At 39.7% G+C, this 144179-nt stretch overlaps 1 pseudogene; it reads right to left on the reverse strand.

The window, feature by feature from the left end:
- Positions 1-72366: 72366 nt before the first annotated feature.
- Positions 72367-118127, reverse strand: LOC115859203 (phosphatidylinositide phosphatase SAC2-like; annotated as a pseudogene).
- Positions 118128-144179: the final 26052 nt, after the last annotated feature.

Consider the following 144179-nt stretch of genomic DNA (forward strand, 5'->3'; position numbering starts at 1 on the left):
AGTAGACAAGTGGGATTGCATTAAACTAAAAATCTTCTGCACAGCAAAGAAAACCATCAATAGAGTGGAAAGACAACCTATGGAATGGAAGAAAATATTTGCAAATCATATATCTGGTAAGCAGTTAATATCCAAAATACATGAGGAACTCATGCAACTCAACAGGAAAAAAACCAAATAATTAAATTTTAAAAATGGGTAAAGGAGCTAATAGACATTTCTCAAAAGAAGACATGCAAATGGCTCACAGGTATATTAAAAGGTGCTGAACTTCAATAATCAGGGAAATACAAATCAAAACCAAAATGAGATATCACCTTACACTTGTTAGAATACTATTATCAGAATAGTATACTATGTAGAATACTATACACACACACACACACACACACAGTGGAATACTATTCAGTCTTAAAAAGAAGGAAATCTGGTCTTTTTGATGATATGGATGAACTTGGAAGACTTTATTCTAAGCGGAATAAGTCAGACACAGAAAGACAAATTTAGTATGATCTCACTTATATGTGGAACCTAAAATAGTCAAACTCACAGAAGTAGAGAGTAGAATGGTGGATGCCAGGAGCTGAGGGGAGGGGGAAATTAGGATACAAAAGGTACAAAATTTTAGTTATGCAAAATGAATAAGTTCTGTAGATCTAAAGGAAAACACTGTGACTATAGTTAACAATATTGTATTTTATACTTGAAATTTGCTAAGAGGGTGCATCTTAAGTGTTCTCACCACACTCAGGAAGAGATGATGACTATTGGAGCTGATAGATACGTAAATCAGCTTGATTGTGGTGATTACACAATGGATACATATATCCAACTATCAAGTTGTACACCTTAAATATATTTAATTTTTAGTTGTCGACTATACCTCAATAAAGCTAAAAGAGAAAATGGTAGCTATAGATATTTTTGAATATCATTGCTCTGTACACCAGAAATAATCAATCATGTTAAAAAAGTAAGCATTTGTAGTATTCACTATTTTCATAAACATCGCTGCTAATGTTACAGTGTGTGTGTGAGAGAGATGGGAAGTGGGGGGGATTTCAAGTAGCCTTGTGAGCAGGTAACAGCCATTTCTGAGCTCTTTACCTGTTAAGCAATTCTTCCATTGAGAGATAATGTTGACTTTTGGAGGAGTCTGTTTAAGATGTTGCCTCTTACACATGACTTCCTCCATAAGGAGAAATAGGATAAAAATTTTCATTCTAATAATGATTTTTTACCTATCTATTCTAGGACACATTCAGCAGTTCTTCAAATTAGCTGTCATAGTAAAAATATTTTACTTTGGGGACAATTAGTACCATCATGTCAAAACAGATTTCTCCTCACAACTTCCTCATGTGGATGTTGAGTGATCACAGAACAAGAGCATGAAGAGTATTTCGTAGCGCAATGTTCTGGAGCCTGACAGGATGAGGCCCTGCTCTTTCCAGCCTTGGTGATGGGTAGCCAGACGCTGTGGGGGCCCTTTAAGAGCTACTTTGGTTGACAGGTGTTGTTTATTGGAGTTCTGGATGCAGTGCTGGAGGAGGTGGCATCGTTTATGTTGTAACATGCTGTGTGGGAGCTGAAAGACAGATTGTGTGTGGACATCATTTGGTGGGAGCTATTCTTAGGTCTGTGGATAGCCACAGGATTTAGGGCCTGAATCCTTGGCCAAATGAACAATACTCTTGCAATTTAATAAGATCAGAGGCTCTCTGTATACACCATGTTTTCTCATCTCTTATTAATGTAGGTGTATGCCAAGCTTTTGATAGGGAAAAGCTAGGGAGAAGTCAACAACAAACTAATAATTCCCCCGTGTCTGTCAAGGCTGTTTAATGTTGTTTACTTAAATTTCATTTCCTGAAGTCAGTGGTTTTAACTTAATTCTTGGAATTATCCCCGAAGACCCAGAGAGCACCATATTGGATGGGGTGTTTCATAAGTGTGGGGTCGCCTATGAGAGTGGCTTTTTTTGTACACCCTTATGTTTCTGATATTTCAATCTCAGTATGAATAAGAAAGTTCAGTTCCTCCACAAAAATGAAAAGTTCCAGCGCTACCTGTTTGTTGTTAAATGTGGGAAGGTAAAATCGTGAAAGACCCATTTTCAAATAACTGACTGCATTTTAAAATTTTCATTGTCCCTTAATTTAAAACCCAAAGACTGTTCAAAGCACACTGTCCAACGATTAGGGAGAAATTACTTATATCTTGATGTAATTTTTTATGGCATTTTGAACTTAGTCATTTTAATAGTACCTTTAAATGTTTATTGGCTCAGAGGCACTATTTTCTTTAACTTCGTCTCAGAGTATCTGGAAAACTCAACAAGCCATTATTTATGACCTTCATTTGAATATGATCTCCTTTAAGATTCTGGTACTTTAAACCTAGAATTTGGCTGTGTTGCATGGGCATGTTAAAATAGATAACTGGGCAGCATATTGAGGTATTTAAAAGAGAAAGTGACTGCTTAATGAGTGTCCTGTAAGCTGTTTAGATTTCATGAATCACTGGAGGCTTGCTCTTCCCCTCACCCTCTCTTCCAGTTCTAGTTAAATATGCTCAAACATAAATATGATCAAGCACAAAGATATATCTTTAGGCCGTCTTTGAATCTTACTAAAAAAACAAAAAATAAAAACAACTGCAACCCTAAAGGACAAAGAGATGAAGAAAGACAAAAGCATCAAAGTATCAGAAGGAGAGTAATCTATGGACAGGAGGTAAATGACTTAGCAGTCTTGGCAGGATGTAAGACAGCCATGGGGGAAACTGAGCAGAGTTTGATTTGTACTGGAAACCCTAAAAGATACAGCAATTAGCACCATCAGGTACCCCCGAAGGTGAGATTGAAAATAGGATAGGTCTGAAGTCTGAAAGTCTGAAGAAGCATTTTAGATCCCACATCATTACTCTTTCCATCTGGAAGACTTCCCTCCTCAACCCCAGGTACAAGGGTGGAGGAGTATCCTCAGGAGAGTGGATACCTAGACTCTGCTGGGAACTCATCACATCAAGGGTAGGGGTAGCAAGTTGATAACTACCAGATAATGTAGAATATCGTTAGGAACCTTGAAATTCCCAAATCCCTTCCTTCACTAGGCTCGCTCCCTGCAGCTAGCTTAATTGCCTTCATGCAGAGGTTGAAATGTTCTTGGATCTGATTAATACAAGAGAAAATAATCTAATTATTTAGTTTCTGAGTGACCCACTCTTTCATATGAAAGGCTAGCCAAGAGTCATCAGTCATGTCTCTAGCAAAGCCAACATCACATGGCAGATGGCAGACACACACATAAGCAGGCGCATAGAGAAACACAATTTTATTAGCATTCTCAAAGAGCTAGAAGATACAGCATATATGACCCCAAATAAGATTCCATTAAAACAATTCTTTCAGAGGGTAAAAAGGTTTTGAAAATTAAAAGTAGTAGGAAAATAAAAAAACACATAAGATAAAGTTGAGAATCTCTTAGGAAGCAGGGCATTAACAATGACACTAACGAAGGTTCTTAAAAGGAGAGAAATGATGAGAAAAGTAGGATCATTCAAACGGGCCCACCATCTGGCTAATGGGACTCAGGCAGGGAGAAGAGGGAAACTGATGGGAGCAAATTATCAGAAATAATTAAATTTTCCAGGTCTAAGGAACATGACTTTCCATATTTAAAGAGCTCACCAAGTACCCAGCAACATTATATGAAAACAGATAACAAGGCACATCATAGTATAATTTCAGAGCATGAAAGATTATGCTAAAATCCTAAAGTTTTCAAGAGATGAAAAACAAGTACAAATACAGAAACTCAACAAAAGCAATTGTCTGCAAAAGGTCAGAAATTAGAATCAAATTGAGCTTACCCATCACAGCAATTCAGGTCGGAAGACCTAGATTTCTATATTCCCAGATCCTCAAGTGAGTAGAAATAGACATTTCTCAAACATGCAAGGTCTTAAAACATTGTCTACCATGCTGTCTTAATTAGGAAGCTACTAGGATGGTCAATCTCAGTGATACACAAAGTAAGCACAGTAAGCACAAAATAAAATATACGAAATAGAATAAATGCACAATAAATGAATGAAACCCAAGGTAGATCTTGAATTCTAGGCCAGTGAATTTAGGCTGTTGCCTCAGGTGCAACCAGAGATTTGTGGAAGTTGCTATTGAGTTCATTGCAATAAGATTTTTGACTCTAACCCTTAAATTCACTTCTGGGCCTTCAGTAGAGTCTGTGTTGTATGTCGGGGAGCATCACTGCACACCCTTCTTGGACACCAACCCCTGAGGACTGAAGACCATAGGCTGTTCAAATCTGGGAAGCTGCATGGCCAGCCAGCCAGCTGAGAGCGCCCAGGGTTGATCTGCAACATCAGAGCCTTTATTGGGCTCACAGCCTGCTTCCTTTGGGGTATTATCCTCAGCACCATAGGCAAGCAGTCTTCCCTTGGTTTGTGTGTTCTGTGTATCCACTTTTTATGAAAACACTTATAATGCATCTGTGTATCCACTTTTTATGTGTGTTCTGTGTATCCACTTTTTATGAAAACACTTATAATGCATCTCTCTGTGCCATTTAAATGAGGTTGTTCAGTAAAAGCAACACATAACCAGAAAAGAAAGCTAACCAATGACAGTACAGTTGACTCTTGAACAACACGGGTTTGAACTGCTCAGGTCCACTTACATGTGGACTTTTTCAATAAATATGCACTACAATACTATACCATCTGCAGCTGGTTGAATCCACAGATACAAAGGAACCCAGGATATGGAGAGCAGTCTGTAAGTTATATGTGGATTTTCAACTGCATGGCAGGGCAGTGTCCCTAATCCCTACCCCTTTGTTCAAGGGTCAACTGTATCTTATATTGGAGTAATCCTTGGATTTCGTAAAGCACTTGAACAAACTATTTTTTTAAATTAATTAATTTATTTTTGGCTGCATTGGGACTTCATTGCAGTGTGCAGGCTTCTCATTGCAGTGGCTTCTCATTGCAGTGGCTTCTCTTGTTGCAGAGCACAGGCTCTAGGCATGTGGGCTTCAGTAGTTGTGGCATACAGGCTCAGTAGTCGTGGCTCGCGTGCTCTAGAGCGCAGGCTCAGTAGTTGTGGTGCATGGGCTTAGTTGCTCCGCCGCATGTGGGATCTTCCCAGGCCAGGGATCAAACCTGTGTCCCCTGCGTTGGCAGGCAGATTTTTATCTACTGCACCACCAGGGAAGTCCCTTGAACAAACTATTTTTATCTGACACTCAAAACAGGACTGTGAAATACAAATGTCGGCTCTTTTTCCAGTTAAGTAACTAAGAAAACTCCAAAGCTAATCGGGAGTTGAGAAAGAGCTGGGCCCGTGGACTCTGGATTCTTATTCCAGTGCCCTTTGCCCTTTATCATATGGATTCTAAAGAAGAAAAGCAGAAGTGGCGATGCCTGGCAGGCCATCATCTTTATTCCCACTCTATAGTGAGCACTTCCTTTGGGCTCCTGAGGTTGGTTTCTTCTTACGTGGTGACAATTATCATCTCAGAACTAATGCATGGTACTTGTAGGAGATATGCATTTCTTTTCATTTGTCCCTGCTTCCATAAATAAGTCTTCTCTGTTTTCCAGAATATTCTTAAAAACTCTTAAACATTCCTCCCAAACACTAACAGGATATTTCATCGGTGCATGTTCTGGTTCTACCCAGCCTTCAAAGACTGAGTCCTTCAAGTCACTTCCCCTCCCTGGGAATTGTGTTAACCATCTTATTTATCTATCTTTCAGTAGGACGAAAGAGTTGAAACAAACATTCTCTAAGATTCCTCTAGTGCTAGTATGCTCTATTCTGTAATTCTGTTCATTTCCCAGATTTAATGGGGTTACATTGCTTAGACAAGAGAAATGAGGATATTTTATGGTTTTGCTAAATGGTCACCTAAGAAGGATGGTAGTAAAGAAGGCAGAGTCAGGGAAAAGAGCTGGAATGTTTCTTGTTCACAAAATTATATATTAATGAAAGCCATCTTTTTTTTGAACATTTACTATGTGCCCAGAAATGTTCGGGGCACAGTACATAATATCAGTAATGTTCACAACATCTCTTTAGAGTAGGTGCTATTGTCTTCATTAACCACTTTAAAAACTATCAGAAGAGTCACATTTTGTACATAAGAAACACACACAAATAATCAAATGATACAGAGAATTCTAAGTTTGCAAAGGAGATTGAAGAGTAAACGGAAAAGTCCCAACTACTATCCATCCCCAAACCAACTCATAAGAGCTACAGTGGTTTCCTAAGTGTCCTTTCCAATACTGAGAGAGTAAATGGCTAGAAGTAGAATTGCTGGGATGTAGAACATCCATATTTTGATGTTGATAAATAGGGCCTATTTGTCAGGGCCCAGCAGGAAGGGCAGGTTAAGAATCATGGGATTGGAGAAATATGAAACAGTAGCTCATGCTCAATTCACAAATCATTTGGTATATTGCACACAATTGACAACACAACACAGGCTAGTCAAAGTAGGGAAAGGGGGGTAATGAACCAGTCCAAGGAGAAGTTCAGGAAGGAGGCCTCTCAGCGGGAGCTGTGGTCTCTGGTCTGGTCTGGAGTGTTATCTAAAATAACAGTTTATCCCTCTAAGACACTTGCAGTCCTACAGCTGACGTTTCAAAACAATGAATATGAAAATTAATGTTGGCCAGTGTGACTCCATTTTGAACTACTTACCATGTCGTAACATAGCTTAAATCTTAAGTTTCACACAAGATGAGTAGGAATCGTAACGAGAAAGAAATCGCGTCGTAACAAGGCCAGATTATTCGCCTAAAATGTACTAATTTACATTCGCCTAAAATGTACTAATTTTCTACCAACGTGGGAAAAATATTTTTTGTCAATTTTATCTCCTTCTGTGGTTTATGACTGAATATCATTAAACCTTTAAAATCTACAGCAAGTGAATAGAAAAATGGACCTCAGTTTTTAAAATTTTTGATGGTGAACAAGTTTCTTATTCATTGGCCAATTTCATTTCCTTTTGTGAAATACCTCCTTGTATACTTGTTTTGTTTTTTTCTTCCTACTGAGTTATTCTTCTTTATTTTCTTGATTTATGAAATCTCTTTATACGTTAAAACCTTAGGCCCTTTTCTGTCATATGCCTTAGAAATGTTGCTCAAACTTGTTATATATACTTTTCATTCATTTCTTCCCCAGTAGTTTAAACACATTTCATGGCATCTGTTTAAATGCTAAAAGGTTTTCCCCTTACCAAAACGACAAAAAATTTCAATCAAGCTTTTGTATATTTGTTTTTATGTTTGCATCTCTGATTTATTTGAAAAAGCTTTCAGATGTTTCTATATAAGAAATGAGGTTGAGATCCAACTGAAATTCTAATTCTCCCATTGATAGCTGGACAGGTGTTGGAACATAATTTCTTGAGTCGTTTTCTCACTGCCTTATTTAAAAATCATCTTTACAATATTATAAGTTCCTCTCTACATTTTGGATAATTTCTGGACTATTCATTACAATTCGGTTCAATTTATCTGGTTTCCTGAGGCAGCACTACAATTTTTTAAATTATTTTAACTTTAAAAACGTTTTATTTTTGGATAAAAGAGGCCAACTTTTTTTTTCTTATCATTTTTCTGGCTTGTATCACATTTACTTTACCAAATGAATATGGTCATTGTGTTTTATGCTTCTGATGTACTATAGGTTTAATATTTTTAATTTCTTGTTCATTTGAATCTATATTCATATGTAAAAATGGTAAGAGGGGTTTTTGTTTGTTTGTTTGTTTTTACTGAAAGTGTGGGCAGTTGTATTTATCCAGTTTTGGTATCAATCTTACTCTACCTTTACAAGAAGAATTTGAACCTTTTTCCCGTGGTAGGAATAACTAATTCCCATTGAAAAGATGGCAAAAGTGAAGCTACAAGAAGTAACTTGCCCAAGGTTATACATCTGTTAAAGAACAGATCTATGATTTTTGTCCACTGAATTAGCAAATACTTATCGAGACTGGAGCATTCGCTCCAAAATAAGACACTAGATATTAATAACATCCCTTAAATTTATAAAATTGCCTCATGTATAACTTGTATATAAATGAGTACAATCAATTTATAAGATCACACCATGTTTTTCAAATAATGCTTGTGCCCATTACACTGCTTTTTTCCCCCAGTACCCCTTCTAAATACAAGGAGGAGACTAAAGGTTACATGGCACCTGGGTTGATAATGACCCAGGTGCATCCTTTCTGTGACTTGAATAGTCTCTCCCTAAGAATTAGCTGTAGTCTTTCCTCACTCAGAAGAATATGACAAGTTTTTCCACAAAGAGAGTCAACATATTTTGGTTAAAACTTCACCCTGTCAGGGAGGCTGCTCTGCTACCATTAGAGCTTTTAAGCAAGGATGAGATAATCACAATAATTATCTTCCATTAGCAAAATGATCTGGCACCAGATTCTTCTTCCAGTTCTCACAGCCTCCCTTCTGGAGCAAAGAGCATCTCAAATGGGCTTCAAGAACACTTGCAGTGGAGAATAATCAGAAGTATAAAAATGAGCTGGAGGTGGGTGAATTAATCAAAGGATCAGGAGGGATGAAAGGCTCCAAATCAGAAAAATCTGCTAATTTAGGCTAATATAATTTAGTTTTTGTCTTTCCAGAAGATTCATTTAGAGCAGGCTTCCAATTAGTATACTTGCATCACAGCATCAGTAAGGCACAAAACATTTGGATGTATCAATTCAGCATTGACCCATCTAATTCATTTCCTCTTAAGGGTAGTAAATAAGGCTTATAAAATTATACTCATTACTTTAATTCGAGGTTTAATGTAAAGAAAGAATCTCCTTCTATGGGGAATTCAAAAGGAATTCATAACCTTTGGCTAGGTCTTTTCTCTCTTTTACACAGATATAATTAGACCCCGAAATTTCAAGAATTTTTCTATTTAGTGGCTCTTATGTTTTTAAATCACTTCTATCAACACCACAACCATCATCATCATCATCATCTTCTTTACGATCACCATTTTCTGCTGTGTGAGTAATGCTGTTCTGTGTTCTTTGAAGGAAGTTGCAAAGAAAACTGAAGCCCATGCTTGCCCAGAGAGTGTTTATAACAAAAGGGGAAAGTATATTATCATTCGGATAAAACTGTCAGTACAGGCAAATGACACACATCCTAACATAGGTCATCTATGACATTGACACACTAAAGGAGTGCTAGTGAAAGCAGGGCTCCAGAGTTATTAGACTCAGCGATTGTCTGTTCCACGAATGCAGAGGCCATGTCTGCTTTGTCTACCGCTATATACCCACCACCAAATGCAATGTCTAGCCCCTGGCTGGGGCTCTGTAACTCTTCATTGAAATGGGGACACAGTTAAATGGAGGGCTAGCTCCAGTCATTGAGGTTAACATACTTGTTTCTAGACGTTACTGTGCATTGAAATCACCTAGGATCTTTAAAAAATACTAATGTCTGGCTCCCACTCTCAGACTTTCAGATTTAATCGGTGTTGGGTGCAACCTTCTCAGCCTAATTTTTTAAAGTTCCTAGGTGATTTTAATGTTCAATAACTTTTGGAAATCACTGTTACTATAATTAAAAGTCTGACATTGCACACAAGGCAGTCCCAGCTTATGATCTTATTAAGCAATAAGTCAACTTTGCAAACATTTACTTAGCACCTGTTAGGTATGAGGCATTCTGCATGCCTGTAGGGAATATGGAAGACATACAGCATGACTCTTGGGGTTTCCCATTGATCCCATCAAGACAAACATGAAACAAAAAGATGCATGTTAAATAATATAAGGTGATGACGTAAAAAATATTGCAGAATATGGTAATTGGTATATGATTTACAAGTGAACCAACAAATAATTAAGAAGCTCATAGGAATAAGAGAGCTTTCCTTCTGAAGTTGTCAGGGAAGGCTCCACAGACGAAGGGACTTTTAAGCTGTATCTTGAAATAAGTGTATGAGAATAAAACACATTCTGGAATAGAGAACAACTCAATGTAAGGGCACCCAGAGTATCCAAGAAGTAGTAGTCTCAGGAGTGATAGTTTCAAAACACTGCTAGGCAGGTAATTCCAGGGTCTCATTCTTCATAAGTTGCTGTGGGTCATTGGAAGGCTTCCAGAGCAATGCCAGTGTTGTCAGCCAATATGGTGGGTGTCTCATAGAATTAAAGTCCTTAATTGGGACCTATCACTCAGATCCAGGCTGGAAAGTTTTAGCTGAGTATTAATAAGGCAGTGAAGAAAGGAAACCTTCAACAGAGTGAAAGAAATAGGCCATTTTTAGCAGCGGTAAAGGTGTGAATGAGGAGAGGATGGCTGGGATGAGGTCAGGGGTCATGGAAACAGATTTTCTTGGTGGGAAAGAAATGGAGATAGGGAGGCTCTGACTGAGCCTCTATCTTAATAACTTAGGCTTTGTCTTGTACCCTGTGCCTCTCCAGATGGCTATTAGCTGTCAGGCAAAATTTAACCCAGCGGTCAATAGGGCTTAATTATAGCCTTTGTTAATAACAAGCCCCTTATCACCAGGCTGTCTTTCAGCCCCTGACTCCCCCCCAACCTCATCTCTGGACACACCCACAAGTTAGCATTCACTCCAGCCAGATCAAAACACTTGGAGTTTCCTGAACCAACAGACTATTTCCTGCTGCAGCTCCTCTGTACCCAATGATCTTTGCCTCAAGTGTCCTTTCTCCATGTCTCCAGTTCCTATCAGACCTTCAAGACTCAGCCCAAGAAAGAATACCTCCCTGGTTTAAGGCCCTCTCTATGCTCCTGAAACACCCACTTACAACCTGTACTGTAGTATTTGGTATATTTGTGTTTCCCTCCGTTACCTGCTAAGATAGCTTCTGTGTTCTCCTTAAGAGCAGAAGAGGCACACTCAGATTTCCTTAGGGTTATGAGAATAACAGAAGACAAAGAAAATACTCTGTGGTTGTGGATGCAGTCCTACTGGAGGACTCGAACGTTGTTTATCATGTAGGTTACAATAACTTTGGATGTTCAGTAGCAGCTCTTGTGAATTAATAATACTTTTCTAGACCATTGTTTTTGTGACTCAGCAGCGGCCCCATCTTTGCTTCTCTTTCTCACCTGCCTCTTTTTCTTGTCTCTGCTAGAAACTCGATGTCATGGCTTCTGCTTAGTCAAGGCTTCTGTTAGATTGTGACTTCTAATGTCTTGTGGCTTCTGATGACTATCTTCTCTTGACGTGTCTCCCCAATTTCATTTCTATCTTTTGCATACATACCTGTGTCTCTAACATTAAAAGCCCCTTTTATTGAGTTTGCACATTACTCTCCAATACTGAATATCCCTGGCTCTTACCAGACTGTCCTAGAGATCTCTGTTTCCATCAGCTGTAGGCAGGGTGGTGGGTGAGGTCCTATGGTATTAACCACAATCATGTGTACATAATAGATCCTTCAGCAGGAGGCTGTGGGCATGACAAAGACCCTAAGACACATCAGAAGGGGGTGTTTTGAGCTAAGTAAGAGTACCGTGTCCCAGCTGATGAGAAATATGCCTCGTACATGATGTATGTTCAATATCAGATGAATGAATGAATTAATGCTGAAGAATAATAGGACTTGGGTGAAGGGGAGGAAGAGGGGAAGACATTGCTAACTGGTGGGGAGAGAGAGAAAACATAAGCCAAACTCCTCGTCTAAGGCCATTATTCAGAAGGATTTCAAAGTTACTGATTTTACTAGCCCTGTGCTAGTAGGCATCTTTGAAAAGATTTTGATTCGTTGATAGAGCTTTTTGATAGCTTCTGGACAGAAGACTGTATAATTTCTGTCCTCTCTGATGCCATTAATTTAGAAAACGTTTCTCAATACCTATGTGGCTTACAATGTGTATACGCTCTGTTTTAGATAGGCTATCTGAGGATTATAGTGTTAGCAATAATAATGTTACTCTGACCATTTCACTGTCATTACCCAGGTCTTCCAGTTCTTGGTTGAGCAGCCTGAACCCCTTGGTCGTTCAATACAGAGCATTAATCTGAGGAAAGAAAAGGGCAGCTGATTCACAGGAATGGGGGCTAGGGGCTGGGGACTGCAGATGTGAAAAGGCTGTATGACCCAGTCATTGCTAATGGGCGGCCTATTGGGGGTTGCTGCGGACTCTGTCTTTTAAAAGAGATTGCTATAATTGGACAATTGAGGCAATTATCTAAAGCTTGAGGTTAAACATAACTTCCCGGCCTCAAATTTCTAGACATTTCACATTAAAGCAATATCTTTTGTGTGTGACTGGATACAGCTAACTGATAGGCAAAGGTCGTTGCCTACATGAGGATGGATTAACTGGGTTCTGATTGGAAACCTGAGCCACTGTTGTTTTTCTCAGGGATGTAAGCCACAGTTCTTATCTATATCATCCAGGTACCTGGAACCTCTGGGTGCGTGGTTAGGGGCTCCTTTCATTTCCCTGAAACCCTGGCCTCTTTGAGGCATCTTGTGGGAGGGTGATGTTTATGGAAGGCCTCCTCAGAAACAGCACACCCTGAATTCTCCCTGAGAGGGCCCCCTGAGGGCTGCAAGGAGAGCAGAGGGGACCCTGGTGTTCTTCCGTGAGCAAGTGCTCCCAGCATCTTCTAGAAAGAAACTATGTGTGGTGGGGAAAAAGCAGAGTGTTAGGAATTGGGAGAGTCGTATTTATCACTGTTTAGCGGTGTGATCTTGAGAAAGTCACCTAATCAATCTGGGCTTTCCCTTGTCCGTAAGAGAAGGGGTCGGGTTTAGATAGTCTGGCAGGGAGACTTCATCTTCAAAGGCTGATATCTAGACTTGAGTCAACATAACACTACATTCTTGGATGATACAGACAATATCCCTCTCTTCAGCACGCACCTCCACCAAAATCCATTTTTCTACATTCACTTTTATGGGAATTTCACTTTATAGTAGGGTGAGAGTTGTGTTTTGATGGAAAAAAGGAAGAGAAAGGCATAAGGACTTTGCCCCTCAGACCAGGTCCCTCACATGGGCTTTGGACTCCTATGGAATGAAGCATTAAAGAAGAAAGCTGATACTATTTGTTGTAGGCTGAATTGCGTCCCCAGCCCCTGTCCCCCAATTCATATGTTAATGTTCTAATCCCCAGTATCTCAGAATGTAACTGTATTTGGAGATAAGGCCCTTAAAGGAATAATTAGGTTAAAATGAGGCCATTAGTGTGAGGCCCTAATCCAGTATGACTGGTGTCCTTATTAGAAGAGGAAGAGATAGCAGAGGTACATGTACATGGAGAAAAGACCTATGAGCACCAGCTGCAGGCCAAGTAGAGACGCCACAGAAGAAAACAAATCTGTCGGCACCTTGATCTTGGACTTGTAGCCTCCAGAACTGCTAGGGAACAAAAAAAATGTCTGTTGTTTAAGCCCCCCAGTCTCTGGCATCTTGTTAAGGCAGCTGGAGCAAACTAATAAATTAGCTCTTGTTCAAGAGCTGCTATGCTCAGCAGATGCTCTTGGCTCAGCAAAGTAGGTGCAGAGTGGGGCACAGAGTAGAGAAAGGAGAAAGCCCTTATTCCTGATGTCCACAGCACTTGGAGCTCCAAAGTCTGGGATTTGGGGGCTTCCAGAGGCAACAGTACTTATCTGGACAATGGAATTCTTTTTATTATCGCCAGTGACCGTTGCTCTTCATCTAAGAGGAACTTTGCAGGAAACAGCCGAGATGGAGTGGGAAAATGGGACAAAAGACTAGTAAAGAGGTCCACACCTCGGGGGGGCTCTGGAAATATCTGGCAGCCCTTTATGTCGAGTGATGTTCTACTCCTAATAAGTTCTTAAAATAATGGACATTTTGGGTCACACAAATATTACAAAGAATCCATGTTGCATCATTTCTTTAATATACTTCTTGAACCCGCAGCCCATTTTTGGAAACGCGTGCATAATCCCTTAGAATGTTTCTTCTTTGGTTACTAAAAGGTCTTCTTTGGTTACTAAAGTTTCCCCAAGTTCAAATAAAAAATTTCCAGATGATTGATTTGCAAGCTATCATATCATATAGCATAATTGTTCTGCACTTAAACCCAACCTCATATGCTTTAATGATTAGATCTTTTCACCCCCTTTAATTTATAAGCAAAATTGAATCTTTGGATCAATATTCCTGGGGGCACAAGAATCTGGGCTGCTGTTGGAGTCTGAGTGGGCCTGTCTGAATGTTAACTGTGGCTTCGGATGGCTCCTGGAGTAGAGATGTCGCTCTCATTTTCAGAGCCAAACTCTGGCTACATGTCAAAATCTATAGCAAAACACAGGAGTCATTTTTCTCCAGATTCCCCAAATTAAGAGATTAATCCTATTTGTCTCCCTCACTATCTCTTCAAAAAAGCTGTTTGTTGACTTAATGTTTGAAGGCCATAGAGCCTGGTAACTGACCAAGGAAAGGTTTGAAGAAGCTTGTGAGAATGCTGTGCTTAGGACTGTCTCTACTCAGGACCAGTTCTCCCTATTCAGACCTTCATCAGCAAAGCAAACTGGGAAACTGAGGCAAATAAGCCAGAGCAGTGGTCCTCGAAATGTGGTTTCCAGACCAGTTGCATCTGCAGCACCTGAGAACTTGTTAGACATTTGAGTCCATGGGATCCATTTCAGACCTACTGACTTGGAATCTTGGAGAAGGGCCAGTTGATCTGAGCTTTAATGAGCCACCTAGGTGATTCTGATTTAGTTTGAGAACCGCTGCTGTGGACAGCTCAGCTGTGAAAATTATTTTCTTAATTCCTGAGGAGAAAGTTTCCATGGTTCTTTCTTTTTCTAAACCTGACACACACATAAAAGATTCAGATGACCACAGGACAGCTGCTTCTTATAGGATCTCTCCAAGAAACTGAGATTCTCACCCATGGATTTGTAACACATGTATATATCACTCCAGTTCATCCATCTACCTCATTGCCTTCTAATGTTCAAAACAAAGCAAAACGGGCTTCCCTGGTGGCGCAGTGGTTGAGAGTCCGCCTGCCAATGCAGCGGACACGGGTTTGTGCCCCGGTCTGGGAAGATCTCACATGTCGCGGAGCGGCTGGGCCCGTGAGCCATGGCCGCTGAGCCTGCGCGTCCGGAGCCTGTGCTCCGCAACGGGAGAGGCCACAACAGTGAGAGGCCCGCGTACCGCAAAAAAACAAAACAAAAACAAAAAAAAACCTCAGAATACACACCACATAATGTTAAGTTCAGCAATTGTCTCTGTTTCCAGGTGTGTGTGTAATACTTATCTTTATTTTTATTTGAACAATGCTTACCAATAGGGTTGAACATACAACATAAAGACTTTTCATATAAATGATAATAGTTATATTAAAGTGCTTGAATTGCTAAGACCTATGTCAAAGTGCATACTGCTTATGTTTCCTTCCAGCAGTTTTATGGTTTCAAGTCTTTAATCCATTTTGGGTTGATTTTTATGTATGGCATAAGATAGAGGTCTCATTCCACTTGTTTACATGTGGCTGCCCAGTTTTCCCAACACCATTTATTGAAGAGACTATGCTTTCTCTATTGTATTGAATATGTTCATTGCTCCTTTGTGATAAATTTCTTGTCTACAGATGTGTGGGTTTATTTCTGGGCTCTCACTTCTGGATATGTCTCCTCAGACAAGGGAAACAAAAGCAGAAATAAACAAATGGCATTACATCAAACTAAAAAGCTTCTGGACATAAAAGAAAATAATCAAAACAAAATGACAGCCTACTAAATGGGAGGAGATATTTGCAAATTATATATTCAATAAAGGGCTAATACCCAAAACATATAAAGAACTCATACAACTCAACAACAAAAAAACCAAACAACCTGATTGAAAAATGGGCAGAGGATCTGACATTTTTCCAAAGATGACATGCAGATGGCCAACAGGCACATGAAAATATGTTTAACATCACTAATTATTAGGGGAATGCAAACCAAACCCACAATTAGATCACCTCACACTTGTTAGAACTGCTATTATCAAAAAGGCAAGAAATAACTAGTGTTGTCAAGGATGTGGAGAAAAGGAAATTCCTCATGCGCTGTTGGTGGGAATGTGAATTGGTGCAGTCACTATGGAAAACAAGATGGAGATTGGAAATGGAGAATAGAATTATCAGATAATCCAGCTATTCTACTTCGGTATTTAGCCAAAGAAAACAAAAACATTAATTCAAAAAGATACATGCACCTCCATGTTTATTGCAGCATTATTTATAATAGCCAAGGTATGGAAACAACCTAAGTGCCCATCAATGGATGAATGGATAAAGATGTGGTGCATACACACACACACACACACACACACACACACACACACACACTCACACAAGAATACTACTCAGCCATAAAAAAGATGGACTCTTGTCGTTTGCTGCAACATGGTTGGAGCTTGAGGGTGTTATACTAAGTAAAATAAGTCAGAGAAAGACAAATACTGTATGATTTCACGCAAATGTAGAATTTAAAAAAGAAACCAAAAATTCTCAAAATAAATGGATAAACCAAACAAAAACAAAGATAGAGATACAGAAAACAGCTTAGTGGTTAGCAGAGGGGAAGGAATTGGGGGAACAAAAATGGGTAAAGGGGGTCAACTGAATGGTGACAAATGGAAACTAATTTTTTTTTGGTGAGCACACTGTAGTTTATACAGAAGTAGAAATATAATGTTGTATACATGAAACATGTAATATTATAAACCAGTGTTACCTCAGTAATAAAGTGCTTGCATATGCCAGATAGTAGGCTAACCACTTTATGAACTATGTTCTGTTGGAGCCAAAAACAACCTATTTTATGATGAGGAAGATGAGGAAGAAAGTCACAAAGGAGTTAAATAACTTTTAAGATTTGTAGTCTTCACGTAGACCCTATCCAGTACCACTACTTGGAATAACGAGTTGATCATTGTTGATGGAGTTATCGGGGAACTCTTCAGCTTGGATGACGTGTGTTAGCCTCACATCTCTACTATGTAACTCATAATGGAAACATGTCATCTTTGGCATGCAATAGTTACACTTTCCACCTACTTTGTTTCTCTGGGAGATATACTGTATTGGCAACAAGAGATCCATAGTCTCTTTCCTGATAGTTTTGCTGAAGAAGGCACACAGATAACCAAGTTTGAAATTTTAGTCTCTTGCAGGAAAACTTACAGGCCTTGAGTCTGTGACCTGTATTCATTATGTAAACCAACTAACTCATGTCAACTGGGTCTGTTTCTTTATGAAGAGATGAGAGAGTAACTTTACATGTACTTAAAAACATTTTTATTTTCTATTGGTGTAGAGTTAATTTGCAATGTTATGTTAGTTTTAGGTGTACAGCAAAGGGATTCAGTGATACACATACATATCTCTATTCTTTTTCAGATTCTTTTCCCATATAGGAATTTTACATATTTTGACTTGAGCATTTCATTACTCATGTAGAAATAGTAGACAATTGTTGGATGTGTGAAAAGTATCGACTCTGAGTTAAAGAAGTAAATGGGCTTTGGGATTGGGGCCTGAGCATTTGAGCAAAAGTAAGGATTAACTGGTAGGTGTGTAAAGGATTGGTAGGCACACGACTTGCACATGTCAATGGGCAGAGCTCCTGGAGGCCCTGTGATCCACTGTCTGGTGCAAGAATTCTTAATAAGATGACACAGTTCTCTCTTACGAAGAAAATGCCTCCATCTACGAGGGCAAGGTCCTTGCATTCCCTTGACTTCCACTTCTTTCCTTCATGCTGGTCCCACCCTGAAAGAACTCTCCCAAACCCTGGGTGGCAGGAACCTCGTAGAATGATAGAGGACAGGGCTGACTGTTGGAGGAAACCCTGGAGAAGGGAGTAGCTTCTAGGTCCATTTCTGCTCTGTTAAGTTCTGTCACTAGGAAATATTACTTAAAACCTCCTTGGACCTTAATTTCCTCAACTGTCAAATGAGAAGACTGCACCAGATACTGTCTAAGACTAGGTTATGTGTTACGAGGGATAGACCCCATTCTTGAAATTGTCACGATGGATCTCGATAGTGACAGAGTCTTTGTTTGCTTTTTCTTTTTTAACTCAAACTCGTTTTCTTGTTTAGAAATAAATTTATAAATAAGCAAACAGACAAATAAATAAAAGGGTGCAATTGCTTGCTTTCTAACAAGCTAGTTTTTGTGTGCTCTGGCAGGTGCTAACAGAGATTTCATACCCCTTAAGAATAAACCAGGTCTGAAAGCGATGAAAATCGGTATAAATTTTGAGAGAGGGAGCAAGTGAGAACAAAAGACTGAAAAATCTTATGAAAGAGTCAAAGATGTGGGATATTCTTTTTTCTGTCTGAATTAATAATATTGAACATATTTTCAGCTAGATAAAAAGGACCTTCCCTTTGTCTCTACTTGGTTAAAATATAAGAAAAATGTTACATTCTGTGTAAGACTTTCAGATTCAGTGTGACAATCATTTGAAATTCTAGTCAGGCTGCTTAGATTCTGTTACTAAAAAAAAAAAAAGATTAAATCAGGAACTAAAATAAAGTGTCTAATAATTGCTTTGGGAAAAATATATTTGCTTCTATAGAGGAATGTGTCAGATACAGCTTAGCAAAATTTCGTAGTCGGGGCAGCCCTGGCCAGTTAATGGGATCAAATGCTTGGCTGACTGATTGATTATTTATGTGGAAATCACCATTATGATAAGAAAAAAGAAGTGGATTCAAGGGTTTCAAGTAAAAGGGCATCTGGAGGTGGCTAAGGGGCTAGATCTGGACAAGAGTGAGGCGAGGAGGGGGCCATACATCCCAGGTTAGAATAAACTGGGAAGACTAGTCAGTTTCTACAAGGAGGAGCTGGTTTGGGAGCCTGATGTTCCCAAACAGTGTCCACGTTCTAGGTTGCCTGTAATCCCAGGTGGATTACAAATCACTCTCTTCATCTGCAAAACAAAATAGCCATTTCACCCAGATACTGCAACTCAGCTTCAGACAGACCCCAAAATTCTTAAAAATGCCAGTGCTGTTATATGAAGATTGAAAAAATGTTAGATAGAAGATGAAGCAGTTGCTGAGATACGAGAAACACAAGTCAAGGGACATTCCCTATATGTTCTTACGTTTGTTTTTTTTTTAACGTCTTTATTGGAGTATAATTGCTTTACAATGGTGTGTTAGTTTCTGCTTAACAAAGTGAACCATGTGAATGATTCACAACAAAGTGAGTAACAAAGTGAATCATGATTTGATTTTTCTGTCAAAGTGGATTTTTGTCTGATCTAAGGTAAACTTCCTCATTTACTAAGTAGAGCCATTCTCTCTTTCTGTGATTACTGTGTCACCTTACTGGGGAAAGGTAGCAGGACTAATAGTAGAAGTTTATTTTTTTTCACTTTGCCATTTAACCTTAGATTTCATGTTATTTTTATTCACATAAAATTAAACTTATAAATTTATTCATCATATCGTGTTTTTCAAATTGTTACATTTTTAAACTTTGTTCCTTTGATTTTGTCCCTCCAGTCTGCACATCAATATCAATATCTCCTTCCTCTTCCGATAACTCACAACACATTCTGCTGTGTCCTCTCATGTTTTCCCTCTACTCATCTAAGGAGCCTATACTCACATATGTACATACTGGGTTTTTCCTTGAGTCTTTGTTTGGAATTAAATGATATAAGGAATGTTTTCCTACAGCTTTTTGTACTCTACTTCATCGACATCTCTCATCTGGTGGCTTTAATTTTTTAAAATGACTACCTAATATTCACTAGTGTGACAGTGCGAAACATTGTTCAGCCTCTTCTCTAGTAGTAGGCAAAAAATTTATTTCCAGTTTCTGTCCATTCCTAACAATTCTGCAGTAGGTTTCCAGGAAGAATTCGAAAGTGTTGGAGTAAAGACTTTATTACAATTTAACAGCTATTATTGGATTGTTTTCCAAAAGAACCACAGCAATTTGCGTTCTACTACTAATTTAAGAACCCTCTTTCCCCATAACCCTACCAACATTAGGTACTATAGTCCCTTTTAGTATGTATCAGTCTGATGTCAATAAAATGACAATCTATTATTTATTTTGCACTTACCTCAATTTTCATCAATATGAGAATCTTTTCACATATTTTTCCAATTTAGTTTTTTGTTCATAAATTTTCCTTTATGTCATCCATAATTTTTTTCCTCCTGAATAGCCTTTCTTGGTAATTTATAAGAGTTCTGGATAAATTAAGGAAAATTTTCTTCTTACATCTGTTAATTTTACCTCCACATAGATGATATTGAGTTTATTTGTGGTATCTTTCTACGTGCACCCTTCTTTAACTTTTAATTTTCCAAAAAAGTTTTAAATTCTTAGCTTCTGAATTTTTAGTCCAAAGTTTCTCTGAACCCCCACATTGTACAATAATAGACTTCCTGATTTATTTCCTTCATGATGTTTATTAAATACTTAGTTTTAAAATTTAAGCCTTGGGGCTTCCCTGGTGGTGCAGTGGTTGAGAGTCCGCCTGCCGATGCAGGGGACACGGGTTCGTGCCCCGGTCTGGGAAGATCCCACATGCCGCGGAGCGGCTGGGCCCGTGAGCCATGGCCGCTGAGCCTGTGCGTCCGGAGCCTGTGCTCCGCAACGGGAGAGGCCACAACAGTGAGAGGCCCACGTACCGCAAAAAAAGATAAATAAATAAAATAAAATTTAAGCCTTAAATCCATATAAAAATTTTAATGTAAAATGGGGGCTCATTTTTGTTTTCTGGATAACCAGCTGTGCCAGCTTATTTATGAAATAGTTGATCCTTTTCTTACTAACTTTTGAAGAACTTTCATACTGTTTTCCGTAGTGGCTGCACCAGTTTACATTCCCACCAACAGGGCACAATGGTCCTTTATTCTCTACATCTTTGCCAGCATTTGTTATTTCTTGTCATTTTGATAATAACTATGCTAACAGGTATGAGGTGATATCTCATTGTACTTTTTTTTTTTTTTTTTTTTGCGGTGCGTGGGCCTCTCACTGTTGTGGCCTCTCCCGTTGCGGAGCACAGGCTCCGGACGCGCAGGCTCCGGACGCGCAGGCTCAGCGGCCATGGCTCACGGGCCCAGCCGCTCCGCGGCATGTGGGATCTTCCCGGACCGGGGCACGAACACGCGTCCCCTGCATCGGCAGGCCGACTCTCAACCACTGCGCCACGAGGGAAGCCCCTCATTGTACTTTTGATTTGCATTTCCCTGATGATTAGTGAGGCGGAACCTCTTTTCATGTACCTGTTCGCCACCTGATTGTCATCTTTGGAAAAATGTCAATTCAGATCTTCCACCCATTTCTTAATTAGATAGTTCCGTTTGGTTTGTTTGTTTGCTATTGAGTTGTTGGACTTTTTTTAATATTTGGGATATTAACCCTTTATCTGATACGGTTTTCAAATATTTTCCCCTACTCAGTAGGTTACTTTTTCATTTTGTTGATGGTTTCCTTTGCTGTGCAGAACATTTTAATTTGATGTAGTTCCACTGGTCCGCTTGTTTGTTTTCGTTGCCTTTGATTTTGGTGACAAATTCTACCCCCTCCACCCACCCCCCCGCCCCCCCGCCAAAAAAAAATCATCATTAAGACTCGTGTCAAGGAGCTTAACTATTACGTTTTCTTCCAGGAGTGTTCTGGTTTCAGGTCTCTCACTCAAGTCTTTAATCCATTTTGCGTTAACTTTTGTGTATGGTGTAAGATAGGTGTCCAGTTTGATTATTTTGCCTGTGGCTGTCCAGTTTTCTTAGCAGTTTTTGAAGAAATTTTTTTTCCCTGTTGTATATTCTTGTCTCTTTTGTCATAAATTTATTGACCACATATGTGTGAGTTTATTTCTGGGTGCTCGATTCTGTTCCATTGCTCTATTTTCTGTTTATATATTTGTCCTGCATCTCTTCATCTTACAAAACTCTCCTTAGCACGATAAGGTTTTAATTTTTTTTTTTACCAGCATCTCATGAATTTCTCTCTATAAAATTATACAGATTTTCTTTTAATATTTATGTTATTTAATTTTCTCACTTTATTGAATTTACTGAAACTGCCAAGTCAATTTTAAATAGTAGTAGTGATCATGGATTTCTGCTTTAGTCTTGATTTTTTTTTTTTAGTCTTGATTTTTAATTGAAATATTTTTGTTACATATGCTTCTTGTGGTTTTTGATAAACAAACTTAATTAAATATGTCATTTATTTATAATCTTTTGTTTGGCATATCTGATGAATTTTGTGAAATGCTTTTTCAGAACCCGAAGGTATAATTATTTCTCTATTTTTATGTTTTGGATTCTGCTAATATGTTTTCTGGTATTAAAGCACTATTGCTTCCCTGGAGTAAATTCAGCTTCTTCATAGTGTACTGTGTTTCATGTATTGTCAGACTCTGTTTCATAAATTTATACTTAGAATTTTCACTATATTCATGAATGAAATTGGTCCATAGTTTTCTTTTTTATACTATCTTTTTGACTTTTGGTAATAAAGTCATGCTGATTTCAAAACTGAATTAGAGACTCCCATCTTTTGCTTAGAACAGTTTTTTTTCTTAATTTTCTAAAGGTTAGACAGATACCGAATGACTTTCCTAATTCTTTCTATAATTATTGATATAATCTCACTTTTGATGGTTCTTAATAAATGTTGGTAGTTTATGTTTGACCAAGAAGCAATCCATTTTCTCCAGGACCCCAAAATTTGCTGCCCCACAGTTGCAAATAGAATTCCTCTCCTATCTCCGCTTTTAAAATTTTTAAAAATATTTATTTGTTTATTTATTTGGCTGCATCAGGTCTTAGCTGCGGCACTAGGGATCTTTGCTGCTGAGTGCGGAATCTTTCTAGTTGTGGCGTGTGAACTTTTAGTTGCGGCATGCGGGATCTAGTTCCCTGACCAGGGATCAAACCCAGGCCCCCTGCATTGGGAGTCTTAGGGACTTCCCTGGTGGTCCAGTGGCTATCTCTGCTTTTAACTGCAGTCTCAGGTCCAGACATTTTTATTTTTGCTCTTTTTACACAATCAGGATTACAAATGGCTTTTTATAATGTATTAATCCTTCAAAGATCTAGGTTTGGATATCTCTATTTTTTCTATTACTTTTTTATTTCACATTTCAGAAATTTCAGCTTTTACTCTATTTCCCTCTTTCTGGAATCAGTCGATGTTCCCCTTTCTCTCCAAATTTCTTAAAATAAGTTCTTAGTTCTAGTTTTTTTTCCTGCGTTAATTATGAAGGTTTTTTTAAGGCTATCCATTTTCTCCTAAATGCTCTTTTCCTTGTGTACTGTAAGTTTTGGTATAATGTATTTTCTTTTTAGTTAATTGCCTTATTGATAAATTATAATTTCCATTTTAATTTTAGCCAGAACTATGTGAGTAGTTTAATAAACAATTTTTTGAAGCAGCTAACATATTTTTGTCACAATTTTTTTTCTCTAATTTTATCGCCTTATCAAAGAATATGGCCTACAAATGTCTGCTGTAAGTTTTAAGGTTTTCTTTGTGTTCAAATATTTAATTTTTTTATATATTATAAGAATATATAAAAAAGTATGTTCTCTGAAAGATTTAAGGCTCTTTTCTAGCACTTAATTCCACTGTATTTTTACTTTCATTTATATTTTTTAGCTTTGATCTAGTGGAATTGACTAATCTGGAGAGAGTTTTGTTTCCCAGTAGAATTTTACAGTTATCCAATTATTCCTGCTCTTAATACTTTTTGGTTTACATATTTAACTAATACATTATTTGGTTTACACAGCTTAAGTTTAGGACCATTTGTATCTTTTTTTAAAAGTTGTTTGTTTACTATTTAAATTGACGGTTTTTACCTTGTTCATTGTTTTTAATCTTTAGAAACAAGTTGTTTGCTATTAATTTTGCCTCCTTTGCCTTCATATTGTTTGCACTGGACTGGTATCCCTTTGTTCGTTTCTTCATATCACACTTCTTTATCAGTTTATTGTATAGCTCTTTCCTCCAAATAGCCTATAGTCAGGATCTGCTTTTAATCCAGTCTGACAGGGCAATTGAGTATATTTTCGTTTAATGTTAGAACTTTTATGCTTGATTTTGCTTTTTGTATCAAAGTTTTTCAACTTGGGCACTACTGATATTTGGGGCCAGATAATTCTTTGTTGTGAAGACTATCCTATGCATTGTAGACTGTTTACCAGTATCACATGGCTTCTACCCACTAGATGGCTTTCACATCCCCCTCCAGTTGTGACAACCAAAAATAACTCCAGATGTTGCCAAATGTCCTGTGGTGGGGAGAAATCCCCACGCTTCCCCAACCCCAATTAACATCTGCTTTATACATTTTAAAACCCACAGTTGTCTTATTCCAGGCCTAGAAGCTCCACGCATAGGTTATTTGTGAGGGCAACTTCATCTGGGTTACATGTACCTAGGGTGACCAGCCATCTCCTTTGTCTGGACTGAGCAGATTCCTCAGACATGGTACTTTCAGTGCTAAAATCAGGAAAGTCTTGGGGAAAACCAGAGTGAGTTGGTCATCTTGGATGTACCTCTTCAGTCCTGTTCTTATACAGTATAGACTTGACCAAAGAGAACAGCACAGTAAGGTCCATTCAGCCACTAACCCAGTTCTCATTTTTCACTGTTTCCCCAATTGACGCATCCTGGTCTAAGTACATTCTGAGCTCAGAGTTGTGAAATTGTATTAAAAATCCTTAGCATTTGTCTCTGAGAGTCATACTAACATGCTTCTACACAGATATAAGGCCTATCCTGTACCCTTTTAGATATAATCATATCTGTATATTATATTATTTATTCTCTACTGTAGTTTACTCTTAAGTTTTTCTCATTTTGAAAGCCCTTCTGGATCATTTGTTGTTTCATTAATATTCCTCCCACCATCCCCCAAGTCTTTTCCTCAGGATACTTAGGTAAAGTACTTTCTGAGTTCTTGTTTATCCTTGAATAACTTAATTTTACTCTGTTAGGTGAATGGTAACTCTGCTAGGTATAGAATTCTTGAGTTCTTGTTCTTTTCTCTCTTGAGTTCTTTTTTTTCACGTGGTCTTCAAGCTTCTAGGATTGCATATGAACAGAATGATGCCAGTTTGATTCCTTTAGATTTGTGCTTTTTTTCCCTCTTTTTCTGACCAAACCACACAGCTTGCGGGATCTTAGTTCCCCGACCAGGGATTGAACCCCGGGGCCATGGCATGAAAGCGCTGAGTCCTAACCACTGGACCGCCAGGGAATTCCCTAAATTTGTGCTTATATGATTTTTCTCTTCTCCTTGGTTTATTTTTTAAAGATAATAAGCACACATTACTCTTTTGTATCTATCTCCTCACTGCTACTAACAGTTTGGATCTTGTGATGATGGAGAGAGTGTCAGCGGAGGAAAAGAACTGCTTCTCACCTTCTTAATTTATTTTTAAATTAATTAATTATTTTTTGGCTGCGTTGGGTCTTCGTTACTGCGTGCAAGCTTTCACTAGTTGTGGCAAGGGGGGGCTGCTCTTCATTGCGGTGCCCGGACTTCTCATCGCAGTGACCTCTCTTGTTGCGAAGCATGGGCTCTAGGTGCACGGGCTTCAGTAGTTGTGACGCGCGGGCTCAGTAGTTGTGGCTCACAGGCTCTAGAGTGCAGGCTCAGTAGTTGTGGCGCATGGGCTTAGTTGCTCCACGGCATGTGGGATCTTCCCGTACCAGGGCTCAAACCCATGTTCCCTGCATTGGCAGGTGGATTCTTAACCACTGCATCACCAAGGAAGTCTCTCACCTCCTTTAACTTAAGGGCAAGTATCTATTTTTCAATAAATATTTTGTTTGGTTTTAAGGAATTCTCTATTTGTTCGTGAAAAAAAATCCATTTGGCATTTATCTGGGAGCTCTCATCCTCTGCTCTGCATTTCTACTGCCCTAGAGGCCCTCCCAGAGGAAATAGGCATGAGTGGGATGTAGGAGAGGAGGAGGGCGTCTTCCTGTTGCCCAGATTCTGATGGTTATGAAGAACATGAGGAGCTCTGCTTGTGGTCTAGAACCTCTTGTGGGTCAGAATGCCATCTGGATCATGTTTTCAAGAGAACATGACAACTCAAAGAATTATTCAGGAAATTCACATTCTGGGTCTGGTGTCTGAGACTTGATGTATACACACGAAACGCAGGAAAGATCCCTCCTCTCTGAGCTGAGCTCTCTTGCTTTCTATCAAAGCAATTTTTCGAAAAGCACAGTTTATAACAATCCCATCTTCTGAAGAAACCAGAGGGAGTGGTAAGTAGATGAAACATCCGTGACCTCACAGCTGGAAATGGAAGGGAAACAAGTCAATTATAATGCTCTCAAAATATTAGGAGCCGTCAAGAATGCACAGAGGGATTCTACTCCGTGCTCTGGGGGCCCCTATTTTTGGATCAGTGGCTGTGAAAGTGAACTCATCCTGTAAGGTTCCATTCCAATGCTACCTTCACCGTGAAGTTCTTAGCAGGAAATGGATTCTTGCTGCTCCAAATCCTGAGGACACTTTAGGTCACTCATGACACGCACGCTGTCTTAGGTCTTGAGCTAGTTTTGTTCACATCTTCTTTTTCCTTCTCGGGGGTAGTTGTTACAGGCAGGGGTTGTCTGATTCATGGCTGTATTCTCCTTAGTCTTTAGCCCAGTGTCTGAAGCACAATAGGTGTTTAATACTGGCAGAGAGGTGGATGGATGGATGACTAAAAGAAAGAAACTTGAATCTTCCTATTTGATATTTTTCCCCCTGGGATAAATTTCCTTCATCTATCTTGTTCATGTTAGTTTTAGGTCTATATTCCATTCTGTTGCTATATGCCTTCCAGCCATCCATGGTTTTCCTTCTAATTTAGTTTGGTGTATATTTAAACCCAGATCAGAACGATCTTGCATTAAATAAGCCTCCAGGGTGTCAGTAAACATCAGGTAGCTATAAGGTATCTTTTAACCATTAATTTGCTTTCCAAAAGTTTTCCGATTTTTCTTTCTCTTCACTTCCTCTTACCCTTCCTATCCTTGCATTGTCTTACTACCCTTGGCCATCCCCTCTTACCTACCCCCATACACAAATATACCATATACCAAAACACTTTGTTTATGGACTAATACTGATATTGTGTTCCATTTCTGTGGTGAATTTCTTTAGGTTTTTTGTTGTTGTTAAGATTAAAGATACTCTTCCCCCAGTAAGGAAAACATCTTAATAGGATATGGATTTTTAACGTGGGCACAGAGCCTAGGAGAGAATTGGGATTTTATAAGATTCCACTATATCACAGGGCTTTGAATATGCGTCTCTGAGTTACAACAGAAAACATTGACTGGAGTATTAATCTTTAACCCCTTCTTATTTTCAAACTATTTCTAAAAATCCTTTATTTTGATCTACATTTAAAAACAAATAAAAAGTGTTTTGCGAGTTCTAATGATTTCCAAGAATATTCCCTTAGCTACAGGTCTTAGTTACTGAGCTAACATTATGACTGAATCTACATATTGACAGGGTTTTCTCCATCAGTCTTCAGAAAAGATGACCAAATGCATAAGACTTGAGGGAATTATGGGTCTGTGTACAACAGGACTTCAGTTACTAGAAATTCTATGTTCTCTGTTGGTTAGTAAAACTCTTCTTGGTTGAAAGGAAGAACAATCAGCTCAAACTAGGATGCAGAAAGGAACCTGCTAGATTTTCTGTACCTAACCACAGTGTTAGAAGGACAAATGTATAGTCATGCTTCAGTGCAACTGAATAAAGGGTGGGTACCAACCGCTCCTCTTTCTTCTCTGCTTCTTCTGTATGTTGGCTTCATTGATGCAAATTACGTTCTGCCACAGAGCTGGAATCCTGGCCACCAGCAGCTCTGAAGCCCTGTATCTCTCACCTTGCTTCTACAGAGAGCCTGAAAGTCAATCTCTATCCAAATGTGAAAAGCATTGAGCAATACTGTAAATTGACTCCTCTTGTATGAGGAATAAGGCCCAGAGCTATCAGTGGTCACCCCAGGACACTGTCAGTTAGTCTACGGTGATACCCAAATATTCAAACCCCACATTTAACATAGGAGTGGGACTGTTCCCAGAAAATTGGAGCTGCTATTCTGTGTAGACTAAATATTAGTCTTTTTTTTTTTTAATGAAGGATAAGGGGCAGAATTTTGAGAAAAGAAACTTTATGAGGAAGCATTTGCAAGGGATGAAAATTACTTCCTGCTTCTTGGTGAGGAGGTCTCCTGAGGGTGAAAATTCTAGGAATGAGTAGCAAGTAATCTCATTTTCTTCCTGAAGTTTGATTCAACTATCTTTCTTCCTTTAAACTCTCAAATTATAATCCCAGGTATAAAGTGTGTTCTCAGTAAACCCTTGTAAACTTGACTTAGAGCACTTAGCATCTGAGCTCCACTGTCCCACACATCATTACCCAAGGGGGGGCTTCAATATTCACAGGACATGATTGTGGTTTCTCATGTCTGTCAAGTCATTCTGTATATAAGATTTGTGACAGGAGGAAATGGGAGGTAAGGATGAAGGGGATGTCCAGCTCAGAGTCTCCAAGACCTTAAATGTCCTGACTGAAAAGACCCCATGACGTGGTTAGGATGGGCCTGATCCTCCCTGTGTATTCAACCAGGTGCTTCTCTACAGGTCTATAAAATTTGGTATTTCCCAGTTTTAAACTTGTATTTGAAGGTCCAAGAAGGCAAATTAGCGTTTGCCAATACTCGATGATACTCGAGTATTTTGTGATACTCGATGTTTTTTGTTTTGGAATGAGGCCAAGAATGTGTCCATGTAAGATGTCCCAGTTTGTCACAATCCCTGGAAATCGTGTCAAGGGAACTGGCATTGAAGAAAAGTGGACTGTTCATGGACAGAAGCAACTCCTTCATTACATGTTCGACTGTCATGCCCCCAAAGCTTGCAGATGTCTATGCACACAAAATATCTTTATTGCCCTTAACTGAATTAATCCTCGTGGGGAAACTGAGAATCCTATCCTACTGTTCTTTTTCCTAGCCTCTTGGCATCAGAAAGACCTTTATGTTCATCTAGTTCAGTGTTTCTCAAACTCTAACGTGCATCAGAATAATTTGAGGAGTTCTCTGAAAATGTCGATTCCTGGCACCATCCCAGACGTTCTCGTGCAAGAGATTGGTAACGGAGGGCAGCAAGGAATCTGTATGTTTTTTGACAATCAGTTCAAATAATCTGAGACAGGCAACCACGCTGTGACAAATCTAAGTCTGGCTCCATCTTCCTCCCAAAGGGTTGCCTTTTCTGTCAGTGGACATGTATCCTCATCAGCTGAGTAACCACCTGGCAGGAGAGGATTCCAGCATAAGAAGTAAAGCTGAACCACAATGAACATTTTTGAGTCCTAAAACCTACGTTTTGATCTTTTTTATAACATCAGTAATTGATCGTTACCCACACTCTCTTGTAATATTTCTGGTGAGATGATGCCTGCTACATTACAAAATTGTCTTATTTTATTACTAGATGAATCTAGTTAATCATACTTGATTAAATGAAAGTCATCGTCACACTGACCCCCGTTCTACTCTCTATGCTAACAGAGCACATCTCCTGCTTTGTCTGCAATGCAGCTTTTCAGGTATTTAAAGACATTCATCACATGCATCACACCCCACTAAGGGTTTTCTATTCCAAGATGAACTCTGCTAATTGTTTTCATCATTCTACGACATGGTTTCCAGGTTTTGATCCCCCAGGTTAATCTTCCAGACTTGTTCTAATCATTCAAACATGCATGTAGCTCAACACAGTGATCTAGATAGAGCTTAACTACTGGGAAAAACTAGGGTCTGGGTTTTGAGGAATGGGATGGTGGAGGAGGGAATGCGGACAGATTTCGGCCATTGCCACCTCAAACTGGAAGACCATACTTCTTTTTTTTTTTTAACATCTTTATTGGAGTATAATTGCTTTACAATGTTGTGTTAGTTTCTGCTGTATAACAAAGTGAATCAGCTATATGCATATGTAAATCCCCATATCCCCTCCCTCTTGCGTCTCCCTCCCACACCCCCATCCCACACCTCCAGGTGGTCACAAAGCACCAAGCTGATCTCCCTGTGTGATGCAGCTGCTTCCCACTAGCTATCTATTTACGTTTGGTAGTGTATATATGTCCATGCCACTCTCTCACTTCATCCCAACTTCCCCTTCCCCCTCCCCGTGTCCTCAAGTCCATTCTCTACATCTGCGTCTTTATTCCTGTTGGGAGGCCATACTTCTGACTCTCTAAAAAATGGCATTTGCCTTAAGGAAAAAAGTCAAAAAAATTTTTTTTTGGCCCACATAGAGTCCCTGATAAACAAAACTCAGATTGTTTTTCTTTCTAGGAACTTGTGACAAGCAGGTTTTCCTCCATCTGACTTGAGTACTTGTTTTTTCTGAACTTACATGAAGTCATGTAAATGAAAGAATGGATTTATTTTGGTCAGTAAGGCATTCTTTAGACCATTCATTCCACCCCCAATCCCCATTCCATCCCCAACAATTTTCTCAGTGTGACCTAGACATAGAATAACTGTGAGTCCATATAATATTTTGAAAATTTCTAACATGTAATATAGGGCTCCTTTAAAGTTTATCTTTTGCCCCCCACCTCCACTAATGGTAACTATGTGAGATGATGGATGTATTAACTTGACTGTGATAATTATTTCACAACATTATATATATATGTGTGTGTGTGTATATATATATATATATAAAATCACATTGTACACCTCAAATTTATAGAATTTATTTGTCAATTTTACCTCATTAAAGCTGGAAAAAAATCCAAAATTCTGAGGGCTGAGAGCTAGCTTGCTTTGAATGTGGTTTCAGATAAGCAGCCACACAGACCAGCTGAATCATGCCGGCTACGTAAAGGTCTTTCTCCCCATGACAGAGTAAACCTGTTCAGAAGTGGGACCGGGAGTACCAGTCATTCTACAGAAACAGACATCAGACAAGACGATTAAATCCACACCAGCATGCAGAGGGCCCGACTTTTGACTGCTAAGGTACAACACATCTCATAGGCACCGCATCGAAGAAAAAAAAAAAAAAAAGAATTATTTTTATTTTCAGAAAGATAAAATGGAATTGATCTTCTGGTATATGGAAATTCTTTTTCTTAATTTTCTAAATTTTTTGAATCCTGACAAGCTAGGGAACACCTTAGGTCCTTCTTCCTCCAATCCCCAACTTTCCTAAGACTGATCATCACAGAGCTTTTTATATTTTTATTTTATGGCAGCTCAAACAGAACTTGTGTTTTCCTCCGCATACCTAAGTCCCAAGGCCTTGCTGTGTATACAGTGTGGGGTGCAAATGCCATTTGATTAATGCGATTATTCCACACAGTTGCAGATAAGTTGCAGTTAAATACGAGAATACAATTAGTGTAAAAATTTATATGCATTTTCCTGTTTACCCTACTCAATATACTTGTTTCAAATTACGTCACGATTATTTTAATGTCTATGTAACGTATCTGGAGGTTATAACATGTTCCCCTATTTGTATCTCTATATACATTGTATATCATATATGTAGCTTATATATGTAACATAAAGCTTATATGTGTATATCTCTTTTTGTCTCTCTATCCTTTTCTCTCTCTCTCTCTCTCTCTCTCTCTCTCTCTCGTATAGGTATGTATGCATAAAAATTTGGCTTATGTCAGTTTTCCTGGCTTTAGTTTAGTGAGATCATTGTTGTTAATTTCAGCTGTGCTTAGAGCGAGGTAATTCAGGTGTAAATTAAACATCTAAAAGTTGTGTAACAGATGGAGCCTCCTCTAAAATATGAGACAGAGTGACCAAATGTCTTTTCCTCAAACTTGCCATCCAGGTCCCTGAACATCTTTATCTAAGAGACTCACTCTCAAACCCCTATTTAGAATGCCATGTACCTCAAATATATATTTTTCCATTCTAAGAATACAACCATTAGGGTGTCAAGAATTCATTTTCAGTTTGGGGTTAGTATTTTTCTAAGTCTTTGGCAGGGACAAGGCATTTTGATAATACGAATGCCTTTCTTAATTCCTCACAGCACCATTCTGAACTTTTTCTGATCAAAAAAGGAGAAAATAATTTCTCTTTTCCATTAAATATTCAGTGGGCAAATACTAATCTGAAAGAAAATTGAAATTCTCTCCGTGGCACACTCAACAAATGACAGTTTAGATTATATTAGAAATACTGTAATTCTTTTCAGGTCAGTTAACTGAGTAAAAAATGGAAATCTAAAATGAAGCTAAAACATCATATTAAGTATTACAATGTGTACCTCCATCCCTCGGCAGCATGGCATGGTGGAAGGGCTGAAGGCTTTGGAGGCAGAACAGACTCAAGGGAAAATCTGGCCTCTGGCACATGCAGCTGAGTGGCCTTAGATGACATTCTTTGTGAGTCAGTGTTTTTCACCTGAATCCATCAGGTCTCTGGACCTTCCCCCAAGTGAAGGCTCTGATGAGACATTTGCAAGTCCAGAACTAAATCTAATGGGCCCTGGACCAGCATGATTTCCTCAGGGGTGGTAAATGTCCCCCATTGATGGAGAACCTCTGGATAGGATGCTCGCTGGTGATGCTGGAGGCTCAGCCCCTCTGTGGTCCTTAACGGGCTCCATTGCTCTGGACCGTGTTGGGGGCTGGAATACTTTCTCCAAAAAAGGCTGAAATGATTCTCTGAGCAGCTGTCTGTTCTCAAATAATTCTTTTGTTTGTTTATCTATCCCAGTAAGACATCCTTTAGGGCTCTTTAGTATTTGAAAGAGGTATTTATTGTGCTTTTTTCTTATCTGCTGTTTGCTTGTAAGTGTCCATGTTAGAATGAAGTGCTACCAGAGCACTGCTAATTGTTCTGCTTCAGGTTCATCCTTTTTCTGCTGCCCTGGTGGCCACATGATTGAGTCCTATCCACAGTGACCCCTCCTTCCCATCACTTGGTGCTGCATACTGTGCTTGGGTTCATGGTGGCTTCTCCCTTTTGACTTGTACCTGCATGGACCTGAAGCAGAACTGCAGCTTCACAGCTTCCTAGCCTCCTATTGTAGGTCACTGGAATTAAAGTCAGTGAGGGAAGAATTCTTTCTTTTAGACCCTCCCATCCTTCTCTACAACCTCCCTGAGGGACTCTGTTCTCATCCTTAGAAGCTTATTGGTGGTCCAAGGATCACTTCCCTTTTTAGGCTCCCATTTAAGTCTCTCCTATCTAAAAACGGATTCAGGCCCTTCTGTATCTTCCTTAAGGCCCCTAAAGTGTGAAGTTAATCTAGGGCTCAGCAAACTGTGGCCTGGCAGCCTAAAGCCTTATTGGAATACAGCTGAATCCATTCCTTTGCCCAATGTCTATGGCTGTTTTTGTTCTGCAAAGGCAGACTGCAGTAGTTGCAACAGAGACTGTATATGTCCCATGGAGCCAAAAATATTTACTCTCTGGCCCTTTAAGAAAGGTTCCTGATCCCCGAGCTAATGTAAAGGAAAAACACCTGAGGTAAAATGGCAGTGGTGATGATGACTAGTGGAACTGTTCACCACAGATAGCCCATTGTCCTTTTAGTGGACACTTGCTGTTTAAACCCAAAGGAGTGACTCAGCCAAAGAACACAAGTAAGTGGGAGTGGTGCTATTCATGGCCTCTTGTAATTGCTGGTAGGGAGTTGGCCACTCCTCTATGATATATGTCAGGGTTCTCAAAGTGTGGTCTCCAGATCATCAGCATCTCCTGGAATCCTGTTGGAAATGCAGAATCTCAGGCCCCACCCCAGACTGATAAACCAAACTCTGGGGGTGAGGCCAATAATGTGTGCTTTAATAAGTCCTCTAGGTGATTCTGGTGGATGTTAACATCTGAGAACCACAGATGTACATACAAGGGTTTTGCAAACTTTAAGGAGTTAGATAAGTAAAACATTGCACATTCTGTTACATGTTGAACCAGACTTGATGATATAGAAAGAATTCTTTCTATTGAGGTAGAATTCTTGTTCTTTTCTGGTATTGAAGTAGCTAAATAGTGATGTCCAACATGCCATAGTGATGAACACATAGAACAAGGTTCCTGGGGTCTAGATTGCATCTGGAGAGAGAAATAAAAAGGTGAAGTTTATCACTGGGTAAATGGTTCAAGCAAAGAAGATTCCTCTGCATAAACTGTCCTTCACGATCTTTCAGGCTTTCTACTGGAGATTAATAGTAATCTGCAAATGTTCTTTGAGCAGTGGGTTCAGCTGTAGATATGATGATGATTCCCATTTTATAAAGAAATCATAAGATGGAAATGAAGCTTAGACATTAATTTATCCAAGCAAACCCAGCCAGTCAAATGACAGAACCAGGATATGCCCCCAGACTCTCTGTTGACAGAGGTAGTGCTCTTCTATAACACATGCTTTTCCAGGATGGAACAAGTGGAAGGTTCTTCAAGACCTTAGCAATGACACCTGTTAAAACTGCTTCTGCTGAACTGTCCTGCATTTGTCTAGCCGAGTTTGGACTTAAGTGGATCTCTGACTGAATATGAAGTGATCAGAAAGCCAAGTGTCTAACAATAAGGATGTGGGTCCTCCGGAGTACAATGCATTCTAATAACCTCAGGGCAGGGTGGGAAATGGGGGGTGTGCCCTACTAGATTCTCTGTGCTGCGGTGACCCCCAAGCATGTGGTAACCTGGGGAAAATTACTTCATTGCATCATAGCTTGAATGAACTCATGTAGACCACAGATGCTCCCGGAACAAACCCATTTCACCCAGGGAGACTTCTGGGGAGGATGAAGCTTGGCAAAACACTTTTTAAAAAGTCAGTATTCCTATTGTTTTTCCTAAAATAAATTGCTGAAATTATCCCTCGATATAATGTTCTTGAGGATATACAAATAGTCTACAATGATAGCACATAGCAAGTATGAATTTCAGAATAAAAATCGAAGAAGCATCTCAGTGAATTGCGAACTCCTAGAGGATTCTTCACGTCCCAGTGCATGCTGCAGTGCCTTGAACACAGAAGGTGCTCAGCATATGTTCAGAGAATGATAAATCTGGCAAGAGACATTAATTATTATAGTGATGCTAGAAAGAGATTCCTAAGCACAGGAGTCTATTTTCAAGACTATTTTTTAACACACAAAAGGTCCTATACTATTATGATGGATGTTAATAAATGGGTATGCTACAGATGTTGACAGCATCTTAGTCTCTTGCCTATAAACCATCACCTTGTAAACAAGTCTTTTTTTCCCCTCTACTGCTTCACTGTGGCCAGGTCACAGTAACCTTAGAAATAAATGCAGGTTGCTTTTGCCATTTGATGGGTATCTTCCCTTTGACAGTACTGTCTTCTGCCCATGCCCTCCAGCCCAGACGCCCTTATAGTGCAGCAGGGGGAAAACAGTGGCAGGGGTAGGGGGAGAGTTACATTGCACCATCCTCTAGCCTAGACCTGGCCTCCCCTAGTCTAGGACCAAAGCCAAGATGTAAGAACACACTATATTAGGCTTTTCTTGATGCTGTGCTGCTGCTGTGGGTGAGAATGTGAAGGAGAATGATGAAGAGGCTTAAAGGGGAAAGAGAGATGCAATCTTAAGCTCTGCCAGACACAGAGAACTTTGGAAAGAGTCCAAGTCAGCTTGGTGTAGATTGGGTCACCACTGCTGCTAAAATAATTTCAGTGAAAATCCAGATCTATAGAAAAGATATAAGTAAAAGTGAATCCAAATAAGGTATTGATCTTACTTCCCACTCACCTCTCTTCTGGTGATAAATCACTCTCATCTCAAATTGCAGCTCCCCTATGAAGAGGAGAACTTTATTTCTTGACCACGAAGATTTAACACAGTGGTCTCATCCCTTGTATGAAAGGGGCAGGCATTTCAGTGATGGAAATGGAGGAGCTGAGGACAGGGTAGTGACGTCTTGCAGAGCCCCATGTGGTGGCAGTGGTGGGGGCCTCTGTGAGAACAGCTGCACTTCCATGAGCAGTCATGGTCCCACAATAGACGTGACCACATGTGGCAGGGTTAAGGGGCTGGGGCAGGTGCTTGGGCCCCAAGGGGAAGACACTGTTGGTTGCCTACCAACCACTGTCTGACCTGTCTCTCTTGTCTCAAAGTCTTGTCTGGACCAGATAACAATGCACTCAGCAAACAGTGGCCCCCCTGGGCTATAACTGATGCACTATGATTGATTTAAGCTAGTTGTGGTTACCTTGTTTTCCTCTTCCTGTGACTGATTTAGCTGCAGGCACATGACATTATTCTGGCCCTAGAGACCTAAGGAGAAATTCACTGGAGGCTCCTGGGAAAGATTTTCCTACCTAGTTTTATCTTTTTAAGGAAGGGGATTATCAATGCAGGAGAAGAGCTTTTCTGTCTCAGAATCTGTTGTATGAGAAGGTGATACCTGGGCCTGAGACTGTCATTTTGTGACTGTATTAGTTTCCTAAAGCTGCTGTAACAAATTACTACAAACTTGGAGGCTTAAAGCAAAAGAACTTGATTCTCTCACAATTAAGAAGACCAGAAGTCCAAAATCAGTATCACTGGACTAAAGTCAAGCCCCTGGAAGTTCCAGGGGAGAATTCTTGCCTCTTCCAGGTTCTGGTGGCCATCAGCATTCCCGAGCTGATGGCTGTATCACGCCAAGTTCCACGGTCATTATCTGAAAATCTTCCTCTGCTCATGTTCGCATCTTCTTCTCTTCTATGTGTTGTCAAATCTCCCTTTGCCTCCCTCTTATAAGGATACATGGGAGTCCATTTAGAGTCCACCTGGGTAGTCCAGGGTAATCTCCCCATGTCAAGATAGTTAACTGAGTCATATCTATAAAGACCATCTTGTACTATATAGAGTCATAGTCCCAGGTTTCAAGGATTAGGATGTGAATTTGGGGGGGAGGAGGGACGTTTTTCCGTTTGCGGCAGTGACTATGAGGATAGAGCCAAAAAAAAAAAAAAATGACTTAGAAGCCTCTCTGGAAACCTAATGCCACTGAGTTTTTGAGTTAAGCAGCCTTGGATACAGCTGCCACTGGACTTCAAGGGTCACATGGTTGAGGAACCGTCCAACATCAAAGATGACCCCGAGGGTCTTGGGGACATCCAGGTTATCGGTACAGGCCTGGGCGTCATCCAGGGGCAGGTGCACACCTCAGTGAGCTCAGCCTCCTCTGCCAGGCACCCCACCCTATCCCCCTATGCTGCCATCCTGAGCGTGTGTCACCCCTGCGGAGAACGTATTCTGGCTGGAGCAGTCAGTCCCACGCCAGACTTCGATGTGGCTACCGGTTGCTGATCAGATCAAAGGGGGCCAGGTGGTAGCCGCGCTCCTCCCAAGCCTCCCTGATGGCCCTTTTCTCCAGTGAGAGCCCGGGCTGGTCCATGAGCCTCACAGCTTGGATGCCACCTGGGCAGGGCAATGCCGTCTGCAGCTCCGGAGGCTGTCAGCGTCCTCGCCTGCTTAACAGCTGGCCAGACCCACTTTACCAATACCACGCTCCTCTGAGGAGAGTTGGACACGAGAGTGGTCATACTGTCATGTTTTGATGAGGTTCCATGGCCTCAGGATGTCACTTGGGCCGCAATGCCATGTGAGCAGCCACAGGTAGGGGCTGCACGGTACGGGGTGCAGCACGGCCTGGGGCGGACATGGGCAGGGTCTGCCCTGGACTCCAGCCCCTCGCGGCCTTCTTTTTATATACGATAATTTACTCTCATTTGTAAAACCATGGTTTATGAGATATCTTGCTACTTGAACTTGAAAATACTTGGCTTGGGGAAAAAAAAAAACATTTGAGATAACTTCGTGGCAATTTCTTAAAATATCCAGGGGAGAGCAAGGGGAGGAAGTTACATTTTTGAGGCTGGTTGATTTTTTTTAGCATATAAACTGTTAGGAGTTGAGCAGAGTTTCTCAAAGCTGGCATTGTTGATATTTTTAACCAGATGATTCTTTGTTGTGAGGGGCCGTCCTGTGTGTTGTAAGATGTTTAACAAAATCCCTGGCCAGTAGCATCTCTTTCCCCAGTTGGGACAACCAAAAATATCTCCAGACCTTCCCAAATGTCTTGTGGAAGGAGCAGAGAGGGGCAGGATTCTTCCCGGTTGAGAACCACGAGGCTAATGAGATAATATTGGAGATTCTTAACTGAAATATGTATATATTTTGTAATAAGAGATGCCTGACATCAAAACATTGAGATAACATTTGGAGAATACAACTTCTTGTTGAGGGACTAAAGTTGACTTACGTGGAAAACGTGCCTGAGGTATGAATGCCACAAGATTACTTGTGGTAATATGGGTATAAGTTAGTTGATTGTGTTTAGGTATACACAACTAAAAGTAATTACATTTGGTTGTATAGAACATATTCATTCAGTGTGTTTTCACTCGAGCTGTTGTTACGCCTCACGCATCCCTGGAAGATGGGAAAACTAACTGAGGACTATTGTGGGGTTTTTTTAACATCTTTATTGGAGTATAATTGCTTTACAATGGTGTGTTAGTTTCTGCTTTATAACAAAGTGAATCAGTTATACATACACATATATCCCTATATCTCTTCCCTCTTGCATCTCCCTCCCTCCCACCCTCCATATCCCACCTCTATAGGTGGTCACAAAACACTAAGCTGATCTCCCTTTGATATGCGGCTGCTTCCCACTAGCTATCTATTTTACATTTGGTACTGTATATATGTCCATGCCACTCTCTCACTTTGTCCCAGCTTACCCCTACCCCGCCCCATATCCTCAAGTCCATTCTCTAGTAGGTCTGCATATTTATTCACGTCTTGCCCCTAGGTTCTTCATATCCATTTTTTTGAAATTTATTTATTTATTTAGATTCCATATATATGTGTTAGCATATGGTATTTGTTTTTCTCTTTCTGACTTACTTCACTCTGTATGACAGACTCAAGGTCCATCCACCTCACTACAAATAACTCAATTTCGTTTCTTTTTATGGCTGAGTAATATTCCATTGTATATATGTGCCACATCTTATTTATCCATTTATCTGTTGATGGACACTTAGGTTGTTTCCATCTCCGGGCTATTGTAAATAGAGCTGCAATGAACATTGTGGTACATGACTCTTTTTGAATTATGGTTTTCTCAGGGTATTTGCATGGTAGTGGGATTGCTGGGTTGCATGGTAGTTCTACTTTTAGTTTTTTTTTTGGTTTTTTTTTGCGGTACGCGGGCCTCTCACTGCTGTGGCCTCTCCCGTTGCAGAGCACAGGCTCCAGACGCGCAAGCTTAGTGGCCATGGCTCACGGACCCAGCCGCTCCGTGGCATGTGGGATCTTCCCGGACCAGGGCACGAACCAGTGTCCCCTGCATCAGCAGGCTGACTGTCAACCACTGCGCCACGAGGGAACCCTACTTTTAGTTTTTTAAGGAACCTGCATACTATTCTCTATAGTGGCTGTATCAATTTAAATCTCCACCAACAGTGCAAGAGGGTTCGCTTTTCTCCACAACCTCTCCAGCATTTATTGTTTGTAGATTTTTTGGTGATGGCCATTCTGACTGGTGTGAGATGATATCTCATTGTAGTTTTGCTTTGCATTTCTCTAATGATTAGTGATGGTGAACATTCTTTCATGTGTTTGTTGGCAATCTGTATATCTTGTTTGCAGAAATGTCTATTTAGGTCTTCTGCCCATTTTTGGAATGGGTTATTTGTTTTTTTGATACTGAGCTGCATGAGCTGCTTGTTTGTTTTGGAGATCAATCCTTTGTCAGTTTCTTCATTTGCAAATATTTTCTCCCACTCTGAGGCTTGTCTTTTCATATTGCTTATGGTTTCCTTAGCTGTGCAAAGGCTTTTAAGTTTCATTAGGTCCCATTTGTTTATTTTTATTTCCATTTCTCTAGGAGGTGGGTAAAAAGGATCTTGCTGTGATTTATGTCATAGAGTGTTCTGCCTATGTTTCCCTCTAAGAGTTTGATAGTTTCTGGCCTTACATTTAGGTCTTTAATCCATTTTGAGTTTATTTTTGTGTATGGTGTTAGGGAGTGTTCTAATTTCATTCTTTTATATGTAGCTGTCCAGTTTCCCCAGCACCACTTATTGAAGAGGCTGTCTTTTCTCCATTGTATATTCTTGCCTCCTTCATCAAAGATAAGGTGACCATATGTGCGTGGGTTTATCTCTGGGCTTTCTATCCTGTTCCATTGATCTATATTTCTGTTTTTGTGCCAGTACCATACTGTCTTGATTACTGTAGCTTTGTAGTATAGTCTGAAGTCAGGGAGCCTGATTCCTACAGCTCCATTTTTCTTTCTCAAGATTGCTTTGGCTATTCGGGGTCTTTTGTGTTTCCATACAAATTGTGAATTTTTTTGTTCTAGTTCTGTTAAAAATGCCATTGGTAGTTTGATAGGGATTACATTGAATCTGTAGATTGCTTTGGGTAGTTTAGTCATTTTCACAATGTTGATTCTTCCAATCCAAGAACATGGTATATCTCTCCATCTATTTGTATCCTCTTTAATTTCTTTCATCAGTGTCCTATAATTTTCTGCATACAGGTCTTTTGTCTCCTTAGGTAGGTTTTTTCCTAGATATTTTATTCTTTTTGTTGCAATGGTACATGGGAGTGTTTTCTTAATTTCACTTTCAGATTTTTCATCATTAGTGTATAGGAATGCAAGAGATTTCTGTGCATTAATTTTATATCCTGCTACTCTACCAAATTCATTGATTAGCTCTAGTAGTTTTCTGGTAACATCTTTAGGATTCTCTATGTAGAGTATCATGTCATCTGAAACAGAGACAGCTTTACTTCTTCTTTTCCAATTTGGATTCCTTTTATTTCTTTTTCTTCTCTGATTGCTGTGGCTAAAACTTCCAAAACTATGTTGAATAATAGTGGTGAGAGTGGGCAACCTTGTGTTGTTCCTGATCTTAGTGGAAATGGTTTTAGTTTTTCACCATTGAGGACAATGTTGGCTGTGGGTTTGTCATATATGGCCTTTATTATGTTGAGGAAAGTTCCCTCTATGCCTACTTTCTGGAGGATTTTTATCATAAATGGGTGTTGAATTCTGTCAAAAGCTTTCTCTGCATCTATTGAGATGATCATATGGTTTTTCTCCTTCAATTTGTTGATATGGTGTATCACATTGATTGATTTGCGTATACTGAAGAATCCTTGCATTCCTGGGATAAACCCCACTTGGTCATGGTGTGTGATCCTTTTAATGTGCTGTTGGATTCTGTTTGCTAATATTTTGTTGAGGATTTTTGCATCTATGTTCATCAGTGATATTGGCCTGTAGTTTTCTTTCTTTGTGACATCTTTGTCTGGTTTTGGTGTCAGGGTGATGGTGGCCTCGTAGAACGAGTTTGGGAGTGTTCTTCCTTCTACTATATTTTAGAAGAGTTTGAGAAGGATAGGTGTTGGCTCTTCTCTAAATGTTTGATAGAATTCACCTGTGAAGCCATCTTGTCCTGGGCTTTTGTTTGTTGGAAGATTTTTAATCACAGTTTCAATTTCAATGCTTGTGATTGGTCTGTTCATATTTTCTATTTCTTCCTGCTTCAGTCTGGGAAGGTTGTGCATTTCTAAGAATTTTCCATTTCTTCCAGATTGTCCATTTTATTGGCATATAGTTGCTTGTAGTAATCTCTCATGATTCTTTGTATTTCTGCAGTGCCAGTTGTTACTTCTCCTTTTTTTTCCTAATTCTGTTAATTTGAGTCTTCTTCCTTTTTTTCTTGATGAGTCTGGCTAATGGTTTATCAATTTTGTTTATCTTCTCAAAGAACCAGCTTTTAGTTTTATTGATCTTTGCTTTCATTTCCTTCATTTCTGTTTCATTTATTTCTGATCTGATCTTTATGATTTCTTTCCTTCTGCTAACTTTGGGGTTTTTTTTGTTGTTGTTGTTGTTCTTCTTTCTCTAACTGCTTTAGGTGTAAGGTTAGGTTGTTTATTTGAGATGTTTCTTTTTCTAAAGGTAGGATTTTATTGCTATAAACTTCCCTCTTACAACTGCTTTTGCTGCATCCCATAGGTTTTGAGTCGTGGTGATTTCATTTTCATTTGTTTCTAGGTATTTTTTGATTTCCTCAGTGATCTCTTGGTTATTTAGTGTGTATTGTTTAGCCTCCATGTGTTTTTATTTTTTACAGGTTTTTTCCTGTAATTGATATTTAGTCTCACAGCGTGGTGGTCGGAAAAGATACGTGATAGGATTTCAATTTTCTTAAATTTACTAAGGCTTGCTTTGTGACCCAAGATGTGATGTATCCTGGAGAATGTTCCATGAGCACTTGAGAAGAAAGTGTATTCTGTTGTTTTTGGATGGAATGTCCTATAAATATCAATTAAGTCCATCTTGTTTAATGTATCATTTAAAGTTTGTGTTTCCTTATTTATTTTCATTTTGGATGATCTGTCCTTTGGTGAAAGTGGGCTATTAAAGCCTCCTACTCTAACTGTGTTCCTGTCGTTTTCCCCTTTTATGGCTGTTAGTATTTGCCTTATGTATCAAGGTGCTCCTATGTTGGGTGCACAGATATTTACAATTGTTATATCTTCTTCTTGGATTGATCCCTGGATCATTATGTAGTGTCCTTCTTTGTCTCTTATAATAGTCTTTGTTTGAAAGTCTATTTTGTCTGATGTGAGAATTGCTACTCCAGCTTTCTTTTGATTTCCGAAGTGGGTCTCTTGTAGACAGCATATATACAGGTCTTGTTTTTGTATCCATTCAGCCAGTCTATTTCTTTAGTTGGAGTATTTAATCTATTTACATTTAAGGTAATTATTGGCATGTATGTTCTTATTACCATTTTCTTAATTGTTTTGGGTTTGTTATTGTAGGTCTTTTCCTTCTGTTGTGTTTCCTGCTTAGGGAAGTTCCTTTAGCATTTGTTGTAAAGCGGTTTTGGTGGTGCTAAATTCTCTTAGCTTTTGCTTGTCCAGAAAGGTTTTAATTTCTCCGTCAAATCTGAATGAGATCCTTTTGGGGAAGAGTAATCTTGGTTGTAGATTTTCCTCCTTCATCACTTTAAATATGTCCTGCCACTCCCTTCTGGCTAGCAGAGTTTCTGCTGAAAGATCAGCTGTTAATCTTATGGGGATTCCCTTGTATGTTATTTGTTATTTTTCCCTCGCTGCTTTTAATATTTTTTCTTTGTATTTAATTTTTGATAGTTTGATTAATATGTGTCTTGGCGTGTTTCTCCTTGGATTTATCCTGTATAGGACTCTGTATGCTTCCTGGACTTGGTTAACTATTTCCTTTCCTATATTAGGGAAGTTTTCAACTATAATGTCTTCAACTATTTTCTCAGTCCTTTTCTTTTTCTCTTCTTCTGGGACCCCTATAATTCGAATATTGGTGCATTTAATGTTGTCCCAGAGATCTCTAAGACTGTCCTCAATTCTTTTCATTGTTTTTTCTTTTTTCTGCTCTGCAGTAGTTATTTCCACTATTTTATCTTCCAGGTCACTTATCCATTCTTCTGCCTCAGTTATTCTGCTATTGATACCTTCCAGAGAATTTTTAATTTCATTTATTGTGTTTTTCATCACTGTTTGTTTGCTCTTTAGTTCTTCTAGGTCTCGTTAAATGTTTCTTGTATTTTCTCCATTCTATGTCCAAGATTTTGGATCATCTTTACTATCATTATTCTGAATTCTTTTTCAGGTAGACTGCCTATTTCCTCTTCATTTGTAGGTCTGGTAGTTTTTTCCCTTGCTCCTTCATCATCTGTGTGTTTCTCTGTCTTCTCATTTTGCTTTACTTACTGTGTTTGGCATCTCCTTTTCAGAGGCTGCAGGTTCGTATTTACCTTTTTTTTTTGGTGTCTGCCCCCAGTGGCTAAGTTTGGTTCAGTGCGTTGTGTAGGCTTCCTGGTGGAGGGGAATAATGCCTGTGTTCTGGTGGATGAGGCTGGATCTTGTCTTTATGGTGGGCAGGTCCACGTCTGATGGTGTGTTTTGGGGTGTCTATGACCTTATTATGAATTTAGACAGCCACTCTTCTAATGGGTGGGATTGTGTTCGTGTCTTGCTAGTTGTTTGTCATAGGGTGTCCACCACTGTGGCTTGCTGGTCGTTGAGTGGAGCTGGGTCTTGGTGTTGAGGTGGAGATCTCTGGGAGATTTTTGCCGTTTGATATTGCGTGGAGCTGGGAGGTCTCTTGTGGCCCAATGTAGTGAACCTGACTCTTCCACCTCAGAGGCACAGCCCTGACACCTGCCTGGAGCACCAAGAGCCTGTCATCCACACGGCTCAGAATAAAAGGGAGAGAAAAAAGAAAGAAAGAAAGAAGATAAAATAAAAAGTTATTAAAATAAAAAATAATTATTAAAAAGTTTTAAAGTAATAATAAAGAAAAAAGAAAGAAGGAGGAGAGCAACTAAACCAAAAAACAAATCCATGAATGATAACAAGCACTAAAACTATACTAAAAAAATAAACAAAAATGGACAGACAGAACCCTAAGACAAATGGTAAAAGCAAAGCTATACAGACAAAATCACACTCAGAGCATACACATACACACTCACAAAAAGAGAAAAAGGGAAAAAAATATGTATATAGTTGTTCCCAAAGTCCACCTTCTCAATTTGAGATGATTCCTTGTCTATTCAGGTATTCTGCAGATGCGGGGTACATCAAGTTGATTGTGGAGATTTAATCCGCTGCTCCTGAGGTGCTGGGAGAAACTTCCCTTTCTCTACTTTGTTTGCACAGCTCCTGGGGTTCACCTTTGGATCTGGACCCACCTCTGTGTGTAGATCACCTGAGGGCGTCTGTTCTTCGCTCAGACAGGATGGGGTTAAAGTAGCAGCTGATTCGGGGGCTCTGGCTCACTCAGGCCGGTAGGAGGGAGGGGCACGTATGTGGGGCGAGCCTGCGGCGGCAGAGGCCGGCATGACGTGGCAGCAGCCTGAGTCCCGCCATGTGTTCTCCTGGGAAGTTGTCCCTGGATCACAGGACCCTGGCAGTGGCGGGCTGCACAGGCTCCCCGGAAAGGAGGTGTGGAGAGTGACCTGTGCTCGCACACAGGCTTCTTGGTGGCGGCAGTAGCAGCCTTAGCATCTCATGCCTGTCTCTGGGGTCCGCACTGATTGCCGCGGCTCGCTCCCGTCTCCGGAGCTCGTTTAAGCAGCACTCGTAATCCCCTCTCCTCGTGCCCCAGGAAACAAAGAGGCAAAAAAATGTCTCTTGCCTCTTCGGCAGTTCCAGAATTTTCCCCAGACTCCCTCCCAGCTAGCTCTGGCACACTAGGACCTTCAGGCTGTGTTCATGCAGCCGACCCCAGTCCTCTCCCTGGGATCCGACCGAAGCCTGAGCCTCAGCTCCCAGCCCCGGCTGCCCCGGCGGGTGAGCAGACAAGCCTCTCAGGCTGGTGAGTGCCGGTCGGCGCCGGGAATCTCTCCGCTTTGCCCTCCGCACCCTTGTGGCTATGCTCTCCTCCGCGGCTCCGAAGCTTCCCCCCTCCGCCACCCGCAGTCTCCGCCCGCGAAGGGGCTTCCACGTGTGTCAAACATTTCCTCCTTCCCAGCTCCCTCCCACTGGTGCAGGTCCCATCCCTATTCGTTTGTCTCTGTTTTTCCTTTTTCCCTACCCAGGTACATGGGGAGTTTCTTGCCTTTTGGGAGGTCTGAGGTCTTCTGCCAGCATCCAGGAGGTGTTCTGTAGGAGTTGTTCCACATGTAGATGTATTTCTGATGTATTTGTGGGGAGGAAGGTGATCTCTACATCTTACTCTTCCGCCATCTTGTAGCTCCTCTATTGTGTTTTTATGACACTTGTGTTTTAGACTTTATTCCATAGCCTTGCCAACCCTTCTGGCCAGGATGATAAAGATTCTTCTGTCTGTGGAATAATCTCCATGTTAATTTTTTACACTTCCATACTTGTTTTGCTTAGGATAACACATGTGCAAACTGGATTTTCTGCATATATCTACCAAACTCCATTTGTAAATGTCTGTCCAGTGTCCCCATCTCTGAAATTTGTTTCCTTTGAGCTGTCCTTCTGTGTAACTGAATTCTGTGCATCCTTCAGGAGCTGGCTCTGCCCATGCTCACTGCAGAATGTTTCCTGATAACTCCAGTCAGTACTGCACTCCTACTATTTACTGCTTGGCATCTGTACAACTTCTTCACGTTTGATTGGATATTTGAGATGGATATAAATCTTAGATTTTTCCTTATTTCCTGTGTCCAAGCCTTGTTTTCTCTGTCAAAGCATCAGCTCCTTGATGGAAGAACTCCCTGTCTTTACTATAATAATCTGTAACCCTCACTCCTCAGCAGCTCTGATTTAAAAAGGGTGCTGATTGGGGGCTTCCCTGGTGGCGTGGTGGTTGAGAGTCCGCCTGCCGATGCAGGGGACACGGGTTCGTGCCCCGGTCCGGGAGGATTCCGCATGCCGCGGAGCGGCTGGGCCCGTGAGCCATGGCTGCTGAGCCTGCGCGTCCGCAACGGGAGAGGCCACAACAGTGAGAGGCCCGCGTAACACAAAAAATAAATAAATAAATAAAATAAAAATAAAAATAAAAAGGGTGCTGAGCACATGGAAGATACTCCCCAGGCAAGGTACTTGTTGAATAAAGACTATCTTAGTAGGGTAGCAGCCTGGATTTTTATTTCACTCCAAAAAGACTGCTTCCCATGGTGACTGTCTAGCATGGCTCTCAGTCAGGAGTCCTGTTGGAAGTAAAATGACATGGAAGGGTTTTATTCCAACCTGGGATAGGCTCTAGCATGGCTCTCAGTCAGGAGTCCTGGTGGAAGTAAGCTGAGGTGGAAGGGTTTTATTCCAACCTGGGATAGGCTCAGGTGAAAAAGTTTGACACATAAATATTACACTGCTTATCAAAAAATAAGTCTCATACCTTCAGAAGGCTGAGTTTGCTGAGCCTTGTGTGCTCCCAAAGCAGTTGACTAGAATCATCTATGGCAGGATTTTTCCTGAGGCAGCATCAATATGAGCAGCTCAGGATTTCGAGGTGTGGTTTCCTTCCCTCTCAAAAGGAGAGTTTCCTTCAAAAGTACACTCCAAAATTTTTTTAATAAAACAAGGTTTTCAATCTCATAAAAGGGCTTTGTTACATTGAGAAAGGGTACCCTTCTGTAAACAAAAGTGTGTTTGTCCTTAAACTCAGGGGCATTGCTTTCCTGTGAACTCTCAGCAATAGTAAATGAAATTTCCATATTTCATCAACTCCGAGACACATTTAAGAAATATTTTTACATGTATGAATTAGGGTACATCTTGCAATCATAATAGGCCAGTGATATTGGGCTATAGTGGTCATTTTGCGGCATGCATGGACATCAGAACTTGCAGAATGAATGAATGTTAGGGACCTGGCAGAATATCCTAGAGATAACAGTTCATCAGTTTAAAAATGAATTTTGATGAACTGAGTCATGGCACAGAGTAGAAATGAACACATATAATGGAGGAGGCATGAAGTGACTGTTAAGAGTCAGATGCGGAATGTGAAGTAGTGATAGAATTGGCTTATTTTTCCTCTTGCTGGATGCCCAGAGTGATGTATGGAAGCTGACTAAGTTTAAGTGAGCTTAAAAGAGCTCCTTCTATAAAATTCTGCTTTTAGATGATACAAAAGCATTGGACCATGTTTTTTTATTGGCAGAATTATTTCTTAGTGATACATCCTGTAATGGTACATCTAACATGCAGTGCTTTCTTAGATTCAGTGAAATCAGCATCAAGGGGGTTTTAATGACATGAAAAAATGAGTCAAAATTCTCATACAGTAAAAAAGACACAGTACCTTAAGATTTGGGCACAGAGTTTAAGAACTGGGAAGGAATCCCAATTTCTAATATCCTTAGTTACTATTTAGCAAAGATGTTCATCCTCTGAATGACTCTTTCTTTACTCCTTGCTTAAGATTCTTGTATTTTAATTACTTCTGATAATTGGGATTCCATTGCTATCATTAATAAGAAGGGAACTAGTAATATTGGTGGGTCTTCTATGTTTAAAATGTGTAATCTTAGTACTGAAGCCTCAGCTGTCCTGCTTGCTGTGATTATATAACAGAGCTTCCCAACCATGTGCCATGAATCAGTTCAGGCAGAAAAAAATATTCATCCCTTTAGCCATACAGTCTGGGGTGTCCAGAACACATTGGCAGGCTGCTTCTGGCCACGTAGAGCCTATATTTTCAGTGCAGTGCTGTACAAACATTAACCTTTTTTAGGTACATCCTAACATGGAAAAGGTTGAGAAGCACTGCTCAGATGGACAGGTTGTTAGTAGCTGCTCTGAAAGAATATGGAATAGACAAAATGAAGAACCCCTTGGTCACCGAGGCCCTGTCACTGATGGCACAGGTTATGTCCAAAAGTTTCCCAGTAAGAGTCCATACCATTACTACGCTGGTCCAGGAGTATTTGTTTCCACATTTGCAATCCCAAGGAAGTCAGATAAGAATCTATACTCCTTTTGCCACCAGAGTGGAAGGAGGAACTTTGGTACTAAACATGAAAGTATTGAAACCAGCATCAGTTCTACAAAGGGGGTCCTCAGAATGGGGTCTTTGGACCAGCAGAATCGGTATCACTGGAAATTTGTTAGAAAGGCAGAAACTTGGGCCCCAATTCAGACCTCTGAATCAGCCACTCTGGGATGTGATCCCTTCTTCTATCCTTTAAGAAGCTATCCAGATGGGTTTTTTTTTTTGTTGTTGTTGTTGTTTTTGTTTGCGGTCCGCGGGCCTCTCACTGTTGTGGCCTCTCCCGTTGCGGAGCACAGGCTCCAGACGCGCAGGCTCAGTGGCCATGGCTCACGGGCCCAGCCGCTCCGCAGCATGTGGGATCTTCCCGGACCGGGGCATGAACCCGTGTCCCCTGCATCGGCAGGCGGACTCTCAACCACTGCGCCACCAGGGAAGCCCTATCCAGATGGTTTTGATGTTTGCTTAGGTTTGAGAACCACTGACCTATAGTTTCCAAAACATAAAAGATAACGGAAAAAATAGAACTCTTGGTCTCTTGCCTGAAATACCCTGGAATGTGGGCCCTAGAATAGGAGTCATATTTCTCCTGTCTTTTTTTGTGACTTTGGGCTAATTACTTAGTTTTATTGGGTCTCAATTTTTTTCCAGTGTAAAATGAAAGCATGCAATTAGATCTTTTTGTTCCTTGTCATTTTTTTCATCGCCCTGTATTTTTAAATTTCATCAAGTGTTCTGTAGCACCTTCTGCAGAACCATGGAGGTGGGGGCATGAGTGGGAGATGGCAGGTTTCCAGGACCCTTTCATGATGCTGATGAAGGGAGGAACCATCTTCTTTCCGCATGGTCTGGCAGGAGTTCGCCCAAACAGGACTTTTCCTGCTTGATGAGTAAGAAATGACTGTAAAAACGACGTGGGCCCAAGACTTCATTACCAGCTTCTGGTTTCTAATCCTGGCCCTGATAGTAACTCTCACTGTGATATCAGGCAAGTCTTAATAACTCTTTGGATCTCAGTTCTTTTACCTTTAATACAAGAAATCAACTAAGGAAAGAGAGCTTTATGTATCTAGAACAATGATCAGAGAGCAGATATCCAATAAATCCTCCATTTTCTTTCCTTCTCAATTCAGAAATTCCATTCTTTGGAATTCTTTAGGGTTAAAGATTGCTCTGCAGACATTGAGTCTTGATTGCCACATGATTATTCAGGTTCCTAAGCTTCTCCCCCGAAGGAAACACTTGTTGACAGCAGTCAGTGTTCTTGCTGGCTTGTGTAGTTGGTAGGCATATCCAGTGAAGTCTGCCTACCCACCTTCAATCCGCTATTTATTGCGAGCTGTAGGCACTTTTGACATGGATGTGTGGATATCAGTAATATGTCTTACTTTAATTAAAATTGTTTTACCCATGAGAGATTAGAAGCAATTTCTTTTTGGTATTTACATATTATTTATTTATGATATTTTTCATAGACTCTCACAAATTTTAACATCAGTGATGTACCAGACACTTTCCAATAGGTTATTCTATTTAATCCTTACAACAATTGGTGAAATAGGTGTTATTGCCTCCATTTAAGATGAAGAAACTAAGACTCAGTTTGAGTAACTTTGCAAAGGTCGCTCAGTATGTGACAAAACCAGAATGTCAACCCAAGTGTTTTCCTTTCCAGAGTCAACGCTCTTTGTACAGAAGCAAAGTTTTCCTAAAAACTCATGTTTGCTGGGTAAATGGCTTTAGTGTTTACTTAAGGGTTTCTCTAGTTGAGGAAGGTGCTGAGAAGGTGTTCAAATTCAAGTTTAATCAATCAGCCAATTGCTATTTATTGAATGCCTGCTGGGTGCAAGGATTGCACTTGGCGCTATGGGAAGTGAACAACAACAAAGAAGCTGAAACTGATCATAATGTAGTGGAAGAAGAGAAACACACACGCGTAAAGTGACGCTCCACCTGTGAGGCCCCAGAGAGAGTTCCAAAGGAGAGGGAGAGCGGAAGAGTGGCAGGAGACCAGGGCTACGCAGCTCCCTTGCAACTGGGCTGGTCAGGAAATGTTTTTTCTGACTTGGCATGTGTATCAGGTTTTACTATGCTTCTGGCATTATCTTAATTTCTACAGCAGCCCTGTCCCCATTTTAGAGCTAAGTAAACCAAGTACCAGAGAGATGAATTGAGCCTCACCCATACGTACAACTGGCAAGAAGTAGGAATGGGAATCGCACCTGGGTCTTTCAGAGTCCAAGTCTGATCCTCCTTCTATGACACCATTTATTAGAACTAACTCTAGAAAAGACTTGTTAACATTTATGCTTTCCCCAAAGTAGACTTGTAATCATGTAAATGCCAAGAAATGGGGGTTTAAAGACCAGAAGATTTTATTTACTCATTCAGAGTTTCAAATAGTTGCATAAGGAATGAGCAATGTTCTGTGGAAGGAGAGGTCTTTGGTTTTTGTGGGTTTTTTTAAAGCTGTTATGCCAGTGTTTATTCAGGTATGTGCTAAGGATTCAGACATTAAAAAGAGCAGTTTAGAATCTTGTACAGCTCTTTAGAGAAAGTCCTACTCCCCAAATATTTATCCATGCACAAAATTGCCTTCTTGTTTGGGAGGGGAGGTTGCAGCCTTGGTTGGTGGAGGCTGCTGAGAGCCCTGGGCAGCCTTGGACAGTGAGGCTGGGCTGACAAGGGGTTAAACCTGATTGGGGGTGGGGAGTAGGCCTTCGAGGGATAAGAGTCACCGCAGAGCTCAGAGCAATACCTTCTACTTGGGGAGTCACCAGTGAGGCCAGGCCGAGGAGCAATTTTCAAACATTTCAGAAAGTTCAGGCAGTTGCTAAGAAGCCTGTCGCTGGGGTGATGCCAGGAGCCTGGGCAGTGGCATCCGTCTAATTACTTAACTGCAGTTATAACTTTCATGGGCGTCAGCCTGCAGGGCTTTGATGGGAGGCAGCAAAACCAGACAGTTAGCAAGTGAGACTTGCCCACTGCACGAAAAGCAAATGTCACCACAGCCCTGAAGAGTGAAGCCACCCCAAAAGGAAGCACAGGCACAAACTGTTGGCTCAAGGAGAAAGTATTCAAGGGGAGATTCGAAGTGCTTGTTTTTATTTTGTTTTGCTGATAAAGAGCATTTTTAAAGATGAAGTCCTTTTGGAAAGAATGCAGGTTTTTTCTATATTTTTATTACAGTCATCTAAAACTTATATATGCTTATAGAAAAAAAAGGAAACAGGAATAAATAGAAATTGAATGGCTGAGTTTAAAAAAAAACAGTATTTTGAATAAGAATGTCTAACATTATCGAAGAGTCATCTAAGTGTAAGGGGGTCCTTACTGCTCATGGTACTTCTTGATAATGGAACAGAATTACCTTCCATGGTAGGCATGGGAATGGTCCCAATTTGAAAAGTCAAAATGTATTAAAATGTCCTTTCGAGATCAAACAAACTAAAAACTTGAAACCCTGTAATACCTACCCCAAAGATATATGTGTATTTAACACTCAATAAATATTTATCGCTAAATCAATCTTTTTTTCAGAAGGCTTGTGTCAGAATCCTGACCTTCTGCATTCTCATAGTATCTCTGTGTTTAGTCTGGTGTTAATTTTATTCTAATACACAGGGAACTGTTATATACAACTATTCAGTTACTAGAAATACTCCATCACAGTGTCCCGTGCCTGCAACATTATTGTTAAGTGGACATGATATAATATGTATAATTAACAGATATGAATACCGCAAAATGGGCCAGCTAAGAACCAGTGTTCCCTAATGAATCACTGATAATGCAAAGTTCACTTGGCTGTTCTCATTGTAAAATATGCGTGGGTCACTACTTCCTACTTTTTGATTCCACCCTGGTTTATTAGCTTAGATATATGAAAGTTTCCCAAACGACACCGTTAAGCTATTTTGGCATATATATATAGATAAATAGATAGAGAGATAGAGAGAGAGAGAGAGAGAGAGAGAGAGAGAGAGAGGCTGGGAATTTAGATCTCCTCTGCTTCAGTCATCTTAAGGGTGGAGATATTAAAACCCATAAGGCAAGCAACTAAAAATAATTCAAGTAATTACATTTTAGATCCAGAAAAAAACTAGTTATTATCAAAACCAGCCAAGCCTCTTCCTAGTGGATGTGGAATCTGAGGCCAGAGAAGGTCAGTGACTTGTCCAAGCTCGCCCAGCCAGTGGCAGACTTGTGCTGACCACCCAGGACCTCCTCAAGGTTATCAGATGAGTGCTTTACCCACCACGCAACATTTCACAGCAGTTTTTCTGACCATTGACTTGTGTTGCACGTGCCTTGGTAGCCATGCTGTTTTCCCTTGGAGACAAAGGGATGAACTGGATGGTTGATCAAGTCCCCTTCTGGCACAGGGGGCTGAGGCCAGCTGGAAGATTTCTGCAAAGCCTGTCATTTTCCTCACCAGTAAATGAGCAGTGCCCTCACTTACAAGCAAGTACCACAAGGTTATAAAAGAAAGAGAACCAACAGCAAACTTTAATCAACTTAGAGACATTTAGATGACTTCCAGGTTTTAGTTAACTTGAGTGTTACGTTAGCATTCTTACAGCCACCAGGCAAAGGTGTGACTCTGACCTGTTAACGGAGGTCCTCTTGGCCCTGTGCTGTGTCTCTCTGAATGAGGACCTTTGATCTCTTCTTATTGGATCGTTCTTCTACCTTCTCCCAGTTGGAGTAATTTCTGTCTCCACTTGGATATGAACAGCACTTTCTTATCATATGTTCTCCTCTTTTCCTCAGTGCTTCTGTGTTTTCTCGAATCAAAAAAATCAAGAGGGAAAAAAAATCTGCCAATGTTCAGTGAAATGATGAAGAAGCCTTTTAGCAGAGCCCTTTTCCTTTGTTCACAATTATTTCCATTTCCTTATTCTACATTCACTACCTAATCTATTCAGTATAGCTTGTGCCCTTTATGATAGGTGGTCTCCCATAGTCTCCACTTGCCCTTGTACATTAGCACCAAGCCTTTCTTTAACTCAGTCTTTTTACCTGGACTCCAGACCATATCCGCCTGCCTACCAGAAACTTTCATCGAATGCACCTCACACTCAGAGCCTCCAACATGAATTTCTCACTCCCTCATTCCCTTTTATTCCTCTAGAATCTATGAAGTTACTCAAGCCATGTGCATAAGCTTTCATCATCTCTCTTTCACTATCGTCTCTTAACTCTACTTCCCAAGTAATGCTGCAAAAATCCCTTCCTTTCTCTTCCTATTCCAACAACCTTTGTTTATCTTTTCTGGAGTCATGTAACTGCCCTCCTTGCTTCTAGTGCTGCCCCCTGAAGGCCAGCATCCATCCTGTTTGAAGTGTCATCTTTCCTAAAACACAAATCTTTTTTCTGCCATGCCCATGTTTATACGCCTTTGACGGCCATCATTGCTTTTTCGGAGTAAGTCAAAATTCCTCTCTCTGATGTGTCTCAGTTTGTTTTGTAGCTGATAGAATAGGTAAATTCTCAACATTGCTTCCAAATTCAGGGCGTTATTAACAGACATTTGATCAGAGGGATGATGTGAGTCCAGGAACATAACGCCTCCACCCCAGTTTTTTCCTGTCCCTCCTGGTAGAGAAATGTAGCAGGCAGAGTTAGGGTTTTCAACCCTGCATACAGGGATAGGATGCCATGCGGATGACTTGAGTTGAGGCTCTTTTGTGTCTGCCTCTGTTGTAACTTGTGTGATGAAGTTAATTCTCAATAAATACTTTTGTTTCTTGGTAGACTAATTGCCTTTCATTTTAATAGTTGGGCTCATCAGAGCATTCAACCCTTGCATTTTAGGCAACGTCATACTGTCCATATATAATATGCTTTTAATAATGAAAGCATTTGACTCTTACCTAAAATAAGCAGTTCTCCTATTAGTAAACTTTTTAGAATAGTACTAATACATAATTTATATTATTGGCCTTCCGGAAATTTCTCCCAGGGCAGTATGCACTGGGAACCAGATCAAAGGGATGTCTTCTATCTGTTGCCAGCTTCTCTATCACTCTGTCCCTTTATTTTTTTAAAGTCAGGTTTATTGTCGTATAATTTATATGCAGTAAAATTCACCCTTTAGTTGCATAGTTCTATGTGTTTTGAAAGATGTGTACATCTGTTTAACGACCCACCATAATCAAGGTAGAGAACATTCCCATTACTCAGAAAAGTTCCCCCATGCCTCTTTGTAGTCAATCCCCTCCCCACACCTCGAGCCCCTGATCCTTTTGTCAGCTCTTATACTGCCTTTTCTATAACATCACATAAATGGGATAATTCGGTGGGTAGTCTTTTGACTTCAGCTACTGTCATTTGGTGTGATGCATTTTAGAGCTGCCCACGTCATGCACGCGTTACTTTATTCCTTTTTCTTGCTGAGTAGTATATTTCACTATTTGCATTTCACACTTCATGAGTACATGTGTGCACATGCCACAGTGTGCTGATCCGTTCTCTAGCTGATGGACACATGGTGTGTTGGATAGACTCTGAGGTGGTCCCCACGGTCCCTGCCTCCTGTGTTCATGCCTTTGGTTAATCTCCTACCCATAAGTGCAGGTGGGAGCCGTGACTTCTTTTTAACCAATAGAATATGGCAAAGGTAGTGCAATGTCACTGTACTGATTATGTTACCTTACATAAGATTATCTTAGAAAACCCACTTTAGAAAGTCCCTTTGCTGGCTTGAGAAAGTAAGCAGTCATACTAAGGAAGTCCACATGACAAAGAGCTGAGGGTGGCCTCTAGGAGCTACAGACAGCCTCCAGCTAACAGGCAGCAAAAAGCTGGGGTGCCACAGTCTAAGTGAGCTTGGAAGCAAATTTTTCCCCAGTCAAGCCTTGAAGTGAGATTGCAGCCTTGCAAGAACCTAAGCAGCTAAGCTATGCATGGACTCCAGACCCGCAGAAACTGAGATAACAGATGTGCATTTTTAAAAGCCATTAAATTTGTGTCAACTTGTCATATTTGTTGTAACAGCAATAGAAAACTAATATGGGCTGGTTGTTTCCAGTTTTGGGTGATTACAAATAAAGTGTGGGTATTGACCTGTATTTTTATTTCTTCTGGATAAATATCTAAGAGTGGGGTTGCTGAGTCATATGGGTAGTTTAACTTTCCAAGTAACTGACAAACTGTTCCAAAGTGGCTGTGCTATTTTACATCCCCACCAGCAGTGTATGAAGTTCTAGTTGCTCCATATCGACAGCAGCAGTTGGAATTATCTGATATTTAAACGTTTAGCCATTCTAGTAGGTAAATAATGGTATCTCATTGTGGTTTTAATTTGCATTTCTCTAATGAGTAGTGACATTGAGCATTTTTATGTGGTTATTTTTCTATCCATCATCTCTTCTTTGAAGTATCTATTCAAATTGTTCACCCATTTTAAAAAATAATAAGTTTTGTCCTTGAGTTGTGCGAGTTCTTTATGGATATTGGATATAATCTTTTAACAGATATGGGTTTTACAAATATTGTCTCCCAGTCTGTAGGTTGACTTTTCATTTTCCTAACAGCGTCTCTCAAATATCAGTAATTTTTAGCTTTGATGAAATCAAAGTTAATATTTTTGTTTTATGGATAATGCTTTTGATGTTATAGCTAGGAAGTCTTTGCCTAATCCAAGGGTACAAATACTTTCTCCTATATTTTAGTCTAGCAGTTTTATAGTTTTACGTTTTACTTTTAGATCTCTGATCCATTTTGAGTTAACAATTGTACAAGGTACAATGCATGTGTTGTTTTCCTTTTTGTCTACAAATTTCAATTATTTCAGCAAAATTCATTGAAGAGACTACGCCATTGCAAAAATCAGTTTCTCACACACACAGAGTTCTATTTCTAGACTCCCTATCCTGTTCCATGCATTCGGGTATTTGTTCTTTCACCAATAATACACTCTCTTGATTATGGTAGTTTGAAAAAAGTCTTCATAATCAGCAGTTGATGTTTTTCAACTTTCGTTTTTTTTTTTTTTTTGGAAATAGTTTTGGCTATTCTAGTTCTCCTTCATATAAATTTTGGAATCTGTCAATTTCTACAACTCTGCCTACTAGAATTTTGATTGGTATTGCTTTTAATGTAGAGACCAATTTTAATGTAGAGACCAAAAGAGAAGAATTCTCATGTTAACAATAGTAGGTATTCTAATCTATGAACGTGGTATTTAGATCTTCTTTGATTTCGCTCAACAATGTTTTGGAGTTTTCAGAATACAAACATTACACATATTTCTGTTACATTTATCCCTAAGAATTGTGTATTTTTTATGCTTTAGTAAATGGTATTGTATTCTTAAATTTTCAATTTCTAATTAGTTATTGCCAACAGATAGAAATACAATTGAATTTTATGTACTGAAATTCTGCAACTTTGCAAATTCAGTTTTATAGTTTTTAGCAGATTTCTTGAGATTTTTCCATATTGATAATTGTGTTGTCTATTAATAGAGATGGTTTTATTTCTTTTCTAATATGTGTGTTTTTAATTTCTTTTTCTTACCTCTTATTGCACTGACTGCAACCTCCAATGTGATGCTGAATAGGAGTGGAAGGAAGGCATCCTTGCTTTATTTCCCATTTCAGGGGAAAAGCATTCAGGCTTTCACTATTAAATATGATGTTAGCTGTAGATTTTTTTTGTATATTACTTGTATAAAGTTGATTGTTTCCTTTAATCCCTAGTTAGAGATTATTTTTTTTAAATCGTGAATGTTTATTGAATTTTGTCAGAACATTTGTCTCCATCTACTGAAATGATCACATGGTTTTCTTCTTTAGTGTGATAATATGATGAATTACATTTACTGATTTTTTTAAAAAGAATTTTGAATCGGTCTTACATTACCAGGATAAAACCCACTTGGTCATGATGTGTTATCCTTGATGTTCCCAGCTCTAATTTAGCAATACTTGGTTGCGGTCAGCTCCTCTTTAATTTTGTCTTCCACTGTGCAGTCCATCCTCTGGTCTTTCTGCAGTGCTTTTAGTTTCCTAACCTGGACTTACTGCCTCACATCTCGTCAGACAAATTTTGGGGTGTTTCCTTAGCCCACCAAATGCCCAACTCATTAAGAATTGTATCCTCATTTCTCCCAAGAGGGTTGAGGCCTTGACAGCCATGTTTGTACTATATGACCCTGGCTATAGATTGGATTGGACCAATCCAATCCAATCTGTTGATTGGACCAACAGCAGGCCCCTGACCTAAGTTGGACCAGTCATTTCCTCTTTCCCAGGAACTTGGACCTGAGATTCAAAGATACCAGCTGGTTTGAGCTGATTGCTAGAAGTGAGAACATGTCAGGTCAGGAGCAAACTACCATTTTGGGATAGCCAAGTTGAGCCAATGCAAGAATAATAGAGAAAATACTTTGGTTTGGACAAACGGAGACAGGAGACGATTGAAGTTCTGCTTTTCTTTGGGTTTCATGATTCAATCCTATATTCCTCCTTCCCCATATATTTCCTTTCTTTCTCAAGCTACTTTTGAATCAGGTTTTCTACTTGGAAATAAAACTGTCTTGGCCAAGTTATACTTCAATGACTTTGCACGCTCTGTTCCTCCAGCTTAGAGTGCCACACTCTAACTGCTTTGCTCCTGATTCTTCTAGAGGTTTAAGCATCTTATGCTTGGGTTAAACTTATCCTGACTCTCCTCTCAGGTAGAGGCAGTGTTTCATTATGATACCTATCATTTACCCCTTCTATCACACTTATTAAACATTATTATAATACTTGAGCTAGATTCTGAGCTCCAGGAATTTGGTTTTTAAAAGTATTTTGTATCTCCTGGGACTAGTGTTTGGCCCATACTTATATCCTGATAAATGCTTGGAATTAATAAATTTATCCAGCGAGTTAATTCAAATACTCTGCTTTTGTAACCACTTCAAGGGCCTTTTATCCCTCACTTTCAGAAGCAAGGGTTAGAGAGGTAACACTTTCAACTTTTCTTTGTCTCTGTCTTCCATAGCAGTGGTTCTCAAAAATGGTTGTATATTAGAATCATCTGGTGGAGCTTTTAGAAAATCTTGATACTTAGGCTGCTCCCTACACTGATTAAAGCAAAATCTCTAGGGAAAAGACCCAGAACTAGATGTTTAAAACCTTAATCACTTGGAAGGTGAGGCTTATATAATATAAGCAAGGCAATACTGATGCCTAGATCACACTCCCATAAATGCTGAAGTAATTGACCTTGGGTGTGGACTAGAAGGCAGGGGTTTTAAAGGCTCCCCAGATAATTCTAATATGGAGCCAACTTTGAGACCCACAGTCCTAGCAGTGTCCTTATTCTCTGGTTCATAGAACAGTTCTTTAGGAACTGAAAATGCATGGCAGTAATGGAAAGTTACACCTTCAGTGTTGCATGGGAAGCAGGTGGGGAAATCTAAAATTTAGATCATATGGCCTCATTTTGCAGGCCGGGGAACTTGGTACTAATTTCATGTGTCTGATGCAGGAATATCACTTACACACCTGCCCCAAGTTTTTCCCTCTCACAAACTGAATCATAACCCTGGTTATAGTTCACAAGGATCCATAGCTTGGTAAATACAAAGTAGGCCACAGATGCTGAAGGGTGGTGACTTGGAAGCTGCTGACAGAAGCAGCCCATAGCCTTCATTGCACTGTCCTTGGTGCTGACTTTGGTAAGGAAAGCAGTGCCTCTACATCTTGTTGATTTCTCTGTTTTGACTTTAGGAATTAATGGTGTTTCTTTGCTTAACTTAGAAATTAATGATGTTTACACTGGTGAGGGAAAATTAATGCTATTGCATTGTTATGAAACACAAAGTAAGGATAAGAAATAGTTAGGTTAGTAATCAAGAACATATCTTCTGATGAGTTTGACTTGCCCCCTTTTAGCTAGTTTTATGCATGACTGCTTCCTAAGATTGCCCAGTGGGTTACAGATGACAGAAAGGAACCAAAAATTATGATCACTTTACTGAGGCATGGCAAAGCTGCACACGGGTGGAATGGAACAGTGAAACAAACCCACGGTGGGATTTCTTTGTTCTCAGCATTCATTCTGGGCCTCCCTTTGTAATTTGCCTTTTGAGCATCTTAGAATCAGTTCTTTTTGTACCTAAATTTTTTCTTGTTACTCAGCTACTATGGTTTTACTGTTTGATGTCTCCCTAATTGTCATCCTTTCTGGACTCAAGCCTGATCTCTCTCAGGTACTTGATTTTGCAAAACCCAAAGCCTTCATCCTTGTTGCTGTTGGGCAAACACTTACAAAGCAATATCATAACATAATCCCTTAATAACACAGTACTCTGTTTCAGATAGTTAGAATATACATTTCTTGCCTTGTCCTTTACTCCTTCTAACCAGCCCGCCGTAATGATAGTCTTTATCATAGTGGAGTTCTGTTAGTCACGTCTCAGTGGTTTAACCAGCCAAATGTTTACTTCATACTCATGGACTATGTTGATTGTTGGTTGACTAGGTTCGGTTCTGATTTGTCTACTCCCAAACTCAAGGTATTAGAGCAGCCACTGTCAACAATATTGTCAGTATCTGTGGCAGAGGGGAAAATAATGTAGAAAGTTATAGACTAGCTCTGTCATCACTGGTCACATTTCACTGGCTAAAGCATGTTTTAAGATCATGCCTATTTCAAGGAGACAGAGAGGGACCTTCAAGGTGACAGAGGAGTAAGACGTTGAGATCACCTTCCTCTCCACAAATACATCAGAAATACATCTACATGTGGAACAACTCCTACAGAACGCCTACTGAATGCTGGCAGAAGACCTCAGACTTCCCCAAAGACAAGAAACTCCCCATGTACCTGGGTAGGGCAAAAGGAAAAACAGAGACAAAAGAATAGGGATGGGACCTGCACCAGTGGCAGGGAGCTGTGAAGGAGGAAAGGTTTCCACTCACTAGAAGCCCCTTCACTGGCGGAGACGGGGGTGATGGGAGGGGAGAGCTTCAGAGCCATGGAGGAGAGCGCAGCAACAGGGGTGCGGGGGGCAAAGCAGAGAGATTCCTGCACAGAGGATCAGTGCCGACCAGCACTCACCAGCCCGCGAGGCTTGTCTGCTCACCCTCTGGGGCGGGTGGGGGCTGGGAGCTGAGGCTTGGGCTTTGGAGGTCAGATCCCAGGGAAAGGACTGGGGTTGGCTGTGTGAACACAGCCTGAAGGTCCTAGTGCACCACAGCTAGCCGGGAGGGAGTCCAGGAAAAAGTCTGGAACTACCTAAGAGGCAAGGGACCATTGTTTCGGGATGCGTGAGGAGAAGGGATTCAGAGCACCGCCTACATGAGCTCCAGAGATAGGCACGAGCTGCAGCTATCAGCGCAGACACTGGAGATGGGCATAAAATGCTAAGGCTGCTGCTGCAGCCACCAAGAAGCCTGTGTGCGAGCACAGGTCACTATCCACACCTCCCCTCCCGGGAGCCTGTGCAGCCTGCCACTGCCAGGGTCCTACGATCCAGGAGCAACTTCCCTGGGAGAGAACACACGGCATGCCTCAGGCTGGTGCAACATCACCCTGGCCTCTGCCGCCGCAGGCTCGCCCCGCACTCCGTACCCCTCCCTCCCCCAGGCCTGAGTGAGCCAGAGCCCCCGAAGCAGCTGCTCCTTTAACCCCGTCCTGTCTGAGCGAAGAACAGACGCCCTCAGGTGACCTGCACGCAGAGGCGGGGCCAAATACAAAACTGAACACCAGGAGCTGTGCGAACAAAGAAGGGAAAGGGAAATCTCTCCCAACAGCCTCAGGAGCAGCTGATTAAATCTCCACAATCAACTTGATGTACCCTGCATCTGTGGAATACCTGAATAGACAACGAATAATCCCAATATTGAGACAGTGCACTTTGGGAGCAACTGTAGACTTGGGGTTTGCTTTCTGCATCTAATTTGTTTCTGGTTTTATGTTTATTTTAGTTTAGTATTTAGACCTTATTATCATTGGTAGATTTGTTTATTGATTTGGTTGCTCTCTTCTGTTTTTTTTTAATATATGTATTTTTTCCTTTTTCTCTTGTGTGAGTGTGTATGTGTATGCTTCTTTCTGTGATTTTGTCTGTATAGCTTTGCTTTTACCATTTGACCTAGGGTTCTGTCTGTCCCTTTTTTGTTTTTTGTTTTTTTTACAGCTTTTAGCGCTTGTTACCATTGGTGGATTTGTTTTTAGGTTTGGTTGCTCCCCTCTTTCTTTTCTTTTTAATACTTTATAATTTTTTTATTTTTAATACTTTTTATCTTTTATTTTAATTATTTTAGTTTAGTTTAGTTTCTTTCTTCCTTCCTTCCTTCCTTCCAATCCTTATTCTTCTGAGCCGAGTGGTTGACAGGGTCTTGGTGCTCCAACCGGGTGTCAGGCCTAAGCCTCTGAGGTGCAAGAACTGAGTTCAGGACATTGGTCCACCAGAGACCTCCCGGCCCCATGTAATACCAAACAGCGAAAGCTCGCTCAGAGATCTCCATTTCCACGCTAAGACCCAGCTCCACTCAATGACCAGCAAGCTACAGCGCTGGACCACCCTATGCCAAACAACTAGCAAGACAGGACACAACACCATCCATTAGCAGAGAGGCTGCCTAAAATCATAATATGTTCACAGGCACTCAAAAACACACCACCGGATGCAGTCCTGCCCACCAGAAAGGCAAGATCCAGCCTCATCCACCAGAACACAGGCACCAGTCATCTGCACCAGGAAGCCTGCACAACCCACTGAACCCACCTTACGCACTGGAGGCAGACACCAAAAACAATGGAAACTACACACCTGCAGCCTGTGAAAAGATCCCAAACATAGTAAGTTAAGCAAAGTGAGAAGACAGAGAAATACACAGAAGATGAAGGAGCAAAGTTAAAAACTCACCAGACTAAACAAATGAAGACGAAATAGGCTACCTATCTGAAAAAGAATTCAGAGTAATGATAGGAAAGATGATCCAAAATCTTGGAAATAGAATGGCGAAAATGCAAGAAACGTTTAACAAGGACCTAGAAGAACTAAAGAGGAAACAAATAATGATGAACAACATAATAAATGAAATTAAAAATTCTCTAGAAGGAATCAATAACAGAATAACAGAGGCAGAAGAACGGATAAGTGACCTGGAAGATAAAATAGTGGAAATAACTACCACAGAGCAGAATAAAGAAAAAAGAATGAAAAGAACTGAGGACAGTCTCAGAGACCTCTGGGACAGCATTAAATGCACCAACATTCGAATTACGGGGGTCCCAGAAGAAAAAGAGAAAAAAAAAGGGACTGAGAAAATATTTGAAGAGATTTTAGTTGCAAACTTCCCTAATATGGGAATGGAAATAGTCAATCAAGTCCAGTAAGCACAGAGAGTCCCATACAGGATAAATCCAAGGAGAAACATGCCAAGGCACATATTAATCAAACTATCAAAAATTAAATACAAAGAAAAAATATTAAAAGCAGCAAGGGAAAAGAAACAAATAACATACAAGGGAATCCCCATAATGTTAATGGCTGATCTTTCAGCAGAAACTCTGTAAGCCAGAAGGGAGTGGCAGGACATACTTAAAGTGATGAAAGGGAAAAACCTACAACCAAGATTACTCTACACAGCAAGAAGCTCATTCAGATTTGACAGAGATATTAAAACCATTACAGACAAGCAAAAGCTAAGAGAATTCAGCACCACCAAACCAGCTTTACAACAAATGCTAAAGGAACTTCTCTAGGCAGGAAACACAAGAGAAGGAAAAGACCTACAATAAAACCCCCAAACAATTAAGAAATTGGTAACAGGGACATACACATCAATAACTACCTTAAAGGTAAATGGATTAAATGCTCCAACCAAAAGACATAGACTGGCTGAATGGATACAAAAACAAGACCCATATATATGCTGTCTAAAAGGGACCCATTTCAGACCGAGGGACACATACAGACTGAAAGTGAGGGGATGGATAAAGATATTCCATGCAAATGGAAATCAAAAGAAAGCTGGAGTAGCAATTCACATATCAGACAAAATAGACTTTAAAATAAAGACTATTTCAAGAGACATAGAAGGACACTGCATAATGATCAAGGGATCAATCCAAGAAGAAGATATGACAATTGTAAGTATTTATGCACCCAACATAGGAGCACCTCAATAGATAATACAAATACTAACAACCATAAAAAGGGAAATTGACAGTAACACAATCATAGCAGAGGACTTTAACACCCCATTTCACCAATGGACAGATCATCCAAAATGAAAATAAATAAGGAAACACAAGCTTTAAATGATACATTAAACAAGATGGACTTAATTGATATTTGTATGGCATTCCATCCAACAACAACAATAAACTTTCTTCACAAGTGCTCATGTAACATTCTCCAGGATAGACTATGTCTTGGGTCACAAATCAAGCCTTGGTAAATTTAAGAAAATTGAAATTGTATTAAGTATCTTTTCCGACCACAATGCTATGAGACTAGATATCAATTATAGGAAAATATCTGTAAAAACTACAAACACATGGAGGTTAAACAATACACTACTAAATAACCAAAAGATGACTGAAGAAATCAAAGAGGAAATCAAAAAGTTCCTAGAAACAAATGACAATGAAAACACGATGACCCAAAACCTATGGGATGAAGCAAAAGCAGTTGTAAGAGGGAAGTTTATAGCAATACAATCCTACCTCAAGAAACAAGAAAAATCTCAAATAAACAACCTAATCTTACACCTAAAGCAATTAGAGAAAGATGAACAAGAAAACCCAAAGTTAGCAGAGGAAAGAAATCATAAAGATCAGATCAGAAATAAATTTAAAAGAAATGAAGGAAATTTTAGCAAAGATAAATAAAACTAAAAGCTAGTTCTTCGAGAAGATAAACAGAATTGATAAACCGTTAGCCAGAATCATCAAGAAAAAACGGAAGAAGACTCAGATCAATAGAATTGGAAATGAAAAAAGGGAGTAACAACTCACACTGCAGAAATACAAAGGATCATGAGAGATTACTACAAGCAACTCTATGCCAATAAAATGGACAACCTGGAAGAAATGGACACATTCATAGAAAAGCAGAATCTTCTGAGACTGGACCAGGAAGAAATAGAAAATATAAACAGAGCAATCATAAGCACTGAAATTTGAAAGCACTGAAATTGAAACTGTTATTAAAAATCTTCCAACAAACAAAACTCCAGGACCAGGTGGCCTCACAGGTGAATTCTATCAAACATTTAGAGAAGAGCTAACACCTATCCTCAAACTTCCAAAATACAGCAGAGTGAGGAACACTCCCAGACTCATTCTATGAGGTCACCATCACCCTGATACCAAAACCAGACAAAGATGTCACAAAGAAAGAAAACTACAGGCTAATATTACTGATGAACATAGATGCAAAAATCCTCAACAAAATACTAGCAAACAGAATTCAACAGCACATTAAAAGGATCATACACCATGATCAAGTGGGGTTTATCCCAGGAATGCAAGGATTCTTCAATATATTCAAATCAATCTATGTGATACATCATATTAACAAACTGATGGATAAAAAACTATATGATCATCTCAGTAGATGCAGAAAAATCTTTTCATAAAATTCAACACCCATTTATGATAAAAACCATCCAGAAAGTAGGCCTAGAGGGAACTTACCTCAACATAATAAAGGCCATATATGAAAAACCCACAGCGAGCATCATTCTCAATGGTGAAAAACTGAAACCATTTCCACTAAGATCTGGAACAAGACAAGGTTGCCCACTCTCACCACTATTATTCAATATAGTTTTGGAAGTTTTAGCCACAGCAATCAGAGAAGAAAAAGAAATAAAAGGAATCCAAATCAGTAAAGAAGAATTAAAACTGTCACTGTTTGCAGATGACATGATACTTTACAGAGAAAATCCTAAAGATGCTACCAGAAAACTACTAGAACTAATCAATGAATTTGGTAGAGTAGCAAGATACAAAATTAATGCACAGAAATCTCTTGCATTCCTATACACTAATGATGAAAAATCTGAAAGTGAAATTAAGAAAACACTCCCATTTACAACTGCAACAAAGAGAATATCTAGGAAAAAACCTACCTAAGAAGACAAAAGACCTGTATGCAGAAAATTATAAGACAGTGATGAAAAAAATTAAAGGTGATCCAAAAGATAGAGAGATATACCATGTTCTTGGATTGGAAGAATCAACATTGTGAAAATGACTAAACTACCCAAAGCAATCTACAGATTCCATGCAATCCCTATCAAACTACCACTGGCATTTTTCACAGAACTAGAACAAAAAATTTCACAATTTGTATGGAAACACAAAAGACCCCGAATAGCCAAAGCAATCTTGAGAAAGAAAAACGGAGCTGAAGGAATCAGGCTCCTGGATTTCAGACTATATTACAAACCTAGAGTAATCAAAACAGTATGGTACTGGCACAAAGACAGACATATAGATCAATGGAACAGGATAGAAAGCCCAGAGATAAACCCACACACGTATGGTCACCTTATCTTTGATAAAGGAGGCAAGAATATGCAATGGAGAAAAGACAGTCTCTTCAATAAGTCGTGCTGGGAAAACTGGACAGGTCCATGTAAAAGAATGAAATTAGAACACTCCCTAATACTGTACAGAAAAATAAACTCAAAATGGATTAAAGACCTAAATATAAGGCCAGACACTATCAAACCTTTAGAGGAAAACATAGGCAGAACACTCTATGACATAAATTACAGCAAGATCCTATATGACCCATTTCCTAGAGAAATGGAAATAAGAACAAAAATAAACAAATGGGACCTAATGAAACTTAAAAGTTTTGCACAGCAAAGGAAACCATAAACAAGATGAAAGAGAACCCTCAGAATGGGAGAAAATATTTGCAAATGAAGCAGCTGACAAAGGATTAATCTCCAAAACATACAAGCAGCTCATGCAGCTCAAAATCAAAAAAACAAGCAACCCAATCCAAAAATGGGCAGAAAACCTAAATAGACATTTCTCCAAACAAGACATACAGATTGCCAACAAACACATGAAAGGATGCTTAACATCACTCATCATTAGAGAAATGCAAATCAAAACTACAATGAGATATCACCTCATGACAGTCAGAATGGCCATCATCAAAATATGTACAAACAATAAATGCTGGAGAGGGTGTGGAGAAAAAGGACCCCTCTTGCACTGTTGGTGGGAATGTAAATTGATACAGCCACTATGGAGAGCAGTATGAGGTCCTTAAAATTCTAAAAATAGAACTACCATACGACCTAGCAATCCCACTACTGGACATATACCCTGAGAAAACCATAATTCAAAAAGAGTCATGTGCCAGAATATTCATTTCAGCTCTATTTACAATAGCCAGGACATGGAAGCAACCCTAGTGTCCAACAAGAGATGAATGGATAAAGAAGATGTGGCACATATATACAATGGAATGTTACTCAGCCATAAAAAGAAACGAAATTGAGTTATTTGTAGTGACGTGGATGGACCTAGAGTCTGTCATACAGAGTGAAGTAAGTCAGAAAGAGAAAAACAAATACCATATGCTAACACATATATATGGAATCTAAAAGAAAAAAAAATTGGTTATGATGAACCTAGGGGCAGGTAAGGAATAAAGACGAAGATATAGAGAATGGACTTCAGGACACAGGGAGGGGGGAATGTAAGCTGGGACAAAGTGAGAGAGTGGCATGGACATATATACACTACCAAATGTAAAACAGATAGCTAGTGGGAAGCAGCCACATAGTACAGGGAGATCAGCTCGGTGCTTTGTGACCACCTAGAGGGGTGGGATAGGGAGTGTGGGAAGGAGACGTAAGAGGAAGGAGAAATGGTGATATATGTATATATATAGCTGATTCACTCTGTTATATAGCAGAAACTAACACACCATTGTAAAACAATTATACTCCAATAAAAATGTTAAAAAAAAAAAAAAAAAGGTGACAGAGACATGTAATCTTAGCTCTGCCCAGAAAGAAAAATGGGGACATTTGGAGAACACATGGGAAATCGTGTTTTGGGTATTAGCATAACAGTTTACCCAGAAAAAACACTAAGAATTACACATAAAAATAGCTAAAAAGACACATTAGCTAAAGACACATTTCTGAAAGCAGCACTCTAAAATGAGAGACCGTATCAGGCATTTCTAAAGATGAAGTGAGGGTTAACAAGGTGAGTGTGGATTTGACCTTGGAAAAGAGGCCTAAATATTTAGGGCCCACATTAGAAGTTTGTCTCTGTAATTAACACTTAAATTGAGAGCCAAAGAATAAAACTGCTGGATGCAATAAAAAGACAAGTTTGAAACCTACACTAATAGATGAAGTAATTGGGGTCCAGACAGGGGAAGTGTTTTTCCCCCTAGTATTCCAAAATGAGTAAGAGGCAGAACTAAACATAGAACCCAGTTCTGATTCTGGGTCCCGTGGTCTTTATGTCATATAGTAGTATTTGTCTTAATTTACTGATTCTAAGGAAAGTTCGAAAAAGTAGGTTCTCATGTTTTCCAACTATAACAGCTATGGACTCAGACTATGTAAACTTGAAAAAGGTTTTCTTCCAAGTGTTCTTTCTGCCTCTGCTCTTTGGCTGCGGACACCATCCAATTTCTAATAGGACTTAGAATCCCTTGCTTATGGCTTCTAAGTATTAATTTGCAGTGTAGATTTTTTCCCTGCATTTTGTTTAATGGATGAATTAGGTTTGATCCACATTCTAGTAATGTCTTATAAAAGTATAAGTTTAGAGTATATAATCTGTCAGCTTGTGAGGAAATCATTTTCAGGCGAAATAAATTCACCCGTCAGAAGATAGGATTAGTCAGGCTTGACCTGCCAAGTTGAATCAGACAGTTCTATAGCATCAGATGTTCCCGGCATTGACTTTTTAATGAGAAACGGGTCTGTAAGATCTGTTTTACTCCTCTGTAAAATATTTTATGAATTTGAACAAAGCTTTCCATCATTTAGATACTGTCAGGAGCTAAAGATGGGTTAGGCTGAGTCCAAGTAAAAATTAGCTTTCGATGGCCTGGCCAGGGGGAACATGTCTAATTTGTTAACGTGCTGACCTTCTTTCTTCCCTAAGCCAAAAGGCTTTAAAGACCATACACTAGTAAATACCTTTTATAAAGAAAAGAAAAAGATCAAAGCAACCCAGCAGAAGCTCTTTGGAAAAAATCTCATAAAGTATGCAGTCCCTCCTGCTGGCAGGGGAGGGTTGGGAACAAAGCATCTGGGCCTCTTGGCTTTCATGTCACATCCACAGCTCCAGTCCTTAAATGCAGCTTCGGGGCTTGACAACTAGAGTTGACTAGTTAAGTGGGTCGTAAGTTCCATCTTTAAATCACCCAGCTGTTTTCTTTTCTCAAGAATAAAACCAACGCAGCTGGTAGGTGGGAGTTTCCCACTGTGACCCAGGAAGCCAAGGTCTGGAGACAGGTGTGTAGGGGGAAAGTGCGGCAGCGGGGGGGAAGAGGGAGCAGCGAGGGGGAAGCAGGGGCCTAAACCTTCTCCTGGTCTACCGGAGCACCGTGCTGGGGCTGCCCGCGGACAGGGGTGGAGGTGCCCCAAGTCGTTATTTGGAAGGAAGCTTATTTCTTGCTGTGCTCTGCAGTTGGGGAGGAATGGAGGGACAGGGCATAATAGGATCATTGAATGTTAGAGCTGGAAGAGGTCCCATGAACTGAGTCTAATCATTTTGGAGATGATGAAGTGAAGGTCCACAGGGGGACCTGCTTGGCCCATGGACACAATTGGAGCCTAGTTATTCTAACTCCACTGAGATCTCTTCTTTGTCTAATAACTCGCAAGGCAGTATGGGACAGATGCATATGATCCAGACCCTGGCATTAAAGACCCTGCAAGATCCCTGGGGAGACAGTATAATAATATAAACAACTTATAATAAATAATGTTGCTAGGCACAGAAGTCCTTATCGCTATACCACTGAATATGCTGAATGCACCTGAACAATGTACTTAACCTCTCTGTTTCTTGGGTGCTACCTCTGTAAGAAGATATTAAATATTTACATACACACAAATATAGGTAGTAACTAATAGAATTAAATATAAAAATTTAATATTTAGAGAACTTATGTTCATGGCCCTGGGGATGGGGAGAGAAGGTCTATAATTTACTTTGGAACTTTCCCCAACAGGGCTGTTCACAGATCAGAGAGAACACTGAGGTTCTACTGTGGCATTTACCCTCTCCTGGCCCTCCCTCAAAACAGGGTCCTTCTCTGACCATCTGTCTTTGGGGTCTTACTTACCTCTGATGTATTCCTTTGTGATAGACCCCCATACTGCCTTTACCCAAGACCTTGGTGAAGGAGTGTGTTTCTCTCACTCTTTGAAGCACACAAGGTGACAACATAACTAGTCTAACAGAGTGATCGGTGTTAGAAGGTGAGGGTCAGAGAGGAAGTGGCTACTCTTCCTTGTCTTCCCCTTTGCAAGGTGACAGATGATTTAGTGGGTACCTTTGTGGTCTAAGCCAAAAAAATGAGACAAATGATAGTAACCGAGGACTATGTCTTGAGAACTCTGACAATCCTTTAAGGATTCCTGCATTGATTCAGTGAGTCCCCTTGTCTGTATAGAAACATTATGCAAACAGGTGTAGAATGGAGCCGGGAAACCTGGATTTTATTCTTCCCTCTGCCACAGCTGTGTGATCTTGGTGAGAACTTATATCTCTGATTCCCAGTTTCTTCATCTTTAAAAGGAGACAATTTTTCTTCTCTGTGTGACCTATAAGGTTGTTAAGGGAGTGTAATGAAATAATGTATGTGAAGGCACTGACTATAAAGAATATCACACCTGGGAGGAAAGGAACCCTCCTGCACTCACGGTGGAAATGTAGATTAGTGCAGCCACTATGGAAAACAGTATGGAGGTTTCTAAGAAACTAAAAGAACTACCATATGACCGCCAATTCCACTCCTGGGTGTTTATCTGAAAAGAGAGAAAAACACTAATTTGAAAAGATACATGGACCCCAGTGTTCATAGCAGCATTATTTACAATAGCCAGGACATGGAAGCAACCTAAGTGTCCAGTGACAGATGAATGGATAAAGAAGATGTGGCACATATGTACAATGGAATATTACTCAGCCATAAAAAGAAACGAAGTTGAGTTATTTGTAGTGAGGTGGATGGACCTAGAGTCTGTCATACAGAGTGAAGTCAGAAAGAGAAAAACAAATACTGTATGCTAATGCGTATATATGGAATCTAAAAAAAAAAAAAAAAGGTACTGATGAACCTAGTTGCAGGGCAGGAATAAAGACGTAGACATTGAGAATGTACTTGAGGACATGAGTGGGAGGGGGAAGCTGGGGCGAAGTGAGAGTAGCATCGACATATATACACTACCGAATGTAAAATAGTTGGCTGGTGGGAAGCAGCCGCATAGCACAGGGAGATCAGTTTGGTGTTTTGTGGTGATCTAAAAGGGTGGGATAGGGAGGGTGGGAGGGAGATGCAAGAGGGAGGGCATATGGGGACATATGTATGCATGTGGCTGATTCACTTTGTTGTACAACAGAAACTAACACAGTACTGTGAAGCAATTATACTCCAATAAAGATCTATTAAAGAAAAAAAAGAATACATTTTTATAATAATGTTTCACTCCAAATAAGGTGAATGCAGAAAGGAAACTAGTAGTTGAAATATTACTGCCTAGTTTCTTTCTGTTTTTTTTTCTTTTTAAATTACAATGATATTTTATTTTAAATAGTCACAACATCTGACACTTCGAAAAAAGATACCACTAATAAATAACAAAAGTGGAAATATCGAAGTTACAACAGACAATGTTTAGCTGAGAATCACTTCAACAGAGTAAGACTCGAAAGATATCAGACAAACCAATACTTGTTTGGAATAAGGTGTGCAACTTTCTTACTGTATAGGCTTACAGACAAGGCCCTGGTTCCACGTGATCAAGGTTACAGTCATAAAACCTAAAGTTTTAGCACAGTTGTGCTTCAGACTAAATTTTCAACAGTTGTGCTTGTCTACACAGGATGTCATGGACTGCCCCCTGCAAAAAATTACAACTTGAAAGACTTCTTTCAAGCATTACCGGTATCCAATATGTATACATTCTTAACATTTCTGAAAAGAGAGCAAAATTGATAGGTGCTGGTATTCACATCTGACATCTCAGGTTTTATGACTGACAAGTCTTAATGCCCCTAGACTTTGAGGTGTACAAGGTAGCAGTATTTTAAATTTAAGTAGAATGTGGGGAAAATTAGGATCAAATGGGCATTCATTTCTTGACTGTAGCGCCATTAGCCCTCAATTAGCTCTTTATAGGGAATGGTTAAGCCATCAAAAACTAAGCCAATAGTTTTTATATGAAAATGCTTCTCCATACTAGTAACACTTTGAAGTCACTAAAAACTAAGTATTTACCTTGAAATGAACTGACAAACAGAACAAAAACAAATTATGAAAAATGCTAATCACCTAAATGGATCCACGTCCATACATTCTACCCACCCACACCACTCCAAAAAAGGTTCAGGTTATTATGTCCCAAAGTAATCTATTCCTGAATTACTTTTAAAGAGAAAACTGCTCTGTAGTATATAAGCTACTCAGGTCTACACATTCTAGAATGATGCACTTCCATTGTCCTAGCTCTCAGGTTCAGTCTCCTTTTAAAATCTTTCCAAATAAACATAATTAGAATTTGTGATCCCTAGATTCAAAGACAGTACAGGTTATATGACACCTCCTTTTTTTTTTGGATTAAATAAAAGCCACAGGATTCTGAGTGGCTAAAAACTAAATCTGAATTATGTGTGTCTGCATTGAGTAAACATTTTTAAGTTCTTTCTGCTGGACTTCATTAACTACTTCAGGTTCTGCAGGGCTCTTCTGAACCCTTGCCATGGCAAAGCTTATCCCCTGGGTTAATCCAGCTTAGGTGATATTAGCGGCCTGGACAGTGGAACTTCGAATCTTTGCAAAGGGAGAGACTGCTCTGCTGCTACAGCTCTCTAAAGGAGAAGGAGTTACGTGAAGCCCTCTCTCAAGTTCAAGTGTGCCAGATTCGGAGCCGGGGGTCTTTTGAGATACAACTGAATGCACTGGTTCAACTGACAAAAGCTGTGGGCCTGTTGCAGACAAAGACACATCTAATTGAGATGGTAGAGAAGGTATCTGTTCCATTGATTCAAATTGAGCGTCTTCGTTAGAAACTTGATTGGTCATGTGATTTCCTCCCTCACTAGCCTGAGAAACAGACCTGGTTTCTGACAGCTGGCTCATTTTGTTTTGTGCATCTTGAACAAATCTGTGGCAATAAATATCCATGGGCTTGGCAAAGCCAGTCAGTGTTGTTTATGTTGTCAGACGAAGGACTTTTCTTCAGAGAAGACTCATAGCCTTTTCCAGGCCCACTTTCATGAGCAATAATAACCTCTGAAGGAACATGAATGCTAATATCAGTGTCGCTCATAGACTGGGATCGACTGCCTAATCGAGGTATTGAAGCAATACTACCACAGCTAGGAAGCACATAGTCTACTGGCCCTGCATTCTCTAGAGAGTTAGCTAGCTGCCTGTCTTCATCAGACTTGGAATTCATCAGAGTAAGGAATTCATCAGAGTGGTGTGAGTCATTCTCTGAAGACATTTCCCCATCTGACTGCCTGGGCTTTCTTATCCATCATACTAGTGTTTTCCATGATTTCAAGACTCCCAAAGATTTACTTTAAGTTTGGTTTTAGAGAGTTAACTTTCATTTCAGGTTTTGTAAAGTTCCCTTGCTTTCGTAGATTGCCAATATTTATATTGGATTTGGTCTGTTTCACTTTTTGATTTAGAGATGAAAATTTGCTCATTACATTTTTTTTTCCCTGGGCCAAAGAGCCTTGGTTTTGAGATCTGATGCCAGTGATGTTTTCATGAGGTTTACTGCTCCTCCTCTCAAGCTTCCTCTCTGTTATAGGTACATCTAATCCCATGACTTGCTTGGTGATCTGCAGCATCTCTGCAGTATCTGCAGAAAAGATATCAAAGGGTATCTTTTCCATCCTCTACTGGATTGCGCACTACAGCTCTCAGGATGTGGAAATAGCCACTTGCTTCTTTACATCTGTAGTGCAGTTGCATGCAGGAGGACTTTGCCTTACCAAAAAAGAGTGGGTTCAGGACCTATTTCAGTTTTTTCCAGGTCTTCTGGACCTAGTCGTTGATACTGGTTTACTTCGTCAACTTCATCATCATAATAGGCTACAGAGTAGGCAGAGGTAGAAAGCAGCGACAGCACGTCCACATCTCTGTGAACAGCATCAGTGAAGGTGCACTCTTAAAACTGTTGCTTGAGCCAAGCCATAAAAATTACCTCAGGACACGTATTTTAATGTGAAATAAATTCTAAACCTACTAATAAGTGTTACTTTATCCTAGCTTCTATTTTGACACTAATATTTGCATGGGTCAAACATGATCTCAGTCAAAAGCATTTTGTCCAGAACGAAAAGCACTTGGCATGTAACAGGCAGTCGAGAAAAATGTCAGCCCTCCACCCCGCCCCACATTTTTACCAAAGTATAAGCTACAGTAAATAGTTAATTTCCCTCCCCGCCACCGTCCACCCCACTTAAACAGAAAAAATCCCCCAAAACAAAAAACCCACACTTTTTTTTTTTTTTTAAACACGGACAAGAAAAAAAAGAAAACCTCTTTCAGGGCTTCCCGGCCACGCCTGTAGCTTGGAAGCAAGGGCTGCCCCCCTCGTTTTTCTCTTCCCGCCAGTCAGGCATCCCCTCCTTCCACGCGATGAACATGAACACCGCCAGCACCGCACGCAGCCTCGCCCCCGCGACAATGGTCGCGTAAAAGCCACCGTCATCAGGGGACATTAACAGGAGGCTTTGGAAAAGCAGTAATTTACAGGACAAATACAACCTCACAGGAACTTTAACCATAAGTCCTGCAACAGGGAGAAAAATCTTGAAAGTCTTCGCCAGGCTGCCTGCCTTCGGGCTGGGACTCGGCAGCGTTGCCCGTGGTGTTTGCCGGCCGCTGGGCGGTCGGAGGAGGCCGGTGGGAGCGCGGCCTCGCGTCAGTCCGTCCGTCCGTCCGTCCGTCCGTCAGTACACCAGGCGAAGCTCAGTCAGAGGCGCCTGCAACAGAGCTGACGCCTAAAGCGACTGTGGAGACTGGGGCAACTGCCTCTCTCTCTCTTTTTTTTAATTGAAGTGTAGTTGATTTACAACGTTGTGTTTCAGGTGTACAACGTAGTGATTTAGTTACACACACACACAAATATACACACACATACACATATATATATATACATTCTTTTTCAGATTCTTTTCCATTGTAGGTTATTAAAAGATATTGAATATAGTTCTCTGTGCTATATATTTATTTCATTTATTTTATACATACATTTAGTTTATTTATTTTATTTGTGGTGGTGTGTATCCGTTAATCCCAAACTCCTAATTTATCCTTCCCCCATTTCCCTGTTGGTAACCACAAATTTGTTTTCTATGTCTGTGAGTCTGTTTCTGTTTTGTAAATAAGTTCACTTGTATCATTTTGTTTAGATTCCACATATAAGCAATATCATATGAAATTTGTCTTTTTCTGTCTGACTTACTTCACTTAATATGATAGTCTCTACATCCATCCATGTTGCTGCAAATGGCATTATTTCATTCTCTTTATGGCTGAGTAATATTCCATTGTATAAATGTACCACATCTTTTTATCCATTTGTCTGTCGATGGACATTTAGGTTGTTTCCATGTCTTGGCTATTGTAAATAGTGCTGCTGTATACATTAGGGTGCATGTATCTTTCTGATTTAGAGTTTTCTCTGGGTATATGCCCAGGGATAAGCTTGCTGGATCATATGGTAACTCTATTTTTAGTTCTTTTAAGGAACCTCCATACTGTTCTCCATAGTGGCTCGTACCTAGCCTCTTTTAATAAAAATTAGCTGATATTTTTGATCCCTTAGTATGTGTTAGTCACTGTTCTGAGAGTTTAACATGCAATCTCACTTCATCTTCACAAGGGCTTTTTGAGGAAGGTATAGTCTTAAGCTCCATTTTACAGATGGAAAACTAAGGAGTACAGATGTTATTTGCCCAGAGCCCCACATTTAGGGAGTGATGGGCTGGGGTTCAATCCAGGCAGTCAGCCAACAGAAACTGTACTATTAACTAGAGATTTCTGGGAGTCCCTGAATGTAGGCATATGGGTAGTTCTGTATACCATGATGTGACTTGATGGGCTGAGTGAAGGCCACCTGCCCATAACTTTCTCCCTGTGCAAGTGTCATGATGGTTCAAATCCACCATGTTGGTTTCCTAGGGCTCCCATAACAAATTACCACAATCTTGGTAGCTTAAAACACATTTGTTCTTTCCTAGTTCTGGAGGATAGAATTTGGAAATCAGATGTCATTCGGGGCATACTTCCTCTGGAGGCTCCAGGGGACTTTCTTGTCTTTTTTACCCTCTGATGGCCTTTGGTGTTCTGTGACTTACAACAGCGTCACTCAATCTCTGCCTCCATCTTCACATGACCTTCTTCTCTGTCTTCTTCTCTTCCTCTAAGGCACCAGTCACTGGATTCAGGGCCCACCCTAAATCTAGGATGGTTTTGTCTCAAAATCCTTAACATTTACATCTGCAAAGACCTTATTTCCAAATAAGGTCACAGGACATTACACGCACCACTTAAGATATATTCTTTTAGATTTAGAATCACTCTGTCCAGAGTCCAATTTTAACAATCAAAAAGTAGGAAAGACTTTTTGTGAATGGATGTGTTTTGGGGTCATTTATTCTGGGGCTACAGCAAACCAGGAGTCTTGAAAGAAGACAGGAAGTGAAGATGAGACCCAAAAAAAGGGCAGATGAGAGGGAAGGAATTGAACACAAATTTCAGTTTATTTTGTAGTTTGGATAAAGGTTTTGCTGAGAATATATTCTCCTGAGTGGCCTTCACAGAAGGGGATAGAAGAGGCAGTCAACCACCCAGTGAAAACCTCCGTCTACCAGTTTTCTAACATGAGCTCTAACTTGCACTGGGGCCTGCATACTTTTTTGAAACTATGTTCAGAAGTACAGACTGTAAATCTCACTTGCAGCAACAAAAACAATTTCTAATTGCATAGAAAGCAAATTGCCGCCAGCAAGGCGAGTCCACTGCCCCCTCATTTTATGGAACATGTAAATTGTCTCTCTTACTCTTAAACCTCCAAAACGTCACTTTGCATCTGGCTCTCTCCATGAATATTTTTTGGAGCATTTTAGGAAAAGCACTGCTCAATGACTAAGAAAGGATTGTACTGAACATGAGACCAAAACCATATCCCACTGAGATCTCAGTGACTGAAGGCCAGCCTTTTACGTCTCATTGCCTCGGTCTCTCCATGAGCCAGTTTACCTCCCAGGGATCCTGTGAGTATTACAGACACACATTTAGACAAAAGCAGGCAACCTCAATGCCAAGGACGTGTAGGGAGCTCTGTGTAGTTGTGTGACTAACTGCATATATGTGCCACGGTGGGAGGTGTTACCATCTTTCTAAACAGGCAGGGGTTTGTACACGTCTAAGAAGCAGGTCTTGTGTAGTAAGATATCGGCAGTGCCCTCATCCTTGTACTGTACAAGAAGAGGCTCCAGAGCTAGCACTTAAACGTGTTAAACTGGAAAGAGTACTGTATTGAGTTTGCAAGTGTTAAGAGCGTCTGGATTTTAAACTGATGAAGATGATGCCGAGTTAAATGACTTGCCCAAGGTCAATGATTGCATTATGCCATGTAGATTAAAATGGAAAGGCTTGTATTATAATGTTCATTCATCCAGCATTCATTCCATTATTCTACCTTCAAAATAAATCCTAAATCCAATCACTTCCTACCATCTGTACCACTACTGGCCTTTTCCAAAACATCATTCTTCTTGCCAGAGTTTTTGCAATAGCCTTTAGCAGTTCACACTCTTCCTATCCGTGTTCATCCCCCAGCCTCAAATCTGCATAGAAATCTGAGTTATCCCTTTAAGCTGTTAGGTTATGTGCTTCTATGCTCAGAACATTCAATGGGTTTTCGCCTTAGCGAGAGCAAAAGCCAAAGTTTATTAAATGATCTGCAGTGCTTTGCACGACCTGATCTAGTCTCCTACCTTTCCCTGCTTTGTTCACTTCAGTCCAGCCATACTCACTTCTTTTCTGTGCTTTGAATATGCCCCAAATGCCCTTATTTCAGGACCTATAATGTGTTTTTTTTAAAGGCAGCCTCAAGTCTTGCTCCATCGTCTCCTAAAAGTCTCGGGTCTTCCCTCACAGCACTTTATAAAGTAGCACCTCTCATACCCTTAATCTTCACCTACACTTACCCTAAATCATTGCTGTCTATAGCATTTGTCACTTCAGAATATAATGTATATTGATTTACTTTTCATTGCCTGTATCTCTCTTAAAAATGTGAGCTTCATGAGATAGAGTCTAGGACTGTTTTTCCACCCCTGTATCCCCAGTGCCTAGAAAGGTGCCTACCATGTAGTGGAAATTTAATAACCCATTAGGTAATTGAATGACCCCCATTTCCTTGGACCTAATGGGAAACGACAGTACTGCCTTTGCTTTCCTTTCCTTAGGGTTCTCTCTGTGTGTATGTGTGGGGTCATATAAAGTCCTAGAAATGAAAGAGCTTCATAAACTGTTAAAGTGCTATACACAAATGTGAGATAAGTTATTATTTCTAGGCTATGGTCTCAGGTGATTCTAGAGCAGAACTTTGCCTTGAATTCAAGAGAGTGGGGTGGCATTCCCCTGGATAACTTTGGGATACACTGTGAATTATAAGCTAATTTAAAATATTAGAATCTGTGGATTTGTAAAGAATATAAAAGTTAAAATAAGCCTAAATTTAAATTTGATATTTAAATTTGTTTCAGCCCATCCCCGACATCTAGCCTCTGCTTGAATGCTGCAAGTGGCTGGGGGTTACTCCGCTCTTCTTTAAGGCAATCCTTCCTGGTGATGGATATTGCAGTTGCCAGAACATTCTTATCTGTGGTAAGTTGGTATCTGCTCATCTGTGACATCCACACAGTAGTTCCCTTCCCCCCAGTCCCTGCTGCTGAATCCATGTGGAAATCTTCTAGTCTGACCCTCCAAGGTTTCTCTCTCAGCCATCTGTATCAGTTCAACTTAGGACATACCTCTTCCCCCACTAGAAATCTGAGGACTGCTGCGTTCTGAATATACTAGACCATTCTGACAAGAACGGCAATGATCACTGAAGCTACAGTTCAGGAAAAACGTGTGCCAGCTGCCTCCCACCAGGGCTCCTTGTGCTACTTAACTGCTTCCATGACAGGGACGTACCAACTATCAGACATTCCCTCCGGGTCCCCATTTCGTCTCTCCTCAATTGCTCCCAGTTGTAACCACTTATTTTCTTGCTTACTTCTTTGCCCCGATGCTCTCCCAACCCTCCTCTCACTATCTGCAGGGGGAGAAATTGTTCATCTCCTACCAAAGTAGCCTGATTCCCCCACTGATTTTCCTAGCTCTGACAGTAACTGGCTCTGTGACCTTGAACAAGTCATGTCTTCTTTCTGTAACTGGCTATTCTCTCAGGTCTTCCCCAGATCTGAAATGTTAAATTTAAAATTCCGAGTGAATCCTTGTTCTAAAAATTAGAATGAAAAAATGCTTAGACACAAACCTGGTTAAGAATTTAATTGGATCAATATTTGAGCACGCCTCAGGGGCCATATGTGTATGGTTCTAGACACTAATGTGGGTACAGAACAATCCTGACCTGCTTTCAAACCAATTAGTGTTCCTAGAGAAATAGATCAGATGTGTGAAACAAGAACCATTAATTTTGGAATTAAATTCTACTTGGATAAATCAAAAAGGAAAAAGTGACAGAAAACTGTTGGCTGTCTGTCTTGGAAATTTGAATTTCATATTGATTCATTATGGCAAGGCTTACTGGTGAAAGGCACAGAATTTAGAATCAGAGTGCCTGGTTGTAAAACTTATTCCCCTTTTCACTAGATAAGTGGAAAAGGGCCGCATTATTTGATTTCTCTATTGCTCAGTTTCTTTATTTGTAGATAGGTATGATAAGATTACTTTGTAGATCTGTTCTGAGGATACATGTAGTAATGTATACAGACTCCTGGGCAAAAGCCTGCACATAGTGTGTGTTCATTGAGTGGTTGCTTTTTCTATTCTTGTTGGTGTCCTCAATCCCTTTATTTCTTAGAGTCTGTGTTGTTTTTCCTTTGATATCAGTTTTCCTCCTTTACCAGTGTTTCTAGTGTTTCATACAGTCCTTACGATCTCAGTGCTTGAAGTTCTAAGATACTTTCAGAGTATGAAAAAACTCAGCACATAATTTTCAACTTTGGAAGACTTGTGGTAAAGTGGGTGGAGTCATAAGCTTGGGGATGGAGGTGTAAGTCCTAGGATATGATTGTAGCTTAGGGTGATTTAAATTATATAAGTAAAAAAAATCAGGTCCCCATAAAAGATATGTTATTATTTCTTTTTTCCTTGAATTATTTTGTATTAAACAAGAACAGCAGGAACTTTTTTATATTTCAGGCAGAAGAATTGTGTTGGCTAAATATGGTCACGACTCTTTTGTGAGCGATCAGAGATTTTTCTCCTTTTATGATTGAAGACATATTACCAAAGAATATAAGGAAAATACCTTAATGCTAGATGCATGTTATGCAAGGTCCTGAGTATGGCATCATAGTACTTTTGTTGAAGAAAGGAAAGGGTAACCATAACATTCAAATTTAGGCACACATAATGGTCTTCTAGTCAATGGTGTGCACACTAGAAACGAAATATTCTGTTTCTGGATGTTGGTCTTTCTTGCTTGAAGATTATACTGCTTTTACCCAGTTTCTAGCCTCTCTTTGTCTCTGGGTGAGGAGAAAGGTCTCATTGTTTAGTCAGTCTCCCTCCCTTACGCATCCACAGTTGCATTAGGTGGTTGGATTGACAACGGCGCAAAACCTCCCTACAATAAGAATTCTACACTTCCACTTGTGTTTGGAGGCAGAGATCTCTTCCATGTACCCCTAAGCCCCTACTGATAATGATAATTATCAGTACTGCCGGCAAGATGTAATTTTCAGCACCAAGGAGAGCTCCTACAAAGTGAGTTATAATGAAAAAAAGCATTATTCTTATCTTGGGCAGTGTAGGTCTATACTATTGGAATCTACTTCCTGGGTCTATGTTGTTCTCACTTGTTTATTCACCAAAAATATTTCCTAAGTGCTTACTAAGTGCCAGGAATAATGCTAAACCCGAGGGATATGATGGTTAACATGGCATGTGCCATCTTGTCCCATGATGCTCTAGACCTCAAAGGACAAGCACTCTCAAACTAGCCTGTAATCTTTTAGGGTCAGGTGGCAAACAGTCCCTTAAAAGTGGAGTCATTTCAATACTTAACAGCTACTTACTTGAAGTCTCATAGAAAGGATTTTTATATCTTTTGGCTACTTATCAGTGTAACCATTAAGTCTCTTTTATGGTCAAAAAGCTATGATGATGAATAGGAAGAAAAGTGAAGTAATAAAAACCCAAGCAGAGGCTACTGTACAGTATCACTTCCACTATATTCTGTTGGCTTATGCAGCTCTCAGCTCTGCTCAGAAACAAGAGGAGGGGACAAAGGCTTTACATATTGATGATGTGATCTTGAGTGGAATGATCACACTATAGAACAGCATGTGGCATGGGGTATACTGTGGCCATATTTTGAAGATATGTACTCTTCTAGTTCATTTTATCTTTCTGTAATTAGTCCCAATATATTTAATTTTACATATGGTAAAACTGAGTCTGAGACTACTTAAGTATTTAACTTTCACATATGGAACTTCTCAGGGAAAAGTAAAAAAAAAATCCTGTATCTATCACAGATTTTCTTATGCTACACAGAGATCCTGTTTTGGTTACTAATGCTAATTATATTGGGATCCAAAGACTCAGTAAATATTTGTTAAGTGACAGAATGAACAAAGGATTGAATTAATATAGATTGAGGTGCCTGAGTCTTCCTGGGTGTTGTAGACATATATAAAATATGGTTTTGATATTTAATGACAACATTCTAAATTTTATGGTTTGATTGTGTATTGATGAAAATCATATGAGCAATAAGGTCAGGATTAGTTGGTTACTAGACCTATCTTGTGTCACCTTGGGAAAGGCAATTGTTAAATATTCAGGAATTTTGCCTTCTGGTGATTAAACAGTTGGTAATGGAAAGTATGTGCACCACAAAATTGATAAATACTATCTATAAATATAAGCTTACTTTTTGTTTTCTTTTGAGTGGTACTAGTTTACCAGAATACCACTGGACCATGGTGCTTAAGAGTCTTTGCCTCATTGGGGTGACATGATTCCCACTCTACAGAAGTATAGACAGTGTAGTATAAATATACATGATAAAGTATAACTGTATATATAGAAAATTACAACTGTAATATAGAAAATATATAGAAAATATACAACTGTATATATAGAAAATTACAATTAAATTGTAATTTAAGGCATTTAAGGTGTTTGAAGACCTTATTCTTTAGATCAATGATGTGCTTGGTTTTAAACAAGTTAGTTACAATTGTGGTGAAGTTGAAAAAATATACAGTAAAGCAATAGTTATGTCCTGAAAAATCTCAGGAAGGATTGAATGTCCCTAAGAGGGGAAGAGAGGGATGTCAACTGAAGATGGTGTTGACATTTTGTGAATTCATCTAGAAATCTTGAAAGAAGATGAAGTGTCTCAGTATTCTATCTGCATTAGATCAAATACACATCTCTCAAGCTAGCTGTAGAGTCGTCATTCTTGGGGACAGGCCAATACCAAGCAAAGATGAGCAATATTTAGTTCAGGGTCTCAGGATACATCAAAATATCTTCTAGATATGCAATTATGAAGTAGTCTAAAAGGTCAAAGAATGTATTATTCATGAAATGCTGAAATACCTATATTGTATTATTGAAACTGAACATATTGTGATATATCTAAGGGGGGTATACTGTATACAAATCCCTGTCATCCTCTAAGTTCCCTCCTTTTTCTGAAACAGATTATACATTTTAAAGGAATCTATTTAGGTATAAATTATAGCTATTAAAATTTTTTTAATAAGTTGTGTATTAGGCTATGTTGAATAGACTGAACATCCAGAATTTGTTAGAAAAGAAGAAGTTCTGCCCTATTTTAACAAATAAATTTAGATCTCTATAAGGAGATCAAGTCCACATATAACATTTTTGCCTCTGAAGTCTCAGCATGCCCTGGTCTGGACTCGTAGCAGTAAGTACATATCTTTCTATAGGTTACACATTGGGAGTACAAAGTCAGTAGTGTGTGGTGTGCAGAATGTGGGTGGTAGGTTTCCTAGCCTATGGCGTAGAACATAATCTTGAAGACATGATACTTCTTGGGAAGGATTAGTGCAGTTTTCATAATTGTTACCTTGTGTACCCCACTAGGGTAGTTTTAACAATTGTTAACATCAATAATTAACATTTTGTTTTTCTCTCTCTCTTCTCCTCAATTTCCTCCATCTCTCCCTCTTCCCCACCCACCTACCATTTATTCTTTTGCTGAATCATTTAAAAATATATTATAGACATTATGATACTTTATCCCTAAATATGTCTGATACATGTCCTAAATATAGGGACATTACCCCAACTAGTTACATTACCATTATCGTACCTTAAGGAAATTAACAATAATGTCTCAGCACCATCTAACATCCAGTCCATATTCAAATTCTCCGATTGTCCCCTCCCAAAAAAGTTTCAGATTTTTTTTTAGAAAACAAAATCTAATCAAGGCTCATAGTGGTGCCCCTGTTGAATATTACAGTTGAGAAAATAGGCTAAAAAAATTAAGGTCATGCAATCAATCATATGCTGTGAGTTGGATTTAAACTGACTGGCTCCAAGGCCCTTATTCACTTCATGCTGTTGGAGGAGACTGCCAGGGACTATGAGGGAGACAGAGGCACAGAGAGAGACAGGCTGACTATACCTCGAGGTCACATCTTATTGGGTTATACTTTTACGTAAGCTTTCGGTGAGAGAAAATTAGGTGGCCGTGATCCTCTATTGGTTCAGACAGAATATAGGCTAGAGGTTTAGCCATGTTGAAAGAAGACAAGAAGAGAGTTTTGTTTCTGTTTGTGTTTTTTAAAAACAGCATGAGTGAGCATACCCAGTTAGCTGAAGTCTTTTGGAGACCTGAAGAAAATGCAAATGTTTGCTTTGGGCACTTCAGGACTTTTTCAGTTCTCTCTGCTCCTTCTTAGACCTTAAATGGCCAGTGTAAGTCATTGATGTGTAATCCTGAAGAAGAAACGTCAGTGTTTTCTATCTGGGGGGGCCCCTGTTTGTGTCTGACTCACCAGTGAGGTCCCACTGGATAATTTGGAGCTTTCACCAGCTTTGTGATGATGAATTTTTCTAATATTACAGAGTCCTAGTTGTTGATGTTTCTTTCTCCATAATTTGAGAGCCCTTAGTAGTACTTTCCAAATTTCCAATAATTAAGCTACTTTTCAGAGTTCTCTCATCTCTTAGGATACTTCTATTGTGCTTCTTTTGTTTAAATAGGTGATATGTGATCTTCTCAGTGATGCAGACTTGGCCCATCATTTGTGCCAAGGCAGTTACTTGGTTATATACAACAAGTTAAGGTGCCTTAGGGTCTGAGATCCATTTTAGAGCAGCTTAAACTCCCTTGGTGAAGCCATACTTCTATCTACAGCTTTTCAAAGCATGTGAGTTAGTTTCTTGTGGAATTAAGCCTGCTACTAAGTCCCAAAGTCATGTTGTCTCAATAGTCATCTCGCAGTATATAATCTCAAACTTTCTCTAAAAGATAATCTTCATTCCTGAAACTGTCCATGAGGAATTATGGTATTTCACAAATATTTTTACTTAAAGAATGTGAAGTTGTTAACAAGGACTACGTAAGAGACAATGCCTCCAGCACAGGTCTGTGCTATTTAACGTTCTGATTTCTAAGCCCTAGCACCTCCCCTATGATTGGATGAAGACTCAGAAATCCCTTGTCCTGGAGAGATATTTGGGGCTAACAGAACTTTGGGTCCTGTTTCTCCTTTGTGAAGTGAAAATTTACTCTCTTCATCGTGATGGTGACACTGGTAGTCTTCTATACTTAATATCAGAGACACAAGCGAGAGAAATTTTTATTAGTAGTTCTCTTGCAGAGATGAATAGTATTTCCCTTAAACCTGCTTCAACTAATATGTCAACCTCCCGAGATAATGCAGAAGTAAAATCATGTCATAATTACTAAATAACAGGTATCTAATTTAGCATCTTCTTATACTAGATGCAGAAATATTAAGCTTTCTATTACTTGGTATTATGGAGCTCCATGATAATGTTGACCCCTCTGAGGGCATATATGTCCCTAACTATTTGACATTTGCATTGGTTTGTGTTGAAAAGAGGTGTCAGTACTCAGATAACTGCAGTGATGAAGGAGTTAACAGAACCAGAAGCCAACAAAGTGAGATGCTGGCAGCAGATGGTGTTGTCAAATAGAGGTATAATTGCATTTTTTAAAATCCCTTCAAAATAGTCTCTCAAGCCTACTTAGATGACATTTAGCAGGCTCTGGAAATCACTTAAATGGGTACAGAAATAAAAGAATTACAGAGGAAAATGTCACCATCTGAATTTGTCTTGAGTCTTATTGAGTCAAGACATCTGAGGCTCTTGTTAATACTTCGGAACTATTTACAGCCCATTCAGTAGAATGTGTCATTGTTGCATTAAGTTTAGCTCATTTTGTGGGGAAGGTCTTTTGTGGCAGTCTAGAGAATGGAATGGATTTAGTGCACTAAAATATGAAGTCTGTGGGAAAAGAAGTATAAATTGTCTTAAATTCAAATACAGAAAAATCTCACTGGAGCTTTTAGAGAAAGGTAATTAATGCAATTGAAAACTACAGGAAAAATAGCCTCCTTTTGTTTTTTCATTTTATAGTTTGTCACTCTTATTGAATATGACTCAGCAAGAATGAAATGTAAAGTGCTTTTATAGCATTTAGAAATATTGGCAATATTGATAGGGAATATAAGATTTTTTTGATTGGGTGAGGGTATAGCATATATGAAAGACCTGAGAAGTATACTCACAAAAATTTAGAGCTAGGACATGTGCAATTATTAAATTTGACTTTTTTATTTTACAGGTAAGGAAAGTAAAGCCCAAACATGAGCCTGAGCTAAAACTCTTATCTGGCTTCAAGGATATAAACCCTTTGCAATTATTCAAAGTTTAAAAGATTTTACGGGCAAATATATCTATATGAACCAGTTGTCTTACTACAACCATGAGTATAAGCCAACCCCAGCATTTTGCCCTAGCAAAATCCTAGCGGGGGCAGGGGATGGTACTGATGAGGGCATAGGCTTGGTATCAAGCCCTGACTCTATTCCTTATTAACTTAAATGAAGTTACTTAACTTGTCTGGCCTTGTTTATTTTGGTCAAGTACACAGTTATTACCATGGTCCAAGAGCTGTCTTTCAATGGCAGAACTATGGTAAATGCTGAAGAAGACATGGTTTTACCTCCAAACTCTAGGAACCACCTTTTTGATTCTCCAGTTGTGGCTTGCAACAGGTTATATACAGAATTATAACTTGTCACAGTTTTTTTTTTAATATCACTGGATCTGTTAGATCAGCAGTCCCTAACCTTTCTGGCACCAGGGACCAGTTTCATGGAAGACAATTTCTCCACGGACAGGGTGGGGGATGATTTCGGGATGACTCAAGTGCATTGCATTTATTGTGCACTTTATTTCTATTATTATTACATTGTAATATATAATGAAATAATTATACAACTCACCATAATGCAGAATCAGTGGGAGCCCTGAGCTTGTTTTCACTAGCCACTCACTGACAGGTTCTGATATGAGTCGGCAAGCAACTGATTTATTATGGTCTCTGTGCAGCCAGATCTCTCTGGTAATGATAATCTGTATTTGCAGCCGCTCCCCAGCGCCAGCCTCACTGCCTCAGCTCCATCTCAGATCATCAGGCATTAGATTCTCATAGGGCGTGCACAACCTAGATCTCTCGCATATGCAGTTCACAGTAGGGTTCGCGCTCTTATGACAATCTACTGCCCCGCTGATCTAACAGGAGGTGGAGCTCAGGTGGTAATGTGAGCCCTGAGGAGTGGCTGTAAATACAGGTGAAGCTTTGCTCGCTCGCCTGCCACTCACCTCCTGCTGTGCGGCCTGGTTTCTAACAGGCCATGGACCAGTACATATCCGTGACCCAGGGGTTGGGGACCCCTGTGTTAGATCAGAAGTAGCAAAGATACTTACATTAGAGACTAAACAAACTGAAGAACTTTCTGTTGTTTTATGACATTGGTTCCCAAACTCTGATCCCTGGACCAGCAGTGTCAATATCACATGAAAACTTTCAGACATGCACATTTTTGAGCCACACTCCAGACCTACTAAAACAGAAACCCTACGAGCAGGGAGCATCAGAAAATTTTAAACCAGAAATCTGTTTAAGCAACCTCTCCAGGTGATTCTGATGTGCGCTAAGGTTTGAAAATCACTGTTCCAGAGCACAAAGTTGTCAACTTTTTTATCATCTGGTACATGGGTCAGAAAAACATGTCCAGATGTGTTAAATTTTGCCATCATAATACAAATAGACATATTACAATGATAGAGTGGGCAGGGAGTTACTTGTCTTTTTCTTTAGGGTGTATTTCTTGACATCAACCAGATCGTTCCCCCAGAGTCTGCTGAAATGTCAGGCCACTGTATTTTTATTGAATCGTCTCCTGCCTGCTGTCATGTAGGTATTGTACCAAGTCACTTAGGAACTGTTAACTCCAGTTTACTTAGCATGTCTCAGCGTGAACTTATCATTTTATTGGACAAAACTGATATCCTGTAGGGATGGAAAGATGACCAGAACCCCCATAAACTAAAGTGTGACATATAGCTGATATGTCAGAACCAGATAGCTGACATAACCCTGAAAAATAGTGAAGCGTGGTACACCTTCTGTCTTTTCCGTGGGAAATCACCTATGGAACCTATGGTTACTTCTCAGGTCTGCCATCCATTACATTATCCAACCTATCTTGCCTTTAGAAGAAAAGTGATGGTACTTGGCCATCACCACACAGGGATCCTAGCATTTCCTCTGTGTTTTCTTAGGTTTTTTTCCCCCCGTAATTGATTTCTAATCTCATAATGTTGTAGTTGGAAAAGATACTTGATATGATTTCAATTTTCTTAAATCTACCGAGGCTTAATTTGTAACCCAAGATGTCATCTATCCCGGAGAATGTTCCATGTGCACTTGAGAAGAAAGTGTATTCTGCTGCTTTCAGATGGAATGTCCTAAAAATGTCAATTAAGTCTATTTGGTCTACTGCCTCATTTAAGGCTCGTGTTTCCTTATTAATTTTCTGTCTGGATGACCTGCCTATTGGTGTAAGTGGGGTGTTAAAGTCCCCCATTATTATTGTGTTACTGTCAATTTCCCCTTTTATGGCTGTTAGCATTTGCCTTATATATTGAGGTGCTCCTATGTTGGGTACTAGCATCTCCTCTGAAATAAAGACACCAACATTAATTGTGATGACTTTTCCCAGCATCTCTGGCATATAGGAAATAATTTCCAAGATTCTTGTGATCTCCACAATAAAGTAATTTTCAATGCATTGTTGAAAAAAAATGTCTTCTGAGTCCTCTTAGGGAATCTAAGAGATGAGTGGCTTACACAGAATAAATTCACTCCAACATTTCTATCTCTCTGATTCTGCATTCTTTTTGTATATTGTATGTTAAGGAATTTATGGCATCTCAACTTCATTTACCCTGGGCTACTACTGAATCCAGCTTTTGGTCAACCAACTGAGCAAATAGAGGCACTACTGTTTGTTTATGCCAACACATTGAATCCAGTGTCTGATAACTGCACCAATATTGATGCATTCACCCTATTTCAAATCAACTTTCTACTCCTTTGTCTAGTGTCCTCAGAACCTATTCCTATACATGTTCTCCAGATTTTAAATTATCAATATTCTAGAAGTTTCTTTGACTAAACCTTTCCTCCAGGGTCTGATTTTTCTCATATCTCTGAGTCATCCTAGTTGTTTGGAGCTCTTATGGGGCATTTGAGTAGCGCCTGATGAGAACTACATCACTTCTGTAAGACAGATGCTACAACCGGGGTCATTACAGGGTCTTCAAGCAAGGAAGAAACCACTGAAATGGCAGGGGAAAAGGTCTCCTGCCAGGGGAGTCATGGTAGGTGTGGAGTGTCAGGGTATTTTTCCATCTATATCTTTCCATATTCCCCCATCCCAAATTCTCTATATTTGCTTCTTTCTTACTATTTTAACTTCCCTAAAGAGACCTGATGAATTCATCTGACGTTTTTCACTGACCTGCAGGATCAAACACTGAGTGATTTTTCAGCTATCTTAACCCTGCAGCTATAAGAGATAAGAAATTATTTTAGTACATCCATAGAGAGTTCCTGATTTTTTTGGCCTGTGCCTTAAGCCAAGAACTTAGTATTTTGCACTTGTCATGCTATTTCTTTAAGTTGTCCAATACTGTTAGGAGCATACCCCCCAATTCTACAATCCCTGAATTTCTGAAGTTCTTCATTAAAAAAAAAAATAGAGGCCAGAGAGTTCTCCCTGAGCCTTGCCTTCAATGGACACATCATTCCAAGTGACCACAGGAGATAACTTCAATTTCTGCACTGCGTATCATGAGCTGCCTGATTCACAAATCATCATTTCCCTGAGGCCGTATTTTCCCTTTTCCCTGAGGCCTTATTTCCTGTATCGATCAGGTTTCTTAACTGCAAGCACCACAAATCAATATATGCTAACTTAAGCCCCCCCCCCAAATTAACTAAAACATACTAGGCAATCCATAGCATCTCTAGAAGATTCGGGGAACCAGGCCACAGTTATGAACAGTGTAAAAATTATTTTACTGCTCTTGACATGCCACTTGCCCCATTGTATATAATATGAGTGACAGCTGTACTATGACAATCAGGTAACGGACAAGGATGCTAAATGTCTTTATAAAAGCTTTCAACATGGCTGCTTTGTGTCTTGGGAGTTTAATTAAGATTGTCCTTTTGGGTTCACAGAGGCTAAGTTTGCTGCATTTCATGGCACTGTGCTATTTATTGCTTCAGCAAATATGCTTTTGCTGTTACTTATCTGTTTCTTCTTTAGACTATCATAAGGAACTGAGGGAAAACACACCAGAGAGTACTCACTGCTTGCTCTCAGACTCTGTATAATCCAAAGAGCAGAGAAAGAGAGACATAGGCTTTTATTGAGCATGCATTATGAACTTGGGGGGCATTACACACATTCTCTTATTTACTCCTCTCAGTAGCCCTGTTGGATCTCCACTTCATAGGAAATGGAGTCTCAAAGGGTATGTAATTAACTTGTCCAAGGTCATACAGTTAGGAAAGGGTAAAACCCAAATCATGCCAAACCTGGTTCACGATTTAAGGGTTAGATCTCAAGAGTCTGAAGATCTAGTGTAGAGGAAATAGTGTGGGATATGAGAATTTGGCCCCAAATCAAAAGATTCTGACCTTAGCTTCAGAGGAAACTAAAAGAGGAAACTTTTAGTGGAAGGAAACTTGTGGAAACTTCAAAGAGGATACTGGCAGAAAAGCTGAGTAGATTGTCTTTAAATTGTGAAGACTAGAGTGAGTCTGTGCCTGAAATACTGGCTGCCCCTCTTGTCACTGAACTTCCTAAAAGATGAAGAGAACCCATTGCTCAGGAAAAAGACCAGGTAGGCAGTTTGGACACATCGTCTCGTGAAATGAGCCAGCCACAGGATCATGTCCTCACCGGTACCCACGGGACCTGTCCAGCACAGAATGGCTCATAATAACTAACCACCTCCTTGACTATTTCCAGATCCAACTTACTAGTGGGTTGATTGAGCTGGCTTATGTTGATTCGTTCAAGGACTGAGACTGCATGTGACTGAAAGCCCAGTAGCCCACTGGGATTTATCCTGAAAAATCCAGGGACTGGCAGAGGGCAGCAAGAACCACTTCTCATCAAAGAAACACAGGTGCTCTGGTCAGAAGTAGACAGTGGCACTAGATGGATTGGAGTAGTTTGTGGGGTAAGCGCTGTGGAGTGGTTGTGACGGTGGTGGTGAGTGGTCACCATTGTATTGGTGGTCATGGCAGGCGCAGGGCTGGCATATGAGAGGTCTTACCAGTGTGATACCTGTGATGCTCTTAGAAAATCCCTAGAGAAAATTTCCTTAGGTAAGGCACCAGAGTGACTCAGCATTTCCTAGGTAGAAATACCTCTTCTGGACTTCATAGCTACAGTTATGAGGCCACATTTCTTTCCAGTACAATTACGGGTGAAAAAATCCTGCTGGCTGTCCATAATAAATCAACTGAAGAGCTTTAAAATTCTTACATTTTGCTAGCCTTTTGTATCTTCCAAACAAACTTTTGTACCTTATAGGAAATAAAGTAAAACTCTTTATTGCCTTATATTCCCGAATTTTAGCTATACATGCCTATAAATATATATTACATACATACATGTATAGGTTTATATTCATATTTACACTTGCATATTTAATCATAGGAGTTCAACTTTATTTTTTTAATTTATTGAAATATAGTTGATTTACAATGTTGTGTTAGTTTCAGGTGTAAAGTCATTTAGTCATACACATACATATACATATATAGGTTTTTATTCAGATTATTTTCCCTTGTAGGTTATTACAAAATATTGAATATAGTTCCCTGTGCTATACAGTAGGTCCTTGTTGGCTATCTATTTTATATACAGTAGTGTGTATATTTTAATCCCAAACTCCTAATTTATCCCTCCCCACCCCTTCCCCTTGGGTAACCATAAGTTTGTTTTCTAAGTAAGTCTGTGAGTCTTTTTCTATTTTGTAAATAAGTTAATTTGTATCATTTTAAAAAATTAAGTTATTTTATTTTATTTATTTTTGGCTGTGTTATGTCTCTGCTGCTGTGTGCGGGCTTTCTCTAGTTGTGGCAAGTGAGGGCTACTCTTCGTTGCGGAGCAGGGATTCTCATTGCGGTGGCTTCTGTTGTTGCAGAGCATGGGCTCTAGGTGCATGGACTTTGGTAGTTGTGGCTTGTGGGCTCAGTAAATGTGGCTCATGGGCTCTAGAGTGCAGGCTCAGTAGTTGTGGTACATGGGCTTAGTTGCTCTGCGGCATGTGGGATCTTCCCAGACCAGAGCTCGAGCCTGTGTCCCCTACATTTGCAGGCGGATTCCTCACCACTGCACTACCAGGGAAGCTCCATATTATTTTTTTTTAGATTCCACATATAAGCAATACCATATGAAATTTGTCTTTTTCTGTCTGACTTACTGCACTTAGTATGTTCATCTCTAGGTCCATCCGTGTTGCTGGAAATGGCATTATTTCACTCCTTTTTATGGCTGAGCAATATTCCATTGTATATATGTACGACATCTTCTTTATCCATTCATCTGTTGATGGACACTTAGGTTGCTTCCATGTCCTGGCTATTGTAAATAGTGCTGCTATGAACATTGGGGTGCATGTATCTTTTCAAATTAGAGCTTTCTCTGGATATATGCCCAGGAGTGGGATTGCTGGATCATAGGGTAACTCTATTTTTCGTTTTTTAAGGAACCTCCATAGTTGTTGCACCAATTTACATTCCCACCAACAGTGTAGGAGGGTTCATTTTTCTCCACACCCTCTCCAGCATTTATTATTTATAGACTTTCTGATGATGGCCATTCTGACTGGTGTGAGGTGATAACTCGTTTTAGTAGGACTTCAACTTTACAGCTAGATTCTGGATTCTTGGTCTAGGGTGCTGTTGCACTTGCATTCTAATTTGCCTATGAAACATTGTATAGTATTTAGTGCAGTGTGTGTATCTTCTCAGAGGCATTATTTGTATTTTTTGCCTATGTGACAGGCATATGAAATTTTAAAGAGAGCATTCTTAGTCTCCCCTACTCTGGGGAATCTAATGATATAGTGTCATTTTCTGTTTTGAGATTGGAAGGGAATTGGGAAGCATTGTGGTTTAGAGCTTGAATCTTGGCTTTGCCATTTAGTAGTTGTGAAATCTTGGGTAAGAAATGCAACACGTGGCTCAGTGTCTTCACCAGTAAGATGGGATTAATAATTCTTCCTCCTTCAGGTTGTTGAGAAGAATAAATGAGCATAGATGTTACCTAGCATGGTGTCTGGCATGTAGTGAATATTATAATACAGTGTCTGAACTGGAAGGAATCTTAGAATTAACAATATAGACTAACCTCCTCCTACAGATGAACAGTATGAGGTCCAGAGGGATAAAATAACTTACCCAGAGGTTTTACCTAACTAGTGATAGAGTTTGAACTACAAACAACTACAAAGATTCCCATGCAATTCCAAGGAAAAGTCAATGTCTTATTGTCAGGGAGCAGATGAATCATGCAGTGGGGTAAAATGGAAAATACTTCTTCTTCCATTTCCAGAGTTGGAAGAAAATTCTGTTATATTAGCATGGCTTCCCAAATCAGAAACCCCCTTTTGGATATTGGAATATATATTTATTGCTTGATATCTGAGCTCTTTTTCTAGAATTTCCAGTTAGCAAGCAACTTAGGAATTTTAGAAAGCCTGAGGTGACTTTTTTAAAAGACACATTTATTGAGATATAATTTGCATACCATAAAATTTACTTCTTTTAAGTGTATGATTCAAAGATTTTTAGTAAATATATTAAGTTGTGCTACTATCAGTGTAATCCAGTTTTAGGACATTTTCATTAACCCATTAAGATCCCTTGTACCTGTTTGTGGTTTACATTTTTCACCCCCAGCCCCAGACAACCACTAATATACTTTCTGTCTCTATAGATTTGCTTTTCTGAGCATTTCATATAAATGGATTTATGTAAAACATGGCCTTTTTTGTCTGGTTTCTTTCATTTGGCATAATGTTTTTGAGGTCGTCCATGTTACAATGTGTACCGTGTTTTGCTTCTCTTTATTGCTGAATCTGTGTCGACTTTAAATATAGGTTCTATTGATAAAATAGGGAAGTCGGGCGGGGGGCAAGAAATCATTTCAGCCTCTCCAAATTTGTCACCGGATAAGCCCAATTCTACAGTTACCCAAGGAGCAGCTTCCCACAGGGAATTCACCAAGGTTGAGTCCTCTGGCCCTCTTCCCAGGCTGCGGGGAGGAAATGTTTACATCCTTGTCTCTGATGATTATGCCACTAAATGGTTGGAAAATTGCCCAAGTAGGAGGTGGCAGCTCAGATTCCAGCGGGTTAATAACAGCCTTGAAGTACACATTAGTGAGCGGACAGTGATGCACCTGCCATTGAACTTGGGAGTTTGGGGAAGGGCATGAATCCTCACAGGGAGACCATAAAATGGGTTGTATAAGTGTCACAGCTGGGAGTGATCCTGGCAGGGGGCAGGTGTATTTCCTGGCTTTTCTGGTCGTGAGACCAAAGTAGGATTGGGTTGGGGTTCAGCACACAGGTTCAGAAGTCAGACAGAATGGGTTGACTGTGTGAGTTTGGGCAGATGGTGAAGCCTCTTGGAGCCTTTGTTTTCCTCATTTGTAATGGAATATATGGTCCATACATTATAGAGCTGTGAGAGTTAAATGAGATGGTGCAGGCAAAATGCTGAGTAAGATTTTAGCGCCTAGAAATTACTCAGTAGACATTGGCTCTTAATTTTTATCTCTTTGACACTAAAAAGTCAAATCTATTCCAGTGTTTGGTTGGCTCCCTTTCTAAATGTCTTGAAACTAAAATTAATTATCTGGAATTAAGAAAGTCATAAACTTCTAAAATAATAAAAAGATTCAAGGGTTTAACAGAAACAGTTGTACCTTAGAATTAATAAATTAGTTGGCTTCTTTATTCCCCTCCATTTCCTTGCTTTCACTCAACTTCCCTCCTTCCTTCCCTCCTCCTTTCCTGATAATATAACTGGAATCATAAGTATAATTTCAACCGCTAATATTTATGGTATCCATTTTAGATTATAAAGCATTTTTTAAAATAACTTCACCACATTTGGTGCTCACAGAAGTTCTGGAGAGAGCCATCATTCTCATCCCTGTTTTAGCGTTGGGGATAATGTGATCTGTCCAAAGTCACACTGCTCATAAATGGTGGACCCCACCAGCATTATTAGATACTAGGAATTCGATATTGTATTCATTTCCTAGGGCTACTGTAACAAGTTACTACAAACTAGGTGGCTTAAAACAACAAAAATGTATTCTCTCATATTTCTTGGAGGCTGGAGGTCTACAATCAAGGCATTGACAGGGTTGATTCCTCCTAGAGGCTGTGAGGGAGAATCTGTGTGATGTCTTTCTCCCAGCTTCTGGCAGTTGCTGGCCATCCTTGGTGGTCCTGGGCTCTAGCTCTGTCATTCCAGTCTCTGCCTCTGTCTTTATGAGGCATTCTTCCCTGTGTGTGTGTGTCTTCTCTGTTACTGTGTCTGAGTGGCTCTCTTCTTCCTCTTAATAAAAACACCAGTCTTTAGATTTAGGGTCTACCTAATCCAGATGCCTCATCTTAACTAATTATATCTGCACAGCCTTTATTTCCAAAGAAGGATACATTCTGAGATTCCATGTGGAAGGAATTTTTTGTTGGGGGTAGAGGAGAGACACTATTCAATTCCCTACAGACCTGGAAACACAATTCTTAGTCTAACATGAGAGATGGGCGTTTAAATAATTATCGTTGATGTAAAGATTCATCAGTAGGTTAGAGACTGAGAACAGCAAGGAGGAGATTCTGGGTAGAGGTCACGCTGGAGCAATGGGTTTGTTGAGTAGCTGCCTCCTTCAGGCCCCACAGAGAAACTGACAGGGAAGGTGCAAACACCAGATGTGTTTCAAGAAATAAAGGACCTTACATGTTTCCCACAGGAGTAGAAAATAGTGGAGTCTTTTGGAAGCTCTCAGTAACTTGGCTTATAAACCATTGAGAGATGACCTACTTTGATTTTTGTTCATTTACTCGAGCTGGGTGGAGTCTGGAAGAAAGGAGCTCAGCTGGTCTACCCAGCAGAGAGAAGAGAGGGGAGGGAGTAATGGACAGGGTGGTAAGGGGAGGACACTCTACCCCCTGAGACACCAGGGTTTGTACTTGGACTCCTTGAAGGAGAACAAAATTTGACCTTCCAAAACTTCTAACGGAGAAGGTGGAGCTGTCTGAAGGAGTGAAGGGCATATGATAAAGTCCCAAACAGGCATCTAATATAGAGGTAAAACTCCAATAAAATATCATCTAAAGAAGGGTGTTTGAAACTGGTAAGCCAAGAATAATAACTGTTGCATTTTACAGGATTGGTTGGCAGGAAAACCTTAAAGAGTGAAGGGGCTGAGTTCATGGAGGGGGAACCGGGGAGTCAGATTCCGGCTCCAGTGTTGGATGGGAAACTCTGGGAATAAAATGTGTACAGACAGCTTTATGGAGTGATGTCATGCTGGGTCAATGCTTTAGGCCTATGAGAAGAGCACAAAGTGTTCATGGATCCCATGGAATCTGAGAGATCAGAGACTGCATCTGCCATGGTCATTGCTGTGTTCCCAGTGCAAGAGAGTATCAGAATTTAGCAAGTGCTCAGTGAACATTTTAAGCACAGGAGTTGAAGGGGCAATTCGGAGGTTCCAGCATAGTCTGGGAGCAGGGCAGAAAAGAGCAGAGTGAGTGAGTGTCAGCTAGGCCTCTACCACAGGCAGATTTAAAGATGCTACTCATCTGGGTCTAAATTCCTAATCAGCATCCTCAAATCTGCTAGGTGTGCTCTGAACAGAGGCTAGCCTGGTTCATCCTCGCTGACCATGACAAAATTCTAGAACTGCTCTGTTTGACTTGTTCTTAGCGTACAGCTCGATCTGCAGTTGACTCTGTCAGATGCCAACTCTCTCCTCTTTTTTCTAGGTCTACATGTTGCCTTTGAATTAGACTCAACATTTTGTTCCCAGCTGGAACTTTGTCTCCCTGTAATTTGTTCCAGTCATGGATACCTGGAGTCTTGAACCCATTTACCGTGAGTACCACACTGGGTACTGTCTTTACCTGGCTACCCCTGGACTCAGGAGTGGGACCTGGGCAGATAAGGCCTGGAGAATAATGAGATGCACATGCAGTCTCATATAATAGAGGACTAGACAAAGGAGCCTGTTCTGAAAGGAAGAGGGGGGAGGAAGCTATTGAGTTTTGGGGAAATTCGTCTTTATGTTCGAGCACAGCATTGATAGCAGGGTTTTTATCCACTGTTTTTTTCATATTGAAATAATGAGGTATCAACAGTCCCCACAATGTAACCCTTGAAAGTTCCACAAGACTTGAGTTTTATGAAAAATAGGATGGCTACATTGCAGTTCATTCATTCATTCAGTAATCGATTCTTCAATGTCTACCATGTGCCACGTGCTAGGCTTCACACAGGGAAATAGAGAAGAGGACACAGAATTTGTACTTCTTCTCCCCCACAGATTCAATAGATAGTAGGGGCTCCTGAACTGCGTACACTTAACTAAAATACAGGACAGAAAAATGGAAGGAGGGGCAGAAAGATGACACTGAGCACGGGATTCCAAAGCTGAGGCCGAAGCCAGCTGCAATGTGGCTTCCCTAGCCAGCTGACCCAAAGGGTGGCTGGACAAGGAAGCCGGTTCTGTTGTCTAGAATTCTAGATCAAAGGCTGCATTCTGCCTGGCCTGGGAGTGCGGCTCACAGTGGGATTGCCTGCCTGTACCTCCAGACAACTGCTCTCCAAACTTGCCCAGGTGATTGACAGAAGCACACAGTTGACTGTTCTGTAATTAACCCTGCCCATGGCTCCCCAGGTCACCCTCCTGGCAATCAGCGTCATCAACAGTTGCTCAGCAGGATAACCCCCCTGCTCTATGCTCTTTCAGTACGGGAGGTCTTATTTATAAACTGACGTGTCCCTGAAGAGATTTCTTCCATCCAAAAGCAAGGAGGGGTATAAGGGACTTTTGCAGATTTTCCACCACTGAAACCACAGAACGAGAGTGGAGAGAGACATTAACCTACATAGTCTGTCTCCTGGGGCCCAGCTGGGGTATTTTCTTCTGTATGTTCGTCCATTCTCTGTTTGCTGAGCCCCAAGATGTCAAGCCCGAGAGCTCTTTCTGTCTCCAGTGTTTCTTCCTGCCCATTTACTTTTTCTTTTGGCCCTTTGGCATTGAATTCATTTCTACATCACACGTGAAATAACGATTTGCTCCCCACTTAAGAAGATGAACTAAGACCCAGTGCTTGGTCCCAGATTGTTCCCGTTACTTGCCGTGAGGCAGACATGCCTTTTTCTTTCCTAAACCCCGCAACACTCACAGGTAGATTTTTATTACAGTATTTGCATATGTGTGCTTTTTTTATCTTTTAATAAACGATAAACATGATGTAATAAAAATAACCTTTGAGTCAGAAATCTCAAGTCCAGCCATAAGACTTAGTATTTATTAGCCGTGTTGACCTCTCTGATTCTCATTTCCCTTACGTAGGGATGACAGGGCTGCTCTGAGGCTTCAATTAAAACAGCACAATGCAGCAGCAAAATATATGCTCAGGAAATGTCTGTTCCCCATTCCTTCCTCTTCGTCCTCCCTAGAGAGAGAAATGACATTTGTCCATGTCCTTTCCCTTTCAATACCTTCATCTAAGCCTTCCACATGAAAGGCACAGAGTAAAAAAGTCCTTGTGGTCTAAAACAAGTAAATTGAATAAGTGAATGAATGAATGAATGAATGAATGAAACTATGTCTCCCCTTTTCAGAAGCAGGGCGAAAGGAGGAGCATAGTCAGACTTAGGAACAAGGGCAGAAGGCAGAGCCAGAGGGCTTTCCATTGTGCAGTCTTTTTTTTAATGGAAATACAGTTGATTTACAATGCTGTACACTTGAAACTAACACAGCAAAATGATTCATATATATATATTATATACTTTTTCAGATTCTTTGCCATTATAGGTTATGACAAGATGTCAAATATAGTTCCCTGTGCTATACAGCAGGACCTTGTTGTTTATCTATTTTATATATAGTAGTGTGTATCTGTTAATCCCAAACTTCTAATTTATCCCTCTTCCCCTTTCCCCTTTGGTTTGTTTTTTATGTCTATGAGTCAGTTTCTGTTTTGTAACTAAGTTAATTTTTATCATTTTTTTAGATTCCACATATAACTACTGTCATGATATTTGTCTTTGACTTATTTCACTTCGTATGATGATCTCTAGGTCTATCCATGTTGCTGCAAATGGCATTATTTCATTTCATTTTTTTAATGACTGAGTAATATCCCAGTGTGTGTGTGTGTGTGTGTGTGTGTGTGTGTGTGTGTGTGTATACATACCACATCATCTTTATCCATTCATCTGTCAGTGGATACTTATGTTGTTTCCATGTCTTGGCTGTTATAAATAGTGCTACTATGAACATTGGGGTGCATGTATCTTTGTGAATTAGTTTTCATCTTTACCAGATATATGCCTAGGAGTGGGATTGCTGGATCATATGGTAGCTCTATTTTTAGTTTCTTAAAGAACCTGCATACTGTTCTCTATAGTGGCTGCACCAATTTACATTCCACTGTGGAGTCTTGAAGGACACCACTGCACGTGAGCACATGAACCCAGGAGAGACCTAGGTCTGGAATGGTGAGTGAGGCTGTCCATCTGGTTACACGAGGGCCACTTCCAGACCCTTCTGAGACAAGGTCTATTGAACAGTGAAATAGGCCTTTTGTCTGACTTTGGGTCCTTGTCTAGGGGTCCAGCTCCTTCTGGCTACTTGGTGGGTGCCCAGCCTTTCCTACTGGTGAGCCTCAGTGTTCTGGGCTCACACCACACCCTTCTTCCAGTACATCCTTAAACTCAGGCAAAAGGGGCACATGCCCAGGCCCCTGTACTTAAGAGAGCTCCACAAATAACCACGAAATAAAAAATTTTAAAAATACTTTGTTACTGCTATCATTTAAGATCTAGCAACACCCATAATTCTAAACAGCTATTCATTGACTATCACTGTTCAAGCCCAGCGGAAAATTTTCTCCTCATCTCTTGCACGGTATCTTCAAAACAAAAGGTTACTATGAAGGAATAGGTGAAGGTTTATTGGTTGTGATGTGGCTGGTGTCATAGATTCTGTTTTGGCATGCAGGAAGGATTTTGAGCAGAGGTGGTAAGTAAAAGACATTAGTTTGTCAAATCTTTCAGGATGAATGCAATAAATTCTTGAATAATGAACCATCATTTTCCAGGAGTCCCAAGTGTTTCTTACTTCTCTTCATGTTCTAATCTGTAGTTTTAGAAGTAGTCAAGGATTAACACAATATCCTTGACAGTTAAACATGATGGGAAAAGGGACACTTTACAGTTTTGGATAATTTCTATTTTAAAGTTGTTTTAAGGTAGTTTAGATGTAATGTGCATGAAGTGTAATGCTGATTTTTACATTACTCTGTGGGCTTAGATATTGCATTAATTCATAGTGAAAATCCTGGTATAAGTCATAGTGAATTGTCTATTGAAATTAAAATATAATATTTTTGCCATATGATTTGTTCTTATGTATACAAAATTTAAACATGGTATGTACAATTCATTATTCATTTCTGAATCTAAATATTGCTTTGAAATTGACAATTCCATTTACCAAGTACAAGAGCAGAGTTAGTACTTGCATGACCCTGATAGTGAGCGCCTCCGTAAATTTTGCACCCTACGTGCCTCACCCTAATCCTTGCTCTGCTGTAAAGCTAGTAAATATTGCCTGTTTTGCAGGCCATACAATCCCGTCAAAACTATTCAACTCTGCCCATGTAGCATGAAAGCACTCATACACAACATATAAGTGGACGTGGCCGTGTTCCAACAAAATTTTATTTACAAAAGCATGCAACTGACCTGACTTGGCCCATGGGTTATAGTTTGCTGATTTTTGGTTTAAACAACAAAACATTTCTTTTTCATGCCACTTACCCATTTTGGGTCACTGATTTCTTCCCCACATTGCTTTCTGAAATCCAGGTGGATGGAGCTGTGATCATCTTGAATATTGGTTATTGCTGTGCCAGGGGAAAGGAAAGGGCTTTTCACTTGCCTTAGCAATTGAGTGCTCAGAGTCAGAAGGGGCACATGCCTTATTTCAGCTCACAATTCATTGGCTAGACTTAGTTCTGGACCCTCATCCTCCCACAAAGCAGTCGTGAGAGCTATAACAAAGTTTCAAATTGGGTATTGTGAGAGGACAGACAAGGGAGAGAGAAAATCTAATTAGTGAGTATAGGGAAGGAGTCACAAAAGTTACATTTGTTCTGGGCTTCCAAGCATAGGTATGTTTCACAAATCCACTTTGAAATTAATACAGACAATAGAATTTACTTGTTGTATGTGTTTCACATAGAGTTAATATGGTGTACACTCTGATGTATGTGCATACATATGTGTATGTATTTCTATGTTTTTATTTACAAACTATACATGTATTTATATCTTATATCTTTATGTTATTTGTAGAGAGTCTATAGTTGGGGCCAGCGTTTTTATTCATTCTGAAAAAAATCTGTCTTTTAACTATATTTCAGCATTTATTGATATAGATTATAGATCATCTTGCAGTTTGTTTTCTATTTGTTCCACCTGACTTTGCTGTTCCTTTTTCTCTTTTTCTGCCTGCTTATGGATTAACTGATTATTTTTTTTAATTCTCTTATCTTTGATACTATCCCATTAATTAAACCTGTTGGAAAACTTTTAGTGATTTTCCTGGAGTATACTGCATATGTTTTTTTTAATTTAATTTATTTTTTTATAGAGCAGGTTCTTATTAGTTATCCATTTTATACATATTAGTGTATATATGTCAATCCCAATCTCCCAACTCATCCCACCACCACGCTCCCCCCGCCACTTTTCCCCGTTGGTGTCCATACGTTTGTTCTCTACATCAGTGTCTCTATTTATGCCCTGCAAACTGGTTCATCTGTACCATTTTTCTAGGTTCCACATATATGTGTTAATATATGATATTTGTTTTTCTCTTTCTGACTTACTTCACTCTGTATGACAGTCTCTAGATCCATCCATGTCTCTACAAATGACCCAATTTCGTTCCTTTTTATGGCTGAGTAATATTCCATTGTATATATGTACCACATCTTCTTTACCCATTCGTCTGTCAATGGGCATTTAGGTTGCTTCCATGACCTGGCTATTGTAAGTAGTGCTGCAATGAACAGTGGGGTGCATATGTCTTTTTGAATTACGGTTTTCTCTGGGTATATTTCCAGTAGTGGGATTGCTGGGTCATATGGTAATTCTATTTTTAGTTTTCTAAGGAACTATACCACATATGTTTTTATTATTTACAGCCTATCTTCAAATAATATTATAAGTTATTTTACTTCCAATTGCTCACTTTCTTAATTTTTGCTTTTTTTGTCATACATTTCATTTTTATATACTCCATATACCCAAAATAGATTGCTATTATTTTTTGCCATAGTTAATTATCTTTAGAATGATTAAAAATGAGAAAAACGGGTCCTTTATATTTACCTGCTTTTGAGATATTTACAATAATTTTATTATTTTTAAACAGATCCCTGTCTCTGTAATGCAGATCTCCAGGTAATAAACTCTCTCAAAAAATTTTCTGTCTAAAATGAGTTTATTCATTTTTTAAAGATATTTTCACTGAGTTTGGAATTCTTTCCTCACCATAAAGAAGTTATGCCATTGTCTTGTAAAGTGTGTAATTTTTGACAAGTCTGCTATAATTTTTATATTTCTTTCATGCTTGAAATTCTGGCTGCCTCCAAAAATGTTACCTTTGACTTTTAGTACTTGGAATAGGAAGCATTTTAAGCTTTTTCCTGTTTGATATTTATCTCATTTGTGGTTCTCTGAGATTCTAGAAAATGTTTAGCTATGATTCCTTCAAGTATTTCTTCATTTTCTTTCTCTTCTCTTGGAATTACACTTGTGTTTGGTATTGCCCCTCAGCACTTAGACACTGTGTTCTGGATTTTTCCCCTACTCTGTTTTCTCTTTTGTAGTTTGTAGTTTCTATTCACCTATCGTCAAGTTCACTGATTCTCTCCTTGGTTTTGAGTTCAGTGATGAGCCTGTGGCAATCTTCTTAATATTTATTACCATGTTTTTTTATGCCTAGCATTCTCATTTTACTCTTTTTTTTTTTTTTACATCTTTATTGGAGTATAATTGCAATACAATGGTGTGTTAGTTTCTGCTTCATAACAAAGTGAATCAGTTATACATATACATCTGTTCCCACATCTCTTCCCTCTTGTGTCTCCCTCCCTCTCACCCTCACTATCCCACCCCTCCAGGCGGTCACAAAGCACCAAGCTGATCTCCCTGTGCTATGTGGCTGCTTCCCACTAGGTATCTACCTTACGCTTGGTAGTGTATATATGTCCATGCCTCTCTCTCGCTTTGTCAGAGCTTACCCTTCCTGCTCCCCATATCCTCAAGTCCATTCTCTAGTAGGTCTGTGTCTTTATTCCTGTCTTACCCCTAGGTTCTTCATGACATTTTTTTTCTTAAATTCCATATATATGTGTTAGCATACGGTATTTGTCTTTCTCTTTCTGACTTACTTCACTCTGTATGACAGACTTTAGGTCTATCCACCTCATTACAAATAGCTCAGTTTTGTTTCTTTTCATGGCTGAGTAATATTCCATTGTGTATATGTGCCACATCCTCTTTATCCATTCATCCGATGATGGACACTTAGGTTGTTTCCATCTCCGGGCTATTGTAAATAGAGCTGCAATGAACATTTTGGTACACCACTCTTTTTGATTTATGGTTTTCTCAGGGTGGGTCATAGGGTAGCTCTATTTATAGTTTTTTAAGGAACCTCCATACTGTTCTCCATAGTGGCTGTACCAATTCACATTTCCACCAGCAGTGCAAGAGTGTTCCCTTTTCTCCACACCCTCTCCAGCATTTATTGTTTCTAGATTTTTGGTGATGGCCATTCTGACTGGTGTGAGATGATATCTCATTGTAGTTTTGATTTGCATTTCTCTAATGATTAGTGATGGTGAACATTCTTTCATGTGTTTCTTGGCAGTCTGTATATTTTCTTTGGAGAAATGTCTATTTAGGTCTTCTGCCCATTTTTGGATTGCGTTGTTTGTTTTTTTCTTATTGAGCTGAATGAACTGCTTATAAATTTTGGAGATTAATCCTTTGTCAGTTGCTTCATTTGCAAATATTTTCTGCCATTCTGAGGGTTGTCTTTTGGTCTTGTTTATGATTTCCTTTGCTGTGCAAAAGCTTTGAAGTTTCATTACGTCCCATTTGTTTATTTTTGTTTTTATTTCCATTTCTCTAGGAAGTGGGTCAAAAAGGACCTTGCTGTGATTTATGTATAGAGTGTTTTGCCTATGTTTTCCTCTAAGAGTTTGATAGTTTCTGGCCTTACATTTAGGTCTTTAATCTATTTTGAGCTTATTTTTGTGTATGGTGTTAGGGAGTGATCTAATCTCATACTTTTACATGTACCTGTCCAGTTTCCCCAGCACCACTTATTGAAGAGGCTGTCCTTTCTCCACTGTACATCCCTGCCTCCTTTATCAAAGACAAGATGACCATATGTGCGTGGGTTTATCTCTGGGCTTTCTATCCTGTTCCATTGATCTATCTTTCTGTTTTTGTGCCAGTACCATACTGTCTTGATTACTGTAGCTTTGTAGTATAGTCTGAAGTCAGGGAGCCTGATTCCTCCAGCTCCGTTTTTCGTTCTCAAGATTGCTTTGGCTATTCGAGGTCTTTTGCGTTTCCATACAAATTATGAAATTTTCTGTTCTAGTTCTGTGAAAAATGCCAGTGGTAGTTTGATAGGGGTTACATTGAATCTGTAGATTGCTTTGGGTAGTAGAGTCATTTTCACAATGTTGATTCTTCCAATCCAAGAACATGGTATATCTCTCCATCTATTTGTATCCTCTTTAATTTCTTTCATCAGTGTCTTATAATTTTCTGCATACAGGTCTTTTGTCTCCTTAGGTAGGTTTATGCCTAGATATTTTATTCTTTTTGTTGCAGTTGTAAATGGGAGTGTTTTCTTGATTTCACTTTCAGATTTTTCATCATTAGTGTATAGGAATGCCAGAGATTTCTATGCATTATTTTTGTATCCTGCTACTTTACCAAATTCATTGATTAGCTCTAGTAGTTTTCTGGTAGCATCTTTAGGATTCTCTATCTATAGTATCATGTCATCTGCAAACAGTGACAGCTTTACTTCTTCTTTTCCAATTTGGATTCCTTTTATTTCGTTTTCTTCTCTGATTGCTGTGGCTAAAACTTCCAAAACTATGTTGAATAATAGTGGTGAGAGTGTGCAACCTTGTGTTGTTCCTGATCTTAGTGGAAATGTTTTCAGTTTTTCACCATTGAGGACAATGTTGGCTGTGGGTTTGTCATATATGGCCTTTATTATGTTGAGGAAAGTTCCCTCTATGCCTACTTTCTGCAGGGCTTTTTATCATAAATGGGTGTTGAATTTTGTTGAGAGCTTTCTCTGCATCTATTGAGATGATCATATGGTTTTTCTCCTTCAATTTGTTAATATGGTGTATCACGTTGATTGATTTGCGTATATTGAAGAATCCTTGCATTCCTGGGATAAACCCCACTTGATCATGGTGTATGATCCGTTTAATGTGCTGTTGGATTCTGTTTGCTAGTATTTTGTTGAGGATTTTTGCATCTATGTTCATCAGTGATACTGGCCTGTAGTTTTCTTTCTTTGTGACGTCCTTGTCTGGTTTTGGTATCAAGGTGATGGTGGCCTCGTACAATGAGTTTGGGAGTGCTCCTCCCTCTGCTATATTTTGGAAGAGTTTGAGAAGGATAGGTGTTAGCTCTTCTCTAAATGTTTGATAGAATTCGCCTGTGAAGCCATCTGGTCCTGGGCTTTTGTTTGTTGGAAGATTTTAAATCACAGTTTCAATTTCAGTGCTTGTGATTGGTCTGTTCATATTTTCCATTTCTTCCTGATTCAGTCTTGGCAGGTTGTGCATTTCTAAGAATTTTTCCATTTGTTCCAGGTTGTCCATTTTATTGGCATAGAGTTGCTTGTAGTAATCTCTCATGATCTTTTGTATTTCTGCAGTGTCACTTGTTACTTCTCCTTTGTCATTTCTATTTCTATTGATTTGAGTCTTCTTCCTTTTTTTCTTGATGAGTCTGGCTAATGGTTTATCAGTTTTGTTTATCTTCTCAAAGAACCAGCTTTTAGTTTTATTGATCTTTGCTGTCGTTTCCTTCATTTCTTTTTCATTTATTTCTGATCTGATTTTTATGATTTCTTTCCTTCTGCTAGCTTTGGGGGTTTTTTGTTCTTCTTTCTCTAATTGCTTTAGGTGCAAGCTTAGGTTGTTTATTCGAGATGTTTCCTGTTTCTTAAGGTAGGATTGTATTGCTATAAACTTCCCTCTTAGAAGTGCTTTTGCTGCACCCCATAGGTTTTGGGTCATCGTGTCTCCATTGTCATTTGTTTCCAGGCATTTTTTAATTTCCTCTTTGATTTCTTCAGAGATCACTTTGTTATTAAGTAGTGAATTGTTTAGCCTCCATGTGTTTGTATTTTTTACAGATGTTTTCCTGTAATTGATATCTAGTCTCATAGCGTTGTGGTCGGAAAAGATACTTGATACAATTTCAATTTTCTTAAATTTACCAAGGCTTGATTTGTGACCCAAGATATGATCTATTCTGAAGAATGTTCCATGAGCACTTGAGAAAAATGTGTATTCTGTTGTTTATGAATGGAATGTCCTATAAATATCAATAAGCCCATCTTGTTTAATGTATCATTTAAAGCTTGTGTTTCCTTATTTATTTTCATTTTGGATGATCTGTCCATTGGTGAAAGTTGGGTGTTAAAGTCCCCTACTATGAACGTGTTACTGTTGTTTTCCCCTTTTATGGCTGTTAGTATTTGCCTTATGTATTGAGGTGCTTCTATGTTGGGTGCATAAATATTTACAATTGTTATATCTTCTTCTTGGGTCGATCCCTTGATCATTATGTAGTGTCCTTCTTTGTCTCTTCTAACAGTCTTTATTTTAAAGTCTATTTTGTCTGATATGAGAATTGCTACTCCAGCTTTCTTTTGGTTTCCATTTGCATGGAATATCTTTTTCCACCTCCTTACTTTCAGTCTCTATGTGTCTCTAGGTCTGAAGTGGGTCCCTTGTAGACAGCATATATATGGGTATTGTTTTTGTATCCATTCAGCCAATCTGTGTCTTTTGGTGGGAGCATTTAGTCCATTTACATTTAAGGTAATTATCGATATGTATATTCCTATTCTCATTTTCTTAATTGTTTTGGGTTCGTTATTGTAGGTCTTTTCCTTCTCTTGTGTTTCTTGCCTAAAGAAGTTCCTTTAGCAGTTGTTGTAAAGCTGGTTTGGTGGTGCTGAACTCTCTCAGCTTTTGCTTGTCTCTAAAGGTTTTAATTTCTCCATCAAATCTGAATGAGATCCTTGCTGGGTAGAGTAATCTTGGTTGCAGGTTTTTCTCCTTCATCACTTTAAATATGTCCTGACAGTCCCTTCTGGGTTGCAGAGTTTCTGCTGAAAGATCAGCTGTTAACCTTATGGGGATTCCCTTGTGTGTTATTTGTTGTTTTTCCCTTGCTGCTTTTAATATGTTTTCTTTTTATTTAATTTTTGACAGTTTGATTAATATGTGTCTTGGTGTGTTTCTCCTTGGATTTATTGTATGGGACTCTCTTTGCTTCCTGGAGTTGATTAACTGTATCCTTTCCCATATTAGGGAAGTTTTCAACTATAATCTCTTCAAATATTTTCTCAGTCCCTTTCTTTTTCTCTTCTTCTTCTGAACCCCTATAATTCGAATGTTGGTGTGTTTAATGTTGTCCCAGAGGTCTCTGAGACTTTCCTCAGTTCTTTTCATTCTTTTTTCTTTATTCTGCTCTGCAGTAGTTATTTTCACTATTTTATCTTACAGGTCACTTATCTGTTCTTCTGCCTCAGTTATTCTGCTATTGATCCCATCTAGAGTATTTTTAATTTCATTTATTGTGTTGTTCATCTTTGCTTGTTTCATCTTTAGTTCTTCTAGGTCCTTGTTAAATGTTTCTTGCATTTTGTCTATTCTATTTCCAAGATTTTGGATCATCTTTACTATCATTATTCTGAATTCTTTTTCAGGTAGACTGCCTGTTTCATCTTCATTTGTTAGGTCTGGTGGGTTTTTATCTTGCTCTTTCAACTGCTGTGTATTTTTCTGTCTTCTCATTTTGCTTATCTTACTGTGCTTGGGGTCTCCTTTTTGCAGGCTGCAGGTTCGTAGTTCCTGTTGTTTTTGGTGTCTGTCCCCAGTGGCTAAGGTTGGTTCAGTGGGTTGTGTAGGCTTCCTGGTGGAGGGGACTAGTGCCTGTGTTCTGGTGGATGAGGCTGGATCTTGTCTTTCTGGTGGGCAAGTCCACGTCTGTTGGTGTGTTTTGGGGTGTCTGTGGACTTATGATTTTAGGCAGCCTCTCTGCTAATAGGTGGGGTTGTGTTCCTGTCTTGCTAGTTGTTTGGCATAGGGTGTCCAGCATTGTAGCTTGCTGGTCGTTGAGTGAAGCTGGCTGCTGGTGTTGAGATGGAGATATCTGGGATATTTTCGCCGTTTGATATTATGTGGAGCTGGGAGGTCTCTTGTGGACCAGTGTCCTGAAGTTGGCTCCCCCACCTCAGAGGCTCAGCACTGACTCCTGGCTGCAGCACCAAGAGCCTTTCATCCACACGGCTCCTCAATTTGGGATGATTCGTTGTCTATTCAGGTATTCCACAGATGCAGGTACATCAAGTTGATTGTGGAGCTTTAAGCCGCTGCTCCTGAGGCTGCTGGGAGAGATTTCCCTTTCTCTTCTTTGTTCTCACAGCTCCCAGGGCCTCAGGTTTGGATTGGGCCCCGCCTCTGCGTGCAGGTCGCTGAAGGCGTCTGTTCTTTGCTCAGACAGGACGGGGTTAAAGGCGCAGCTGCTTCGGGGGCTCTGGCTCACTCAGGCCATGGGAAGGGAGGGGCACGTAGTGCGGGGCGGGCCTGCGGCGGCAGAGGCCGGCGTGACGTTGCACCAGCCTGAGGCGTGCCGTGCGTTCTCCTGGGGGAGTTGTCCCTGGATCCCGGGACCCTGGCAGTGGCGGGCTGCACAGGCTCCCTGGAAGGGAGGTATGGATAGTGACCTGGGCTCGCACACAGGCTTCTTGGTGGCGGCAGCAGCAGCCTTAGCGTCTCATGCCCGTCTCTGGGGTCCGCGCTTTTAGCCGCGGCTCGCGCCCGTCTCTGGAGCTCCTTTAAGCAGCGCGCTTAATCCCGTCTCCTCGCGCACCAGGAAACAAAGAGGGAAGAAAAAGTCTCCTGCCTCTTCGGCAGCTCCAGACTTTTCCCCAGACTCCCTCCCAGCTAGCTGTGGTGCACTAACCCCTTCAGGTCGTGTTCATGCCGCCAACCCCAGTCCTCTCCCTGCGCTCTGACTGAAGCCGAGCCTCAGCTCCCAGCCCCGCCCGCCCTGGCGTGTGAGCAGATGAGCCTCTCGGGATGGTGAGTGCCCGTCGGCGCCAATCCTCTGTGCGGGAATCTGTCCGCTTTGCCCTCCGCACCCCTGTTGCTGCGCTCTCCTCCACGGCTTCGAAGCTTCCCTCTTCCGCCACCCGCAGTCTCTGCCCGCGAAGGGGCTTCCTAGTGTGTGGAAACATTTCCTCCTTCACGGCTCTCTCCCACTGGTGCAGGTCCCGTCCCTATCCTTTTGTCTCTGTTTATTCTTTTTTCTTTTGCCCTACCCAGGTACGTGGGGACTTTCTTGCTTTTTGGGAGGTCTGAGGTCTTCTGCCAGCGTTCTGTAGGAGTTCAGTAGGTGTTCTGTAGGAGCTGTTCCACATGTAGATGTATTTCTGCTGTATCTGTGGGGAGGAAGGTGATCTCCGCGTGTTACTCTTCCGCCATCTTCCTCATTTTACTCTTTATTATAGTTTCTGTTTCCGTTAGTTTCCCATTTCCTCATGCATGATATCCACTTTTCCCCCTAACGTATTAATTATATTTAACTATGGTAATAATTGTTTTTTACTTCCATGTTTAATAGTTCAACATATGATCATCTGTGATTCTGATTCTTTTTATTTTATTTCCTTTTGATAGTGGGCTGTTTGCACTTGCTTTTTGTATGTCTTTTTTTTTTGAGCAAATGTTAGATATTGTTTATAAGAATAGAGATGGAGGTAAGAATATACATGCCCTCTATTGGGCATATCTCTTTATATGCCCTCTATTGGGCATATCTCTTTTTCTGCTATGCTACTATTGTAGGATGTTGACTCAATTTAGTCAGTAGTTGAGCTGGATTTGGCTTTTGTTGTTGTTATTCTTACCCTCCGTGCACATTGACTTCAAGTTTCTTAATACTTTTTACTTAGGATAGAGTTTGGTTTGCTGGAGGTTTTTCCTCAGCATTCCTCATGATCATCAAATATGGCCTCCCCTATACTCTTTTTTCCTCAAAAAAATCTCTCTGTCTGTGCTCCTGACCTTCCTCTGCCAGTAGAGTGCTGTTGGTTGTTACTTTGTACTTGATAGCCTGGTAGTTAGGGCAAGGAATCCTCCTGGTAATCTTGGTCCAGCCTCAGACTCAATCAGGCCCAGCGTGCGAGTCTTAGGAGTATGTTCGTCTCAGTGATCCTGCCTCTCCCCAAGAAGTAGGCCACCCATGATCTGAACCCAGGATGGTGTCTCACTTGTCTCCAGTACATTCTCCTATTATTCACAGGCAGCTGCAAGGGATCTTCAACTGTGTCCTGGGGCCATAGTCTTCGGTGCCTTTCCCCAGCAGCTTAAAGCTTTTTTTCCTGAAGGGAAAAGTATACAAGCAGGGCTTTTCTGACTTTCCCCTCCCTGAGGCTCACAGTGAGGCTAAGATTTTGCAAATTGCCTTCAGTCTTTTGCATGAGCCTTCATGGAGGCCTGGGAAGAAAAGCCTGAGACGGACAGTTCATGTTGTGTTTGTGGCTCCCTGCAACCGGGGTTTCTATACCCTCATGCTATTTCACATTCAGCATCTAGCAATTCATTAAAAGTTTTCGCCAAATTCTTTGTGTCCACTTGTATGGTGGCCCCATCTTCCTCTTATGCTCTGCCACAGATAAACCAGTGCTTGACTTTATAATATTTTGGCTAACTGCCTGCGCTACAACCCAAGCTCCCTGACGTACTCAAAAAATTTTTGTAACTTTACAGATTAAATGGCTTTTTCTATTTGTTATGGTGGGAATAATGTTCTTCCTGACTTTCTATATCCTAGTCAGAAATCTGTTATGGAATGACGTCTACTTTCTATGATGGTTGTGTTCTGCTTTGCACACTTTGGACAATATTGGTTGAGAATGAGAATCTCATAGAATCATTCTCATAGAATCATCTTCTAAGGCTTGACTACAGTATCTAGTTTATAACAAACTGAGTTATGATTATGCTGTGAATTTATATGAAATTACTTTATCAAATTATTTCTAAGCACATTTGATTGAGTATTCTTATGTGGTTAAAACCAAAACCTCTTCCTTAGATATCTAATGACTTAGGTCATGATCCTGTCTGTCATTTTCTAGCTTAGTGATCTGTGAGCAAGTAACTGGACCTCTTTGTTCCTCAACTTCTCTGTAAAATGAGGATGCTGAGCTAGTGATTTCTGTGGTCCACAATCTGCTCTAAGGTCAATGATGCTATTTTAATCTCCCTTTATCCACATAATTGTTGTACAGGTATTCTGATTTAACAAAGAAACAATTCAAGAAGAAGCCAATGTTATATACTTTGGTGCTGAATTCTGAGTACAGCAAAGTACTGAATTGTGGAGCTTGAATTTGTTCTTGAAAGAGAGTGATGGTAGACCAAAATAAGGAATAGATGGTATATTTTCAGCATGTAGAATTCTAATCCAAAATTGCATTGTCTCTGTCTCTTGCAGAGGGCCTAATTTAGCCACTCTTTAATAGGCTGGATAAGTCACATGCTATTGAGTATATAACTCAAATTATTTTAATAATCATCGTGTGTATGTGTATGAGAAAGGGGAGAGGAAGAGAGAGGGAGAAGCAGACAGACAGAGAGACACACACACACAGGTACGGGCTATTAAAGAGCTGTGGATTTGGTATGTCTGAGCATCTAAAGAGTTGAAATAAGATCTGAGGTCTCTCACCTTTAACATCAGTGTCTGTTACTGGGTCATGTTCCCTATGTAGGAGTTACTACTCCCATCACAGAGTTGCTTTAAAGAGTGAGTCCCCTTTGGCTCAAGAACTTTTTAAATGTTAGAGTACATGTTCTCTAAAGCTATCTTTACTGGAGGGCAGGAAATTCAGCACAAAGTTTGGAATCACATTTCATAGAATACAGACCTTAGAAGTATAGTCGCCTTTTTTTTTTTAATCCAATGGTTCTGAATGAGAGAGGGCATCTCACTAGCTACATAGAAAATACAAGAAAGGATTCTTGACCAATGTTAATCCCATTTCGGAACACCTGTAATACTTATATATTACTCAAGTGGTTTAATTGATAAATTAGTATAAATTATCTTAAGGTATAAATAAATTTTTCATATTTCTACCTCTTAAATGCTCAGCAAATGAATGTTAGGAACATAAACACTCAGCAAATATGTTTTAAAGCTTAATTTTGTTGAGATTTTTAACCTTCTTGACAATTAGAGCAGTATCTTCTTTATTTTAAAATAAATGTCTGTTGACCAACGATTGTTCCAAGCATTTTTCTAGACACTGGAGAACTAAATGAAACGGACAAATTCCCTGTCTGCAAGGAGCTGAAGACATGTGATAAATAAACAAAAACATTCAAATGGTGAGAGATTCTATAAAAAAAAAAAAAAGAAACAGGATGAGGGAGTCTAGACAGTCACTGGAGAGGGGTGTGCCTTATTTTTATACAAGGAAGTCTTCTCTGAATAAGTAACATTTGAACAGAGAGCTGATGAAAATAAAGGAGCGAGCCATGAAGATCTCTGCAAGATAGTTCCCATGGTAATATTGTACAATTGCACATATAATATGATAAAATATTGCATTGGATTGAATTCATGAATATTAATAGGCTAGAAAAGGTTGAGGTTATTGTGCTATCTCTGTTTGCTCTTGATTAGGAATTTGAGATAATTTGTGAAGAAACCCGCTTTTCCTGTTTCCAGGATTCAGAGACAATAGACATTGAGAATTTGTTTCTTAGGAGGCTGATCTTACTAATACGACTCCCAGTGAGCAAGCCTTTTCTTTCAGAAGGTTGAGATTATCTGAGAGGTGAAAATATAGCTCCTGATACACTGAATTCAAATGGAAAAAGTAGTAGAATGAAAGAAAAGGGCACAGTCCCAGATAGTGTATGAGGTGGGTAGTATCAAGTGGAAAGCAGAGTAAGCAGAAGACTTGCTTTAAAGTTCCCAAACAAGAAAACAAATTCAAACAGAGACAGTGGGCTCCAAGGTGTGACAGCTAATTTACCAGGAAAACAAGGATTCAGGAACATGGGAGGTACATTTTAAAGCCGTTGAAGAGAACCCATCAGTGGGAAGGGAGGTAACAAAATCAAAGGTGTACACAGACCTACGTCTCCTTGGCCCATAGAAGGTCAAGCGCTGATGCCAGTCCCCTGAGTGAGGAGGGGTTTTTTCTAGTTTGATTGCACACACAGTAATACAAGCTCTTTTAGTTATGAATGTTTTATTTATGTTCATACTACATTAATTGTCATTTCATTAAGGAAAGAGAGAGTAATCAGTAGGAGCATTGACTTTGGAGTCAGACTTCTTGGTTTTGAAGCCTGGCTCTGCCCCATCTAGTTATGTGACCTCAGCTCAAGCTTCCCCATCTCTCTCTGTCTCACTTTCCCCATCTGTAAAGTAGGATCATAATAGCACACACCTCCTTGGGTTATCGTGAGGATTAAATTAATTAAAATATCCAATGCATTTAGATAATATTGGTGTTGTTTATATTTATCCCTTTCGATTATGTTTCAATTTAGGAAGCTAAGCATAGTATTGTTTAGCACGATACCTGGGTGTGCAAGGACCTTGCTATCCTTGTTCACTACTTTGACATCTAGGCTGAGAATGACAATTTGCTTGAATCTACCTGTATGTAATGACTGGATGCAAAAGGGGCTGAGGTATAACCATTTTTTGGAAACTTAAAGAGGGATGACAACAATTGCACAATTACAGTTTCACCATTAATCACTAAAATATGTCAGCAGTCTCAGGCTACCTGAAGATTAGAATGATAAAGGTGTTACTTAAAATAACAGAAGCTCTATCAGGAGAGGTACTGTGTCTATCCTGATTGCTCTTGTAGCTCAGCATCAAATTCAGTGTAGAAGCTCAGCAAAGATTTGTTAAAAGAATAAATACATGTGTATTTTCACCAACGTACCCAAACTTAGAAACCCAAGGGTCACCATTAACAGTTAGGCCTGGCCCAACTGATGTCAGAATGACCTTCAGATCCGGATTTCAAAATATAAGACAACTAGTCACATTTAGAACAAGAAAATCTCTAATGCTGGAGTGCTGTCACCTGGCTTTCATCATTAACCTTATTCAACACGCTTGGACTATTATAACCAAATGGTCATTTTTTTAAAAAGTAAATTGCCCCTCAAATATAAGAACTGGTCCACTGGTCCATTAGTTTAAACACATTTAAGCTAATGTGTTTGGGGTGGTGAAGGGCCTCTTCTAAACTAGGTCTCAGACAGCTGGAATTTTAACACTGGGGACATGGGAACAGACTTCCAAAGCAGCCATTTGAAAGGGTGAAGGTGCAGACACTCCTTTGGATGTGCAATTTCTAGAATGTTTGTTAGGAGGTCATTCGTGCTATCGTTATGCCTTACATTGCATCTGTGAAAGAATTTTAGTCTAACATAGAACCAGAGGATATGAAATAGAAAATTTCATGCACGTGCCCTCAGGAGAACAAAACTCAAGGACTGAGAGACTGACTTACAGAAAACTGATAATATTGGAATTTTCTTAGACAATAGGAAGCTGGTCAGGGGCTGCCTCATTTCAACCTTGGGAAATTTTGCTTATGGTTTCCAGAGCCATGCACAAGGAATGACCCAGGTTGGGTTGGTCCCACAAAATAAGCTGAATTGAACTTCGTATGTAGCAGACTGTTTTTGTCTGCTCAGGGAATTTTCAAAGCTGGTCTCTATTTGTTTTGATGTTAACAGACTAAACTCTCTACTCTCTACCTGCCCTGCGCATAAATACAGCCTACTCCAAACCCTCAACGGACCTGCCTGTAGCTTGCTACAGTTGGCATGTCCTGAATTGCAATTCCATTGCTATTCCCAGATAAACTCATCTTTCTGACAATTTTGAGCTTACCTCATTTTACCTTTTCATTGAGTTGATACATCTCTGAGAAGAACAAATGAAAAAATGTGTGAATTTACAGTGAATGAGTGAATCACTGCAAAGCTCTGAAAATCTCTGGAACTCTTGAGAAAGTATGTGTGAATATTGGTAAATTGAACTTTTTTTCAGTGGGTACATTATCCAGCTGGAATTATCTTTTAAAATCCATCCTATGCATTATGTGAGAGAACAATTTTACTTCCGGTTGAGTTTCCTGTTTCATGATTTAAATGATTTATGAATGAAGGCTTTATGTTCAGACATATTGGCCCTTGGCAGGTTGGTGGTCCGATCCATTCTCAGGAATTAGATGATGAATTCAATTTTCAGGCCAAAAAGAAATTACCATTTAGCATCAACTAATATGACAATTTAAAAACGGAATTGACCTCAAAATGTTTAGTATAGTGTTCAGTATGGACAAAGATACAATAGTTATTCTCTAGAGCCAATGGTTCTTAAACTTTGAGTGCAGCAGACTCACCTGGACGTCTGACTCAGTAGGTATGGGTAGGGCTGGAGAATTTGCATTTCTAACAGGTTCCCAGGTGCTGCTCGTTCAGAGATCACGCTGTGAGCAGCACTGCTCTTTAAAACAAGAAAAAGAAAAAAAGAAAAAGCTATATTTTAGTTGAGCTTAACATTATCAAACAGATATAAATTATATCAACATTTTTCAGGCAGGAAATTTGAACTGGGGTTACATTTACATATAGACTAAGGGGTATGGAATATGTAATATTCACACCCCAAATCTTGAATATCAGGTAGCAAAATTAACAATTATACCCCCAAACTCTTGCTTAATAACCAGAAATTCCTGTTGATTGAACATAAAGATAGAGTACATTTCAAATGAGGCCTTCTGGACATTTCCAGTTATTGGTAAAGAAGAGTTCACTTTTTTTTTCTTTTTTTTCCCTGTACGCGGGCCTCTCACTGTTGTGGCCTCTCCCGTTGCGGAGCACAGGCTCCGGATGCGCAGGCTCAGCGGCCATGGCTCACGGGCCCAGCCGCTCCACGGCATGTGGGATCTTCCCGGACCGGGGCACGAACCCATGTCCTGTGCATCGGCAGGCGGACTCCCAACCACTGCGCCACCAGGGAAGCCCGAGTTCACTTTTAATAAAATAAATGAGCTGTAGTAAATATAAGCAATGAAATCATGCTTAAATCATGATAATTTGCCTGTACACTGAGAGAATTTAAAAGACTTGTAGGCTAGTCCTTGTGTCTAGAAATCCACAAACTAATGAAAGGAACATGTTCCAAACACATAGAACAAACAGCAACAGTAAGAAGCAATGCATTATTGGGTCCATAATGGGTGGTACTGAGAGTCTGCTTTACAGAATTATACAGAGGGAGGCAGATACTGGGGACTCAAGTGGCCAGGCTTCACAGAGGACCTGACATGGGCTTTCAGCCAGTACTACTCACCAGTGATGCCAAGTAAAACCAAGTATTGAGAAGACTCTGCCAATGCAATTTCTTCTGCCTCAACATTTCTTGTGAGGAGTGTTCCCAAAGCAATGAAGCAAGTTAATTAAGATGCCAACTGCTGCCCCAGTTTCTGAGCAGACTAGCACCGCACAAGATTTTGGTGTAACTAACTGGTGTTTGTTCCTGCCTGCAAAAGCTGTGTTTGTACAACTGGAGCAGAGTCCAAAAGGACTGTAAGAAATTAATTAGATCAGTTTGCCAAGCCCTTGTCGTCTGGGCCCAGGACCAGGGAACAGGATAAACCCAATGAATACAAATCTGTACCCATATGTAAAAAGATGGTGGTTATGATTATGACTAATATAATGATCCATTTTCACTTTATCAAAGCTTTGATGAATAAATTATTAGCTACAAATAGAACACGGGTCAGGAATTTTATGATGGAATGCGAGAGATGGGAAATGTTTATCCAGGTATCAGTGGTTCTCTAGCCATAGCCCAGTGTCTCAGTAATCACTTGTGATGTTTACAAACAATAGAGATTCCAGGCTCTCATCCCTGAGTCTGATTCAGAGTATATGGAATGTGTCCTGGAAAACTGTATCTTTTAACCAGTTCACCTAGTGATTTGGTTTCACAGCCATTTTTGGAAAATATTGGTCAAAATACACGCACAAGATGCATATGCAACACTATGCCATGCACTGAAAGTGCTGAAAAGACTTGTAGGCTAGTTTTTGTCTAGAAGCCCACAATCTGGTGAAATGAACATGATCCAGACATATCGGTGATCAGCAACAGTCTTAAGAAATACGTTACTGGGGCTATATTCGGTGCTACTGAGTCTGTTTCAGGGCAGGGAGAGAGGAACAGACCATTAAGCTGGAGGTGACCAATTCATTTCCTAGATATCACAGTCAAAGTTGATTGGGGGGTCTTTAACTTTTGCTGCAGCATGGCATAGCGGAAGAGTTACCAGGCTTAGTCTTTTTGGTAGGAATTTTTAATACTCAGAGTGCCTAGGGGAGTGTCTGACACAGAGAGGGAGCTCAGTACAGATGTAAACAATCATTTGCAAAGCCAGCCTAGTCAGTCATCCAGCATTGCCAGAAGACCCGATGACGTCAGCTCATACAAGTGATGTGCACAGTTCAAATGCTTTATCAAAACACAGACGGGGTTGTCACTGATATTATCATCATTTATATTTTACTTTTTAGCTAATTATTTCTCTCTGGCCACCACAAGTGGCATACTCAATTGGCATCATTGTGCTATAAGCTGGTATACAGAGAGACTAATACACTGTTATCAGTTTAACATAAAATTCTATATCCTGTGTGACCAGACAGCGAGAAGTTCCCCACTGAAATGTAATGAATCAGATGCCTCTTACCTGCACCTTAGCCGCTGCTGTGGACCCAGAGCCAAAGAGGTGAGAGCACATCATCATGAGGTCACTCTGTCCTCTCTGCTCACACCTCTTTACTGCGTCTACCTCACCAGATACTTGTAATGAAGTTACAGCTGTAATCTGTACCTTCCTTCATGTAATCTGTGGCTCAGTGTTGGAGGCATACATACTCTGAGTGTGCGGGTGGGAGGCACCCTGAGGGCACAGCACATCTATTACCCTGGCGCATGCGAAACAGGGAAACAAATGATAACAGCAAAATGTTAATGCCGCAAATGAGCTGCAAATGATGATGTAGCACTTGGAGCATTCTAGCTCATCTTGTGATGAGGCCGGGCCTATTGTTAGCTTGATATATAAATGTGCCTTAGAGAAGTCTTGCAGGGATGTTTGTCTCTCAGTGATAGAAAGAACTCATTAGCATATGGAGCGTTCTCTGGTGACAATTACCTGAGGATGCGTGTGGACCACCTCTGTGCAGACATTGCAGTGTAACTGTGCTTACGGGGGTATTTTGACAAACAAGGCGAACCTATTATTTTTATCCATGTACCATATAGCAAATCAATTGGACAATTAGTAGTAATAACTTGAATGTACGTAACGAGGCATCTTGCGTCCCAAAGTACTATACCAACAAAATAAGAGCACTAATGATCCACTAGTGAGAGATGGAGCCATTCTCTTCACTATTTCCAGGTGGCAGAAAGAGAATGGCATCACCAGATGCAAGGGAAGAATTCACCAATGGAGAATGAGCTGGAAGCCATAACTGGCTCCATACGTGGCTGCTTGATGGCTACCAAGAAAGGAAACCCCCTGTTCCATTTGTTGATCACAGAAAGCAATTGACATCACTAGATAGATTAGATATAACTTTAATTATAGCAAGATAATGGAGTTGAAGCTAATACCAGACTCAATTTCTGTGCCTCTGTATTTAAAATGGAATATTTATGGATTTGGGGGGCTGGATAGGAAGGAGGAGACAGCGAGGATCAGAGAGAGAGGGTCTTCATTTTCATACTAAAACGTCTTTCTCCTCACAAGGAAGCCTAATCAGACATCTTGGTTGCAAGTCACCCTATGATTGTCAGCACTCCCATGCTGTGATTGGAATAGCTCTTCCGGTCCCCGTATTCTTTAGTAGGCCCTGTCTCATGCCTCCTTCCATCCTGCTGCAGCACATAAACACAGAACTGTTAACAAAGGCAATTAGTATACATCCCCATTCTGGACAGATGCTCCTAAGTGTTAGCGTTGAAATATATAACTCATAGTGCTCTGGACTTTGATAAGTTTCAAAAAGATAATTTTCAAATGATTGAATAACATGGTAATATCTTCTTTCACTATAGATTTATTCATATAAAATACCTGAGTATTATAAATAGTCGGCTAGTTTCCCCTAAGCAGCGGAGGAATAAAAAACCATCATTAGCACCCTCTTGATAGCACAGGAATAAATTCCTTTATACTCATACTGTGCCAGAGCATATGGGGGAAAGAGAGCTGGACTTCTGAAGATCCTTATCTTAGGCAAAGACTCTTCTTTGATAGACCCTTTTCTAGAGAACCTCTAGGAAATAATTACCATCCTCAACTTTAGGCATAAATTTCTTTATTTGTGTTCTATGACTTCCTTATTCTATATAAATGTTACCTAACTCTGGTTGATGTTACATTTTCTAAACTATCCATTTGACACTTTTTTGAATTTTATTTATTTTTTCATACAGCAGGTTCTTATTAGTTATCTATTTTATACATATTAGTGTGTATATGTCAATCCCAATCTCCCAATTCATCCCCTCCATTTGGCACTTTTTTTTGCCCATCTAAAAATTATAAATTTTCTCCCTGCTTTAAAAAAAATCTGCTCAACGTATATTAACTTTTGCAGTTTTATTGAAATAATCTTTCTAAAATATTGCTTCTACAATGTCATCTACCCATTATAAAGATTCTCAGGATTTTCTGTTGCCTCCCAAATAGAATCCAGATATGCCTTTCTGGATTCCAAAATCTTTTCCAGACTGATGCCAATTCATCTTCCTAGAATTTTATTGCCAGTATCTCTGAGGACACACACATCATTCTAATTAGACTGCTTCATTATCATCCCCAGAAACCTCCACTTGCATTCCGGTCTCTGTCTCTTTAGCTCCTATTGCTGTCCACCATTTAGAATATCCACCTCCTTCTAATCCAGTTATCATAAATAAATCTCGGGTAGCTTTTAAGATGCCACTAAGCACATATCCTCTGAGCTGCAGGAGGTAGGGTACACTTGGTCAGGGCATGAGGCTGAGTAGCCAGGGAGCAAAAGGCCCCAACTGATGTGGAGGTTTTTAGCATTCTCATGGTGCTTGGGAGATAAAAAGTAGAGTTCGGAACCCATCATAAATGGAAACTCTAGGAAACCATCAAGATTCTCATATGAGTATGTGCTTGAAGTAGGGACAATCCAGAAGTAGGCTGAGCTTTGCAGGGTGCAGATTGGCCTTGAGTTAAGTCAATATAGATTCAACTGAGGTAATACTGCCAGAAGAGAGAATGAGTCCTATTTGAAGGAAAACAAACTTATTCAGAGCTTCTATAAATTTTCATACATAAACAGGATTCAATCAATAATTACGAGGCATAAAAAAATGACTGCAAGAGAAGACATAGACAATCAGACTGACAAGTGACCTAGCTGTTGGAGTTATCAGACACAGTCTTTAAAATTACTATAAGTAATGTATTCAATAAAATAGATGGAAAGATCTTGATTTTACCCAACTTTATAAAAAAAGAATCAAAACTGAAATGCTAGAAGAGAAAAGCTTAATAATGGACATTAGGATTCCAATAGCTTGGTTTAACAGCAGGTTGGGTACAGTTAAGAGATTAGTAAATAGGAAGATAGGTCAGTAAAATATGCCCAGAGAGAAAAAAAAGAATGCGGAATATAGACAAAGAAGTAAAAGACATAGGGATCTGTTGAAAATATACAGAGAATTAGGTTTTCAGAGGGAAAAACAATGGGAAAAAGTAATATTTGAGGGAATACTATTTGAGAAAATCCACACCTAAGGAAAAATACCAAGCCACATATTCCAGAATCTCAGTGAACACCAAGCAAGATAGATTTTAAAAGGACACATAGATACATTGCTATCTAGTTGCTAATAACCAAAATAAAATATAAAATCCTAAAAACAGCCAGAAGGGGAAAAAGAACCTAAATTTTAAATGAAAAGTAACAAGTTTGACAACTAAATTCTCAATAGAAATGAAGACTATATAATGACACATTTAAAGTAATTTTTGTTTTGGGGGGCACTGCACGGCTTGCAGGATCTTAGTTCCCCAACCAGACATTGAACCCAGGTCATGGCAGTGAAAGCACCGAGTCCTAACCACTGGACTGCCAGAGAACTCCCTAAAAGAATTTTTAAAGTGTTGAAGGAAAATGACCAATAATAATTATTATTCTTAAGGATTACAGTGTATGTAGAATTAAAATACAGGACAATAAAAACACAAGGCTAGAATGTGGTTAATGGGGTTAAATTGTTTTTAAAGGATTTTGCATTGTCTGTTTAGTGACAACTCAGACAATGTGGCCTATGTACCATTATTATAACTTCTTAGTAGAATTTCCTACAAGATAGTAGGCTCTAATAAGTCAAGGAGATATGTTGTCATCTTCAGTGTAGCCACCAAAAGAATAGTTAAGAAATGTTTGACTAAGAAGAAAATAGAGGAAAAATTATAATAATGAAAATACTTGTTAAAGAAAACAAAAAAGGAAAACCTAACAAAGAACAGATGAGACAAATTTTTAAAAATAGATATATAGATTTAAACCCAAATATATCAGTAATTTCATTAAATGTAAATAGACTATTTAAGAAAAAACAGACTAGATTAAAAATAAAAGCAAAACCCGCCCCTCTAAGCTGCTTAAAAGAGACACATGTTGAATAAAAGAACCCAAAAATAATAGTTAAAAGATGATAAAAAAGATATAGCATGTAAACATCATCTGAGTGAAAGCTGAGTATAGCTATGTTTATATGGGGAAAAGTAAATTTTGAGCATTATTAGATATAAAGAGCGACATTTCATAATAAAATGCTTAATCCAACAGGAAAACTTAACAATCCTGAATTTGTGTGCTCCTAATAACTCAAAGACATAAAGCAAAAAAATGAAATTGAACCACACTGTCAATTGTCAAGGTATAATAAAAACATTTTAAACCATAAGAATTCAGAACATTTATCTCTTACAGACCCTTGCCCTGAAAGATAGTATGTAGTAAACAAACGAGGAACTTATCCAAGCAAACAGATGGCCTCAGATTTAGAAAAAAGCATCCAATGATAACAGCAGTGAACAGGCCTAGAGATGAACCACCCAGATTGGAGTAGAAGGACAACGGCCTCAGTTGAATCTGTATTGACTTAACTCAAGGCCAATCTGCACCCTGCAAAGCTCAGCCTACTTCTGGATTGTCCCTATTTCAAGCACATACTCATATGGGAATCCTGATGGTTTCCTAGAGTTTCCATTTATGATGGGTTCTGAACTCTACTTTTTATCTCCCAAGCACCATGAGAATGCTAAAAACCTCCACACCAGTTGGGACCTTTTGCTCCCTGGCTACTCGGCCTCATGCCCTGACCAAGTGTACCCTACCTCCTGCAGCTCAGAGGATATGTGCTTAGTGGCATCTTAAAAGATACCCGAGATTTATTTATGATAACTGGATTAGAAGGAGGTGGATATTCTAAATGGTGGACAGCAATAGGAGCTAAAGAGACAGAGACCAGAATGCAAGTGGAGGTTTCTGGGGATGGTAATGAGTCAGTCTAATTAGACTGACAAATGGGGACACTGATAGAATACCTTGATACAATATCTGTCAGGGAGCTCAAAACATTATTATTTCAAAGACATTGGAGAAAGATAAAAAGACAACAAGGAACTTGCTGTTACAAAAGAAAACATCAAATAAGAAAGGAAATGTAATATATTCATGGTCATCTCATTTCACTCTGCAGTAAATAAAAATGACATAGTTATGCTAATAAAAACCCGTTTATGATGTCAACTGAAAATGACATATCTCCATTACGAGGATGGGGCAAGATGAGGTATATTGCATAAGAGATGTAAATTAGACATCTATTTTAATAAGACAAAGAGAATATTTGCAATTTAGTAAGCAATAAATAGTATGACATGAGTATTATTTGGCATTACAGAGGTAACTGTGGGAAGGAAAAAACCTGAACAAGGCATAGTGTTTGCCTCTGGGGAGCAGGACTGAGTGAGCATGGGTTAATTCAGGAGACAGTCATTTTCATTTATTCGTTATTATGTTTAATTATTACTTTGAGATAAAAATTAAATTAAAATATTTTAAGCAGAAAAAGTAACATGCTATTAGAGGGAATCCAAGGAAAAAAATGATAAAATAAAAATTACCCTAATTCTACCTCCCAGATTGTCCAGTTTTTGGTATATTCCCTCAAGTCATTTATAAAACACACACACAACTAGTTTAAACAAAATTGAAATGATACTGCATTGCAACTTTTTATGCCCCCAATCTTATTATGGACGTTTCCCTTTTCTATCTTATAAATCAAAAACATACAGTTTAACATCTTCCCAGTTTTCTAGCATCTAACTGTTGAGATTTTATTTAACCATTAGCCATTGGTTGAGTATCTAAGGTGTTTCTAAATTCAGGAGGATTATAAATAATGTTGCAATAAATATTCTTTTACACAAACATTACATATTCCTTTTCCATAATCAGAGGTTATATATATAATGTAGCAATAAGTGTCCTTTCCTCGTAAAAAATACTCATTATTTCCTTATGATAAATACTTAAAAATAGAACTCCTTAGTCAAGTACATAAATCATTTTAAACTTCTTGTTACATATCCTTGCAAAATTGCTTTCTATGAAGGTTGAATGAATAATGATACTTTTAGAGGACAAAGTTGAGTGGCACAGAGAATATGTGATAGAAAGGAAGGAGTAGGTCGGGGTGGGCTGGAGTGGGCAGGAAAGGTCCTGTGCATGAGCTTTGACCCTGCCTCTTTGGGGATGATATACTGTACCACTTACCAGTGATGCAAAGTAGAACCAAGAAATGAGGAAGAAGTACATTCCCTGCCATTCCTGCTTCACATGTCTTATGAAGAATGCTTCCTAAGAACTGAAGCAGGTTAATTAAGATGCTAAGAAGGCTGGCACAATCTGTGTGCCAATCACCATCACTCAAGACATCGGTGTGACAACGGGCCTGCCTGCAAAGTGCCGTCTTCGCAACTGGCACCGAGTCCAGCAGGACAGAAGGGGAAAGACAGGGATCGGTTCAGTTTGCTGTAGCTTTGTCACCTGGTGCAGCCCAAAGGCTGTATGAGTATGATTATTATTAATATAACTCTTCATTGCTTTATCATAGCTTTGATTTTTAGAAGTCTATTAACCGCAAATAGGATACAAATCGTAAGATTTATGATGGAGCATAAAAGATGGATCGTAAACAATGGTCCATACGCTAGTGGCCTCAGAATTACCTGGGGAGTTTTTAAAACTCTTGCATCCCAGGCCCATTCAAAGAGATTCTGATACTCTTGGTGTGGAGCAGGGCCTGGAAGTGTGTGGTTTTAAGAAGCTCTCCAGGGCATTCATTTAGATGCACAACCAGGTTTGAAATGACAGATTTTGATCAGGGAGAGAGTATACCAGAGTGCCTGTTTTACTTTACTTTTACTGATGCTGGAATATATTGGGTTGGCCAAAAAGTTTGTTCAGGTTTTTCTGTAAGATGTTTTTTATATATATATATATATATATGAACTGGTTAATTCAGAATCCCAAGTGACTCTATGTCAAAGAACAAGATTAAATTTTACAGTTGAGACAGAATCCAGCCCTTATTTATTAAGGGTCTACTTCTGCTTCCTACAGCTCCATTCATCTGCATGGTCTATGCTTTCACCACCTCCCCCCCCCAGCTCTGTCCCACCAAGTTCCTTTGCCAGTTTTGATCAGATCATATGCGAGATCGGAGGGGACTTCACTGAGGTCTTATGCCCATAAGTCTGGCTTCCCTGTAGTGAGCAGCGGTCTGTCCATCCAGTCTTAGCCTGCTGTGTGGGACAGTCTCTCTGATTGGTTTCATCTCTTTATTTCTGCTTGATTCTTTGGTTCCCGTGTGCCGGATTTGGAGACCTGCCTTGAACGCCAGCCCAGTTGACTGGGATCTTGTCAACATGCCTAACACTTGACATTCCCTGTAATTTGGCAGCTGGATGCTATCTCCCTTAGTGCCAGCCACTGACAGAGGTCTTGTTCCAAATTAAATGGACCACCCAAAACTCAGAGGCTGCCACCCACCTGACTTTGTATATCAACTTTGCCTGGTGACTCCTGGTGTCCAGCAGATGGGATCCTCAGTAACATCAGGGAAGCCTGGATCCAACACCACTCTTTGAACCATGATGTAAGTTGGCTTTTATTCCTGGGGACGAGGCAACTCTAAAGCCAGCCAGTGTTCTTCGCTGTCCCCACCCCTGTTCTACGCATCTCAAGGCTTACGTGCCTTGCTACCCACAATATGAAACTAATACATTAAGTCTCTGGTTTGTCTAAACTAGCTTTACTGACACCAAATTTAATGGTGTCAGTAAAGCTCAGTATGATTTAATATTTCTGCAGGGTCTATATTATTTTCAGAAAACCATGTAAACTTATCAAATAAAGAGTTGGGGGTTTATAATTCAGTGCAATATATCTGGAAGGCAGCGGGTGACAAACCCAGATTATACTGAACTCCCTTCTTAAAGTTCATGTTAAAAATGCAGCGAAGATTGATGAAACTTGAAAAGATAAGTTGAAGGAGAGGATACATATCTGCTCTTGGTATGGGGGTAAAAATGAAGAAAAGAGATGCTCAATGTTTGATTTTTTTTTTTTTCAAGCTTCTAAGGGAAAAACCTCTTAGGGAACTTTTCTTGTGGAGTCATTTTTGTGAAAAATAATGGTACATGGAAACGTGTTGAAAAGAGTGGAGGGAAAGGAGAGGAAATAATTTGCTACCGTAAAGCTCACTGTTGATCAGAGAAAGCATCCCTGCAGATTTAACCCAGAACCGTCCGTTAGCACGGGCCCTCAGGAGTCACAGCACCTAGTTAACCCAATGTTATGCTGAATTGAGAACTACATTATTTTCCACACCTGAATTTCTAATTTGAGACAAAAAGATTCACTTGATGCAAAAAAAATAAAAAGTATCTAATCTCTCCTTAATCATTTTTGTGTTTCCTTAAGGTGAGTCAACAATTGACTACAGAATTTGCCAAGTTTATCTTCAAGCCAGGTTCTTCCTATTTAGGTTTTTAATTAGGTCCACTCCTCCCCCGACTCATCCACTCTCGCCACCTTCTCCTGCCCCCATCTCATATCCCAGTGTCCACGAGCTTTACCTCCTTTATCCCCATTTACTTATTCATTTGATTAATACTTACCAAACGTTCTTGTCTACTTTCTCTCACCATCTAAGAACCGGGCACTACCCTCTCTTGGGTGATGCCTCTCCTGCCTGGGGCCCTGCTGCAAAGAACTACCTAAATCTCAAACAAAAGCCACAAACTCAAGAGAGGGATATCATTGAGATAAAGGAATTAAACTCTAATGCTTCCGTTGGAAGTGTTAAACAGCAAATCAGGCTTCGGTAGTCACAAAAGCTCTACTGATCCCATCAATTCACTTCACGTAGCAGGTAGCTAGCTCCTCTTGCCGTGAAGGTCTACAGAGCTGTGGACTAAGCTCTCTGGTAAATGGGATACCAGCCAATCAGCTCTCACTATCCTGCATAACTGTAGTAGACTGTGCTAGACCTGGACCCAGGCTACCACTTTGACATGATACAGTCAGTCCAAAGTGTTGGAGTAATAGATTTAGGCAGTGAATGTTGTACAAGTCAGTTGGATAGTATCTTGATTATGGAGTAACCAATGACTGATGTGGATGTCTGATGGTGAATTGGCTGTCTGATGGTGAAATCCTTGACCCATCAGGCTGAGTTCTACAACAGCTGAGTTCTACAACAGGTTTTCTAACCACAGTATTTGTTTCCACCTCTGCATAACAGCTCAGAGAAAGAAGTTCTTAATTATTTTAAAAATTCTGAGGCATAAACTGTATAAAAAGAGGTTTAAAGAAAAGTTGGGCAATGAGGTTTAAACAGGCTTTCATCAATGTTGGGAGAAAGTATCTGGAGTCCAAACTCTAATGCTTAGGCTTTTTAAAATGATTAAAAGAATAATTTGCTAAAAAATAACAATAAAGATAATATCTACACATACTTTGATATTTTTTTCTCTTTGTGGCATATGTTTTGCTGTCACTCACACTGTTTAATCTCTTTTCAAATGTTAGTCTGTCAGATGGGAGGAAAGTAAACTTCTCAGTTAGGCAGCATCCAAAGTTAATACTTTGCAAAATTTGCTGAGTCTGAATAAGATGAGATAGTGATTTGAGGAAAACACAGATAATACTGGTGAGGAAAAATATCTTCAGAGAAAAATTACATTTGGCTAAAATGCAAGCTTTGAAGATTCAGAAGGAAAAAGAATAGCTATGAAGAAAAAAGGTCAAACATCAATGATACCTTTTTTTAAATTTGTATACACTTATTTGAAAAATTCACTCTTTTTGGTATGGAGTTCTAGGAATTTTGATAAATACATAGGGTTGTGTAACTGCCTCAAAGTCAAGATACAACAATACCCCTCATCCGCCCCAAATTCTGTCCTAGCTTCTCTTTTGTAGTTAAAAAAAAAAAAAGTCCCACAGTCTGACCCTTGGTAACTACTTCTGTTTTCCACCACTATCAATTATGTATTGATAGTATCATAATACATAAAACAACCATTAAAACTTAGTCTTACGCTTAAATAAAATATTTTAAAAATTGAATTTTACTTTAGACGAATATATTTTTGCAGAGACATGTTGTAGGGTGAGAAATGAAGAGAACTTTCAAGCATAAAACACCTAATATTCTAAGGAAGAAGTTGAATAAGAAAAATGTAAATCTGTGGAAAAAAAGAAAATCATTTGAGTGTTAAAGCTTGCTCATGTCAACTTACAATGTAAAACTTCAGATGCCAACTTAAAGATGGGACTGAGTGTACAGCAATGCAAAATTATTTTTGAGGGAAAGTGAACAAAATGTTGAAAACCAGTCAACCAAAATATTGGTTCTTCTATGGAGAATTATTTTCTCCTAACAATCATTTCTGTCCACTACCCTTTGCTCCCCCAATCTCCCCTCCAAACTAAGATAAATCCTTCTGTTTTCCTCCTATATCCCCCAGTTCTCCTTCTCATTACTTTAAATCACTTGTAATTATATATTTAATAATTAATGTCTCTCTTCCACAGGTGTTCAAATATATTCCTTTACTGATCCAATCTCTGTATTCTATTTAGGACCAACTCTGAGGTCCTTGGGGACAAGGACCACATTTTTATATTCCCAGGTCTTGGTACTGTTTCTAGCATATAATAATTTCCAAAAAGTGTTTCATTAAATGATGAATGACGTCATGGGAGGAGAAGGTTATGAATCAGTTAAGAAGTTGAGGAGATCCTTTTGGGCATCATGGTAGAGTTAGCTAATTGTCCACCAAAATCCCATGCTTACCCTTCCATAATCTGGAATTTTTATGAGTAGGCAGTGACCCCTCCTGGACTACATTTCCCAGTTCCATTGCCGAAGGGATGTGGACAGGAGGATGCTGTAGTTTCTGGGCCTGCTTTTGGTTTTAATGAAGACATTGTGCCTTCTCTAGTCTCTTTCCCCTTCCACTGACTGGATGCAGAGAGGTCTCCGAGGCCCCAGGGGACTGTATATTCCCAGGACAGAAACAGCATGGGTCTCTGAATTACTACCTGGAGGAAAGCTGCTTACTGACCTGTCACTCCCACATACAACACACACTGACATATGCATCAAATAAACTTTGGATGTGTTAAGCCATTGAAAATTGGGGGCTGGTTGTTATAGCAGCCAGCCTGACCACAAAAGCCTAGTGTTTTTACTGCGTAAGGGAAGACTAGATCCACGTCTGTTTAAAAAAATAACAAAAACAAAAAAAAACCCAGCAACAACAATAAAAGCAATAAAGGAGGATTGGTGTTGCCAGGTCCCCAGTCACCGTCACCTCTTTCCATTGCCACTTTCTCTTCTTTTGAATTTGAACTCTGCAGTTATGGTTCTGCAGCATGGGGGAGGGGGTTAGGGGTTTTCTTTTCTGTTTCTTTTTCTTTTTCTCCGCTTTGTGTTAGGATACTCTGTTCTGACTTTTGACATGAACGCAAAGTGCTAGATGGTCTTGTTGACTTTTGCAAATGGGATGGGGGACATACAGCAAGTCTTGTTAAATTCCTTTACAACAATGGCTTGATTTTTTTTACTTTGAAAGAATCTTTTCCAATGTATGCTTTTTTCCTTTTTGCCCAGTTTCCTTATCACTTGCTGTAGATGGTTTATTTTGCATTCATGTAGACTATGCTGCAAGTCTGTTTCATCTAGTAAACTGGAAATTATTGCTTTAAAAAAAACATTAACTTTATTAAATTTATAAGATTTAGTCGCTTAGGAACTTGACACTTCAACCAGCAGGTTCTATCAAAAGAGTAGATTAAAGTTCAACGAAAATCAAAACCAAAAACAAGAATACAACAAAACAGCCAGCCTAGTCTAAAAAGTGGGACTCCAAACCATAGTGTTTCTGAGTGAAAATAAGAGAGGAAACACCGAGATAGCCTTTAAATCTGTTAAAAAGATGTAGACAGTAAAAGAGAGGACTTTGTGGTACAAAAGTAGGGAGCAAGGGGCACAAGACAATATTGTTAAAAGCCTGAATGGGCATTTCTTATGTATTGATTAAATAATCTGAAGGTCACATCTTGGGCAATGAAAACATGCTTCCAGGCTTGGGGGAGCATGGCTAAAAGCAACTTTGAAAGTCTCCTTCCTTCCTTCCTTCCTTCCTTCCTTCCTTCCTTCCTTCCTTCCTCCCTCCCTCCCTCCCTCCCTCCCTCCCTCCCTCCCTTTCTTCCTTCCTTCCTTCCTTCCTTCTTCTTGGAATTGAGTAAAGGAAAAAGTGCAATTGGGACATTTGAAATCTGAGAGCATCTTTCTGGCTCAAAAGAATGACCCATTCCACATACTCTGCTTCACTTCATGCCCATGGAAAACTTGAGTTAAGGACTGAATGTCACTGCTGAGCTCTGGGAGACGGCTAAGCTTGTTTTCATGAACCATGTCCCGGGAAACATTTTGAAGGCACAACCTTGGATCAGTAGTAACATGCTTCATTTGATAAGTGGCTTTGCTCATTGCTTTCTAAGATCTGGAAACATACACCATATTGCACCCTGTTCCACCCCCCAAACAAAACAAAACAAAAAATGCCATTGCATAGTTGGATGAAGGGCAAGTGGGAGGGAGAGGAATTTGCCTTCAGCGGAAGGAGCTAGTCAGGATGATTGTTTATGTGCCATTGTTAAGCTGAAGGGTCAACCAAAACCTAAATTTGAACTAAGTCATTATATTGTTCAATTTTCACAACTGGTTTGCTTCATTTTAAAAGCATCTTTCAAGCACCTAGATAACTGTATCTGATGCACATTTCCTGAGTTGTTTTACAGATGCTGAAACCCCTACCAAATGGAAGAAGTTAACTACTTAATGACCGTAAGCACGTAGCCCCCAGACCTATTGAACCTGAAGATTGATAATGTTAAGCCCTGTGACACTAGCCTGTTATCTTGCCATCAACCAATCAGAGAATTGTGCACAGGCTGATCACACACCAGGCAACGCCCCTCCATCACTTTGCCTTGAAAATCACTTCGAGGATTTTGGGTCTTTTGAGCATGAACCACCCCATTCTTCTTGCTTGGCCCTGCAATAAATCTTTCTCAGCTCCAAAAATAAAATAAAATAAAAGCATCTTTCTTTTTAGTTACCTAACCCATGTCATGTGTAGTCATCATGCCTAAAATTCAAGGCATGTTAATCAAATGCCTTGAGAGAAAAATCAGGCCCGTAGGGAACTCAAAGAAGAGAGGAACACCAATTTTGAATGGGAGAGATCAGCTGAGACATTATGGAAAAGATAGTAATTGATCTTGACTTTGAAAAATAAATAGGAACAAAAGCTTTTCACGATACGTATCATACATACAGAGACGTGCACAAACCTTAAGCATACAGGTGGATGAGTTATTTTGAAGTAGAACTTAAACATTTCAAGCATCCCGCAGCCATCTATGCCTCCTCTCAATCACTATTCCTCCGTCCTCCCCAGAAGTAACCACTGTCCTGACATTTAACACCACAGACCAGCTTTACATAAACAGAACTGCACAGTATGTACTCTTTCATGTTAGGTTCTTTTGCTTGACATTTTGTTTCTCAGTGCGGTGGGTGTTGTTGCATGTTGTAGCTTTTCATTAATTTTCCTTGCTCTGTGGTATTTCACTTGATGATATATATATATATATACCACAATTTATCCACTCTACTCTTAACGAAAACTGATTGTTTCTGCCAGCATTTGGTGCTTACAAATAATGATGCCATGAATATTTTTTACATACTTTTTCGTTTACAAGCATGTGCGTTTTTTTGAGTACATATCTGAGCATGAAGTTGTTGGGTCGTAGGGTATGCATAGGATGAACTTTACCTGGTGATGTCAAACTGTTCTCCAAAGTGGTGGTTGAATAGGATTTAACAAAAGAAACTGTGGGTAAGAGAGGTGGAGACAGAAAAGAAGTCGTGGTGAAGGGACAGAGATAGGAAAGTGTATCCTAGGAGTGGCTAGAGTTTTGAGTGTATGAAGGATGCACTAAGTAGATGAGTGTAGGTAGGGACAAGGATATGAAAGACCTTTATGCCTTTCTTGGAAATTGGAACTGTATAGGCCATGGGAAATCGTCAAAGGAGCTAGAGGGGAGCAAGATGATTAGCTCTGGGTTTTCGGAAGAGGAGTCGATAGGGAGCGTCTGCAGGGTAAGGTAGAGGATGAGATTCTGAATCAGGGTATCGAGAATGGAAATCAAGAGCCATGTAGGAGACAGAATAGCTGAGGTTCCTGTGGGAAAGTGCTGTCTCTTTGGCAACTTAGGGCTCTTTTTTCTGCTGAGTTCTGTAACTCTAAAATTGCTTGGTTTCATTCTACCTTTCCCTTTCTTCTCTCCTTAACAACCGTGGCTGTTGACTTCTTTTAGAATTCCTTAATTATTTTCTTCTTGGTGAGATTTTTATTCTAATAAGAGCTTCTGTGTGGTTTTTTGGTATAGATCTTTATTGGAGTATAATTGCTTCACAGTACTGTGTTAGTTTCTGTTGCACAGCAAAGTGAATCAGCCATATGTGGTTTTAAGTAGAGACCGGGTGGAAAAAACAGCTCAGAATGGACAATTTTATATTCGTAATGAATGTTAGATAAAAGCAACGCGTCACCCAGGAGGCTTTAAGTTTAAACAGTGCCCTGTAAAAAAATGTTGTCTGTCAAAAAGATGCCAAAATACTTTACGATTTCTAGTCTACACACCCAAATATTGGGAAAAGCCCTGTCAATATCTAGTGCTCTCTTTATAGTTTTAATAGGGAAGGCTTCACAGTCTGTGAAAAATTTGTATGAAACCGTTGATCAACAGACAACCAGTTTAATCTGATTGTTTTATGATGGTATTAGCACATGGTTAAGGGGACCAGATGGGTCAACAAAGAAGTAGATAATTATGTGGCAAAGAATGAATTCTGTCAATCAGGTTTTTCTTGCAGCACAGAAAATACATTAACAATCCTTCCACCCCCCAGTGTCAAAGGCTTGACATTACTCCTGTTTTTCAACACAAATCTGCCATCGTTTAATAGCTTTGGGGTTTGGGCTCAATTAGTTTCAATCTTTGTGGTATGAGCCTGAAACCTCAGCTGAGGCAATCACAATAAATATTTGGTAGACTCCAGAAGAATAATTGTATTCCCCAGCCACAAGCAATTAAGCACTAGATGTATTCCTTGTAAACCTTTGCAAATGCAATGGAAAAACATGTTTTGAGAAACAAATAATTAAATGGCTTTTTTCCTTCAGTGGCATTTATGTAAAGGAAGTGAAAGCTTGTTGTTTTACCTAGGAGGGAAAGGTATTTTCTGCTATAAAAATTATAATGGTTTGTATATAACCTACTGATAATCTTTTAGAAATCATGGAGAATGGGGTAGATGCCAAGAAACAGATGGGTAACGTTCCCAAAATTCAGAAAGAGAAAAAGAATGGTTTTACAAACTGCCTGGGGAAAAGCTTAGTTTCAATTTCCTCTTGTCTTCTGAATGCATTAATAAGAATGTTAGGTTTAGAAGTATTGTCCAATCTTCTCCCAACATAATAATCTCTTCTACACCATCCAAAAAATACCCATTATCCACATAGGAAAAAATGGCAACAAATATATTTTAAGTTGTGTGAAGTCATCGGGGCCTTATAAAATGGGAAGGCTTGGGCATTTATCTAATGAAAGAGAAGTTTCGTCACACTGTTGAAATTTTTGTATATGGATTAAAAGTAGAAGAGGAAAAGAACATTTAAAGAACTCCTTTCACACCCTTTTAATCTTTACGATTGTCCTGTGTAATGGATACCTTATAGCATAAAGTGAAAAACCTGAGACTTCAAGAGATTATGTAATTCATCCAAGGTCACTGAAATAGTAAGTGGTGAAAAATGGATCCTTTTGATTTCATTGTTTTCTCCTAGAGCTCTATACTGATATTTTCCCCACCACACTGTACTCTGCCCTGTGCCTAATGCAACAAAGGTACAAACATGACATGTCTTCTGCATGAATAATTCCTATAATACGGAGCTCATTATGTATGATTTTACAACTTTGCATTCATTTTTCTTTTGCTTTTCTGTGTACTCTTTCCAGTCTCCTTTCGTGGCCTTTTGCCTTCTACCTGTTCCACAGGTGTCTTCCTTCCTTAGTGCTCTTTCAATCAACATACACTTCCTGGAGTATCTTGGTACACGTGTGGCTTCACCTAACACCTGTATACATTTAAACCTGGGGCCCAGATCGCTCTCCTTAGACTCATGTATCAAATGATACAGAATCACTTGGGTATCATATTGGATCATGAAACTCAATCGTTCAGCCTATATCCTTCCTACAAACAACTTCCCCAACTCCAAATTAGTTACTCTTTTGTATTCCCCTCTGCATCTCTGCCCACCCATGCACTCAAGTCAGAAATACTGTGGTTATTTGTCACTCCTGCCTGCCTTTGCTCCCCACATCCCCTTAATCATTCAATCCTGTCTCTCGTTGCTGAAGATGTTCACATCTCTTCCCTTCTCTCCACTTTCACTGCTCCTTAATTCAAACCCACCGCACAGTTTGCAATAATCACTGCTCAGCCTCAGAAATGATCTCTGATTCTGGAAGGGCACCATCCCTATGTTAGTCAGAATGGTTTATGTAAAATATTTATCTTACCATGTCACTTCCCTTCCTCAACATTCTCAGCCTTTCTGTGTCTTCGGAACAAAAGAAAACATCTCAGCATGGCATAAAAGAACACTCATTCTTTCTTCTGACGGAGCACTTCTTTCCCCTCCCCTCTGTACTAGCCATTGGGTGTAGATCAGGGAGAGGATGTCCTACTGGCTGAGTATCAGAGGTTCCTCAAAATGAATGTGTAGGGCTTCCCTGGCGGCGCAGTGGTTAAGAATCCGCCTGCCAGTGCAGGGGACACGGGTTCGAGCCCTGGTCCCGGAAGATCCCACATGCCGCAGAGCAACTAAGTCTGTGCGCCACAACTACTAAGCCCGTGCGCCACAACTACTGAAGCCCGCGCGCCTAGAGCCCGTGCCCCGCAACAAGAGCAGCCACCACGATGAGAAGCCCGCGCACTGCAACAAAGACCCAACGCAGCCAAAAATAAATAAATTAATAAATTAATTTAAAAAAAAATGAATGTGTAGCTGAACCCATTGGAAAATTAAATAAACAAAATTAGACCTCTGAGTCTTATCCTAGACTGACAGAATTAAAGCACCTGGTCTTTGAGTCTGTGATTTTAACAAGTGTCCCGGGTGTTTCTGGTACAGATTTGCATTTGGGAGCCATAACTGCAATGGATTAGGAAGTAGGGGCATGTGTCCCTCTGTTAATGACCTTAGGCTATGTTAGGGAAGTTAACATGAACATACTTGCAATAACTAGGACATAAGATGAGGCAGATACTAAGAGACCTGAGGTTATAAAGAGTAGATAAAAATTTTGCTGTTGGAAATCAAAGGTGTTTAGAGAGTACCAGGAGCCGCTCTTTGTCACGGAAGTCTTTCTGAAAATTAAGTCTTGGTTCAGCTGCTTTCTGCTGCATTCTCTGCTCTGACTTGAGTAGGAGAATATGTCTTCTATAGGATTGTCCTTTTAATATGGTACTTAACAGCTTGCAAAGTTGTACCCAGCTCCTCAAGCCACAGACCTATTAAGATATTCAAAAATAATTTGTTAACAGATAAGTGAGACTTAATGGCCACAAGGAACAGCTGGCAGGAGGATATCAGGGTGATATGTGTGTAGGAGGTGTCTATTTCTTGCAATGCTGGCTTTCAGAGGTGGCATGAGAGTGAGTAAGCCTTCCAGCTTCATCAGTTCTCCTGTGGTCCTCTGCACACACTACGTTGTTCTCAGCACCACATTCTCAGTCAAGCATTCCCCTATACATGGCCCTGAATCTTACCTATCATTCAAGCTGTACCTTGAAAACCTCTATCTGTGCCAGCTTAGACTAATCTCTTTAGGATCTGAACAAGTGACCACTGCCATTCATAGTCCTTGTCATCATTCTCTCTTCCTCTTAACATTCACTAAGCACTTACTTTATAATGAGCATTGGGCTAATAAACAAAATATCTAATTTAATTCCACGAATTCAATAGCGTTTTTATCTTCTTTTTACAGATGAAGGCTTAAAGAAATATGCTAAGTTATCCACAATTACACAGCCAGTAACTGGCACAGTAAGGATTGGAATCCAAGACTTGATGATTATTCCAGGACAGAATATTGCTACCTTTAGCTCCTTTGTGATTATTTCATATATGTTAGCTTGTTCTCCCTCCCCCAGATCACTGTAAGGTCCCTGGAGAAAATCCTTGAGTAGGAGTCAGCATGATGATGACTTTTCTTAGATTTGTTCTCTATATTTTTGTCTACCTCTGTATCCCAGGAGGCTGGCTTCTGTGAACTGCATCATGCAGAAATCCCTTGACCCTGGTTTTCCTTCTGGTTGGGTCTGGCCATTGGGAGTTAGGAAAATGGAGATAAGAAAATGGAGGAGAGAGAGGCCAGGGTATTTATTTCATGGTTCATCTCTGCTTTGGGACAACTTTGTCATCACTGAGTCTTTCAACTACTGAAATTTTGAGCTGGTGTCCCTCCTCCATGGTTTCATTTCTCAGTGGTAACTAGTACTTAATTTTTTCCCCTTGCTCCCTTGGCCGTCCAAGCAGTAGCAGCTCCCCACTGTGGCTATTTGCAGGGTGATTCATTTACCTGGTTTGTTCCCTTCTCCCAGACTCCTATTATTAATCCCTCTGCTTTTGAACCATCTGGGGTTTATTCTGATGCTTGCTGGGAAACTACCTGTTAGGGTAGCATACTTGAGTCTACACTCAGCTCTGCCACTAACAAGCCCAGCTTTTTCTTACAGCTCCAGGTATATAAATCCAATTCCATAACTAGATCGTTTTTGCCTAGATATCCTTCAGATGTCTTAAACATTTCCAAACTTGAGGGTATATGTTTCCACAAATTGTTTTTCACCCTATGTGTTCTATGCTGGTGACTGAGTCACTCCAGCTGGAAACCTGAAAGTCATTTTAATGTCCTCTTGCTCCTTGTATTTCACCGCAGCCAACGTCACAACATTCCTTAGTCTAGATCCTTAAAATTGCTCAAATCCGCCTCCTCCTCTCGCTCCTCCTTGATGCCGCTACTTCTGTTTAGACTCTCATTGTCTATCATTTGGACAATTAAATTTCAACAGCTTCTTAATTGGTTTCTTGAACGCTGATCTTACACATCAACACTGCTGCCAGAGTGAACTTTCTTTTTAATTTAAAAAGTAAGGAGATGCTTGTTGGGAAAATTTAAATAATATGATACTTAATAAAGTTCAGTCCTCCCTCATCACCGCAAAACCACTTCCTGGTGATAAATACTGAGTCCATTTTGAATATCCTCATCTTTCCATACAAATAAACCATATACCAAAACACACATAGAGGTTTGTTTATATCAATGATATAATAGTATGCATGCAGTTTAGCAATTTAGAATACCATAGGTAAGTTATCTTTTAAAAACTAAAATCGGGCTTCCCTGGTGGCACAGTGGTTAAGAATCTTCCACATGCCGCGGAGCAACTAAGCCCATGCGCCACAACTACTGGGCCTGTGCTCTAGAGCCCATGAACCACAACTACTGAGCCTGCATGCCACAACTACTGAAGCCTGCATGCCTAGAACCTGTGCTCCGCAACAAGAGAAGCCACCACAGTGAGAAGCCCGCGCACCACAACAAAGAGTAGCCCCCACTTGCCGCAACTAGAGAAAGCCCGTGTGCAGCAACGGAGACCCAGTGCAGCCAAAAATAAATAAATAAAATAAATAAATTTATTAAAAAAAAAACTAAGATCTAATATCTCCTCTCCCCCTTAAAACTCTTCTATGGGTTCATTGTCATTTTTAATGCCAAGTCCAGGTGCTTTTATATGGCAGCCCAAGACCCTCTGTGATGAAACCCTTGTCCCATTCTCCATCCTCATCTCTTTCTATTCTCCTTTTCATCCTGTGGTCCAGCCAGATTGAAGTGCTAACTGCTCCCTAAAACACCTGAGTGTTTCATGCTCTCATTCCTTTGTACATATGTCTCCATTTATACAAATTTCAGAACGTGTCTTTCTTTGCCTAGTAGATTTTAAGTCCCTCAAGGAAAGAGCCATGGCATGGAGGCCAGTTAACAATACCTGACCGTTGAAATATCCAGAAAGTATAAAGACTCTCTGAATACCAAATTAATTTTTATTGGCATCATATATTTCTTATATTTCCCAGTTTTGAGCCATAAACTAGTTAGTGGCAGTAAGCTAAACAATCTTTAACTTTGGAAAGGTGTGTCTCTGAATGTCATGCCCCATTCGTTTCCACTGCTATAGATTTGTTTTAAAATATCGACTCATAACAGACCTTAGACAGTAATTTTCTATAACCTAGGTGCCAAAAAGTAAAACAAATGAGGATATTTAGTAATACTTCATGTATTACTTAAAATTCTGTGATATAAAATAGTTTTTAGACTTAGAAATCTTGATATTGAGCCCTGTTTTGTCTTGAAAATAATGTAGCTGGTCTGTTGAGTCTGAATCTTGCCTCTTATATTGGAAGTGCTGGAAAACTAGTTTGGTTAAACTCTGTAGCACTTACACCTTACTAATTGTGAGAGTACCTGCTGGGGTGCTATGATGATGTTTTAAATTATTTTTATAAATTTAAATTTCTTATTTTACAAGGGGCTATGCCTGATTTCGTTTTTAGAGTACGAAATATGAGATTCATTAATATTTGAACACAGGCTAATGGCAGGCCTAATTGATACCTACAGTTGAGTTCTCTAAGTGAAGACTGACCAGTAGATACTTTTAGAAACCCTCTAGGAATCTCTGGTTGAGAAAAGGAGTAGAATAAATATCACCTCCAAATACTAAAGATCATTAGGGAGAATTCAGAGTACATACAGTCCATTTTCTAGAATGTTTTATAGCAATAATACTCTAAAAGCCATCTTACCAAGTGAGACTTTCTTTAGTAAGATGCATTAACCAGATCTTGGTATACTCAGGATACATTTCTCTCATTTGTCTTGTTTGGCAGATGGACAGAGTTGATAAGACTACTGCTATCGCACTGTCCAGTCTTGATAGCGTCAGAGACTTTCTCCAGGGCTCACATGGCTATCAAATTGGAGCTGAAAATAGCCCTGAAGAATTAGCTTGTGAGCTGTGGTGAAAATTGTATACTGTCTACTCAGACTCTTGCAGATTTTTTTCCCTTTTATTTTGCGCCGTCCTAAGTCCATATTGTGCTAAGGGATATAGGGGTAATAAAATGATGGAAAACTTATGCTGACCAGGTAGCACTGAATCTTAAAGGGTGAGTGGACTCTCACCTCACAGAGAAAGGTGTAGGGGAATCCTTCTAGACAGCAGAAACAGCACAACTGAAGGCAGAATGGTAGAGGATCGCCTGGTGTGATCACCACCTTACTTGTTAAGAGCAAAGAACATGGCAACAAGGATGAGGAGACTTGGATGTTGTCCTATTGTGCCATTAACTAATTAGGTAATCCCAGTTCCCTGGGCCTTGGTATATGGGTGAACTGTGTATGTGTGTGTATATGCGTATGTATATGCATTAGAGTTTGGATTTAAGGAGTTAAAACATTCCACCTCTAAGGCTCTTCTAGCTGTCACTTCTAAAAGTAATAAGAACTTCTTAGTTCATATTACATGAACTAAGATATGTTGAGGATCTCATAGAATTGTTGGTGACCATGATAATGGTTCATATAAATCGTTAACAGTTAACAATTCTGCCTGAAGAGAGGAGGGGTCCCAGGGGCCCTATGGGAAAAAGTGTCTAGCGGGCCATCACACCTCCAATTTCAAAAGAACATACTGTACTCAGTGTTTTCTGCTCAACAGGGCTGGTAACTTTTTTTGGTTACTTTTGGTGTCCATGTGCTGGTTGCTTCCCCCTGGAGACCCTATGAGCTTCTTCTGTGTGATACGATTCTGTATAGACTCTGAAGTTAGGGAGGATGAGGTGAAGAAAGGGAAATTTGGAAGTCCTAGATGATTTTATCTAGGCCTGGCCTTGATTGCTTTGTATATTATCAACACAGAACACCCTTCACCGAAAGAAGATAAATCAAATTAAAGAAGCCTCTGGGGTAGTGTTCTCAAATTCTGTCCATGGCCCTCTCCTGTTCAAAACTTTTATCAATGTCTTATAAACCTCTGTAGAAGGTGTGTTTATTATACTTCAGGTTACTCAGATCCCTTACTCAGTAATTCCGGATGAGTAAGGGATGGCTTGATAGTAGTTCATTAAAAGGTTATAAGGGAAAGGGATGATTAAAAAGATAAATTGCAACATACCTGTGGTCTTCAAATATTTGAGGAGTTGCCATAGAGGGGTCAACGTGTTCTGGTTTACTGCAGAAGGCAGAAACAAGACAAATACGAGAAAGTTTTAAGCGATATATAGACTCAATATAACAAAAAATAGTTCATCAGGTTGAGCTATTCATAGGTGGATAGAGATATCTTTGAAATTATAAAATTAGGAATACTTGAACTAGTCATATTGAAGCCAGATGCCCAAGAGTCAGGAATGCTATATGACAATTTTCTTCGCTACATAAAACTTTAGGGTATAAAATCTTCCCAGTGTGGAAATTCTATCACTTTTTTTAACATCAATAAGGGTGAGACAATCAATACATGTGTTTTGAGTTAGGATATATTTTATAATTTACCCAGAAGGGGACTTGGCTTGTGATAACTGATCTACAGATTCCTGCATCCCTTTGTGATGATGGTATGGATGCTGTCAGCTACTGTAAGAAAAACTTGCATCAATTATGAGTTGGCTAGATTAAGTTGGATAAGATCAAGAAACTAGAGCAGTGGTTCCCAAGTTTGGTCCCAAGATAGTGCTGGCTGACGCATTAGCATTATCTGAGGATTTAAATAAAAATACTGATTCATAGGACTTATCTCTTGAAAATTTAATTTATAGGGTGGTGTAGGGGTCTGGGAATATGTATTTATGTTCCCTAGGTTATTCGGTGGACATATGGTTGGGACTTGAGTTCTATAGAATGAACTTGTTTCTCTGCTTCTAGGGGTATTTCATTCTTTCAGGTTTGTTTTCTTCTTCATTTCGTAGAAAATCTCCAGGCCCGTCTCAACTGAGCAAAGCAAAAGGTGATTTCTCCATGCAATGGTACACATGTGTATAGAGGGAAACGTAAGCTCACTGGAGTTATAAGCAATGGTGGCAGAAGCAACCATACCAGCTCCAGAATTTGAGTTGAGAAAATAGTCACAAAGGATGAGAATGAGAACCTGCTGTGGCCCCCAGACCCCTCATCTCATCACCATTTCCTCAGCATGTTGGGATAGGCAAAGGAACTCCCTTGGTTGCAGACATAGGGATATTGGAAGCCATCTGTCTAGTCTAGCATCTTCTTCCAGCAAAAGTTTCAAGGAATCAATTCAAAATGACCACAGTCAGGCAGATGAGCCTAAGTTGCACTAGTGGTCCCTTAATCTTGGGGCTCTTGTAGCATCTGGCTGTGACTGAGTTCCGAGCTGCCCAAGGCAGCATTGCGAGGATGAGCTTCTGAAGGAGGACCTGGCAAGATACCCTCTCAGAAGAGGTGATAATCAGACCCCCAGGTCCATGCAGAGAGTCCTTAGCAGAGTGAATACTGGCTCTTCATGGAGTCCTCTTCTCAAGCTTCCTTCCTCATCCTGCCCTCTCTGCAAACACTGGCCAGGTTCGCTGTGCACGCCGTCTTTCCATGACAGTGTCTTTTCTCCGAATGACAATTTTTTTTTTAACAGGTTGAGGTAACTACATAGCCATTTTTGTCTGGGGATAAGTGTCCTGGGCTATTTTCAGTTTAGTCCATTTCTCTCTCTTCCTATAATTGTCACACTCTTTAATGAGGCTTGAAACACTCAGTTACCTGACCTCTGTCTCAAAGACTTTGATGTTTGATGTGAACCCCCTAAGAATGAAAGGTAGAATTCTGCTGACCCCTCCCCACCCCCAAATAATATTTTGTCTCCTAGCTCTATCGCTGCTATTACATTTTCTTTAGCTGATAACCCTCTCCTTGAATCCTGGTTGTAGCCCATAGTCAATTCCAAAGTTTTAGTTAACTGATCTGTTTGGGAGGGTGAATCAAAGCCCTTCAGTAGTTCTGGCAGCCTGAACTTCTATGATCTCTTTCCGTGTGTGTGTCTATGTGTGTGTGTGCACGCATGTGTGTGTGTGTGTGTGTGTGTGTATTTTCCATTTTACATACTTCTAGTGCCTAGAAGAAAGCTTTACACATAGAAAGGGCTTAGCTAATAAGCCTTTTACCTTAGAATGGATGAATAAACAAGCTATCTGGGATACTGTCAAGAGACAGACTAGAATTCAAAGAAGAAATTTTGGGGCACAAGTATACATGCATTGTCCATTTTTATGGTGTAACCCTGTTAGCCCGGAGATCTATTCATTAATCACTTTTAAACATGTTGGACATTAAATATATGGTCATCATATTCATATGTGATCTTTTCAGGTCTTTTATTAATAACAATTTACTCTTGTATTTAATTCATATAATCTTAGATATCAATTATTTTTTTCATTTTGCAATACAGTAGCATACTTTAAATGACCAAGAGGGAGTAGAGAGGCTTACCCTACCTACCAAGAAGCCTCTTCAAGGTATCACTATTTTATAGCATAAATGAAACTTGTTCTACAAGCCAGGGAATTAAAGGATGCATTTAAAACAATTTTTTTCAAAATCATCACAACTTAAAAAAGTGCTGGTGTTTCACGTATCTGAAAAAAATAAGTCATCTTCATATATATCAGATAAATGAAGTATTGCTATAATAAGTAATATTTTTTCCCCGCTACTGTGCCATGTATTGTGGGTGGATACCTAGAAAATAAAATTAAGGTCTTGGCTTTTGACGAGATCGTCAAATATAGCAAAGCCTTGATTAACCACGCTCCAACTTCTAAAAATCATAGTTAGCTATTTTTTCTCTTTTGCTGCCTTTCAAGGGAAAGAGACAGGTCACAAGAAAATAAATTGGTACCATACATTTAAATTTAAAAAGAGAGAAAAGGAAAAGCAATAGTCCCTCTTGATTTCTTGAGATTGCCATGGACTCGGCTCTCAATCTGTCCAGTTTCCTGTCATTTCTCTTTCTCCATCTCCGGTGTGAGGCAATAAAACATGATGCTCAAACGAATGATAAACCTAAGGATCTCTGGCTTCCTAGACCACCAAGAAAGAGTTCAGTGCCTGTCACTAGCCTGTCCGTTGAGATGGAAGGGTGGGCTTAATTATTACTTGAAAGATTTTCGGTGTCAAGCATTGAACTTGTTAACTCTGAGTTGAGTGGAAAATTCAGTTTATCAGAAACCCTGCTTCCTAAATACCGACACAGGCCCCCAATCCCCTAAGTGTTTTAGTCCAGTGTGATTGGCTGCACGCAATCGTAGGATTTGCATACGCAATCCTACGATCAGTTCCCAACAAACCAGGGAGAGTTTTAGCCCTACTACCCTCAATCCTAATCCTAATATTCACCCCAGTACTCCACACATCTAAGCAACGAAGCATAATATTCCGACCCTTCAGCCAACTTCTATTCTGAGTATTAGTCGCAGACCTAACCCTACCGTGAATCAGAGGCCAACCCGTAGAGCACCCATACGTGATCGTAGGCCAACTTGCACCCATCCTATATTTTCTTCTAATCCTAGTATAGGGATGCAGGGTATGCAGATATTAGATATCCGTGTGGCCGGCAGTGCCCACGCCTTCCTCCAGCGGAGAGAGACACAGGGCAGCAGTGTGTGGGTTAGGGTGTGTGGATACCACTTGGTAAAGCTTTGAATACGTTTCACCTCTGCAAATGAGAAAAATCGTATTTCAACCTTTGTCCTCTGTAGCAAAAGAAATATTTTAACCTGGAAAAAAGGAATCCCAAGGAGCAACTTGTTTAGTCCACTTGCTGTGGCCCGAGCAGGATGTACCTTTTCCTCACTCAGCGCCAGTACAGATGCATCCTTGCTTCCCCGCAGCTCTCTGAATCTTACCCTTCCTTTAAG

Source organism: Globicephala melas, chromosome 13, assembly GCF_963455315.2.
Source record: "Globicephala melas chromosome 13, mGloMel1.2, whole genome shotgun sequence".
NCBI classification, from domain to species: Eukaryota; Metazoa; Chordata; class Mammalia; order Artiodactyla; family Delphinidae; genus Globicephala; species Globicephala melas.